Consider the following 144179-nt stretch of genomic DNA (forward strand, 5'->3'; position numbering starts at 1 on the left):
GCTATACTATGCCTTACAAGAAGTTGTCCAGACTCCTTGAATAATTCCGTTGACAGGGACTCACCACCTCTTGAAGCAGCATGTTTTCTTAGGACACCTTCGTATAAAATTCTCCATTTAAGACATGTTTCTGCTGTGTCTGGGAGAGTGTAAACTCTTTAAGGACAAAGCTGGGCATTCTGATCCTTCCTATATTTCATCCCATTATAGCAGAAGCTCAATAAAAGTTTGTCGAATTAATAAATCAGTGGGTGAACAGTTGGATGAGTTTCTAATAAAAGCTTCAAACAGCTCTGTCTAGTATCTTTCAGAAGCTATTGACCTGACACCTAAGGTGTTTTTAGTTGTTAATTTATTTTCCTCTGGTTGGGGTTTTGGAATTCCTAATGCAAATATTTTTGAAATACAAAGCACAAGCCATCGGTCTGGCCTCTCATAAACTAGATGCTTATCATAACTGAATGCAAGAAGATGCGAGATATGAAAGTGTAATAATGTATGGAACAGTCAGCAGCAGGGAGATATAAACTGATAACTGGCTGCAGAAAGATAACAGCTAAGTCAGGGGGAAAACAGGAATGTTGCTTCATATTGGAAAGGAACAAGCAGCAGAATGATTAGTAGCAGTAGCATGGTAGGCAGGCAGAGGTGGAACACCCTAGTGGTTAAGTTTGTGCACACTGGCACAGATGGCATGCATTTGAAACCTGGCTCTATTGCTTATAGCTGCATGACCCTGGGAAAACCACTCAACTTCTCTATCATTGGTTTCCTTGTGTAGGAATATAGATTAAAAGAATTAATGTATGCATGAAAAGCACGCAGAACAGTGCATGGGGCATAAATTATCTTTACAAAGGGATTGGTGTTCAAATAGCCTGAGTTCCAGCCCTGGTCTGCCTCTAACTAGCTGTGTGATTTGACCTCCATGTGTATTTTACCAAGTCATTATTAGTAAGGGAATGAAAATGTACTGTAGAGAGTGGTTATATTAAATGAGATAAATACATATCTTGTTTGTTAGCTAGTTGTCAACATCTCTGAGATTCAGATAATCTGGTTGGAACCCTGCTCACTGTGCCTCCTGTGAATAGACAAACCTTTCCCAAAATATGTGTGAATTTTTGGAACACTTACATCCCTAGCACCACCTGGGATTCAGCTCCTGTACTGCTGAAACCGACTTTTGCATCATGTTGACTGTGATGTAAGGTTCTGCCTCTTCTTCGGTTTTTATAATAAATACAACTAGTCCTTCATTCAGGTACTTGTAAATTAGGTAGACACTGCTGATGACTTGAAGTGAATGGGTGTGAGTGCTCGCATGCATGTGTGTGAGTGTGTGTTGGGGGAACAGGGAAAAACCACAGCCATACCTCCCAGCCTCCTCCCATACATGGCCTTCTGCTATCTCTTTTTCATTTCCTAACACCCAGATTGTCAAGAGAACCCCAAATTATTCTTTCTTTTATAAGGGGCAATTGATCTCCTCAGATGTTTTTGTACCAGCTGATATTCAAGTGTGAAATTCCATCTTCCATTCTAAGCATTTATTAAGAATTTTTTTTCAAGTAAATGCAGCCCCCCTTCATGACATCTCCAGAATCCACTGGTAAGTCCATAAAATTTGACTAGGTCTTCAATACATGTTACTTCACCCATATTCACTTTCAGTTTAATAACTTTTTTCCCTCACTCCCATTTTCTCCCTGTTACCTGGTGAGATAAATTCTGTTCCCCGAAGAATGGAACAGAAACACAGAAAACACAGTATAGTTCAGCCATTTTCCTTTGGAAGCCAGGATACATGTCATCCAATCTTGCACTAAACCCTGACTCAGGCCCAGCTGACATTGATAACAAGGGGACTTGCTCTGAATGGAGGATCTAAAAATGTTCAAGGAACAAAGGAACCAATCAGGCAATAAATACATGAAGAGGAGTCATCCAAGTGCAGAGAAAAAAGGAAGAAAAAACTGGTCTGAACATTTCTCTGCAGACTTTGACACCACCCCTCTTATCATACTCTGATAACTCCCCAAAGGCCAAGCTTCCTTGTGCATGCAAGAGAGAAAACAACTAGCTGACTTTCTTTTTTCTACGAAGGAAACAAGATTTTCCCTAATCTCATTTACAGAAATTTTGAAAACTGATGAGAACATTTAAAAAAAATTATAAAGGGTTTAGAACAACAGAGCCCCATGCCCCATGCATCCATTGCTAAGTGGACACCACCTCCCCTAGAGCAAGAACAATTCTTCAAAGAGGTGAGCTTTCATACATTCACCTAATTGCAAATCAGGGCCAGGCTCCGTGACTCACTCCTTTAATCCTAGCACTTTGGGAGGCCAAGGTGGGTGGATCATTTGAGGTCAGGATTTTGAGACCAGCCTGACCAACATGGTGAAACCCCATCTCTACTAAATATACAAAAAGATTAGCCAGGCCTGGTGGCACATGCCTGTAGTCACAGCTACTTGGAAGGCTGAGGCAGGAGAATTGCTTGAACCCGGGAGGTGGAGGTTGCAGTGAGCCCAGATCACGTCACTGCATTCCAATGTGGGTGATAGAGCCGGATTCCATCTCAAAAAAAAAAAAAAAAATGCAAATCAGCACTGAAAGCCAGACACTGTATTAGGCTCCTTGAATCTTAAAAACAGAAATAATCTCTGCCATCATAGTACTTATACCTTAAGCAAATATTTATGTAAATTATTATATTATGATTATTTTAATGCTTATTATGAAAAATACAGGCTACCATTAACGTGTAAAAGGAGGCCTATTTTGAGGAATCAGTGAGCAATCCATGCTTGAGGAAGGACCATTTAAGTTGACATTTGTGATGGTTTATGTTTCAACTTGGCTTCGCTACCTAGTACTCAGTCATTTAACCAAACACTACTATAGGTGTTGCTATCAGGCTATTTTGTAGACACAATTACATCTACTTGACTTTAAATTAAAAGAGGTTACTTTTGAATAATGTGAGTAGGTCTCATCTAATAAGATGAAGGTTTTAAGACTAAAACTGAGATTTCCCAGAGAGAAGAATAAATTCTGCAATATTAACTCCATGAAGTTTTCAGTCTGCTGGCCTTCCATACAGATTTCAGGATTGCCAGTTCCACAACTCTGTGAACCAATTTCTCATTAAATAGATAGATATAGATAGATAGATAGATAGATAGATAGATAGATAGATAGATAGATGCAGATAGATAGATAGATAGATGCAGATAGATAGATAGATAGATAGATAGATAGATAGATGTAGATAGATAGTTTATAGACACATAAACATACACACACACATGCATACACACTCATAATTTCCTATTGGTGCTGTAGATACCACATGATGATACAACATCTAAAGGCAGGTAGAGAGTGAAGAGAAGAAATTGGGGAATGTGTTCCAGGCAGAAGGAACAGCCTATGAGAAAGTCTTGCTCACCATTTCTCATTGCATGCCTTTGGTACCTCCAATAGCATGTTTTTTGGAATGCTTCAGGATTTCCTCTACTTGTCTACCTGCAGCTGCCTTGATGAAACTCCAGGCTCTGCAGGTTTAGAGTGTCCCATGGACCAGCCAGTCAGTAGGAACTCCAGGGAGTTGCCTATAGGCAGAAAGACACTTGGCCTTGGAGTCCGGTATCTTTTGTTCCCAGATCCTCATTTCTTCCCTGGGAATCCTTGGGCAAGTATATGAGCCTCTCTGGAGAGACTCTTTTGTTGTTCTTCTATGAAATGCAAAACGTAATAATAGTTAATGTTTATTGAGTCCTTAATATATTCTGTGCACCTTCTAAGCATATATGTTAATTCAGAGAATCCCCTCAACAGTCATAGGAGATGGGAAGTACTGTTACTCACACTTCACAATGAGGAACTAAACAGGTGAGGAGATGCTTAAGGCCCCACAGCCAACAGATCCCAGGTACAGGCTTTGAGCTCAGGTGGAGTCCAGCTCTGGACTCTTTGCTCATAATCATGACATTCACTCACACTCATAATCCCTGTGTCTCCCACTTTCCAAGGCTGATGAAAGTATTATACATCAAAGAGCCTTTTTAAACTCATAAAGCTACATGAATGAAGATTCTTGTTCCACTATTTTCCTCTTCATCTCAGCAGAAGGCTCTGAGACCTTTTCCAAAATTGTCTTAAGATTTGTTTTATGTATATTGAGTATTTATTTTCTGAGTAGCAATCTCTGCAATATCTCATTTTTTTTCTTGTATCGATTCTATAGGAAGGACATTTTTGTTTTAGGGCTAGGGGCTCTGAGGCAAACAGGTGAGATGAGAGGGCAGTCATGTGCCTGAGGTCACGCAGCTACAATTTGTACACAGATTTGCCTGAAAGGAGAGCCCAAGCTGATACTTCTTAGGTTTCTACTATCCCTACCAGCCTCTCTGCCATTCACACCTTGACAGGCGAGGTTGTGCCGGAATCAGCTGTGGCCTTCCTCCCTAGACTTTTCAAGGAAAGAAATAGTTTCATCAGCTTTTTAACAAATTTACATTAATCACTTTTGACCATAAGCTCTTCAACTTGTGATTTTGATTCATGAATTTGCACTGCCTTCTCTTTTTTCCTCAGCAATGTCTGTGGCTTACTCAGATGTAGAAACTCAGGGAACCTCATATCTTTCTCCCTCCTTCTATCTTCTTGCCCAACCGAGGGTCCCTTCTTTCATTTGTGTTGAATCTTCTCTGGATCTGTTTTTCTGTTCCTATTCACATCCCTGCTTGCCAATCCTTTATATTGCAGCTGAAGCCCCTGCTTCAATGGGCTCTGAAGCTATTTTGATGTTCTGCTTGTTGTGAAAATAAATTTTCCCTCACACACTCACACGCAGCATGTGTTCTCCTAATGGAGTATGTGGTATGCATTTGTATGCAATTCTGGTGCAAAAAAGAACTGTAGAGTCCAGGAGAGACCCAAGCAGGTGTTCCAATTGCAGAGGTGTTTTCATGGAGAGAGTATCTTACAATTTATTTACATTTTATTCGACCTTAGTATCAGCTAACTGCCTACTATGTGCTTTTATCGCACTGATTTTTTAAATCAGTAAATATTTTGTAGCTCTCTTTATATCAGAATTATTAGGGATAATTGGGACTGGGTAGAGAAATTAGGGAATTAAGAAAATAGAGGTTAGATAAATAGATTTTGCAATGATATTCAGGAAAGAAAGTAAGCAGCAGCAGCACAGAATGTCCAGGCTATATTTGCAAGTTCCAGAGGCTGTGGGGTGGTTCTGGGGAAGCGTAGGGGTATGAAAAGGGGACTGGTGGAGCAGTAAGATCTATTGAGGGCTATAAAATCCCACATACTAGAGAGGAGGGTTGAAAAATGGAAATAGGACACTTTGATGTGACTATTTTGATGTTATGAGTTTGCAGGCATTTTAATGTGACCTAAAACAGAAACCTTTAAACCTTCTGTTTTTATTTCTATTGTAAAGTAATGTGAGCAGAAGACATCCTCAGCCCCTCCCTGATCTTGTCCTTAAGTCTGAACCCATGCATGAGATTGATTCCCCTTTTCATGGTATTCTTGATGCTGTCTTTCTATCCCTGTGCCTTGGCTCATCCCTAAGCTTCTGGCTGCCAAACCTCCAATTGGTTGTATCCAACAGTCCTGCTTACAGAGTAACACCTGGGTGAGCGAGAGAGTTCTTTTATGGTCACACTGTAAGTTAAATAAATATTTCCCAAGGCATTTGTCTACCTGAGCAACCAAGTTATTTTGTATCTCTTGTCATACAGAGAGTCTTGCAAGGGAGACATCAACAACAAAGCTGTGACAGTTTTTGACTAAAAGTCTATTTTGTCTGATACAAGTATAGCCGCTCCTGATCATTTTCGGTTACTGTTTGCATGGAATATCTTTTTCTATCCTTTCATTTTCAGCTATATGTGTCCTTAAATCTAAAGTAAGCCTCCTATAGATGACATATAGTTGGATCTTGTTGTTGTTGGGTTTTTTTTTTTCTTTTTTTCTTTTTTTTTTCACTAAGTCACTATCTTTTGATTGGACAGCTTAAATCGTTTACACTTAAAGTAATTACTGATAGGGAAGGGCTTATGGGTGCCATTTTGTTAATTGCTTTCTGTCTGTCTCGCAGTCCTTTTGCTTCTCTTTTTCTCTTTCTGTCACCTTTTGTATTTCATTGAATCTTTTTTGTATTGATATGCTTTGATTCCTTTCTCTTTTTCTTTTGTATATGTTCTATAGATATATTTTTGAAGTTACCATGGAGCTTATATAAACATCTTATATAATAGTTATAAGTTTATTTTAAACTGATAATAACTTCACAAAAGACAAAGAAGGACATTGCAAAGTGATAAAGGTGTCAATTTACCAGGAAAATATACTAATTGTAAATATACATGCACCAAACTTTGGATCACATAAATATATAAAGCAAACACTGAAAGAATTGAAGGAAGCAATAGACAACAATACAATAATAGTGGGAAATATCAATATTCCACTTTCAATAATAGATGGAACATTCAAACAGAAAATCAATAAGGAAACAGAAGACTTGAACAGCACTATAGACCAGAAGGTTCTTACAAACATGCAGAACATTTCACCCAATAGTAATAGAATATTCATTCTGCTCAAGTGCATGTTAAATATTCTCCAGGATAGGTAATATTTTAGGTCACAGCACAAGTGTTAACAAATTTAAGAAGATTAAAATTATATCAAGTGTCTCTTCTAAACACAATGGAATAAAACTAAAAAATCAATAGCAGAAAGAAAACTGGAAAATTCACAAATACACAAAAATTAAACAATGTATTTCTGAACAACCAATGGGTCAAAGAAGAAATTGCAAAATTAGAAAATATATCGAGATAAACAAAAACACAGCATACTAAAGTCTGTAAACATAGCATACTAAAGTCAGAAGCAGAAGTTCAGAGGAAAGTTTATAGGGATAAATGTCTACATTTACTAAAAAGAAAAATCTCAAATAAACAACCTAACTTTATACCTCAAGGAATTAGAAAAAGAACAAACTAAGTGCAAAATTATCCAAAGAAAGGAAGTAATAAAGATTAGAACAGGCTGGGCACGGTGGCTTATGTCTGTAATCCCAGCACTTTGAGAGGCTGAGGCGGGTGGATCACCTGAGGTCAGGAGTTTGAGACCAGTCTGGTCAACATGGTAAAACCCCTCTCTACCAAAAAAAAGAAAAATTAGCTGGGTGTGGTGGTGCATGCCTGTAATCTCAGCTACTCGGGAGGTTGAGGCAGGAGAATTGCGTGAACCCAGGAGGCAGAGGTTGCAGTGAACCGAGATTATGCCATTGCACTCCAGCCTGGTAAACTGAGCACGATTCTGTCTCAAAAAAAAAAAAAAAAAAAAAAAAGATTGGAACAAATATAAATAAAATAGAGAATAGGGAAGTAATAGAAAAAAAATCAACAAAATTGAGGGTTTTTTTTTTTTTTTTTTTTGGAAAAAAAGAAAAAAACAAATTGACAAACCTTTAGCTGGACTAGAAAAACAAGAGAGATTACTCAAAATCAGAAATGAAAGAGAAGGCATTACAACTGATGCTACAAAAATAGAAAGGATCATAAGAAACTGCTATAAACAAGTATATGCTGACAAATTGAATAGTCTAAAAGAACTGGATAAATTCATAGAAACATGCAACTACCAAGATTGAATTATGAAAAAATAGAAAATATGAACAGACATAACCAGTAAGGAAAGCAAGTCAGTGTTTAAAAATCTTCCAACACCACCAACAAAGCCCATGATTAGATTGGCTTTTATAGGGAATTCTACCAAAAATTTAAAAAAGAAATAGTGCCAATTCTTCTCAAATTCTTCCAAAAATTGTATAAGAAGGAACACTTCCAAACTCATTTTATAAGATTAGCCCGATACCAAAGCCAGACAAAGACACTACAAGAAAAGAAAATTGCAGGCAAATATTCTTGATGAACATGCATGCAAAAATCTTCAGTTAAACACCACCATACCAAATTCAACAGCATGTTAAAAGGATCATATACCATGAACAAGTGGGATCCATGACCAAGTGGGATCTATCCTTGAGATGCAAGGATGGCTCAACATATAAAAATCTATTAATATGATATACCACATTAACAGAATGAGGATAATCATATGATAATCTCAATAGATGCAGAAAAAGAATTTGACAAAATTCAACATCATTTTAGGGAAGAAAACTTAATAAAGTAGAAATAGAAGAATATTACCTCAACATAATAGAGGCCATATGTGAAAAGTCCACAGCCAATATTATAGTCAAAGATGAAAAACTGACACCATTCCACTAAGATCAGGAAAGAGTCAAAGATTCCCACCGTGACCATTTCTGTTCAACATAATACTTGATGTACTAGTTAAAGCAATTGGACAGGAAAAATAGATAATAGGCATCCAAATCAGAAAGGAAGAAGTAAAATTATCTGTTTGCCGATAGCATTGTATTATATGTAGATGGCTCTAAAGAAGAAAAGGTATTAGAATTGATAACCATATTCAGTAAAGTTGCAAGATACAAAACAATATACAAAAATAAGTTGCATTTGTATGGTAACAACAAACTATCCTAAAAGGAAATTAAGAAAACAACACATTAAGAAAACAAAACAATTAAGAAAACAATTAATGTCAATTTTCAATAGCATCAAGAAGAATAAAATACTTAGGAATAAACTAACGAGGTGAAAGACTTGCACATTAAAAACTATAAAACATTGGTGAAAGAAATAAAAGGTACAAATAAGTGGAAAGATATTCTTTGTTCATAGATTAGAAGATTTAACATTGTTAAAATGTCCATACTACTGAGAGCAATCTACAGATTCAATGTGATTCCTATCAAAATCTCAATGACACTTTTTTACAGAAGTAGAAAAAAATTATAAAATTCCTGTGGTACTACAATTGATTCTGAAGAGAAAACATATCTTGAGAAAGGACAAAGTTGGAGATGCATCATCCTTCCTGATTTCAAAAATATATTACAAAGGTATAGTGATTAAACTAGCATGGTACTGGCATGAAGACAGACATGTAGACCAAAGGAAGAGAATAGAAACCCCAAAAATATGCCCATGCATATACATCTGATTTTCAACAAGAGTACCAAGAATAAACAGTGGGGAAAGAACAGTCTCTTTTACAAATGGTATTGAGAAAACTAGATATTTACATGCAAATAAATAAAATAAAATTTGTCACTTAACTTAAACCATATATCAAAATTACTTCAAATTGATTAAAGGATTAAATATAAGACATAAAACTGTAAAACTTCTAGAAAAAATGTGAGAAAACCATCATGACATTGGTCTTAGTAATAATTTCTTGGATATGACATCAAAAGCACAGGCGAAAATACAAAATATTAAGAGGTAAGTGGGACTACATTAAACTAAAAGCTTCTTCATGGCAAAGCAAACCATTAACAGAGTGACAGGCTACTAAAGAATAGAAAAAAATTTGCAAGCCATACATTTGATAAGGAATTAATATCAAAAATATATACAGAACACCTACAACTCAACAATAACAATGACAAAAACAAAAATGACCCAATTAAAAAATGAGCAAAGGACTTGAATAGACATTTCTCTGAAGAAGATAAATAAATGGCCACAGGTATATAAAAAGATGCTCAACATGACCAGTCGTCAGAGGAATGCAAATCAAAATCCCAAAGAGATATTGCCTTAACTTGTTAGGATGACTGTTACAAAGTAAGCAAAAAAGAAACCAAGCAAATCCCCAAATCACAAGTGTTATTGAGGATATAAAGAACAGGAAATCTTGTAAACTGTCGGTTGAAATGTAAAATGGTGCTGCCACTATAGAAAACAGTATAGAGATTCCTCAAAAAATTAAAAATAGACTGCCATATGTTTCAGCAACTTTATTTCTGGTATTCAAAATAATTAAAATCAAGATCTTGAAAAGACATCTGCAAAGATGTTCATTGCAGCATTATTCACAATAGCCAAGATGTGAAAATGACCTAAATGTTCATTGACAAATAAACGAATAAAGAAAATGTAGTATATACATATAATGGAATATTAGCTTGAAAAAGAAGGAAATTCTGCCATATGTGACAATATGGACAAATCTTGAGGACATTATGCTAAATGAAATAAGCCAGTACAGAATAAAATATACTGCCTAACTTTATTTATATGAAGTATCTAAAATAGTCAACCTCATAGAAGCAGAGAGTAGAATGGTGATTGTCAGGGAGTGGGGATAAGAGGAAATGGGCAGCTGTTTAATGTGTATAAAATTTCCATTATACATGATAATTAAGTTTAGGAGATCTACTGTACAATATTGTGGACTGTAGTTTGTAATATTGTATTGCACACTAAAACTTGTTAAGAAGATAGATCTTAGTTAAATATACTTACCACAATAAAAATAATAACATAAACCAAAACACGAAAGCTGTGAACACACACTGAAATTAATTTGTTTCTTTTGGGGGAGAAAGGCAGCATGCTATATTGCAAGGATCTTCAAAACAGATTCAGGATGTGTGGATACAAGTCTCAGTTCTGCTTCTTGCTAATTCTGAATCATTAAATAAGTAATTACATTTTACTGACCTTCAATTTCTTCAACCTGAAAAATGGGAATATGACATTTGAAAAGGCTCCACCATCTAAGTTGGTTCAGAAATTGTCTTCCCAACTTCTTCATGAGAATGCCAAGGCTTAGTGTGTTTCAAAGACATGCATAAGGTCACATAGCTAGTAAATAATAGAGTTGGAGTTAGAATCTAGGTCTTTTGGTCTTTAGTAGAGTGCTTTTCTTGGTATGACATTTCCATATTGCATAATTTAGAAAAAGACATTGTCCTATCAAAAAAGGGTTTTGTTTATTTTTTAGCATCCTACGATTGTTTCTGAAATTTCTGATAGTAGCATTACATCTTGATCAGCTTTCTGGACACATGTACTTACTGGGTTAAGAATTTGAGTGAATCAAAGTTGAGTTCTGGCTGAGCACAGCCCCCTAGAGAACGTAGTTCTCCTTTAAGGGAAGGCTCCTAGAGAAGTGGAAGTTTTCCCCCACCGCAGTTTTCTTCAAGGTAATTACTCACCAAGAAATGAACAAAATGAAAAAATATTTTATATGTAATTGGGCACTTTTGCCTGGGCATGGTCTTCTGGTAAGCTCTTATATCTGATATTTGAATAAAAAGCTAGCCTATACTCAGAGCCTACATGCAATACAAGTAAAATTTACATACTCAATGGGAACAAATAATCTTTCCACTAAAAGATCCTTGAAATTATCACCTTAGCCAGACCCTGTTGGTTTTATCTTTTAGACTTGCTTGTTCTGTGGAGCCCTCAGAAGTAGAATCTACTGGACTGGGATTCAAAATCTTGCTAGTATTGAAAAAACACATCCCTACGTAAAACAGTTAACAGGCCCGGCGTAGTGGGTCACACCTGTAATCCCAGCACTTTGGGAGGTCGAGATGGGCGGATCATGAGTTCAGGAGATCGAGACCATCCTGGCTAACACGGTGAAACCCTGTCTCTACTAAAAGTACAAAAGAATATTAGCCAGGTGTGGTGGCGGGCGCCTGTAGTCCCAGCTAGTCGGGAGGCTGAGGCAGGAGAATGGCGTGAACCCAGGAGGCCAAGCTTGCAGTGAGCCGAGATCTCGCCACTGCACTCCAGCCTGGGTGACAGAGCGAGACTCCATCTCAAAAAAAAAAAAAAAAAAAAAAAAAGGAAAAAAAAATTAACAATCGTATCAGATAAATAGTTCATTTACTCCATCCCTTTATCCTGAAAAATCACGCAAAATTTACAACTCTCCATTGGTAAAGATCTCAATAATATTGTTAGGAATTTTGCCAAGAGCTAATCAGGCTCTGAAGGTCTCTTTTTATTTCTGTGTCTGGACATCTATCTCTTGGGGTGGTCCACAGTGTCTGAAGCCAGGGGATAGGTGGGAATGGATGAAGATATTTGGTAGTTTTCACAGAGAGCTTGGGGGAGCTGGTGGGACATCAAAAAGCTCTTAGAGAAAAGTCAGCAGGTGACTTTAGAATAAATGAATCTCTTAAAACATTTAGGGCGTAAAATATTAATGGAACCAGTGCTTGACCCCAAAAGCATTTGAGATTTTTATTGATGCCAAAACATTTGAAAAATAGTTAAGCAATGTTTAACAACCTGGAAAAGCTGAGCTGTTCACCCAATTCTGTGTTACTTGTGAAGTGCTTGAAGAGCCTCTGAAAGAACGGCACATCTGCAGGGACTCCATTAAGGAAGGCCCCTTGGAGGTTCTTTTAAATGGGGTGGGAAGGAAAAGCTGAGTAAGAGTCTCATCAGGGAAATGAGAAAATTGCGGAAGTGTTTCCATATTGCATTGAATTGCATTAGTCACTCTCCTGGAAAAGAATCCAGAGTTATCAGCAAAACACTGAAAGAAAGTGTCTAAAATATGAAGATTACAGTCTGCATTGCAATGACTACCACGCAAAAAGAATCATCCATCTGATTTGATAAAGGAACAACAAGGTACAGTTTGGAGTTGCAGAAACAGTTATTAAGGTTAGGATATACTGAGCTCCTTTCCCAAATTATCAATAGAATGATTTAAACAGGCTAGGGCAAGGGAAGAGAGGTGAGTTTTAAAAAACCTGTTGATTTCAAGGCACTGGACTGAATGTTTTCAAACATTTCCTCATCTTAGTATTAACTATTGTAAAACATTACTGTATCTGTTTTAAAAATTAGAAATTAAAGATAATGGAGTTGAATAAATTGTATAGGGTCAAACAGTTGATAAATGGCAGTACCTTGACTTGAATCCAACTCTACTTAATTCCAAAGGCCATGCCGAGAAAGAAAATCATATGAAGGATTCTCCTTTTTTGAAATCTACACATCCATCTAACTTTAGGTCTTTCTATATGCAGCCTAGTTAGGTCTAGTTCCAGCAGAGTTGTAGACCAGTGTCTTTAATACTTTGTACAGATATCAGATTACATAACGTAAGACTTGGAAATCTCTAATAGTTTTATAGAGTAGCAGACTTCCTACCTCTTTCCTCAACTTTTTTTTTTTTCCAATATAAAGAATAAAGAACCTCTGGGTTAGCATCCACTGGTTTTTAATTCTAAAACTTGTCCAGCTTTTTCTAGCTTTGTAAGTTTGAGAAGTTCACATAACATTTCCAGAGAGAATTTCGTGAACTATAAAATGTAGTAACACTTGGTTGTCACTTACTTAGATAATTGTCATGAAGATCAAATAAGAGTACAAAGTGATTAACCAAGATGTGGATCTTCTCGGCCCTGAATAGAGTGTGCAATGTGTAGCAATAAGAAATTATGGGGGGCGGAGCAAGATGGCCGAATAGGAACAGCTCCAGTCTCCAACTCCCAGCGCGAGCGACACAGAAGACCGGTGATTTCTGCATTTTCAACTGAGGTACTGGGTTCATCTCATTGGGGAGTGCCGGACGATAGGTGCTGGTCAGCTGCTGCAGCCCGACCAGCGAGAGCTGAAGCAGGGCGAGGCATCGCCTCACCTGGGAAGCACAAGGGGGAAGGGAATCCCTTTTCCTAGCCAGGGGAACTGAGACACACAACACCTGGAAAATCGGGTAACTCCCACCCCAATACTGCGCTTTAAGCAAACAGGCACACCAGGAGATCATATCCCACACCTGGCCGGGAGGGTCCCACGCCCACGGAGCCTCCCTCATTGCTAGCACAGCAGTCTGTGATCTACCGGCAAGGCAGCAGCGAGGCTGGGGGAGGGGCGCCCGCCATTGCTGAGGCTTAAGTAGGTAAACAAAGCTGCTGGGAAGCTCCAACTGGGTGGAGCTCACAGCAGCTCAAGGAAACCTGCCTGTCTCTGTAGACTCCACCTCTGGGGACAGGGCACAGCTACACAACAACAACAACAACAACAACAACAAAAAAGCAGCAGAAACCTCTGCAGACGCAAACGACTCTGTCTGACAGCTTTGAAGAGAGCAGTGGATCTCCCAACATGGAGGTTGAGATCTGAGAAGGGACAGACTGCCTGCTCAAGTGGGTCCCTGACCCCTGAGTAGCCTAACTGGGAGACATCCCCCACTAGGGGCAGTCTGACACCCCACACCTCACAGGGTGGAGTACACCCCTGAGAGGAAGCTTCCAAAGCAAGAATCAGACAGGTACACTCGCTGTTCAGAAATATTCTATCTTCTGCAGCCTCTGCTGCTGATACCCAGGCAAACAGGGTCTGGAGTGGACCTCAAGCAATCTCCAACAGACCTGCAGCTGAGGGTCCTGACTGTTAGAAGGAAAACTATCAAACAGGAAGGACACCTACACCAAAACCCCATCAGTACATCACCATCATCAAAGACCAGAGGCAGATAAAACCACAAAGATGGGGAAAAAGCAGGGCAGAAAAGCTGGAAATTCAAAAAATAAGAGCACATCTCCCCCGGCAAAGGAGCACAGCTCATCGCCAGCAACGGATCAAAGCTGGAAGGAGAATGACTGACGAGATGAGAGAAGAAGGCTTCAGTCCATCAAATTTCTCAGAGCTAAAGGAGGAACTACGTACCCAGCGCAAAGAAACTAAAAATCTTGAAAAAAAAGTGGAAGAATTGATGGCTAGAGTAATTAATGCAGAGAAGGTCATAAACGAAATGAAAGAGATGAAAACCATGACACGAGAAATACGTGACAAATGCACAAGCTTCAGTAACCAACTCGATCAACTGGAAGAAAGAGTATCAGCGATTGAGGATCAAATGAATGAAATGAAGCGAGAAGAGAAACCAAAAGAAAAAAGAAGAAAAAGAAATGAACAAAGCCTGCAAGAAGTATGGGATTATGTAAAAAGACCAAATCTCCGTCTGATTGGGGTGCCTGAAAGTGAGGGGGAAAATGGAACCAAGTTGGAAAACACTCTTCAGGATATCATCCAGGAGAACTTCCCCAACCTAGTAGGGCAGGCCAACATTCAAATCCAGGAAATACAGAGAACGCCACAAAGATACTCCTCGAGAAGAGCAACTCCAAGACACATAATTGCCAGATTCACCAAAGTTGAAATGAAGGAAAAAATCTTAAGGGCAGCCAGAGAGAAAGGTCGGGTTACCCACAAAGGGAAGCCCATCAGACTAACAGCAGATCTCTCGGCAGAAACTCTCCAAGCCAGAAGAGAGTGGGGGCCAATATTCAACATTCTTAAAGAAAAGAATTTTCAACCCAGAATTTCATATCCAGCCAAACTAAGTTTCATAAGTGAAGGAGAAATAAAATCCTTTACAGATAAGCAAATGCTTAGAGATTTTGTCACCACTAGGCCTGCCTTACAAGAGACCCTGAAGGAAGCACTAAACATGGAAAGGGACAACCGGTACCAGCCATTGCAAAAACATTCCAAAATGTAAAGATCATCGAGGCTAGGAAGAAACTGCATCAACTAACGAGCAAAATAACCAGTTAATATCATAATGGCAGGATCAAGTTCACACATAACAATCTTAACCTTAAATGTAAATGGACTAAATGCTCCAATTAAAAGACACAGACTGGCAAACTGGATAAAGAGTCAAGACCCATCAGTCTGCTGTATTCAGGAGACCCACCTCACACGCAGAGACATACATAGGCTCAAAATAAAGGGATGGAGGAAGATTTACCAAGCAAATGGAGAACAAAAAAAAGCAGGAGTTGCAATCCTACTCTCCGATAAAACAGACTTTAAACCATCAAAGATCAAAAGAGACAAAGAAGGCCATTACATAATGGTCAAGGGATCAATTCAACAGGAAGAGCTAACTCTCCTAAATGTATATGCACCCAATACAGGAGCACCCAGATTCATAAAGCAAGTCCTTAGAGACTTACAAAGAGACTTAGACTCCCATACAATAATAATGGGAGACTTCAACACTCCACTGTCAACATTAGACAGATCAACGAGACAGAAAGTTAACAAGGATATCCAGGAATTGAACTCATCTCTGCAGCAAGCAGACCTAATAGACATCTATAGAACTCTCCACCCCAAATCAACAGAATATACATTCTTCTCAGCACCACATCATACTTACTCCAAAATTGACCACATAATTGGAAGTAAAGCACTCCTCAGCAAATGTACAAGAACAGAAATTATAACAAACTGTCTCTCAGACCACAGTGCAATCAAACTAGAACTCAGGAATAAGAAACTCAATCAAAACCGCTCAACTACATGGAAACTGAACAACCTGCTCCTGAATGACTACTGGGTACATAACGAAATGAAGGCAGAAATAAAGATGTTCTTTGAAACCAATGAGAACAAAGATACAACATACCAGAATCTGTGGGACACATTTAAAGCAGTGTGTAGAGGGAAATTTATAGCACTAAATGCCCACAAGAGAAAGCAGGAAAGATCTAAAATTGACACTCTAACATCACAATTAAAAGAACTAGAGAAGCAAGAGCAAACACATTCGAAAGCTAGCAGAAGGCAAGAAATCACTAAGATCAGAGCAGAACTGAAGGAGATAGAGACACAAAAAACCCTCCAACAAATCAATGAATCCAGGAGTTGGTTTTTTGAAAAGATCAACAAAATTGACAGACCACTAGCAAGACTAATAAAGAAGAAAAGAGAGAAGAATCAAATCGATACAATTAAAAATGATAAAGGGGATATCACCACCGACCCCACAGAAATACAAACTACCATCAGAGAATACTATAAACACCTCTATGCAAATAAACTGGAAAATCTAGAAGAAATGGATAATTTCCTGGACACTTACACTCTTCCAAGACTAAACCAGGAAGAAGTTGAATCCCTGAATAGACCAATAGTAGGCTCTGAAATTGAGGCAATAATTAATAGCCTACCAACGAAAAAAAGTCCAGGACCAGATGGATTCACAGCTGAATTCTACCAGAGGTACAAGGAGGAGTTGGTACCATTCCTTCTGAAACTATTCCAATCAATAGAAAAAGAGGGAATCCTCCCTAACTCATTTTATGAGGCCAACATCATCCTGATACCAAAGCCTGGCAGAGACACAACAAAAAAAGAGAATTTTAGACCAATATCCCTGATGAACATCGATGCAAAAATCCTCAATAAAATACTGGCAAACCGGATTCAACAACACATCAAAAAGCTTATCCACCATGATCAAGTGGGCTTCATCCCTGGGATGCAAGGCTGGTTCAACATTCGCAAATCAATAAACATAATCCAGCATATAAACAGAACCAAAGACAAGAACCACATGATTATCTCAATAGATGCAGAAAAGGCTTTTGACAAAATTCAACAGCCCTTCATGCTAAAAACGCTCAATAAATTCAGTATTGATGGAACGTACCTCAAAATAATAAGAGCTATTTATGACAAACCCACAGCCAATATCATACTGAATGGGCAAAAACTGGAAAAATTCCCTTTGAAAACTGGCACAAGACAGGGATGCCCTCTCTCACCACTCCTATTCAACATAGTGTTGGAAGTTCTGGCTAGGGCAATTAGGGAAGAGAAAGAAATCAAGGGTATTCAGTTAGGAAAAGAAGAAGTCAAATTGTCCCTCTTTGCAGATGACATGATTGTATATTTAGAAAACCCCATTGTCTCAGCCCAAAATCTCCTTAAGCTGATAAGCAACTTCAGCAAAGTCTCAGGATACAAAATTAATGTGCAAAAATCACAAGCATTCTTATACACCAGTAACAGACAAACACAGAGCCAAATCATGAATGAACTTCCATTCACAATTGCTTCAAAGAGAATAAAATACTTAGGAATCCAACTTACAAGGGATGTAAAGGACCTCTTCAAGGAGAACTACAAACCACTGCTCAGTGAAATAAAAGAGGACACAAACAAATGGAAGAACATACCATGCTCATGGATAGGAAGAATCAATATCGTGAAAATGGCCATGCTGCCCAAGGTAATTTATAGATTCAATGCCATCCCCATCAAGCTACCAATGAGTTTCTTCACAGAATTGGAAAAAACTGCTTTAAAGTTCATATGGAACCAAAAAAGAGCCCGCATCTCCAAGACAATCCTAAGTCAAAAGAACAAAGCTGGAGGCATCACGCTACCTGACTTCAAACTATACTACAAGGCTACAGTAACCAAAACAGCATGGTACTGGTACCAAAACAGAGATATAGACCAATGGAACAGAACAGAGTCCTCAGAAATAATACCACACATCTACAGCCATCTGATCTTTGACAAACCTGAGAGAAACAAGAAATGGGGAAAGGATTCCCTATTTAATAAATGGTGCTGGGAAAATTGGCTAGCCATAAGTAGAAAGCTGAAACTGGATCCTTTCCTTACTCCTTATACGAAAATTAATTCAAGATGGATTAGAGACTTAAATGTTAGACCTAATACCATAAAAATCCTAGAGGAAAACCTAGGTAGTACCATTCAGGACATAGGCATGGGCAAAGACTTCATGTCTAAAACACCAAAAGCAATGGCAGCAAAAGCCAAAATTGACAAATGGGATCTAATTAAACTAAAGAGCTTCTGCACAGCAAAAGAAACTACCATCAGAGTGAACAGGCAACCTACGGAATGGGAAAAAATTTTTGCAATCTACTCATCTGACAAAGGGCTAATATCCAGAACCTACAAAGAACTCAAACAAATTTACAAGAAAAAAACAAACAACCCCATCAAAAAGTGGGCAAAGGATATGAACAGACATTTCTCAAAAGAAGACATTCATACAGCCAACAGACACATGAAAAAATGCTCAGCATCACTGGCCATCAGAGAAATGCAAATCAAAACCACAATGAGATACCATCTCACACCAGTTAGAATGGCGATCATTAAAAAGTCAGGAAACAACAGGTGCTGGAGAGGATGTGGAGAAATAGGAACACTTTTACACTGTTGGTGGGATTGTAAACTAGTTCAACCATTATGGAAAACAGTATGGCGATTCCTCAAGGATCTAGAACTAGATGTACCATATGACCCAGCCATCCCATTACTGGGTATATACCCAAAGGATTATAAATTATGCTGCTATAAAGACACATGCACACGTATGTTTATTGCAGCACTATTCACAATAGCAAAGATTTGGAATCAGCCCAAATGTCCATCAGTGACAGACTGGATTAAGAAAATGTGGCACATATACACCATGGAATACTATGCAGCCATAAAAAAGGATGAGTTTGTGTCCTTTGTAGGGACATGGATGCAGCTGGAAACCATCATTCTTAGCAAACTATCACAAGAACAGAAAACCAAACACCGCATGTTCTCACTCATAGGTGGGAACTGAACAATGAGATCACTTGGACTCAGGAAGGGGAACATCACACACCGGGGCCTATCATGGGGAGGGGGGAGGGGGGAGGGTTTGCATTGGGAGTTATACCTGATGTAAATGACGAGTTGATGGGTGCAGCACACCAACATGGCACAAGTATACATATGTAACAAACCTGCATGTTATGCACATGTACCCTACAACTTAAAGTATAATAATAATAAATAAATTTAAAAAAAAAAAGAAATTACTAGACCCTGAATAGCCAAAGCAATCTTGAGCAAAATGAGCAAAGCTGGAGGAATTCTACTACCTGACTACAAAATGTACTCCAAAGTTTAGCAATCAAAGCAACATGGTACTGCATAAAAGCAGATACATAGACCAATTGAACAGAGAGCCCAGAAATAATTATGCTCATTTACAATCAAGTGAGTTTTGACAAAGGTGCCAAGAACACACAGTGGGGAAAGGGCAGTCTCTTCAATAAATAGTGTTGGGGCAACTGCAGAAGAATGAAATTAGATCCTTCTCTCACAACATACACAAAAGTAAACTTGAAATGGGATTCAAGACTTAAATGTAAGACCTGTATCTGTAAAAGTACTAGAAGAAAGCATAAGGAAAAAGCTTTATGACATTGGTCTGGACATAACTACTTTTTAGATATCACCCCTAAAGCATAGGCAACAAAGGCAAAAATAGATAAACAGACTACATTAAGCTCAAAAGCTTCTGCACAGCCAGGGAAACAATCAACAAAGTGAACAAAAAACCTACAGAAATGGATAAAATATCTGCAAACTATACATCTGATAAAAGGCTAATATCCAAAACAAATAAAAAACCCAAACAATCCAATAGACAAAAAAATCACAAATAATGTAATTAGAAAATGGGCGAGGATTCTGATAGATATTTCTCAAAAGAAGATATATAAATGATCAACAGATGTATGAAAGAATACTCAACATCACTAATCATCAGGGAAATGCAAATTAAAACCACAATCAGATGTTAGTTCACATCTGTTAGAATGGCTATTGCCAAGAAGATGAAAGATAAGTGCTAGAGAGGATGTGGAGAAAAGGGAATCCTTGGATACTGGTAGTGGGAATGTAAATTAGTACAGCTATTATGCGAAGTACTTTGATAGTTCCTAAAAAAATTAAAAATAGAACACTGTATGACCTAGCAATCCCACTTTTGGGTATATATCCAAAAATTAAATCAGCATATTGAAAAGATATCTGCACTTCCATGTTAATTGCAGCATTATTCATAATAGCCAAGATATGGAATCAATCTATGTGCCCATCAGTGGATGAATGGGTAAAGACAATGTGGCATACATTTACAATAAAATGCTATTTAGCCTTACCAAGAAGGGAATCCTGTCACTGGGCACAAAAACATAGATGAACCTGGAGGACATTACATTATCAGCCAGGCACAGAAATTGGCTAGGCACAGAAAGACAAATACCACAGCATCTCACTCATATGTGGAATCTAAAAAAGTTGAACTCATATAAGTAAAGAGTAGAAAGGTGGTTATCAAAGGTTAAGAGTATAACGGGGTTGGATAAATATTGGTCAAAGGACACAAAATTTCAATTAGATAGGAGGGACAAGTTTAAGAGATCTGTTGTACAACATAGTGACTATAGTTAATAACAAAGCATTGTATTCTTGAAAATTGCTAAAAGAGTAAGTTTTAAGTGTTCTCACAGAAACAATGTTAAGTATGTGAAGTAATGCATATGTTAATTAGCTTGATCAGGCTATTCCACATTGTATGCATACTTCAAAATGTCATGCTGCACATGATAAATATATATTTTTATTTGTCCGTTAAAATAAGTAAATAAACAATGAAGTTGGGCTACTCATTAATTCCATTTAAATTCAGGTAAAATTAAATATTTTAGAGGAAGTAGGTTTAACAAAAATTAAATTAGAAATATACCAATAAACATGGATATATCCAGTTGGGAAATAAAAAAAGCAAAATATGGAATTATTGTTGTGACTCATTTATAAAGGTACTCATTTTTATTAATAGGAAATTTTTTGTTTTCTATCTAAAAACTGTTAAATTGAAAACAGAGTAAGTGTTTTTTAAATTTTCATGGCCTTATGGGAACCTTATATCTCTATAGATTGACAGTAGTGTGGAAATTAATGGGAGAGATTTCAGGGAACCATGAACCCTTTGATATTGCATTCAAAATTTTGTGAATATGTGATTTCTGAAAAGAAGATCCACAACATTTGTTATACTCCCAAAATGGGTCCATGGCTACAACAATATTTAGAAAGTCCTGAGGGTCAGATTCTACAATCACATAGCCTTGGATATTGGGCTTACGGTTTGAAGAGACTGATAATTTCATATACTTCATCTATTAAGATCTAGCCAGGAAAGCAGAAACCACATTACATATTTTAACAAACGAGATTTAGTTGGTTATACCAGTTTTAGAGAGCTATAAGAGGGACAAAAAAGAAGTGTCAAAAATATTTCAGAGATTAAAAAAATGCTTAGAGAAGTGATTACTCCTAGGCATGGGGAACCAAAGAGAGACTCAGCATCTCTAGACCTTGGAGCTTGTAGGAGGGACTCTGTAGAGCTGATGGTCAGATCTCTGAAAACAGAAGCACCACACACTTTCTGAAAAGGCTTGGTAAGACTGCTTCTGGAAGCACTGAATACAGCTTGATGCTGGAGCAGACTACCACTGAGATGACTTTTACCACAACACAAATAGGAAAAATGTCCCTCTTCTCCTTATTCATTCTAATCTCTTTCTAGTGTTTTCTATTGGCAGAACCTGAGATGACAAAGCAGTCTGAGAAAGGTGGTTTGCAGAGTCCCTAGAGCATTTAAAGGTAGATTTTGATAAATAACTTCCCTGCTTTGCATTTTAGTGTTGTCTATGTAGTCTACATAGCAGGGATTCCTTTATATGTTTGGAAGGACCTACTCAACATGCTTGAACTGGTGTCTCAGGGATCCTGTTATTTCAGAGAAAGTGGATTTCATGTACATCAAAGCAGAAACCCACTAAAATCCTATGTGTGTTTCCAGACACCTTCCTGACATTTTCTTAATAATCTATGTCGGGACAAGTGTTACTGCTGAGGTGGTCTAATGGGACTTAGGCATGGAAACGGATGTTCATCATTCTGGCTGGCTTCACCAAGAATGTGAGCACTGAGTTGAACTGCCGTATTTCAGATATTTATGTGGTCAAAATGAAGATGGAAGGGTAGAGTGTTCTGAGTAAGAAAAAGGGAAAAAGTAAAGAATATGGAAATTCAAAGGAGTCCAAAGAATAAGTAATTATTGTACAACTCTCATACCAAAGACCTCAAGGGAAGCAGATACACTGGTGATAAATATGACTAGAGACCCACACACTTAATTTGGAAAACGAAATCACTACACTCAATCAAACCTGACACACCTTCTGAACTTGGCATCTTTTTGGATAGATTTGACCTTCCATGCAAGCCATGGTAGTTCCTTGTTGGATAAATCTTAGCTCCCAATAAGCCCAGGAGAGTTAAACAACTAGGTAGGTGTGGGCTATCTTTTTTTGCTCTTGTCGCCCAGGCTAGAGTGCAGTGGTGCAATCTCGGCTCACTGAAACCCCTGCCTCCTGGGTTCAAGTGATTATCCTGCCTCAGCCTCCTGAGTAGCTGAGATTACAGGCGCCTACCCACCATCACACCCGGCTAATTTTTTTTTTTTTTTTGTATTTTTAGTAGAAACGGGGTTTTACCATGTTGGCCAGGCTAGTCTCAAACTCCTGGCTTCAGGTGATCCGCCCGCCTCTGCCTCCCAAAGTGCTGGGATTACAGGCGTGAGCCACCACGTCTGGCCAGTGTGGGCTTAGGACGCAACTCAGCAGGTAGATTCAGACGAGCAACAGCACCAAATGGAGCTCTCCATGGTTCTGACATTTATAACCACAATGAGGCTATTGGCTGATGGCCCCAAAACTGCCTTGTTGATTTCTTACTTTCCACCTTAAATCTCCCTACTCTGATAAGTTTGCCATTATCCTTCTCTGGGTGATTAGTCTTTATATTGAACTTTATTAATAATAAAAACAAAAATTATATTGTGCTTATACTTCTTAGAAGACCTTTAATATCTATTAACATATTTAATCATCCCATTAAACCAGTGAAGTTGGAACTGATGATTTCACTTTCCTTTACAAGTGAGGCAATTGAGGTTTCAAGGTTAAGTGACACGATCAAGGACATAATTTTTAATGACTCATTAGAGACTTGAACCCAAGCCTTCTAATTCTAAAGCATGGGATGTTTCCAATTTGTATGGTTATTTAAGGGACTAAATTACTAAGATCTTACTCAGACTGTCTCAGTCATTACTATAAGTCTTTGTAATAGATATACATAAAAAATAATCTATAGTTCAAATAGATTTGGGAAACATTAAATGCTATATCCCCATCTATGCAATTAATAAAGCATATTAAAATATTAAAGACTCTTAAAAGGCTTACAGAAAAAATCTCTAGCTTTTGGTTTGACTTAGAATTTTCCCATTTTTTGATCATAGATTGATTATTTATCAGTATGGAGCAGCTGTTTATATCATATGTGATACCCATATTTCATAAAACACTGGGGAAATACTAACTCATCCCATATTCTGACCCTTGACCTTGCAGAATCAAAATGTATCTTCTCTGGAGACTGTCACTCCAACATTGGGAGTTTTCAGGCAAGACTTGTGGCTGGCCGGAAGGATTTTTCCATATTGACTACAGGATGCCACACCAGACCTATCCTGTCACCACGTTCAGTGACTGAGGAAAATGATTTTAATATTCACAAAGTTACTTTGTGAGTGATATCCAAGGTTCGTGAACCAAGGTGATTCCATCTATCATATGGCCTATGTTTTCTTTTTATATCACAAGCTTCTAAATGCTCTCTGGTCATTCATTATTTATCAGACTTCAGTGCACTCAGTGGCTCCCTCTGACAAAATGATCATCTTGGAATAGAGTTTTTTTTTTGTGGTATGGTGGGTTATTAGAAGTTGCTCAGATAGACAAATGTTAATAGAAAATTAATCAGGCAATAGTTGGAGAGAGAACAGAAAAATAGGGTATTGACAAGAAAACATGGGGCACAGTTCAACTCATAGGAGTGGCAAAAACTTTGATCTAGTTTATTTTTAAAATATCATTTCTAAGTCGTTTGAACTTTGACATTGTATCTCCAAAAGAAATGCAGCATTCATTGAATGATTGTTTTGTCCTGAGCATTGTGCAGGGGGAGTGGAGGAGGCAGAGAGGAGTAAGATTAATTCCTTGCCTTAAGTCTCTTGTGCTCTAGTAGTGGGGAGCTAGGCATACACAACAGTGTCCAAATACTCTATAAAGCAAATACAACAGGTATCAACCACAGAAAAGGGGCAATAAAGTCTCATGGGGTGGTGGCCTGGGAATGACTCTCAGAAGAAGTGACATTTCTATGGCTATTTGAAGGTGAGTGGGAAATCTCTCATGCCATTGTTCCCAGTATCATCTTCTGCCACTCTACCCTTTGCCCACCACTTCCTAGCATTCGCTCAGGCTTTCTCTCAGGCTCCCTCCTCAGGGCCTTTGCATATGCTGTTTCCATTGCTAGAAACCCCTGCCTCCTCCTTTTCATCTGGCTAACTCTACTCACCTTTCCAGTCTCTGGTTAAAGGTTACTCCTCAGAGAGGCCTTCTCTGTTACTCCTTCCCCCAGGAAATGTTATGTCTCTTCCATTGTTCTTTCTCATCACATTTTGATGATTTAATTTTTAGCTGGTACCATATGTTTTTTACTTCTATGTTTTTTACATTTTTGTTTATCTCTTTTCCACGTGGTTTTGGAACCTTCATGAGATCAGTAACTGACTTTATTTTGTTCAGTGTCTCTTTCAGTGCCTTCCTCTCAATAGGGGCTCGGTAACCATTTGTTAAGTGAATGAATGAAATCAAGTGGGGCATCTAAAACTGAATGAGAATCTTGAGCAAAGGCTCATTGACATCAACCTGAATAATGTGTGCGTTAGTGGCAGGTTCTAAGTTGTAAGGAGAATCCAGGCCCTGCCTATCCAGGAAAGGAAGAAGCTCAATGTGGGTAAGGATAAAGGCATTGCTAGGTTACATACAAAAAGATGAAACATTCATTGAGGCAAACAGAGGTAATAAATTCCTGGCTTTTTACAGCATATTTGATTTTTTGATTCACGTTTTTGATTCATGCAGCTAATGTGAAATGCCATACCTGGGCTTTCCTCTTGCAGAAAGCTACCTTAATTCTGGAGAGGTGGCTCTACATCTTAAGAACAACCTTCTCTACCAAGTACCTACTAAATGTGATTTTTCTTGGGTGTAGGTTTCTGAGTCTCCCAGTACTATGAGAATGATAAGACGTCAATGAACCTGGGATAAGGGACCAGAGCAGACATGAGCCTGCTCTGAGTTAACATCTTAGGCCAAAGTAGACCAGAAACTTTCATGTTTTACATGAAGTCCAGCATAGCTCAGCAGGACTAGGAGACCACATAGGATCTGGGAGCAAATTCTTATAAAAGAAGGATAATCATAACTCTAATCATATGTCAGGTACTGTGCTAAGCACTATATATGCAAGTTATAATTAAATCCTGGCAATAATATCATGTGACATAGGTCCTATTATTATTTCTGTTTTATTGAGGAGAAAAGTTAGGCTTTGTGAGATGAGATTGGGTAAGTTAGGTGTATCAGTTCATTTTCACACTGCTGATAAAGACATACCAGAGACTGGGAGGAAAAAGAGGTTTAATGGACTTACAATTCCACATGGCTGGGAGGCCCATCAATCATGGCAGAAGGCAAGGAGGAGCAAGTCATGTCTTATATGGATGGGGGCAGGCAAAGAGAGAGAAAGATTGTGCAGGGAAACTCTTGTTTTTTAAAACCATCAGATCTTGTGAGACTCATTCGCTATCATGAGAACAGTGCAGAAAAGACCTACCCGCATAATTCGGTCAAGTCCCACTGGGTTCCTCCCACAACACAAGGGAATTGTGGTAGTTACAATTCAAGATGAGATTTGGGTGGGGACCCAGCCAAACCACATCATTAGGCTTCCACAGACTGAGAGTAGTGAAACCGATGCAGGGCAGATGAGTCCCAAAATTAGGGCTTAGCCTAGGAGGGTTCTTGGCTTCACCTAGGAAAGAATTCAAGAGCTAGCCTGTGGTGTTAGACAGCAACTTTTATTGAAGCGGCAGTGTACAGCAGCTGCAGAGGTACTGCTCCTTGTGGAGCATGGCTACTGCATGGGCAGTGTGCCGAGTAGCAGCTCAGAGGCAGTTCTGCAGTCATATTTATACCCACTTTTAATTATATGCAAGTTAAGGGGCATATTATCCAAACATTTCTAGAAAAAGGGAAACTTCTGGGTCATCAGGTCATTGCTATGGAAAGGGGCAGTAACTTCCAAGTGCTGCCATGACAATGGTAAATTGACATGGCACATTGATGTCTTATGGAAAGTTGATTCCACCCTGTCCTGGTTTTAGCTAGTCTTCAATTTGGTCCAGTATCTGAGCTCTGTCTCTGAAGTCCAGTCCCACCTCCTGAGTTGAGTCTCACTTTCTACTTCCAAGCCATTGAGCTTCATAGCATGAGTGCTTAGCCTACTACATATCTATCTATGGAATTTGCAGTCACCTTAGGCAGTTACTTGAAGTTTCTGGGTTTGAGATCCCAGCCACATTTTCCTCTCTCTCTAGTCCTGAGAAACAAGATCACCAGTTGGTTCACAGAGGGTGGGTGGGTTGAGAGAAGTACATTTTTATGATTGGTTGTAGAGGATTTTGAGTGATAAGCTAAGAAATCTGCATTTTAGTCTTGAGAAAATAGATCCATGGTACTGGTATAAAAACAGACACATAGACCAATGGAATAGGTTAGAGAACCCAGAAATAAAGCCACACACCTACAACCATCTGATCTTCGACAGAGTTGACAATAACAAGCAATGGGTAAAGAGTACTTATTTAATAAAAGTGCTGAGATAACTGGCTACCCATATACAGAAGATTGAAACTGGACCCCTTAATTTTACCATATGCAAAATTAATTCAAGACAGATTAAAGACTAAAATGTGAAAACTAACACTGTGAAAACCCTAGAATAAACCTGGGAAATACCATTGTGAAAATAGGCCCTGGTAAAGATTTAGTGATAAAGACTATAAAAACAATTACAACAACAAAAAAATTGACAAGTGGGGCTTAATTAAATGAAAGAGTTCCTGTACAGCAAAAGAAACTATCAATAGAGTAAAACAGACAACCTACAGAATGTGATAAAATATTTGCAAACTATGCATCTGATAAAAGCCTAATACCTAGACTCTATGAAGAATTTAAGCAAATCAACAAGCAAAACACAAATAATCCCCCAATTAAAAAATGGGCAAAGGACATGAACAGACACTTCTCAAAAGAAGACATACACATGGCCAACAGCATATGAAAAAAATGCTCATTACTAATCATTAGAGAAATGCAAATCAAAACCACAATGAGATACTATCCCATACCAGTCAGAATGGCCATTATTTAAAATAACAGATGCTAGTGAGGTTGCAGAGATAAGGAAATCCTTACAATCTGCTGGTAGGAATGTAAATTAGTTTGTGCACTATGGATAGCAGTTGTAAATTTCTCAGAGAGCTTAGAACTATCATTTGACCCAGCAACTCCATTAATAGGTATATATGCAAAGGAATATAAATCATTCTACCAGAAAGACACATACACACGTGTTCATTGCAGCACTACTCACAGTAGTAAGAACATCAACAGTGACTGGATCACTGTTGAGACACCCATCAACAGTGGACTGGATAAAGAAAATGTGGTACATATATACCATGGAATACTATGCAGCCATAAAAAAGAATAAAATCTTTTCCTTTGCAGCAACATGGATGCAGCTGGAGGCCATTATCCTAAGTGAATTAACAGGAACAGAAAACTGAATACCACATATTCTCACTTACAAGTGAGAACTAAACAGAGTTCACATGGACACAAAGAAGGGAACAATAGATATCAGGGCCTACTTGAGGGTGGAGAGTAGAAGGAGGGTGAGAATCTAAAAACTGTGTATCTGGTACTACACTCACTAACTGGGTGATGAAATAATTTGTACACCAAACCCCAGCCACATACAATTTACCTATGCAGTAAGCCTGCACATGCATCCCCTGAACCTAAAATAAAAATTGGAAGTAAACAAAAATAAAAAGGGAAAATGGCAATTATTTTTAAAAAAGAAAAAGAAAATGGAACTAAAGGGATGGTTTGAATGGCATGCAAGAGAACAAAGGGACAGAGAGTGGCAATTGGGGGTTACCAGATGCAGAAATCTGCAGTATTACACAGTTCGGGAAGCCTGAACCAAGGTTGTGGTGATGGAGATGGACTGAAGAGTCATTTTAAGGCAGAATTGATAGGACTTGGCAACTGACTGGTAGGGAAAGAGCTTCCTGTTGCCGCTTAATGATGAAATACATATCCCTACCTTCCCAGTCACAGACTTCATCTCAGCAAATACACTTTTAATGATTGGTCAGTATTTACTTAACATCTTCACTTTACCAAGAAATATGAATTGGCTTCATCTTTGAAGAAGCATGAATTTCTGGGCCACTCTGACTTATAAGATTGGTGTTGAGATACAGTTATTGATGTGAAAGAATAAAACTGCATACATATGATCCTATATGTGTGCTGCTTCTGTCACACTAGTACTTATGAGGCCAGATTAATTTTATTTTTATGTCTTTACAACATAACATTATGGCTTTGTTTATTTAAGGTTTATGTTCTACCAACTTCTCCAAAATATTGCAGTGACAAATTAAGAAATAGAGAAAAGGTAAATTAAATGTAAAGACAGATTTAAACAAATTTACATGAGCAAATAATAAATATGTTCTCTGAGTTGAGCTAATTTGCTAACCCAGCACATAACAAATTGTTTATGCTATGTATCTACATCTATATCTATAAATCTAAATGTAATTGTTGATTTTGTTTTCATTATTGAACAAATGAATGAACTGACTTACCTGCTAGGATGAGGAACTGAATTTGAGTCTCAGTTTTCTCATAACTAGGGGGAAAAGGAAAATAAAGAATGGAATATTAAAATGTAAATATAAATTTATAGCCACATCACGTGACTAAAGAGAAGATATATTTATCCCAATGGACAAGCTTTTGGCATAGCAAAGAATTCAGTGAGGAATTTGTTTTAATGGACTTTTGAATAATAAATCTTAAAGTAAATAATATTAATTCCTCCTCCTGCTGCTTCCTCCTACAACACGTTTGTTTGATTGGTGTGTGGTTTTGTTTTTGTGTGCTTAAAATTTTGGGTGTAACCAAAGCAGGGGTGCAGAATCATTACATTAGGTTAGAAGGGCTCAGTAGGGCAGGAGAAGCAGTGTAGGCTGGTGGTTAACACAATGGGCTTTAGCAGTGAGGAACTCACTTCTTTACCTGTGAAATGGAGATAGTAATAATAATAATAGTAAATAATATCTACTTCACATGGATACTGTGAGGATTAAGGGAGATAATATAAATGTGCTTGGCATGGCAAGTGTTTGAGAAGTGACAGCCACATAGTCACAACCCCTCTGATTTGGAGCTATCACTTCTTAAACACTGCCATAGAGCAAGCGTTTAAGAAGTGACAGCTAGCTGGGCACGGTCACGAATGCCTGTAATTCCAGCACTGTGGGAGGCTGAGGAGGGTGGATCACGAGGTAAGGAGTTCAAGACCAGCTTAATGAACATGGTGACACTTGGTGTCTACTAAAAATACAAAATTTAGCTGAGCGTGGTAGTGTGCACCTATAATCCCAGCTACTCAGAAGGCTAAGGCAGGAGAATCACTTGAACCTGGGAGGTGGAGGTTGCAGTGAGCCGAGATCACACCACTGCACTCCAGCTTGGGCGACAGAGCAAGATTCTGTTTCAAAATAATAGTAATAATAATAATAACAATAATAATAATAAAAATGACAGCCCCAAATCAGAGGGGGTCTGACTGCCTGCTGGGGATATCTTGCATTGTCTCTCTCCCTTCCCCTGTTTATGCTCTGTTAAAGAATAAGGTGTGAGTAGCACCACTGGTAATTAAGGATTTTTGTTTGTTTTTCTCTGGAGCCTTGTTTCCTCCGAATGCATAAAGGCTGTGTGACTTCAGTAGTTCCACATGACAATATAAAGCTCAGACAAATATGCTTTTATCTATTTCCCATTGCATGGTGTCCTGCCAGATTTAATTTGAGTAAATCTGAAAGTCCTCATTTAGATTGCAAGTTTCTCCAGGGAAAGGAGAGTGACTTCTCTTCTGTTACCTCTACTGCTCAGCTGAATTCCTCCAACACTTATATTTGGAGCAGCCCAGAGTGTTCTAGGCCATGAGACAGAGCAGTGAACAAGCAAAGTTCCTCTTCTCATGAAGCTCAGCTTTCAATGAGAGGAACAGATACAGCAAGTAACCAAATGAATAAACATGACAGGTTCAGATAATAAGTGTTATGCAGAAAATTAAAAAGAGCCAAGTGACAGAAGACAACTGGGAGTTCATTGATTTATGGATCAGGGAAGGATATTCAAGGAGATAGTAAATGGATGAAGCTTTGAGGACGGCGCAAGGAAGCCAGCCATGCTGCCATCCAGAGCAGAGCGTTCCAGACAGAGAAAGAACAGGGATAAAGACCTTGAGGTTGAATAAGTGTTCAGAGACTAGGAAGATGGCCTGGGTGGTGGTTATGTGGTAAGGAGAAGGGGAGTAGGATCAGCTGAGACCAGAACCCAGAGCTGGTCTAGGAAAGAAACTCTATAAACACCAAGAAAGAGATTATACTGCTAAAAGAAGTTCCTCAGGGCAGGGCCAAGTTCTAATCTTTATGATGCTTCTGGATACCTCCTGTATCCGGAGAGATTCATCTACATGATGGCTACTGTTAAATCTTGAAACATCATCTAACTTGGTTCTCAAATTAACCTTGGGAAGCAAGTTATTGGGATTCCTGCTGTATGAGTGACAGATCTACAATTTAGAGAATTTGACAGATGTATTGCAGATTTCAAAGTTGTTATGTTAGAATTTGTCTTGGCCTTCTTACTCCAGGCCCTGGGTTTCTTCCATAGCATCGAAGATGCCTCTCAATTCTTTGGAATCCTCTTCTGTCGTTTAAAACCAATCTTTTACGTCGGTGTACAGAAACATGGGGAGTAGTTATCAATACTTTGATTAAATTCATTCAATATTCACTGACATCACTGCCACCACCATTACCACCAGAATAGTATTAACAATAGTTACAATTTATTTAGCACCTACTTTTTCAAGAAACATGCTAAGCACTTGGAGTACACCATTAAATTTCCTTTGTTCAATAATCCTAAGAAGTAGGCATAATGATCACCTTCACTTTATGGATGACAATAAAATGACTGCTCAGAAAGTTTAAGTAACTTGCCCAAGGTCACACAGCAGGGAGCTGAAATTAATGTAAACTGGAGGCTGGACAGCTCTAATGTTTACCTCAACTACATGAACTAGGTCAGCTACTGGGGGCCATGTGATGGAATAAGATTGAGTTTATGACCTTGAAAAGGTTATGGTGTAGAGGGGGATGTCTCTCTGAAGGGAGCTCAGCCTCTGTTCGCCTGCCAAGCCTGCCCGGGCAAAGTGAGAACAGAGCTTGGTTCTGTTTGACAACTTGGCAAGTTAGCATCTATGGCTGTAAAGGCAGGAGTGGAGGAGGAGCTGGGCTGGAGGAAGCCAACCAGCACCACATATCAGCACCAGCATCTTGGGAGGGAGAGGGTGAGAACCAAGGACCTTGTGAGCAGTTAAGAGGCTCCACCTTGCCACGGGAGATAAGTGGAAATTCTGATTTCCCCAGACCAGACTATTGAACCACAATCCAGGCTGTGGTTATTTATATTCCCCTAACAGCCTTGTTTACACAACCTGCCTGGATGCAAATCAGCGCATGGAGGCAGTGAAGGCGGCGAGGTGTGCAGCCGGAAGGGACTGGGGGATTGGTTTTAGTCATGTAGTGTTAACACAGCCACACATGACTGCCCACACTTCTGCAGCTGAGGGAAAGAATGAGAACATGTAGTCCCCAGGACACTTGCCCAGTCCTGCCTGAGTGGGAGATAATGCAAAGAGTGGAGTGGACTTTGATTATCCCAATCACTTCCTTCACAATCCGCTTCCTTTTCCAGCCCCATCACTCACCCCATCTGCCCCCCTCCCCTCCTGCGTGCACCCTCCATTCCAGTCACTCCTGGCTCTGAATACATCATGCTCCTTCATGGGTTTATGCTCTGGCTCAGACAGTTCCCTGTGCTCAGAATGCCCTTTCTCTCTCTCTTTTACAACGTGTGTTATGTGTAACTGATGGGGTGCCAGACAGTGTTAGGTAGTATACAGACAGAATTCTTATTTTATGCAAATACTTATTATGTTAGGACTGAGTCAATTTAGACAAAGACACTGAATCTATAATAGTACAGGTAGAATATAGATAGGGCAAATAACTTGATGATGGAGTAGAGGTTCTTGCCATTTGGGAAACAATGCTCTTATTTAATCGAACATGGTCTGCCTTTTATAACGTGAGAGATAAGATTGGATTCTGTCTCGATCTGCAGTGCCCTCCCCGACCTTTGAGGTTCACACATCTGGTTACGTGACCTTCCTTTGCTCTCCGTGGAGGCCATCTGTTGCCTCCTAGTGCATGCCCCATTGTCCCATTTGGCCCACAGAATTGTATCTTTTTCTCAAGCCCAAATTCTGCTGTCACCAGTGAAACATACCAACTCTCCAAGAAAAACCTCTCCAAAGAGTCAGCCTCATCCCTCCACTCCTCTCTCTCTCCCTCTTTCCTTCCCTGTCCCTACCTTCCTCCCTACCTCCTGCCCTCATCCCTAACCTCTAGCTACCACTGGTTCTTTTGGGTTTTTTTTTTTTTTTTTTTTTGAGATGGGTTTTCACTCTTGTTGCCTAGACTGGAGTGCAATGGCGAATTCTCAGTTCACTGCAATCTCCACCTCCTCGGTTCAAACGATTCTCCTGTCTCAGCCTCCCGAGTAGCTGGGATTACAGGCATGTGCCACCACGCCTGGCTAATTTTGTAATTTTAGTATGTACGGGGCTTCTCCATGTTGGTCAGGCTGGCCTTGAACTCCCAACCTCAGGAGATCTGCCTGCCTTGGCCTCCCAAAGTACTGGGATTACGGGCATGAGCCACAATGCCCAGCCCACTATTTTTTAGTTTACGATTTTTGTCAATTTGTGTTATATAAATGGAACCATAAAGCGTGTAATTTAGAGGGTTTTTTTTTCTCAGCATAACTCCTTTGATATCCGTTCAAATTGTTTGTTCCTTTTCATTGCTAAGTAGTATTCTATGGTATGGTTGTACTATAACTGTTTTCTTTTTTTTCTTTTTTTGTATTTTTTGTGGAGACAGGGTTTTGCCATGTTGCCTAGGCTGGTCTGGAACTCCTGGGCTCAAGCGATCCACCCACCTTGGCCTTCTAAAGTGCTGGGATTATAGTTGTGAGCCACCATGCCCAGTGCATAATTTGCTTAAAGGACTTATTAAAAGGACATTTGGGTTGTTTCCAGGGCTTGCTCTACTATGAGTAAAGCTACTATGAGCATTCATACACAGGTTTTTGTATAAATATAAGTTTTCCTTCCTTTGAGATACATGTTTTACTTCAGTTGCTGAGTTGCATGGTAAGTGCATGATTAATTTTATAGGAAGGTATCATACTCGTTTCCAAAGTGGCTGTACAATTTTCTTTCTAAGCAGCAAAGTACGAGTGATCCAGTTTCTTCACATCCTTGCCAGCATTTTATGTAATCACTATTTTTTATTATAGTCCTTCTTTTAAATGTGTAGGGTTATCTCATCATGGATTTAATTTACATTTCCTTAATAGTTAATGATACTAAATGTCTTTTCATGTGCTTTTCATAGACATTTCACTAAAGAGACTATATCCCTTGCCAATTTTATAATTGAATGTGTCTTGTTTTGTCTTAACTATTTCATTGTAAGAGTTCTTTGTATGTTCTAGATACAAATCCTTTGTCAGATGCAGGATTTGCAAATATTTCATACCAGTCTTTCACAGAGCAAATTTAAAAAAAAATTAAGATCCAACTTATCAATGTTCCCTTTATCTGTATCAAGTTTATTTATTTATTTATTTATTTTTTTAATCTAGTCTAAGAACTGCTTGCCTTAGGCCACAAATATTTTTTTCTTATTTATTTATGAAAATTTTATAGTTTTTTTTTTTTTTTTTGAGACAAAGTCTTGCTGTGTTGCCCAGGCTGGAGTACAGTGGTGTAATCTCAGCTCACCTCAAGCTCTGCCTCCTGGGTTCAGGTGATTCTCCTGCCTCAACCTCCAGAGTAGCTGAGACTACAGGCATGTGCCACCATGCCCGGCTAATTTTTTGTATTGTTAACAGAGAGGTTTTCACCATGTTGATCAGGCTGGTTTCAACTGATCCATTTTGGGTTAATTTCTGTATAAGGTGTGAGTTTTAGGTTGAGGTTTATCCTCCCCCTCCCCCCGTGGATATCCAATTGCTCTAACACTATTTGTTGAAAAGCCTATTCATACTCCATTAAATTGTTTTTGCACCTTGTAAAAAATCTATTGTATATATTTGGGTAGGTTTATTTATTAGTTCTCTGTTCTGTTTTATTAGTCTATGTGTCTCTTCCTCCACCAATACCACACTCCACACTGTCTCAATTACTGTAGCTAGTAAGTCTTAGCATTGAATGGAGTGATTATCTCACTTTATTCTTTGTTAAGAATGTTTTAGTTATTCTAGGTGCTGTGCCTTTCCATGTAAATTTTAGGATAAGCTTATTTATTTCTACAAAAGGCTTGCTGAGATCTTGATAGGAATTGCCTTGAATCTGCATATCAATTTGAGGAAAATTAACATATTACTATGCTGAGTTTTTCAAAAGAACACAGGACATCTCTATTTATTTAGGTCTTCCTTGATTTCTTTCAGCAGCATTTTGTAATTTTAAGCATATAGATTCTGTACATGTTTTATTATATTTACACTTAATTATTTTATTTTCCTCAGAGAAATTGTAAATAGTATTGTATTCTTAATTTGTATGCAGATGTTCATTGTTTATACATGAAAATATGAATGATTTTGTGTGTTGATCTTATCTCCTGTGATTTTACTGAACTCACTTATTACCTCAAGTTTTTGTGGAATCCTTAGGATTTTCTACGTAGAGTCATGTCATTTACAAATAGCAATAATTTTATTTATTTATTTCTAATTTATATGCCTTTGTTTTTTTTTTTTCTTGCCTTATTGCACTGGTTAGAACTTTCAGTTTCATTTGAATAAGCATTATGGAAGTTGACATTTTCTTATTCCCATCTTAGAGGGAAAGCATTCAATATTTCACCATGATGTATGATTTCTATAGGATTTTGTAGTTCCTTCTTTATGAAGTTGAGAGCATTCCCCCATATGCCTATTTTTCTGGGATTTTTAAAAATCAGGAATGAGTCAGGGATTTTGCCAAATGCTTTTTCTGCATCAATTGATATGCTTATATGCTATTTCTTCTTTAGCCTGTCAGTATGGTGGGTTACACTGATTTTTGAATTTTAGGCCAATCTTGCTTATATGGCAAAAATCCCACTTGGTCGTGCTTTATAATTTCTTTCATACATTTCCAAGTATAATTTGCAAAGAATTTGTGGATTTTGTATATAAGCTTACGAGAGATATTGTTCTTGTAGTTTTCTTTTCTTATATAATATTTGTTTGGTTTGTTACCAGAGTAATATTAGCCTCTTAAAATGCTTTTCCTCTGCTATTTTCTGCAAAATATTAAGTAAAGTTGATGTTAATTCTTTTTAAAATTTTTGGAATAATTCTAAAGTGAAATCATCTAAGGCATAAATATTTCTCTTGGGGTTCTTTTAAAATATAAATTAAATGTCCTTAATGGTTATAGGATGATTTGAATTATCTATTTCATCTTGGCTTAGTTTTGCTGGTTTATGGTTTTTGAGGAACTCATCTGTTTATTCTAAATTGCCAATTTTCATTTTTGTTTATGGAGCAAAAATTGTTACTCTCCTTGACAGATGTCTATATCCTAAAATATGTAAAACAAAAACAAACACAAAAACAACACATAGCTTTTCATGTGGATTTTCTAACTTAACTCTACTGCCCTGATCTCTATCCAATTCCTTATTCATGGTTGATGGTTTGGTTTTCTAGAACAGTGGTTCTCAGCCACTCTCACTTTTGCCCCCACCCCAGGGGACATTTGGCAATGTCTGGAGACATTTTTAGTTGTCACAACTAAAGTAGGGGTGCTATTGGCATTTAATAGGTGGAGGCTACAGATGCTGCTAAACATATTACAATGCACAGGACAACCTCAACAACAAAGAGTAATCTGGGTTAAAAGTCAATAGTGCAGAGGTGGAGAAATCCTGCTCTGCCCTTGTTCCTCCTTGTGTGTTCTGCAGACCAGCAACATCTGCATCATCTGTGAGCTTGTTAGAAATGCAGAATCACAAGTCTCACCCTAGACCTATTATAGCTGATTCTATAGTTTGCAAAATTCCCAGACAATTCATATATACATTAAAATTTGAGAAATATTGCCCTGGGATAATTACTTCTTGTATGAATTTCTTGCTGCTGTTGTAACAAATTATCACAAATTTAGTGGATTCAAGTGACATGAGTTTTTATGATTACCATTCTGTAGGTTAAAATTCTGAAGTGGGTCTCAGTGATCTACAATTAAGGTATTAACAAGGCAATGTTTCTGTGTTCCAGGCTCTACGTGAGAATCCATCTCCTTGCCCTTTACAGCTTCTAGAGGCTAACTGAAATCTTTGGCTCATGGTCCACTTCTTCGGTCTCCAAAGGCAGTGCCATTTGGCCAAGTCTTTCTCATGCTTGTATCTCTTTGGGTCTGGCTTTTCTGACTCCCTCATGTACATTTAAGGATCCTTAAATATGACTTCACTGGGCTCATCTGGATAGCCCAGGCTATTCTCTTTATTTTATGGTCTGTTGATTAGGAAGCCTAATTCCATATGCTACCTTAATGTCCCTTTCCCATGCAAGGTAACATATTCACAGGTTCCAGGGATTAGGATGTGTTATCTATTGGAAGATCATTATTCTGCCTCAAAACTCCCCAAGTAGACTGAGCATTAGTCACTTGGAGAGCTCTTTATTTAGCTCTCAGGCTCTAGCCATATCCAATTGAAATATTTTCTGAGGTAAGGGCTGAGACTGTTTATTAAAAAAAAAAAAAAAGAAAAGAAGAAAAAAAAAAGCATCCTAGGTGGCTCTGATGATCATCTAGGTTTGGGAGTCATTGTCCTAGCACTTCCTTGTGCGGCCCATTACCCAGGAGTGTTGTTATTATTGTTATTATTATTATTATTTGCTTTCACTCTCTACTGAGCAATACTCACAGACTTCCCTGGTGCCTTAGTGTGGGCTCTCCCAGAAGCAGACTTTGAGACAGTGCAAGTGGTTTATTGGGGAGGTGATTCCAGGAAGCACTAGCAAAGCAGTGGGGGATGAGACAAGGAAGGGAAAGCAGCTACTAAAGGGTGATTATCAAGTAAGTTACCACTGTTGGAAACTTGAGCTTAATACTGATGAACAAATTTGGGAGCCTGTGTACGGCATAGGATTCAAAGTTATCCCATTTGGGACAGAAGTAAGCTGGAGTATTTACATCAACTTCTGTTGGCCCTTGGTCAAGTGATGTTCCCGGGCTGGGAGCAGGGGTTGATTTCCGACACATTTGGTCTGCTGTGCGCACTGCTGTAGTGGTCATTTGTAGCCAGAGAAAGCCTTTAGCAAAGACACAATGATGCTAGCATTTGGAAGCTGAGAAGTGTGCACTCAGATGATAAGGTCTAGAATGGTATGGACAGGGCACCAACAGCATCTGTTACGTCTTGAATGTTGAGTGAAATCTTTACTGAAGTCATTAAGAACACAATACTTACAGAACAGAAGTAATAGAGGAATTTCATTCTATCCCTCAGAATAGATACTAATGAGGGAGCAAAAATCCAAGCTCCTCTTAGCCTTCAGAGTCTAGAGCAATTATTATTCCTCACCTTTGGTGCCTCTTCATCTTGGCTTTCAGTCTTTGATAGCTCTCTTTTTTCCTGAGGTGGAGTTTCACTCTTGTTGCTCGGGCTGGAGTGCAATGGTGCGATCTAGGCTCACTGCAACCTCCGTCTCCCTGGTTCAAAGGATTCACCTGCCTCAGCCTCCCCAGTAGCTGGGATTACAGACATGCACCACTATGGCCAGCAAATTTTTGTATTTTTAGTAGAGACAAGATTTCTCCATGTTGGCCAAGCTGGTCTCGAACCCCTGACCTCAGGTGATCCACCTGCCTCGACCTCCCAGTGTGCTGGGATTATAGTCCTTGATAGTTCTGATCTCACTTTTCCCAGTCCAGAGGCAGAGTCTCACTTTAAATCTTACCACCACCTTAACAGAGCTCAGGGCACAGAGCATGCAGAGTGTATTTAGAAAGTCACAGGATTGGAGTCAAGTGCCCTAATAATACATTTCTTAAGGGATGTTATAAAGTTTCATTGAAATAGTGTTGGAAAAGTAGTCACCTATGTGCTTCAGGTGTGCTGTAATCTCTTTAAATGCTAGTTTCTTGTCTTACAAGCCTAAGTAGAAATGGAAAAGAACCTTTAAAAAATATATATAGCCAAGTATGTCTTTCTTGACCTTTATAATAAAGTAAGTTCTCTTAGTAACTGAGGCCAGATAGGGATCCTTCCTATCAGAATGGGATTATAGAACCAAAAGCAAGGTGAAATGGCATTGTGCCATTGTGCTCCCTTCTCCCATCCATCTTTCCATCACCTGTTTCTTCTCACTCATGTTTCATAAATAGAAACACTGAGGATTTATTTCATGTAGTCAGATCTCTGGCCAAGATTGACGTACAGGTGCTGAGTCACATTATTGCCCACAAGTCCTGTGATCCAATGTGAATTTTGGCCACTGATACTGAATTCTCTGACCCAGGTACAGTTTTTTCCTTGCAACCAGTGCAGGGACCTTGCATTGCTTCTGAGTTTCAAAGTGCCTCTCTATCCATTGTTAAGACCTGCCATTGTTCCTGACTTCCTAACCCAATGCACCCCGCTTCTCCTTCTCAACCAGCCTAGGTTTCTCAAAAAAAATTAATGCAAAGTGGTACAAATTTACAAGTGTGGCAGTGAATTGGGAAAATGGTGACATATGCCACGAGGTTTGCTAGAGAGTCTTCATTTTAGCCAGCAATTTTTCTATAGTGTTATTCACAGATATGCAGTTGCTCTTGACATTCCTCACTATTTACCCGAGTCCTCTTTAGCATAAAGCATCCCACAGCTTACCTGAGATTCAATAAATAGGCATGAAAAAAGTCTATCTTATTCAGCAAACCTATTCTCCAAGGTATTTCTCCCCCATAGAAAATAAAACGTGCATTGTTGCATAGGCGTAAATTGGACTAGAAGACTTTTGGAATGTTGCTGTTTTTGTGCGTGTCTTATGAACATTCATGCATTTATCCTTAAGCTAGCTTGATACACATTGTGCTGTGTTAGCTAAATGTTAAAATCGCCACCGAGTCACCCCAACAGAAGCGATGTTTTTGAGGTGACTTGAACTTAGCATAAGCTTTATATATACAATCAATTCTAAGGAGGCAGAGGCAGATGTATGCTTCTTGCCAAAGGGAGGAAAGTAGGTTTATCAGAGCAGCTCCACTTGAGGGAAGCTGCTGCTTTTTATCAAATCTCTGCTCTCCTCCTAGGACTGATTACCAAGCAGGAGTTGAAACAGAGGGCACATGTTTCATGGGATCGTAGCGCGATGAATGAGAAGGAAGTTTAAAAAGTACATGAAACCCCATTCATTTGTAGGTAAAAAAATTTAGGCTCAGAGAATGAAAGATTTCCTGAAGGTCACACAGCTTCCCTTGAATGAGCCCCCAACAGGAAGGAAAGTCTCAGCACATAAGCTCCACCTTTTCCTGGGTTTGTGTGGCATTCTGACTCTATTCCCCTACTCACAAAAAGGCCAGAGAGAATCCAGCTTCCTAAATGGGCTGTGTTGATCACAGATGAACATGAAGCCAATGCTCCATTCAAGCTTGGGAAAACAGCCATTTTCAAAAAGATATTGATAAAGGATGTGGCCCAGGCTGCAGTGCAATTGTGCAATCTGGGCTCACCGCAACCTCCGCCTCCCAGGTTCAAGCGATTCTCCTGCCTCAGCCTCCCAAGTAGCTGGGATTACAGGCATGTGCCACTATGCCTGGCTAATTTTGTATTTTTAGTGGAGATGGGGTTTCTCCATGTTGGTCAGACTGGTCTCGGACTCCTGACCTCAGGTGATCCACCTGCCTCAGCCTCCCGAAGTGCTGGGATTACAGGCATGAGCCACCCAGGCCCAGCCACAAACTGACTTAATGAGTAATAACAATGTTTTTGTGTCAAGCAATAGGCTTTGAGAAAGATGATGAGCTTGAAAAGTACACTGTTAAATCATTCTGTTTTCCACCAGAATAGAAAATGTGCTGGGCTACAGTGATGGTGAGAAGCAAGAGTGGAGGCCCCACGTCATTTTGCCATTGTGGTTCAGGAGAAAAATACTGCTGTTGCATCAATAAGAAGACCACACTAGCACAGACACTTTGTGGGTGGAGGAAACAGGTTGGAAGAGGGCACATACACACACTTGGTGGAGAAACTCTTAATTCCAGGCGTGTTTGTTTTGAAAATGTCGCAGTACTAGGTCATGGAATTCATGAATAAAACCCCGTCCTTATTTTGACTCGAAAAGAATAGAGATTTATTACCATCCTAACCAGGGAAACAGTATTGACCCACTGGCTATTTGAGATTTTTAACATTGTGGGCAAGAATATTTATTGCTTTTAATTACCATAAAGTAGGAAGGATCTTGTTTTTATAGATTTTCTCCCATTCCCCTGCTCTTGCTTTGCAGTTCTAGGTGAAGGGAAGAGGGAAAATGCTATTTTGATGTTAAGTAAAAATTCTCAGAAAAAGATGATAAATTAAAAATGACCAAGGCTTGATTTCAAGCTCTTTCTACTTTCTCTTTAATGCCACAAAATCAAAATAGTATCATGGATGTTAGGTGGCTAGGTGGTGGTTAAACTGGCTCAGGTTTGCTGCATAGTCTTCTGCAACTCAGTTAACCTCTCTGAATCCCAAGATGCTAGACTGAAATAAGGGCAAGAACACACTTGGGTTGAAGAAGGGTTACAATAGTGGTATCCTAACCTGAATTATTAAATAGAGCTGCCTTTGAGCCCGGGGAGAAGAGTGGAAGAACAGACTCTTCCTGGGACTCACTGATTATCTCCTTGGCCTGCAGAGAGTTCCTTCACTTCTCTAAGCCTCAGTTTTTCTCATTTATAGAATGGGGAGAATAATGCTTCCTTTGCAGGGTCATCACCATAACAAAATACAATAATGGCTTTAAAACATCCTTAACAGGGTTCTTAGCCCATGTCATTCAAAATGATAATCATTTTTGTAATTGGAGGTCTAGATACCAGATTCTCTCTCTCAATCTTTCTACAGACACACACACACAAGCACAAAAAGAGAAAAGAGAAAGATTCAGTCTCCAGGCCAATGTTGTTGGGTTGTGCTATTTCCAAGGAAGAGTTCTTCAGTTGTTGACTCAGTCAGCTAAGGTCCATGTATCTGAGTCCTCATGTGGGTCTTGTGTGGACAAAGGAAGGAACTTCTAGCAATTGCAGGCCATGTGTCAACAACAAATACTCAATGTTATCATGGAGTAAGATAAACTCTCTTACTCTGTGCTACCAGTGAAAAAACTGAACAGTGGAAAGAGTAATTGGCTCCACATTGGAGGTAAAACATAGTGTATGAACTCTTAGGTACAGGATCCATAGGGCGGGGCATTAAACTCAATTTAAAGGCCGCTCCAGATGAGCTTAGTCTACCTGTATCTGCTTGCTCAGTGGTGAGCCCTTTCTGTCACCTCTGTCTCCTCACCTGCTGACACCCTCTCCTTCATCTCGCCTGACATGGCCTCCATAGTGTGCACTCTGATGAGAGCTGTCACAACATGACTGAGCATTTGGCTACGTTTTCTTGAGAAGTTGTCACCAACCATGTAACATCTTGAATTTGCTGTTTCTCTTTTCTTGCTGACTTCCTTTTTTCCCCCAACTTAGGCATCTGGCCTTTGATGTAGGCTCTATTTTCTAGGGAACCTGGGCTATTATAGGAGGCAGATGTAACTGCTGAGTGCTATCAGGTAGAAAAGAAAGTAGAAGTGGCTAAAGCCTGTCCATCAAGGTGGTAATGAACAAACCATTTATTTATTTAGTGCTATTATGTTCCAGGCACTTTTATAAACACTACACACAGGTGTCTGAGGCAATAGGGACCATTGGTTAGGAGTGAGGGCATTATGGCAGACTACCTGAGCTGTACCAGTCACTAGTATCATATCCATGGGCAAGTTGATTTATTTTTCTGGGCCTCAGTCTCCTCTCCTATGCTATTGGGATGATAATAAAACATCTACCTTACAGGGTTGCTATGACGACTTAAATACTTGTAAAACATTTAAGACAAAGCTTGGTCCACAGTAGGGTCCCAATAAAAGTGAGCTGGGTATACTATTGTTCTAATTTCAGTTGGTCCTCATACAATCTCAAGTGATCCAATTCATTATTCTCATTTTACAGAGGAGAAAACTGAGGCTTGGCAACTGGCTTGAGGCCACACCACGCACAGGTAGTGAGAAAAGAGCCAGAATCAATTCATTTACATATATATAGAGCATGTATCATCTATATTATGTACCTGGCACTATTGTAGCTCCAGAGATTCAAATTGTAAAGACACAGTTTTTCCCTTTAGGGGGTTTACACTCTAATGAAGGAGATGGGTGTGAACAGACAATTATAATAAAATGCAAAGAGGGTAACAATGGACTTGTGTGCAAGGTGGTAAACAGCCATGGAGGAAGAGCACCTAACCAAGCCTGGGGGAAGGTGGTGGAGGAAGATTCACAAGCACCTCGCATATCTCCAGGGATAAGGAGGATGAGGATTGGTAGGGAATATTTGCAGACAAAACAAAAGCTTTGAGGTGTGAAAGCATGTTGCTGCGGGAGGTTACAGTGGAAAACAGAGAGTTAGATGTAGTGTGAGTGAAGGGGTGAGCAGAGCCTTGGTAGTGTGGGGATGAGCAATGCCAAGGAATTCTGACATTGTCTTATAGTTAAACAGAGGCCACTAAAGGGCTAGAAGGAGGAGAATCCAAGGTATGCTTTTTGTGACAGAGGCTGCTATGGAGGCTGATGTAAGGTCGCAGATGAACCACTTTGTAAGAGGGCTTGGATTAGGGATACGGAAGGTGTGGTGACAAAACGGCGATTCAAGTAGCAAATGTTTAAAAACTAACATAGTTTGGATATGTGGGTCTAGGAAAATAAGTGAGCAGTGTCAATGGAAATATGTGTGTCCTGCCTAGGTGATAGTACAAAGAGCAGTGTCTTCAGGTGTGAGAGAGAAGACAGAGAAAAACCAGGAATGGGGGCAGGGAATGGGGGATAAGGTAAGTCCACTTTGGGACATGCTGAGTTTTAGGCACCTGGCATATAATTCTGGGGTGGAGGAAAAAATGCAGATTGAGGTTTAAAGTTGGGGGCTCATCAGGATGTTATTGGGAGTTGATGCAGTATAAATGGATAAAATCAGCCAGGAGGATGGCAGCTAGGAGAAATGAGCAAGAAATCAAGAGCAAAACTCAGGCAACTGATGTGTAAGGGGTAGGCAGAGGAACTGGATCCCTGACAAATGCAGGAACGGAGGGGTTCAAGAAGCAAGAGGAGAACAAAGGAAGTACTGGGTTACAGAAGCTGAGGTGAAGAGTTTCAAAAGGGAGATTGATCCAGCATAAAATACAGTAGAGCTTTTGTAAGATGAAAAATTGAATATGATCATCGGACTTGGGAGAGATGAGGTCATTGGTGACCAGGAAGGGCCAAAAGAGTGTGGGACTCAATGCTGGACATGCACTTTTGCTCTGCCAAATTGCACAGGTACCGTCCTTTAAGTTATCAGAATAGGAGAGTGAGGAATGGTATCTGGTCAAGTGGTTGAGAGACCTGAATCTCAGTCTTGATTTCATCACTAACTCCTGGGGGAATATCCTCTACATTTTTGAACCCCTCAGTCTCTATATTTGTATAGTAGCACAAGTAGCTACTGAAAAGTTTGCAAAATGTTTTGATGTCCCCAGGAACATTCAAATTTAAAAAGCCCCATAGATACTCTGCATGACTTTGCATAACCATTCTGTAGAGGAAGAACAGAGAATTGACTTGCTCAGGATCTCATGGCTGGTATGTGGTTGAATCTGGGTTGGAAGCCAGATTCTATGGGCCCAAAGCTCATGCCCTGCCTGCTGCTCTCCGGATCCTGAGAACACATGATTTCAGCCTTACACATCAGGCAGGGTTATTTGAATCATTGCTCTCTACCCAGAGCCTCTTTCTGATTCAGTCATTCAGCCCAATTTGAGACTGCAGTTTTCTTTCCATTTTAATTCAAAGCTAAAAGTCAATTATAAAGACCATATAGATGAGTGATTATCTTTTTGTTCTACCATATCCTAATTGCCTGACATTTAACAGATTCCTAAACTCATCAAGTCTTAGTTTTCTTTTCTGTAAGATGGGAACAATATATATACCTATTCATAGGATAATTGTGAGAACTACATAAGATAATGTATGTGAGGCTTACTTGTCAGTGCCTAAACCAGAGTCTACCAATGAATGGAAGTTGTCATAAAAGATCTTTGGATCATTGCTTTCCTTTTCTGTGGGCAAATTTCATAAAGAAGATTTACCCCAACTGATTTTCCACAAAGGAAATAGCAAATTCATGCACACATTTACGTGCCATTACCCACCATTAAAGTAGTAATTGCAGATCAGATTAATTTTTTCTGGTTTTGGAACTCTCGGACTTTCCCCTGCCTGATAAGATTCAACATGTAGTGTCTGCATTCACAAAGTGTAATATACACACACTGAGCCTGAGAGAGGCACCTTGTAAGTAAAGGAGAGTGAAGAGGTTTTGGCTTTGTGAAACTATAAGGAATGGAAATATCTTAGAAAATATAAATGATATTGATTAAAGAAAATTCTTTCCACCAAATTCCCATATTAACTCACGGATTGCCATCAGTGATAAGTGTCTTAGGTTAAGCACCACTTTAAGAAATGCGATGACATAATAGATAGCAGAAATTATATTTAAGGGATGGATAGAGCGAGAAAACAAGGACGGTGAGTACAGAATGAAGAAACTAAGGTTTGGGGAATAGAAAAGGGAAAGACTGAAAATGGAAAGTTCAGGGAGACTGAAAGAAGAGAAGGAGGGAGGGAAGAAAGGAGGGAGAGAAAGAAAGAAAGGGAGAAGGGAGAAAACAAGAGAGAGGGAAGCAGGAAGAGAAAGGAAGGGACTGTGAGAAGGGAAATAGCAAGAAGGCAAAGCAGGGACTTAAAGGAGACACTAGAAAATAAGAAGAATGGGTAAAGAAAGAAAAGAGGAGGAAAGGGGACCAGGATTTTTTTTTTCTTTTCAGACTGATGCCTGCAATAATCAGGTCTGCGATTTGCCTGGTCCACTTTAACTGATGACTTCAGCAATGATTTTTCAAAGCAAGGGGGGCCAGCTGTGCTCAGCTAACCTGCCTGCTTCCTGCTGTACCTGCTGGGAAGACAGCAATGCTCTCTGCAGGTTGGAAGAGGACAGAGATGCTTCTTTCTTCCTTGCCTAACAACTCACTCCTGAAAATGCTGCTTCTTGTTCTTGCCTTTCAATTGTTTGTAAAGAAAGAAAATAATAAGAGAGAAGATGAATAGAGATTCTTTTATATTTTTACTGAAAATGACCATGGACAGGAAACTTTTCCATGTGAATGGCTCTCTTGTGGGGCTTTACAATTCCTCTGCACCAGCAATCAGCACAACCAGACGTTGTCTTCTTTATTTTGGGGACCCCTTCAGAGCTTTGTAAGGTGCCTTTTTTTGCAGTGGTGACAAACAGATATTTGTTATATGAATGGGACCACTTGCCTCCTACCTTTTCAGACTAAGTAGAGATAAGCAGAATGTGCTGGTCATTTTGTAGAACTTTAACTCGGGTAGACCTGAGCAAGCATTTAACCCAATAAAAGATGAAAACATAAGGTTCAGAGAGGCAAAGGGATTTGCTCTAAGTCACACAGCTGGTTAGGAGCAGAGCCAAGTGACCCCCCACCATAAGCCTTTTTCCCTGGCACATTCCTCTCCCTTGAATTTTGTTGATTAGTCTGTATACTAAGAAAAGTAAAAATTCCTTCCCTTAAAGCAGCTATATCTCACTTTATAAATTGAATATTTTCCTATTGGTTAAATGTTTTCTAAATTTATTTATGAAATACCCAGTTTTGATCATCAGAGGACGCCCTCTCATTAGCAATAGTGATTCACTGGGACATGGGCATGTGACCAGCCTAAGTAATCAGTGTCTACCGTTAGTTCTTTCCTTTGTCAACAACTCTTGACAAAGTTCCTGTGCACCAGAATCCCTGAATCGATGCATTGTGAGTCTTCTGCCTTAGCTGGCAAACATGTCCGCAGTTCCAAGGGAGTGAAGGAGCAAGATAAAGTCCTAGTGACATTACCAAGGCCCTGGATGCAGTTGTTCCTGAAGCCACTCATAACTATCACTGGACTTCTCGGTTATGTGAATCAGTGTATGTTCTGTCCCTTGCTGGTTAGTGGTGTCGTTATCATAGCGTAAGTTCTCAATAAATGTTATTTCTATTTTCATCGCTATTCAAAACCTGTTTTTATTACGTGACTATAGACTTTCCAAGAAATAGCCTTCGGATAAGCACTGAATATTGTGCACTTTTGCCTATAAGACTAATGAAAAAGAAAAGTAGTATCCAGAAAAATATCATTTATTAAATACCTAAATGCTTCTCTTCTTACAGAAGCCATTTCTCACATTACTTAATGATTATTATAAGAACCTTTTCAAAGGATTTTCTAATTTATCCTCAAAATGTACATACATACATATACACACACACACATTTTTCATATGCCAGTCTTTTTTCTTAATGAGCTATGCCCACAAATACTGCAGTTATGAAAACAATAGTTATTAAAAGTCATATCTGCACCACACTCCATCTACCTATGAATGTTTTTACATCCATGGTCTCATTTTATCTTTACAATATCCATTTAAGATATGAAGAAACTAAGACACAGAGTTTGTGAGGCATAGCCAAGAATGGAATGATTTGTTCAAATAAGACTTAGAGATAGAAGACCAGAGAATGCGTGACTATTGATTTGGAAGCCATTCAAATTACTGGGTTTTGGAAATTGATCTGGTTTCAGATCCTTTTCTGGCATCTATTAACTTAGTGACTTTGATCAAGCTTCTAAGCCTTAGTTTCCTCATCTGTGAAATGGAAATAAGAAGAATGTAAGTTTCATAGACTTGTTGCAACAATTAAAGGTCTTGTACACAGAGTTCTTAGCACATAGTAGATGTTCAATACCTTAGCTGTTATTATTTGGTAGACTTTACCTCTCCACTCAATTACTGACAGATTCTCTGTATTTCTCCACTTGATCTTAGATATGCAGATAAGACTACATTTCTGCACACAGAGGAAATGTGTTTTTACATTTGATAACAGTTAACCTGCCGTTTCGTTCTGCAGAGCATAAACACGTCCACTTCTCAGTTTAAAAACGATCACTGCTGATTCATGCCTTTGCCTCATCACTTGTTTAATCCCATTTCCCCTTCAGGGGAATGCATTTTCTGCCAGATAGTCCCTTTTATAAAAGCTGTCATATTTGTGGTTTTTTAATTTTTATGTTTCAGCAAGTTGGGCTCTCTCTTTGAAAGAAACATAAAACATCAGCATCTCGGTCCTCAGGACAGTTTGAGCACCAAAAATAGTCAAGTAATAAGCTGAAGGTCTGACTTTTCCAGGGGTGAAGGCAGGAGAGGGACTCCTTCTGCTTCCTGGGACCTCTGAACATCAGAAAAGTTGTCTAGTCAGGAGGATGCTGACCACACAGGATGCCAACGGCCTGGATGTTTAGGCTAATTCAGCATTTGACCTTGGAGGAAAGGGAGGGTCTTCCTGTTGGACCTCAGTTTGCTCACCTACAAGATAAGGTTGTTGAATCAAATAACCTCTAAGATACTTTCCACGCTTGCATTTTATTGCTTCTATTGCTGAAATCCTGTCAAGACCCAAAGGAATTAATTTTAACAATTGAATTTCAGGCACTGTGTGACTGTGGGAGGGATAATTGTGGGCATGGTCAGTGCCTTTCAAATCAATTTACTTGGTGACCGCTAACTCTGCCTAATTGTCAAGAAGGGCCCTTCAACCAATCTTTGAATAGACTGAATCATAAGTTAGACATGTCCATATCCAGAGGTACATATTAAATAGAGATGTTTTATAGACCATAATTGTACATGGACAATACAGTAAAAGCTAGTTCACCTGCCATTCTATAACCAAAACCCTTTATTATCTGGCAAGTTTGAATATGCCCTGTCTACATTTTGCTTTTATGCAAAAGTGAAAAGAAAAAACTTATGAGTCAACAAGCTGATATCCTGGATTTATCTTGAGAAAATACATTCCTTGACATGTCTTGGGGTCAGTATGTATTTAATTCAATTCTATACACCTTCAGTAGTCACTTCCATAGGATAGTAATGCTATAGAAATAGACTAAAGGAACTGAAAAATTCTAGAGTGCTGTTGATTCACCAAGAAAAAAGTAAAAAGGCTCAGGTCTAGTGGATATCTACAAAATAATAGCATAAAAATTAGGATCAAGGCTTCACCATTTCTTTAAAAATTATTTAAAAATTTATATGTAGTCACTTTGGGGACCTTTATAACAACTCACTGAAGTGGGAAAAGCATTACTATCTTTAGCATGCAAATGAGGAAATAAAACTTTAGAGAAAAACAATTGCTAGAGGTAAGTTGTTTGACACTTTACATGTGTGATTTCACTTAATTACTGTAATCATCATGTGAAGTTGGTATTTTTATCTCCATTTCACAGATGAGGCTGTAAAGTCTTGAGGAGGTTAAGAAGAAGGCTCAAGTTCACAGTTTACTAATATAAGAGCAGGGTTTCACGTGAGGCATCCTTTGACTCTGTTAATTCATGTTCTTAAGTACTTTCTTACCCTGTCTGGTGACTTGTCCAAGGCTTCACATCCAGTACCACGGTAAAAGTTAAATTCCAGCCCAGTCACTCTGTCTCTAATTACTGTTTTCCATCTCATTTAATACATTGTGCTCTCTCTTACATATTGTGTGCTAAGTCTTTGAAAAGCAGTAAGAGTTATATGGCATGCTTTGCATTTCTCTTGTAACCAGAACATTTTTTTATTCCTTGGTCATTCCTGATAGCAGAGAGCTTACTTTTAATTTTGTACCAACCAGTAAAGGCAAAAGAAAATTGAAAGTGCATTAGTATTCAGTGTGTTAAGTGTCTGCCTCCTGGTATGTTGTGGTTCCAGGCACGCAGAATAACTTAGCTAGGAGAAATTCATCAATATACCTAGTTTAGCCAAATTAGAAGGAAAGCTTACTTGTATTTTTGGGAGAATGGAGCAGGTATGGAGGTAGGGGGTTTTCTTTGCCTTCTCTAGCATCAGGCCCTTCATCACTTGTAACATCTCTCCCATCCTTCTACTTATTTCCTTCCCATTGCCATTTTCTCTGGCCATGTCACCATTGTCTCTTTCTTGAACTGCGCAACAGCCTTCTAACCAGCTTTTCTGTAACAGCTATTGCCCCCTTTGATGCATTATTTGCACTGTAACCAATGAGCTCTTTTCAAAATACAAATATGATCATGTCTATCTCCTGCTTAAATCCCTCCAAAGTCTCCCCAATGCTGGCCCAAATCCCTATTTTGACTGACTTATAGGGCTTTGCATTTTTAAACCCTGCCTCCCTTTTAGACCACTTCTCATCCCACTCTCTCCCTTCACTTTCTTCCATCTTCTGAATTTTCCATATTCAAAGTTCCTTTCTGCCCCAGTGCCTTTGCATGGATCTCTCTTTCCCTGGGGCTTTCAGATTATCTTTCCGTTTTAGCCACAACCCTTTCCAACCCTTTTAACCCTCAACCTCCACACATATACCCGTTCATTCAGTCATACTTAAGAACCTCACAAGCTCAAATTTCACATCCCTTTATCAAGGAATTACTCCTGATCTCCTTGATTGGACCTTATACAGTTCTTATACAGTTCATTTCTTCTCTGCAGCATTCATCCTAATTTTTATTATTTTATTGTGTATTTAGTTACTTGTTTAGTTTCTGTGATCCTCTCTATACCATAAGTTCTAGGGGAACAAGGGACCACATCTTTCTTCCCTAGTGAAATATCCTTTGTGTGCCTGGCACAAGGCTTAGCATACACTAGCCATTTGATGATGCTGCATTTATTTGTTGGTGGAATAAACAAGTACTCAGGATTATGCAGCTTTACCTTCAACTTGATTAATTCCAACCCAGTACCCACAGATCATCTGACTGCCTCTATTGCCCCATCTTTGCTCACCATAGCTTCTTCTTTTCCAGTATATACACACTCATTTCTAAGACTCTATTGATTTGAACTTAGCTTTAGTTCTTCTAAAGGTTGCTATGCAAAAATAAAATCACTTTTATTTTTTCATCCACTTACTTTCTTTCTCCCTTTTCAATCCACAATATTCTCCTTTACCAAACCACCATTAGCATAATGTATCTGACCTATGGAGAAAAAATAATGTATGACTAAAAAAAAAGCAATCCTGTCAGTAAGTATCTGGACTCTCAGGTTAATTTATGCCTAGGTAGGAAATAAATCAAATAGGTCATGCCTCCAGAAAAGTGCTGCATTTTGAGAAGGTGCAAACATTTACAAAAGCCTCAGTGAAAGACAGAATATTCCCTAATTGAATAGTTGAGGTTTTTCTCTATTTTTTTCCTTTGCAAAGGAAAATATTTTCAAAACATTTTTACCTTCCTAACAGTCAAAAGGTTGTTAAGCGGCTTCACACATTTTTCCCTCTGGGGTGTTCATATCCACCAAAGTTAATGGATGGAAAATTAATGTTTCTCTCCAAATGTTTCCACAATCACAAAGCAAATAGTTGATTCTGCCAAGATGAGAGTGTAAATCTGACCTCAGGAAATGGCTTCTGCCACCATTACCCACATCATTCAGTCTCAATCCAGAGACTAGCCTAATTATCATGATAATTTAGGAAATGTGGATTAAGATTCCTCAAAGGCCATACTAAGGATACAACTGACCACACCCTTTGATCAATTGTCCATCCCTCTGTTGTTTTAATTCCAGGTAGACTTAGTTTCACTTGCATACAACAAAATTTTTTTCAGTAGTGCTTTCCAAATATTGCGACTCAAGTCAACACTAGCTGAAATATTTTCCAGGCAAGTAGAATGGTTTAATTATAAATCACTTTCCAAGAGCTAGATTGCAACTAAAGCCCATATGTCCACAGAATGAATGGACTGTTACCAATTTATGCATTAGTGTCCTGTTTATGCTTCTGTTTCCAAAGATCATTTAATTGGTGTTGATTACAAGGGAGAGCACATCAACATGTCCCTTGAGTAAAATGCAAGATATGAGGAGTCTAAAATTAGCAAATAGGCCGCTTGCGGTGGCTCAGGCCTGTAATCCCAGCACTTTGGGAGGCTGAGGCGGGTGGATTGAGAGGTCAGAAGTTCCAGACTACCCTGGCCAACATGGTGAAACCCTGTCTCTACCAAAAAAATACAAAAATTAGCCAGGTGTGGTGGTGCGAGCCTGTAGTCCCAGCTACTCAGAAGGCTACGGCAGCAGCATTGCTTGAACCCGAGAGGTGGAGGTTGCAGTGAGCTGAGATTGTGCCTCTGCACTCCAGCCTGTGTGACTGAGTGAAACTCCATCTCAAAAAAATAAAATAAAATAAAATAAATTAGCAAATATATTCTGATTTACTGATTGAATAAACCTATAGAAAATCCATACTCACACAAATGGTCATAAGGATAATTCAAGTGTAATAAAGATTTTTGCTGGAGGATTATGTTGTTCCTTGGTCTTTTTTCAATTCTTAAAATTACTACTATTTTTAATTGACAGATCATAGTTGTATATATTTACAGAGTACAATGTGGTATTTTGATACATGTATATAATATGGAATGATTAAATCAAGCTAATTAACATATCCATCGTATCATTTACATATCATTTTTATGGTGAGACATCTGAAATTTACTCTTAATTATATGAAAATATATAATCCATTATTATTGACTATGGTCACCGTCCTGTGCAATCAATCTCAAAACTTGTTTCTTCTGTCTGAAATGTTTTACCTTTTGCTCAACAACTCCTCTCTCCCTTCCTCCCCACCTCTCCGGCCGCCCTGCCTCTGGTAAACATCATTCTCCTCTCTACTTCTGTGACTTCAACTTTTTTAGACTCCACATGTAAGTGAGATCACGTGGAATTCATCTTTCTGTGCCTGAGTTATTTTACTTAGTGTAATGTCCTCCAGGTTCATCCACTTTGTCCCAAAGGAAAAAAATTCCTTCTTTTTAAAGGCTGAATAGTATTCCATTGGATATGTTTACCACATTTTCTTCATTCATCTGTTGGTAGACATGGGTTTATTCTACATCTTAGTTATCGAGAATAATGCTGCAATAAATATGGGAGTGCAGATATCTCTTTGACATACAGACTTCCATTCCTTTGAATATATACCCAGAATTGGGGTTACTGAATCATGTGATAGTTGTTTTCTGAGAAGCTTCTGTATCATTTTTCATAATGGCTGTACTGGTTTACATTCCTGCCCCAAAGTTATAACTTTGTTTTTTGAATTTTAGAGACAAGGTTTCACCCTGTCACCCAGGCTAAAGTGCCATGGCATGATGGTGGCTCACTGCAGCCTCGACCTCTTTAACTCAAGTAATTCTTCTGCCTCAGCCTTCTGAGTAGCTAAGACTACAGGCACATACCACCATGTCAAGCTCTTTTTAAATTTTTTTTGTAGAGATAGAATCTTGCTATGGTACTCAGGCTGGTCTTGAACTCCTAGCCTCAAGCAATCCTCCTGGCTTGGCTTCCCAAAGTGTTGGGATTACAGGCGTAAGCCACACTGCCCAGCCTCATCTTTTTTATAAAAGTCATTTTAACAGATGTAGGATATCTCACTGTGGTTTTCATTTGCATTTCTCTAATGATTGGTGATGCTGAGCATTTTTTCATGTACCTGTTGTACTCTTGCATACCTGTTTTTGAAAAATATCTGTTCAAGTTCTTTGCTAGGGTAATTTGTTTTCTTGCCATTGAGTTGTCTGGGTTTTTTCTATTTTGAGCATTAACTCCTTATCAGTTGTATGTTTTGCAAATATTTTCTCCCATTCCGTGGGTTGTCTCTTCACTTTGTTAATTGTTTCCTTTGCTGTGCAGAACCCTTTTAGTTTGATGCCATCCCATTTGTCTATTTCTGCCTTTGTTGCTTGTGCTCATATAAAAAAAAATGTTGCCCAAATCAATGTTGTGAATCTTTTCCCTATTTATTTTTTTCTAGTAATTTCACAGTTTCAGATCTTATATTGAATTCTTTAATCCATTTGAGGTGATTATTTTGTTTGCCTTGAGAGAGGATTGAATTTCATTATTATGCATGTGGATATCCAGTTTTCCCAGGGCCATTTATTGAAGAGACTATCTTTTCCATATTGTGTGTTCTTGGAACCATTGTTGAAAATCAACTGATCACAGATATGTGGGTTTATTTCTGGGCAATCTATTCTATCCTATTTGTCAATGTGTCTGCTTTTATGCCAGTATCATGCTGTTTTGATTATAATAGCTTTATAATATGTTTGGAAATCAAGTGACCTTATCCTTTTGAACTCCAACCAACTACTATCAAGGAACAGTGAGCATGGAAATAACTAACAAAGCAAACATTTAATGGAACTTCCTGAGAATTACACACTGTTCCCAGTAATTTGTGTAAATTAACTTATTTAATCCTCACAATAACTCACAGAATTAGGTGGCTAGTATTATTTCCATGTTACAGCTGCAGAAACTGAAGCTCAGAGAGGTTAAATGACTTGACCAAGGCCACACAGCTATTTAGTGGAAGACTCGGGATTCAAAAAACATGGCAGGATTCCTTTTGAACCTATCTATTAACCATTAGTCTATAGTGACAGATAAGTTCTAGAAAAATGAAATGTTAATAGTTCTTGTTGGAGGATCTGCCTTGAATTCTGGTTTCATTTCCTGCCCTAGGGATAGGCCTGGGCCACCTAGAAAAAGCCCAATAACATGGTCCTCTCTATCTTTGGCCCACTTAAGTCCGGAGTGCAGATCTTCTCTAACCAGGCCTGCATTGTCTCTACCCATCCCTGAGATAAATGCATATCCTAAACAGAAGGTGATTCCTGGACCAAAATAAGGCAGCACAAAGAAAAGGAAAAGACTTGTTTGATAATCCAGTGACCTTTAGGAGCCATGGGATATTGAGCTGGCTCCCGCTTACACGTGAAAGCTAAATGGTAAGAACTTATAAACACAAAGAAGGAAACAGCAGACACTGGGGTCTACCTCAAAAAAATGTTTCAACGAAAGTATTTTCAAACTTCTCACACACTTCTGAATTTCTCATGCTGTCAGTCACTGTCCCATAGGCCTTGCCTCTTAGTCACTGCTATCTGTACGTCAACAGAAAAGAAAACAAGATTGGCCAAGCCTTATTGCAGGGGTGAGGTAATTTTCTCCTCCTTCTCTTTCTCCAGCTCTAAACACCACCCTGCGCTGACTTAATGTATACTTGTACCTTTCTTAATGCCTTCTGCTACAGCAAGCAAACCCTCATGTCCATGCCTGTGGACCTTTGGATGCTTGGGGTTACATGAAAATATGGACCAATCAGAATTCTAGGGTATTTTATTGCTCATATAATATAACCTTTCTATAGAGCCAGACTAAGTTTCAGTCCAACTTTCTCTCAAGAGAGATTGTCTTACCAAAATTTCATAAATAAAACTTACCAATCCCCTTTCTCAATTCAATCTTATTCCCACAAAAATACTAGCACCACCCTTATGACAAAGGGATACATGTGGAGAAGGAATATTACTAGGAGAGTTGGAATTATGAATTTAATAATTTGATATTCCATCTATAAAGCTTTTTTATTCCATTGTGTCTAATGACATTTCAAAAATAAAAGCAATAATAAGACTGCCCATGCTAAGCAAAGCAATTCATTATTTACTTGTATTTCATTCCCCACAGGAGAAAGTAAACATACTTCCCCTTTATGACATTTTTATCATGCACTAGGGTTTATATCTGGCTCCTAGGTTAGGAAACACATCTATTTAACAGAATAAGTCTAATTCAATTACCCAGGAAAGGAAGGAGCAGAAGGAAGGTCATACACACACACACACACGCACACACACGCACACACACACACATGCATGCATATATATGTATACATACATACATATATACATACATACATACATAAAACCAATCAGAGTCAGGACCATAATGACTTCAGAAGGGCAGCAGTCAAAAATTCATTGCTTAAATTACTGAACTTCTTTATAGGGAATGAGTCTTTGTAGGTATAATAGACATTATACCTCAAATGTTTCATCATTTGGACTATTTCTTGATTGCAAAGGTTTCTTGCTAACGAGGTAGCTATGCACATGTAATGATAACTGACAGGATATTCATGTTATAACAAATATTTATTGAATACTTACAATGCAGAAAACATTATATTAGGTACTGTTGGTAATATGAATATGGTTTTCATGTGCTTCCTATGTCTAAAAAGCATGTAGTTCAGCAAGGAATATAAAACAAATACCATAAATATGTAGTTAACAAACTGAAGTGTAATCAGTGCTATATGAAAAATATATTTAAGTCGCTATGGAAATTTGGAATAAAATGAAATCTTATTTAGCTGAGGGATCTTCAATATAATAATAAAAGAGACAGTTTTTAGCTAGAATTTAAAACATGTATTTGGAGATGTGAAAGGTATCCCTCCTTTAAAAAAAAAAAAAACAAACCAAAAAGAAAAAAAAAAAAACGAAACAGCTTGAACAAGTCTGATGTCAGGAAATGCAAGGTCCAGGGTAGTATTCCCTGTAGTTTCGATAAAGTAGAATGGGAAATTATGTTGGAAGTGTAGATTGGGGGCAGTTAAATGATAGTTTTGAATGCTGAGTTAAGGAATGTGAGCTTTCTGCAATCAGTGGGACAGTAATAGAACTATTAGAAGAGCAGTATGAAAAAATCAATTAAGCAATATTATTTAATATGGATTAGAATGGAAGGACTGGTAACAGAGATCCATGTTAGGATGAGAAAGGGAAGGTAACTAATATTTGTTGAAGTCCTACTCTGTGCTAGGAGCATGGCTAATCACTTTGCACATGTAAACTCATTTTATTTTCACAACAAATCTGTGACAGTTTCATACTCACCCTCATTTTTATATCTAGGACAACTTAGATGACATCAGAATTCACACAGTGGTAGTTAGTGTAAGAGGCGATGTTGAAACTCACACTAGTGGGGCTTCTTGGCTTGCGTTCCTTCTATTATACTGATTTACTTCAAAAGAACAGGCAGGAGGCAAGAGAAAATGAACCCTGACATAGGGTAGCAGCACTGAAATGGGCGTATGGAACTTCTTTTGTGAAGTAGAGATGCTCTCCAGCCTTGGAGCCAGACACAACAGTGCGATTATGGCGACTAAAATCTGGGTAAGTAATGAATTGTTTTGGTTAACACAGAGTCTTATTACAGGGTCACATGAAAAGAACTTGACACTTGTTTAGTTGTGGGAGAAAGAAGTAAAGAATAACTTCTAGGTGCTAAAATTAGTTTATCTAAAGGAGGAAAGCACTACAAAAAAATGTAATTAAGAGACAAAGAGTTGCAGAATTTTAAAGGGAATATGAATAAGTTTCATTTCAGACATATTTGAGGTACCAGCCACACCTGATTTAAAGGATCTAGCAGGTGGTTGGAAATATGAAAACTTATAGCTAGGAGGATCATCAGAAATAGAAAAAGAGATTTCAGTGTCACCTCTACAGAGGTAATGGTCCTAGAAGAGATTTTCTCTGTAAAAAAAAAATTTTGTGTGGGTACATAGTAGGTGTATATATTTATAGGTTTCATGAAATATTTTGATACAAGCAGGTAGTGCATAATAATTGTATCAGGGAAAATAAGGTATCTATCACCTCAAGAATTTATCCTTTGTGTTTCAAATAATCCAGTCATACTCTTTTAGTTATTTTAAATTGAATAATTAATTAAATTCTTTTTTACTATAGTCACTCTATTGTGCCAACACATGCTATATCTTATTTATTCTTTACCTATTTTTGTACCCATTAACCATCCCCTCTTTCCCATACCCCCCATGCCAATTACGCTTCCCAGCCTCAGATAACCACTCTGCTACTCTCTATCTCCATTAATTCAATTGTTATAATTTTCAGCTCTCATGGATACGTGAGAACATGTGATGTTTGTCTTTCTGTGCCTGGCTTATTTCACTTAACAAAATGAAGGGATTTTCAAAGAAAAGAATATTAGTGTAATTTTAAGAAATTAATGCAAACAATGTGCTTTGTGGAAGACAAATGCATTTAAAAGGTAAAAATAAGCAAAACAGGACTGAGCAAGGTGGCTCACGCCTGTAATCCCAGCACTCTGGGAGGCTGAGGCAGGTGGATCACTTGAGGTCAGGAGTTCAGACCAGCCTGGGCAACAAGGTGAAACCCCATCTACTAAAAATACAAAAATCAGCCAGGCATGGTGGTGCAAGTCTGTAAACTCAGGTACTCAGAAGGCTGAGCCAGGAGAATCACTTGAGCCTGAGAGGCAGAGGTTGCAGTGAGCTGAGATCATGTGACTGCACTTTAGCCTGGGAGTGACAGAGAGAGATCCTGTCTAAAAAAATAAATTAATTAAAGGCAAGAGAATAAAAGGAGAAAAGGAAGGACTTGGGAAAAGGCAATAGATTAACAATAATATGTTATGATGGTGGGGGAAAAAAGAGAAAGAGAAAAAATTCTGCCCTATAGGACATAATCACTAGTCACAAATTTTCAGAGAAGTCACAGAACTTAAAGACTGAGAAAATGATTGCTGGTGTTGCAATTGGATGACTCTTGAAAGATCTTTTTCAGTGTTCAATGATGTCATGTAGCAATGTAGAAATCCAGATTTCTGGAGAGTGAACATAATAAAATACTTTTTAAAACTTCTTATTAAAAATCTCTAATTGCTTAGCATGAATATGAGGAGTGTGCCATTCAATAGACTTCAAATACTAGCCAAATTTCTATTGGAAAGAGATAGCATTGCATTCATTTTTAGACATTCCTGATGGAAGGCCAGCTGTTGTCCATGGTGCTAAAAGAGTCATCTGGCATTATAATATTACAGCAATGTGACCAGTATAGTTGGAGTGAATTAGGTGTTTCATTACATGCCTCTATTTGGGGGATTTATTTTTCATTGAGATGAGATTTTTCATATATATATCCCATCTGGAAGGTTTTTTCAAACTCCCCAATGGTTAACGTCTAGAAAGCAATTGCTTTTTTTTTTTTTTTCTTTTTAAAAGAAATCCCTTGAAACATGAATATAAGAAATCAAGAAGAGGGAAAAATAGAAAATAGAAGACATGTTGAAAAGGTTATACAATTTCTTCTTTCAAAATATCTGAAACCATAAACTGTCTACTCAATTCTACTCCTCCCAGAAACATTCTAATTAAAGCTATTTGGAATTTAGGCATTCTATTGAAGATCACAATTAAAAAGTGAAATGGAAGAAATAGAGTATGGTTGCTATGAATAATCACAAAGTATTAAAGTGCTTGATAAGGGAGCCACAGTCGTACTTCTTTCATGTTCCTCCCTAAAATGCATTTTTGAATCATCAGAAAAACAGGCAATACAACAATACTATTTCCATAACATTCCCAATGGAGTCAGCATAGCTACTATTCAAGGCCACATAGGTAGGAAGCACTTTGGAGAGTTGCTGATGAATTTGTGAGCTTGAATTGAGTAAATTACCAAAATATGTTTTTCTGCTCAAATATTTAGTAACTTGACTGATTGGAAGACCAAGTTAATTAGGAAATAAAAGGTCTGACTCTCATCATGAAATTAGTATTCAACCAAATGTAATCAGTAAGTCCATGATGTGTCACAACAGAGAAAGAAGGGTAAATAGAATTCACTATGAAGAGCTGAATGATGCATTCTTGGTTTGTTCAGGAAATAAGACTTTTAGAGAATGGTATAACCATCTACAGTTGTTCAGTCAGTACCGGGAACTGGGTGTTTTTGATGCTGTGAGTAGCTGCAGTAAGAAAAACTAGGCATGACCGTTTAGAAAGATAAGTACTTAATATTATACTTACATAAATCATTACAATGTTAAGGTGGTATGCTACGGGGTGCTATGGGAGCATATGAAGAGATAATTACCTAATTCCATGGATTACTGGGAGACTTCTCTGGGAAGTGATGTCTACATTAAGACCTGAAGAATTCACAAACTGACAAAAATAATATTTGGGGCAGAAAGAAAATCATGTGTATAAATATAGAAGCTGTTGAGTGGATACACTTAAGGACAGAGAAAATAAAAGGTCATTGTGGCTGAAGAGAGGAGAAGAGTGTGAGAAGGAGAGAAGTCTGTAATGAGTCAAAAAGGGCCAGTAGGTCCTATCATGCAGCCACTTCTCTAGACGATATTCATGCACATAAGGCATTGATCTTTATGCATTAAGGGAAACCATTGAGGGGTACATTACTCATGGTTTGGTCAGAGAAGCAGAGTATTTATTATAGGGACTTGACCTTATGCAATTGTGGGAGCTGGTTATATAGTCATGTACAGTGAGGTCTTGCTTCTGTGACTGCCGATGAAGCCTGAAGTCAGCAGAGTGGGCAGTTGGGAAGGGAAGATGGAGATGAGATAGAGAAGGCAAGAATAAACTGAAACCTGTGAGGATGAACTGCCATCCACGGGTACTGGCTGAGAATCACGTCCGTCTCTCACTGCCGCCAGTCTTCAACTATGACAAGGGAGTGTCTGGCAAGAGAAGCTGCCATCCTTTGTCCTGGCCAAGCACACCTGTTCCAGGCATGGGAGAAGCTAAAGGAGGAGATTTATGAAAGCTGGAGGAGCTTGTAGGCCTGGCTGTGACCCCACAACAACGACGTGAGTCAACAGACAAGCACAACATGCATGAGATGTGTTTTAGTCCAAGTTCTTTAAGGAAACAGAACCAACAAGATGAATATGTATATATAGAAAGAGATTTATTATAAGAAATTGGCTCATGTGATTATGGAGGCTGACAGGGGCCAAGATCTGCAGTGAGAAAACTGGAGACCGAGGGAACTGATGGTGTAGTTTCAATCTGAAGGTTGGCAGGCTGGAGATCCAGGAATAGCTGAAGCATCAGTTAGTCTGATAGCAGGAAAAAAAAAATGCCCCATCTTGAAGGCATTTGGGTAGGAGGAGTTCCCTCTTACTAGAGGGAGAGTCGGCCTGTTGTTCTATTCAGTTCTTCAACTGATTGAGTGGGGCCCACCCGTGGGGCCCACCCACATTAGAGAGGGCAATCCACTTTACTCAGTCTACCGATTCAAAAATGTTAATCTCACCCAGAGTCACCCTCACAGAATCATCTAGAATAACGTTTGACCAAATGTCTGGACAACCTATGCTCCAAGTCAAGTCAACACAATAAATTAACCACCAAGAGTACCTTGGGCCCTGTAATAATCTTCCAAATGTAAAATGAATATGAATGCTTCTTCAGTTCTGCCTTCCAAACTGTACAAAATATGTCTTCTGGCTCTGCTCGTTCTAAAGTATTTAGTAAAAAATATTCTGGAAAATGTAGTGCCAACTCGCCAATTAAGTTGGTATAGGCATCTACCACTAAAGGGCTTAAAACAGAGGTGTTCAATCTTTGGCTTCCCTGGGCCGCATTGGAAGAAGAAGAATTGTCTTGGGCCACACACAAAATACGCTAACACTAAGGATAGCTGATGAGCTAAGAAAGAAAAAAATTGCAAAAAATCTCACGATGTTTTAAGGACTTTTACAAATTTGCATTGGGCTAGATTCAAAGCCATCCTGGGCCACATGCAGTCTGCGGGCCATAGGTTGGACAAGCTTGGTTTAAAAAGAAGTATGTTGTACCAGAGCTGAATTTAAGAAAGATTACACTACGGACAGTATGAAGAAAGGGTTAGAGTGAGTCAAAAGTGGATATCTTCATCTTCCAGTGAGAGAAGGAATTAGGATGGCATTATGTGATAGCAGTCTTCAATTGCGTCATATGACAGAAATAGTCTTAAGTGGAGTGTTTCAGTCAGAGATATCAGAGATAGGACGTGTCCCATCACTGAGAAATATTCAAGTATAAAAAAAGATAATGTCTTCTCACAGATGCTTCAAGGTCATTTTTTAGTTGCATGGATATTTGGGCTACGTTATTGCTAGGTTGTTTTCTAACTTTGAGCCTGTGATTCCTGTTCTTAAGGCATTTTCGCATATCACAAACAAGTAAGGCTATCACACTGAAAAAAAAAATATAGAATACTTTAAAGTATTGGGTTGTGAAGCAAAAAAAAAAGGGGGGGGGGTATTGGTAGATACCATGGACAGTGAGAGAGCTGAGATATGTGTATGAGGAACAGCTTCAGGGATTTACTAAGGAGGTGGAATTCAAGTTGAGCATTTGTATATCGATAGGACCTTGTTAGGTAGAAAATTTGAAATGCAAATTCTGACCACATCATCCTCCAGCTTAATTGCTCTAAGTGCTCTCAGGATAAAGTCCACAATCATTAACATGGTCTATAAGGCCTTGATGGATATGGTGTCTACCCCACTACCAACCTCAGCTCACACCACTCTATACCCAACACCCGCTGTTATTGCTATGCTGATTTTCTCTTATTTCTTGAAGTTGTCAAACTCCTTTTCACCTAAGAGTTTGTCTGGAAGTTTCTGTTGTGGCCCAAAATGCTCTTGCCCTGCTCTTTATCTGCATGAATCTATTTATGGTTCAATCTCAGGTTCACTATCCTTTCCCAGGGAGGGTGTTCCTGTTTCTTTCTCCCCACCTCTCAACTAGGTTAACCCCCTAGTTATATAATATTGTTGCTTCCTTTGCCTCTATTTCATCCCACTGATCATAATTGTAATTCCATAGTTATTTTGAAATCATTAGTTTCCTTACACTAAACTGTAAAGAAAATGAGGTCAAGTGCTGCCCCTCCATCACCTCACATGACATTTTAGGGTCGTTAGGAATTTTTTGAAGGAGTAAGAGAAGGAAGAAGATAGACTTTTTGAATAGTGAAATACTGGGATCAATATCTATGTATATTAGTCATTTAATTTAAGGGGAAAGGTGATATCAGCTTTTGATGCTGAAAACATCATCTTGTACTCCTTTCAGCTCTCTCTCTATTGAAGCCAAAGCAGTTTTTATTTTGGATCTACTAAACACAGTCTAAGCGTCTGCAGCATCAGAATAAACTGAGCACGTCGCTCGGCATTTCATATCTTCCTTGGATTGCCCAGGAATAGTTCATCATTTTCCTGCTCTCATACTTGAACATTGCTTTGCAAACATCTGCTCTGAGTCCAAATTCCTAGGGAAACAGGATTTAAGACAACATTGTGTCTCTATTTCTATGTTTATCTCATTTCCTCTCTGAAGACTTTTTCCCTTGAGTTCCCACAAGCTAAGAACATTCTGCAAATCCTCATCTGGGAGTTGGTTGTAGAAGGAGTTCAGAGTAAAAAAAAATATCTTGTCTGGGGTGTTGAGAGTTTGGCCTCATCCCAAATACTTATGCCTTCTCTGTAAGAAATAGGAGAAGCACTCTGCATCTCTTTGGTTTAATCTGAAGAAAGAAAGTTAGGGAGTAAATCAAGCAATTAGTTGGTGAATAGAAATGTCTGTTTGAGTTTTTCAGTCTATAATTCCTCTTGCAACTAAATATAAATATAACATGGACAAAGAACAAGGCAGGCAGTTTTTGATTCTGCATGATAGAGCCAGGGAAGGCTTTTGCAGAGAAGGTGTCATCTGAGATAGCGCTTGAAAGGTAAGGAAGATTTTGCCATACAGTGGAGAGGTAGAGGCATTCCTTTCAGAGAAAAAAAATCATGCTAAGAAAGAGGACACTGGATGCGTGCAGGATAGATAGGTTGAGATTAGGGGGATAGTAAAAGCAATGAGTTAAAAAAATGTGCATTTTTTGTTATGACTTCTGCATTGGGGATAGTGAGGACAGTTTCCTCACCAGGAATGGGGCTTGCCTACGTTACTTGTCTGTAAACAGCCTCAGGAGTGAGGTGCCATGTAAGCCCACTTGAACCTCCCTTTTCTATCTCTATGGAGTAAGGTAGAGCACCTAGCTTTCAGACATTATCCTTTCTCTCTTTCCACCTCCTAGTTTGACTCATTCTCTAACCTTGTAGAGAGTCTTCCTTCATCTTTCCGACATGGACAGGTCAATTTCTCTTTCTCCTTTTTGTTATGTCATCACATCGATTATTGCAAGAGTGAAGAGGCACTATTTATCCCTCTAGGTTGATGTATCAAGAAACTTTGCAGAGCTCTTTTGTTATCAGTTCCAGTGGCTAGGCTATTAAATCTTTTGAATTTTTCATGTAAATTATGATAGCTTTATGAAAAATTATGTTGTCTGAGTAACAGCAAATGATTATGTAGAAGTTATGTTTTCTAAGCATTTTACAAATATTAACTCATTTAGTCTTTACAACAATAGCTCATTGCTATTTACCATAATCATTGAAATCTTAATTTTATAGGTAGAGAAATGGAAGCATAGATAAAGAAACTTGCCCAGGATTTCTCAGATAGTAAACATGAAAGCCAAAGTTTAAACCTGTGTGTGGCTTCATCATCTGTTCTCTTTGCCGTTAAGTCACCTGCCTCTCTGTTACTATTTTGTCTCCTTTCCAGGATATGACTCTTAGGCTTTTTCTTATACTTTTGCATTGGTTAATATCCTTTATGATAATGTTGAACATTAGGGGTACACCTAAACTTAAGGGTGATTCTTACAGTTTCATCATTAAGTGGAACGTTCACTCTCCCAGTAGGAATTGCATGCATGCTGAGACTTCCCTTGAAAAATGAAAACAAAACAAGCCATGATAGTGATTTCAACTAGTCACTGCAAAATCAGACTCATGCAGGAACTGCCATAGTTAAATCCACTTCTTATATGCCTCGTGCCTTTTTCGTTCCTCTATGCCTTTAATACTTTCTTTCATAGTAAGTGAATATTTTTTAGTGTAACATTTTAGTTGCTTTAATTTTTCCCAATGTATATTTTTGTTATTTTCTGAGTGTTTGCTCTAGGGCTTACCATATATCTCTGATAGATGGCCTATTTTTTAAAGCCCCTTCTTGATTTAACATTCTCTTATTTTAAGACTAGAAGCAGCAGGCCTGCTGGGCACACAATCACAAGTGCTGAAGGATGACGGAGGTTCATTTTGTGTGCAAAATCACCCTGATTTTGATGGAGAATATAGTCATCTGCATTTATGAGGTATAAAATTCCTTATTTTAGGTTGGACCTTTAGGTCTTACCTACAATCCTCAAGTAGGGCAGGGGATCCAATATCAGTGTTATAACAAGCTTGCTGTCGATATAGTAAAATTTCCTTAGTTTTTGTGTTGGTAATTCTGAATTTATAATTTTCTTACACTCTCTATGAGTGAAAGGATTTGCTAAGCAAATGTATAAGGAAGTAGCAAGGGAGACAGTTTACTTACTTACCTAAACCAACAGCTTTTAAGAAATTGAGTACATGGTTGGAAAGTAAGTGGATGCTCTTTATGAAAAATGAACTATATTTATTCATTAAAACAGAGTTGAGGCTAGGGATGCTGTCTTCCTAGGCGATCCTTCAAGGGTCTTCTCCAATGCCATCTCCTCTGGAAAATCTACCTCAATTCCTAAGAGTAAAGAACAGAACATAGACTCTGGAGTCAGAGAGAACTGAATTAAATCGTGTCTCTGCTCCTTGATAATTGAGTGAGTTTGGGTAAGTTATTTAAGCCCTTTTTACCCAAAGTACGGCCCTCAGACCATCTGCATCATCTGGAAGATTGTTAGAGACTTCGAGTCTCAGGTCCCATAGACCTGTTGCATTTTAAAAAGATCCTCAGGTGATCCATTTGCACACTGAGGTTTGAGAAGCATTGGCTTAAGCTCTCTAATCCTTAGATTTTCATAGGGTGGTTGGGGAAGGTGAAATGGTACAGTTATGTATGGCGCCTATGAACAGGCTGGTACAGAGAGGGTTCTCCAGAAGTGCTGGTTTTTTATAACTACTGTCGTCATTAATGTTTCTGTTGCAGTCATTGCTCAGTTCTTTTCCTCCCCAGCCCCCATCACCTGAGGGCATGCACTGCCTTTACTCTGTAGAGTGGAACCTTGCCAAATCCATGGCAAAGGAATTTACAACTTCCTCTGAGCCTGCTTCCTAGTCTGTAAAATGGGATGAGCATTCCCACTGAGAGGGTTGCTGTGAGGATTAAGTGAGGTGGTGCACAACATGGTTTCCAGATGCCAGGTGTCATGCTCAGCACTTTACATCCATTCTTAATTACATTTCATTAAATCTTCACACTGCTCTTACGCAGTGGAAAAACATTCAGAGAGGTGACAGCATGTGTTCAAGGAAACACAGCTAGTAAGTGGCAGCACTTTGTACTCAAATCTGGAGCAAGTCTGAGGCCAAAACCTTTACCTACTTGGTTCTGGGCATTTCCTGTGGCATGAAAATTGTGATGCTCATCATCCAGATGTCCTCCAAATTATCAGGTGTCCCCTGCCATGAGGAATTATCAACAACCACTGAGTGGCGGGCTTTGACTTTCCACCCTGTTGTGCCTACCCCAGTTGGAGGCAGCTATTTTGCTCCCCTGCCCACTTGGCTGACACCCTCTGACCAACCCAATTCCCTCCATCACTACCCTATTTTTTTCTCCAATGGCTCAGATGGCCAGATTCAGAGTCAGTTGCCGCAGGGAGTCAGGTGTGACCGCTCTTGTTAAGGAGCCAGCGCCTGAGCTAATTATAGTAATTAAAGCTTCCTATTTACATAACACCTCTCAGGCAGAAGGAACACAGAGCTCTTTCCCAGGGCTCTGTAGAAGAAGCTGTCCAGCTCCTCACACTGTTGTGTTTCTTCTTCCCTGGAGACCTGGAGCAGAGACTTGGAAGTAGCATATGTCTCTGCCACATTGAAACACCTCAAATACAGAATAGGAGGAAGCACTGCAGATCCAGATAAGCAACAAACAGGCCTCTAAAGTATCTAGAAAGTGGATTCCTTGTGGGGCCCAACAAATCCATAGCCTGAACCTACTCACTGCCATGTTATTCAGTGGCCCTTGTATAATGAGTGTCTTGCATTACAAGGACAACCTTCTATCAAGTTTTCTGTCATTGCTATGTATCTTATGTCGATAACATTTAACTTTTATGAGAGCCAGATGAGGTAGGAACTACTATTTCCATTTTACAGATAAGAAAAATAAGGTTTAGAAAACATAGGTAATTTAATCAGTGTCATACAACTAGTGAGTGGGGTAGTTTATTTTTCCACCCAAAATATGTGGAATTGCAAAGCCCATGAGTGATCCACACACCATAATGCTTTCTGAAGTTCACCAATCACCAAGTGCTTTCATCAGTACTTACTGTATATAATCTTATGATGTGGATGGATATCACCTCCATTTTATAGACTAAACACGCACATGTGCACCTGCACTCATACACACACTGGATTCAGAGAGACTTCACCTCTCTTCCCTGTTCATAACTCTAGAGAGTGGTGGACAATGCTTCCAAGCCTAGGTTGTTTTTTTCCACCACAGCTTGCCGTTTCCCTTGGTCTAGAAGTTTTATTCAACTAGTATGGTCTTTTAAAAAATCAATAAATGGTTAGTGATGCCTTTAATAGATATTGAATGAGTACAAATCTCATGTTATTTATCACAGAAGTGATACTTTAAATATTTATTCCCATCCCAGTAACACTGGCTATATCCAACATGCATGATTGTTATAAGTGGAACCCTACTACCTGATTTCTGGTGTAGAGATCAGTCCATGGTAATCACTCATCAGATAAGTTATTTCTCCTCTGCCATGAGTGAATCATTACCTGTTAACATAAACCTATTTGTTCAGAACCACACAAATAGCAAATGGCAAAGCTAGATGTCTGAATCAATGATCTTTCCATTTACCTATATCTGAAATAAATGTAAGACTCCATGTTGGCCTTCACTTAGTCAATAAGTAGTTATAGAGAGTCTATTGTATGTCAGGCACTGTGCCAGAGTTTGGTATACAGCCCTAAAGGAGTTTGGCAGAGTTTGGACCCTCCTTGGAAAGATAAACAATAAGCAAGTAACCAAACACATATACAAATCCAAGCTGAAATTGAGACTGAGCAGCAACAAAGGAGGGTGCAAGGGAATAATGGGGGAGGTTATTACGTACAGTTGGAGAAAATGTTTCTAAGGAAACGAACATTTAAGCTGAGACATAACACGTAAGAGGAGTCAGCCTAGCAAAGATTAGAGGTTAAAACATGCCAGACTTATGGAACTGTTTATATGAATTTCCCAAGAAGAGGAAGAATTTGGAAAGTTCAAGGAGCTGAAATGAGGCCATGGTGGCTGGGGCTCAGTAAGAGAAGGACTGAGTGGGAGAAGATGAGGGAGGGTGGAAAGATGTGCAAGGGAAAATGATGTAGGGTCCCGGAGAACATGGCAAGGACTGAGATTCTACTTCAAAGTAAACGTAAATTACATTTTGAAAAAAGATTACTCTGGCTCCTTTTCTCAGGATGAATATGAATTTCTTTATATTTTAAATTTCACAGTGGAGAAAATACTGGACTTTGGAGTCAGAATGATCCAGGTTTAATCCTGCCTTAGCCAATTATTTGCTGTAAATCCTTGGTGAGTTACTCATTCCCTGCTGAGCCTCAGTTTCCTCATTAGTGAGGTCAGGCTAAGCACGACGGCAGTGGCAACAGCAACCAAATTCCCAGCATCTCAGTGGTTTAATACAACAGAAACTGATTTTTGCTTAAAGTCTACTGCAGATGTCGAACAGCTAGCCAGGGCAGGCTCATCTGTGTGTTGGCCCAGCATTCCAGATGCTTCCATCTGTGGCATCTCCAGTTTGGTACGTGCTCCCACCACTAGCTGTGCAGAGTTTGTCACCATGATAAAAAATTTCCTCCCAGTAATGAAACCCATCACATATGCTCACTTTCTATGGGTCACTCCTGACTGAGGGACTGGGTAGAGGTTATTTATTCACTGGAAGACAAGTGGTTCCAGATTTCATGACATAGTGACCATAATACAGTTTTTTACCCATAGAGTGGCAAATGTTAGAAATGATATGTGCAAAGTGCCTATTCCATGTCTGACATAATGTATGCTCAATGAATGGTTATGATTGAATTCCTGGTGCTGTTCCTCCTTGGGATCTCTTCCAGAGAGCTTCATATTGGGTGCTGTGATGGTCTAAACATGATACAACAGCCTAGTATGGTAGGAGGGAAATATGGAGTCATCACACACTTTAAATCAAGGATCAACAAACCATGGCCTGTGGGCCAGACCTGGCTGGTACCTGTTTTTGTAAAGTTTTATTGGAACACATTCATGACCATTCACTTATGTATTATCTGTACCTACTTTTCACACACAATGGCAGAGCTGAGTAGATGCAGCAGAGGCCATTTGGTCTGCAACATCCAAGATATTTGCTATCTGGACCTTTACAGAGAAATTTTGCTGACTGCTGCCTTAGATGATCTTTCTAATTGCCTGCCCCATCCCATCCCTACACCTACCCATCATTCAAACTTCCCTTCTCTGAAATATTCTCAATTTGCTCCTTAATTAAACACACTATAACATTTTAACCTGCAGCACACACTCTTGTCTTAATCCTAACTGCATTTTCATGTTGTTTTCCCCACATAATTAAAAGAGAAAGAAATCAATGAGGAACTTGAATTCACCCTGTACTTCTCAGTTTTCTTCTCTTTTCAGTGGCGCTGGCTATGATGTGAGCATTGAAAGCTAAACAGTAAACTTCCTCCAGAACCAAATTTCTGATCCCCCATGGGGGTGGCTGCTGATAGCTGCCACTCCCTCTTTCTTCTTTATCCATGACACCAGTTTCACACTACAATTAGGATGCCACTTTTCACCTGTTTATCTCTTGACGTGAGCACCGTCTAATGGGGAATGGATTCTGAAAAGATCAGGGGAGCTTGTCAGCAACTGTTGAATTTTTTATTTTTTTAAACCATGTTAGGTGGGGAAAACCTGCCATAAATCCTGTCCAAAAATACTTTATAGAGTCCATCTGTCCACAATGGATAAATCAATTGCTCTAAATTAAATTCTCTAAACCTGAAAGGTCTGGGTCTGGTACTGGATTTATTCAGACTCTAGGAAAACAGTAATTTTCTAAGTCAACATCCTGACCCCACTTGAGTCAGCTACTGATCATGATAAAACCTTTCCTCACCACTTACAACTCCTTTGAAGGAGTGAGACACACGTCCCAGGGAGAAACGTACCCAAGTCCAAGGGACAGAAACTAATCAAGATGTGTCAGCCGAGGCAGGAGGCACACTGTGTCACAGACATCTACTGCCAGGTTCAGAGGCTGCTGGCCCCTGCCTGGTGTGAGCATGTCACAGCCAGGAAGCTGCAGCTGGCCTGTTAGCTTCTCTGCTCATCAGTGCTGATGGGTCATTAATGAAGCTTCCTTTCTTCACCTTCCACTGGTTTCAAGGGCATAATCGTTCGTCCTGTGGATCCCCTTGTGTCCTGCTGTTCATTCTCTCCCATAAACTTCACACAATCCAGGATCCGAGACAGGTGTGGCAGCATTATCTGGTGCCGACTCTGAGCTGTGACTCCAGAGGGAAACTTTGACAGTCATAGCCACCCATGTGAAATCACTTTAGCCTTCTAAATGCCCCTACCTCCCATACAAATCCACTTTTCCAGCTAAGAATCAGAGCTTAGTTGGTAGATTTGATGTGTGATCATCTGTTTCTACAGCTGGAAGAAAAGAACATTCCATATTGATATGGTTTGGCTCTGTGTCTCCCACAAATCTCATCTTGAATTGTAATCTCCACATGTTGAGGGAGGGACCTGGGGGGAGGTGATTGGATCATGGAGGCGGTTTCCCCCATGCTGTTCTCCTGATAGTGAGTGAGTTCTCACAATAGCTGATGGTTTTAAAGTGTGGCACTTCCTTGCACGCTGTCTTCCTCTCCTGCTGCCATGAAGACGTGCGTTGTTCTTCACCTTCTGCCATGATTGTAAGTTTCCTGAGGCCTCTCCAGCTATGCAGAACTGTGAGTCAATTAAGCCACTTTTGTTTATAAATTACCCAGTCTCAGGTACTATCTTTATAGCAGTGTAAGAATGGACTAATACAAATACCATGTGGCTTGAGTTTTTTTTTTTTTTTTTTTTTTTTTGAGACGGAGTCTTGCTCTCTTACCCAGGCTGGAGTGCAGTGGCGTGATCTCAGCTCACTGCAACCCCCGCCTCCCCGGTTCAAGCAATTCTCCTGCCTCAGCCTCCTGCCTTGAGTTCTTTATAGGAGAGAGGCTGAAACTCTGAGCACTAAGGTCACACAGCCAGTCAGTGGTGGAACCGTTTGACGCCTCTTTTTTTTTTTTTTTTTTAAATTTATTTATTATTATTATACTTTAAGTTGTAGGGTACATGACGCCTCTTTTATGCTTCTTCATCCCAGTAAGCTAAAGTGTAACTGCTCCCCCAGGAATAAGACGGTTTTTGTTAGCTTGAGGATTTTGAAAAGTGAAAGGCTTTCACAGTGATAGGGAATCAAAACACTGCAAGGAATGTTTAAGACCATCTGGGGTTAAGCTCCTCCAGCTGGGAGGTGTGCTCCCAGTAGGAGTCCTTGTGATGCCCCAGGGTACAAGTAGGATGTGCACCTTATGCTTGGGCTTCTAGGAGCTTCAGTGAGACCTGGGAAGATTTCATAGTTTTATTTTTTAACTTTTAAAGTTTGTATAAACTTATGGGATACAAGTGCAATTTTATTGCATGCATAGATTGTGTAGTGGTGAAGTCAAGGCTTTTAGGCTATCCGTCACCCAAATAAAATACATCGTACCCATTAAGTAATTTATCTTCCACCTTTCTCCCACCTCTTCATTCTTCTGAGTCTCCACTGCCTATCATTCTATACTCTATTCCCTGTGTACAAATTATTTAGGTCAATAGATGATTGGACAAAGAAAATGTGGTATATATACACCATGAAATACTATTTAGCCATAAAAAGAATGAAATGATGCCTTTTGCAGCAACATGGTGAGATTGGAGGCCACTACCTTAACTGAAACAAGACAGACACAGAAAACCAAGTGTTGCATCTTCTCACTTATAAGATTTTGTATTTTTAAAGCCCTCTCTCAGGGCCATTCTAGTCTCCCATGCTGTGATCAAAGTAGTTCCAAGGATTGATGAATTTCCTTTAGGAGACACTCTTGGGATGAGGACTCACCTTACTCCCTTGCAAAAATTTGCCATTACACTGTAATCACAATTTGAGGCTCCCTGGAACTTGAAGTCTAACATGAAATGATTTTGCTCTTCTTTCTCCCCACTTTATAGATCCTGGACACCACTTCCTGAAGCATTAGTTTTATTGAGCACTTTAGGAAGAAAAATTAAGTAATTTAGCTAATGTGGAATTTAAGACTCCTATATTCAAGCAAGGATATAGTATAAAGAAGACTGCAAGAATTTTAGACATAAAACATATGACTTCAAATAAGTATCTGTGGCAGGCCACTTTATTCACTAAGCCCTTCCCCAGATCTCCACCTCACTTATTCTCTGCAGTTTAGCTGCATTGTAGAAAAAAAAAAGTAAAAACCTTAGACTGATATAATGATTCTGTTTACAGATGAGAAATCAAAGACTTGGAGTTTAGTTGATTTGTCTCAGAGGCTACATCAGACACTGGGGAAAGCTTGGACTTTGGGATCCAGAAGAATGGATCTTGCTTTTGACTCGTGCCTTTTTCTACTGAGTGACTTTGGGGAACGTTTTGAACCTCTTCCGGATGGTTTCTGCAACTGTAAAATGACTTAAGACAAGATTGTGTAGATTTTTTAATAATACAATAATGTAATTAAATAGTGTTTTTAATTACATGCAAAATATCTAACACTTAGAAGTTTCCCAATAAATGCTAGGTACGTTTCCCATGTGGCAGAGGAAAGACTACAACTGAGCTCTTTAACTTTTTTATCCTTTCAATAAGTCAACTCACTGGGTACATTTTTCTATATTTTTACGTATTACTGTTTATTCTTACATTTAGTTTGTCTTGATTTTTAGAGGTGGTAGAGCTTCTATTTTTATTTTCCACATAAATTAATTCCCTCATCCTAAGAATTCTACCACTGGTAGAGTAGATTTCTACTCATTCATCTTTTAAATTGCAGCTCACATTCTAACTTCCTTACAAAATGTGCCCCTGCTTTGTCCCCTGCCCCAAATCTCTATCATCACCCACCTTCTCAGAGCATTTTGTAAGTTTAACACTTACATGTTGTGTTGCAGTGATCTCTTGTAGGTCTATCCACCTGACTATGAACTCGCACAAAGCAGGGACTGAGCCCACTTCCCTTCTGAATCTTTGCCCCTAGCATTGAGTTTGGGGTGTGTAGGTGCTCAATAAACAGATGAATGTATGAACAGATAATAGAGTTTATCACTTTGCTCTGCTCCCTTGAAGGGAGAAATTAAAGTCTAAACTTCCCCTCAGTGTCTATGAGAAGGTAGACCCTTAATTGTAGGGGAAAACCTGAGACTAAAAAGTGAATGTGCCTGTGACTAGCCTCCCTGTCATCTTAGTAAAGAGCAGTTCCACCCCCACTACTGCCATGACCGATCCAGCCCTAAGTTCATTTCTATCCCACCACACACTGACCTTTAAGGTTGTGATTCCCTGTCTGCTTCCCTTCTGTGTAACCCGCCTGCCCGCCAGTTCACCTCCCCTGCAATTAGCACCGCCAACCCTGTCTTAAAAGCCAGGCCAGGACCTGGAGTAATTGCTGCTCAAGATTCCTCCTGACACAAATGTTGACATTCTGTTGGCATAACTTGCAATAATGTATGCAGATTGCATCCTTCCAGGGCCATAATTATTACTTCTCGGCAAGAAATAGTCAGGTTATTCCCTGGCTTGATTTCTAGGAGCCAATTTCACTTTCAGAGCCAGCTTGTTTAGAGAAATGAGAAAGAAAAGGAGAAGGAGTCACTGGGATGCACCCTCAGAGAGCAGAGATGCAGGGTGGCCAGGTCTGGGCTGCAGGAGATAGCTGGATGGTGGAGAACTAGGGCAAGGGGTCCTGGACGACTCTGCTACCAACTTGCTGTATCTTTTGTAACATCTAAAGCTGGGTCCCAGGAATATGTGTTTTGTAAAATCCTCAGATTATTCTAAAACACAGTAAAGTATCCCAAAAATTAAAGGCTCCCTCAACCCCTCTTCACTACCATGAGTAAGGAATTCTGATAAGGGATGGAGGCATAGTGAAATCCATAGGGACAATGGGTTGGCTCACAGTACTAATGTAGAGATTTTTATGGACCAGGTAAAAAAATTAGAAGCTATTGGTTTTCTTCACTTACTTTGTATTCTATCATTGAGAAAATGTATTATCATGTGTTGGAAAATATTGTCAGCTCTTAATCTTTCCTTGTTCCAGTTAAATCACCAGCTCTTTGCATCTTTAGGGTGGAGAATTCTTGACTCTTGTACTCTACTCTGTAACTAGAAACTGGCCCAGTTTCTGTATTAAAATAAAAAGACTGAAACAGATCCCAATACTCTAACAAAGTCTATCAGCATGTAAAGTTCTTTTTAGTCTATTTTATAACATTTACAATTAATATATTCTAGAATTGGAATTTATTATATTTGAGCTCAACTTCAGATTCACTGAGATCTCAGGATCTTTTTTAATTTCTTTGTATTCGGTTATCTTTTTCTTTATGGATGAGAAGGTATGTGATGACGTCTAGCTTGATGCCTGGCATATAATAGGTGCTCAAATATAAAACCGTTAGTTGAAATGGAGAAAATTTCAGCAGGATTGGATGATCATACCCCTCAAGAATGAGATTGCTTTGCATTCTTTAATTTTTGTCCCATCTTCAAGCCTCAGAGGAAACAATCTGTGTAGGAAACAGTGGCCAAATCCTGAATTACTGCCAGAAAAAGAGATCATCTGTCACCTATTTGTGCTTTCCCTCTTGGGTCTTTGGAGAAAGAAGTGGAATCAGAGAAGTGAGAATGACAAACAGCACCTGGCTTGGATACCCATTCTGGAGAAAATTGTTCCCAGCTGAATATTCAGGACACTCTTGTCTAATAAAGACTCATGGGTTCACCCATAATGTGTATGGTTTTTCCCAAATGAGGACTGAAGGGTGGAAGTACGTCAAGTGTTCTCTTCTCCCTCCCTTTTCTTCTCATTTTACAGAAACCTCACCACATCATAAACTCTGCAGGATGTCTCCCTTGGGGCCTCTTCTCTTCCCACCTCCATCTTCACTGCAGCCTCCTGGTTTCTGGCTGCCACTGCTGCATATCTGTTGTTTAAATGTGTGAGGTGGCAGAGCCAAAAGCCCTCACTAAATCTGCTCATTATTTTGCCTCATGGCTAACTCCAGATGGAGCCAGACCCATCATGAGATGACATTTCATTTGGTACATCAGCCATTTCACAGTGAAGGGAGAATCTTTGGGGTCTCATGGCTACCTAGGCCAAGAACAGGGAAGAGACAGCACCTCCCTCCACTCCCTAGGGTTTAGCTCTCTCAGTGAAATGGAGATTGAACCAAAGGGGCCAAACACCACCTTTCTCAGAATTATGTACATCAGACTTCCAGAAATGGATATTTCCACCATCCTTTTCTCATGTCAGTCCCATACTTGGAAACATCTGGTGGATCTTCAGCAATTCTGCTGCTGAGTAAGTGGTTATATCAAAAATACACCTTCATGCACATTTTTATCATGTTCATGAAGCACAATTCACAATTGGAAAGAGTGCCCACCAACCAATGAGTGGATAAAGAAAATGTGGTATATGTATGTATGTGTATATATATATATACACACATACACACACACACACACACAATCATGAAATACTACTCAGCCATAAGAAAGAATGAAATACTGTCCTCTGCAACAACTTGGATAAAACTGGAGGCCATTATCCTAGGTGAAATAACTCAGGAATGGAAAACCAAATAGAGCATGTTCTCAGTTATATGTGGCAGCTAAGCTATGGGTACGCAAAGGCATACACAATAGTATAATGGAAACTGGGGACTCAGAAGAGGAGATGGTGAGTAAGGGGTGAAGGATAAAAAAAAATCACCTTTTATGTACAATGTACACTAGTCAGGTGACAGGTACAGTAAAAGCCTAGACTTTACCACTTTACAATTCATTTATGTAACCAAAAACCACTTGTACCCCTAAAGCTATTGAAATAAAAAAAAGGGGGAAAAAGAAACATCTGGTGTCTCCTCATACCAGCCACAGAATAAAATCTGCACTACTGAGCATAAGCTGCAAGAACCTTCATGTCTGACTGCAAACTTTTCTTCCAACCTCATTTGCCTTTAGCTTCTGTTCTTACTCCCTACATTACAGTCAAATCAGACCCCCTTCTTACACTAACATGTGCCCTTTGCGTTCTCAACCACATGCCTTTGCAAACCTAATTTCCTCAACCCAGAATGCCCTCCCTAGACCTTACCATTTAAGTCTATCAAAATCCTACATAAAAGACCCAGGAAAATGTCATGTCCTCACTATAAAACATTCTTATTTTCTCTAATAGAAAGTAATTCCCTGTTATTATTTTTTCTCTTATCCTATTCAACCTGGACTTGGAGTTGTATAATTGTGTTTCTAAAAAGCCTATCAATACAGGACTGTAAACTCAAATGGAACCACTTCTTATTTATCTCTCTCCTCCATGGTGCCTAATATGGAATCGTTGAGGTGTTCATGAAATACTTAAATTAAATACCATTCTCTGCTCTTGTAGGGACCTAATCTATATGATAGGCCATGCCAGGACTACTCCAATGACTAACTCTAAAAAAAAAAAAAAAAAATGTGTTTTTCTTAGGGTCACCATCTTGGAGGTTTGAAATAGGTTCAAGGTCTTTCCAATTTTTACAGAATAACTTAATATGAATCATCAAATTGTCTTGGATTTTTCTGGCAGATACCAACTGAACTATCCTGCAGGGGGGTTTACACCTCATTTTCCACCATCTTTGTGTCCCATATACCTAGAATACTGCTTCTTAATGATTGATTTATAAGGTAGCACATGAGGCCTTTTAGTTTATCCTCTGGCCTCTAGCCTGAGCAGCAATGAAGCCATCCCTGAAAAATGACCCAGTCATATTTACCTTCTAGAGCTTAAGCTGCACCATCCATCCTCCCCTTTCCTTCCTGTCCCAGTAAGTAGATAATAACATCAAACATACTTTATTAGAAGAAAAAAAAATTCCTGGAACCTCACTTTTTAGAGATTCATTTACTCATTCTTACATTCAACAAATATTAATTGAATATATACCGTGTGGTTATTAAATATTCTACCCCGCAGTTTTCTGAAGAAAGCCATTTGGTGACTTTGGATTGTCTCCAGGATAAAATTAAAATTTCTTGTCTTGCCACCTCTCTCATAGTAAATACATTGCCTCCTCTACAATCCACCATAGACAACTCTCTACGCTCATATTTTCTTGCCTGTAAGCCAATGTGTCTGACATTTCCCCTTCCCCCAATTTTCCTCACCGCATCTCGCTCCAGTTTCACCATTCTTATGGCTGAATCCTACACTTTTCTTTTAACATATAGGACAGAGCCTTTACTGAGTCCAGGAACTGGGGTAGTGGCTCCTTCTTTGTGTTTCTTTAGCCCCAGTTATTTTTCTTTATTTTGTAACACTTAATCACAAAATATTATAATTTCTGTTTGCTTGCTTTTCTCACCCATTAGATTGCAAATCCATGAGGAGAGTAATCAAGTTTTGTTTTTCCTGGTATGCTTAGATTGAATACCCTACCTGTAAATAGTAGGTGTTTAGAACATTTACTTAACAGATGAATAGTGGTTTCAGTGCTATTCTAACAAAGCAAATATAAATCATATCCCCTGCTTCAGGAAGTTCACATCTAGTGGGAGAAGCAGAATTTAAGCAGAATAATTATAATACATTGTGATAAGTGCTACAACGGAGGCTAAATAAATGGAAGGCTAGTATGTACCTGGCAACTTCTCAGGAAGGAGAAGGAGAATGGTGAGTGGGTTGTGTTTCAGCTCAGGATGAAAATTCAGCACCACGAACAGCGACATTGCATTAGTTAATAGGTGTGTGCAGAATAGCCCAGGTTCCTATAGCAGTCTATGCATTGATCCCCATATACAGCGTTTGTTCCTGTAACCCAAGTGTCCTTATGAGGTTGTGTATGTTTTCATGAGAATCCTTCTACATTGAAGGATGCAATGCTTATCCCTAAATGGTTGAGCCTCCCGCTTCCTAGTTGCTTAGTTTTATTCTGAGCATCCTCACTCCTGCAATGTTCAGATACACAGAGTTAATCCTTCCACCTCATCCTGGTACCAAATATTATTTTGGCATTTGGGCATTGTGTGCTACCCACCTGGTTGTATGCCTATGGTGTATTTCAGTTCTCTAGGTTGTTGAATGGGCATAGGAGAAGGTCTGGGAAAAGGGATTAATCTCTGAAGTAACAGCCAGGGTTTTAAAAACACAGTTTTATTTCATGCCTCTGAAGGCCTGATGGACAGAGCAGCTCCTGGGTCATGAAAGGGGATCCCAAAGGCACCCCAGATCTCAGTGACTTTGAAAAAGATGATTCTTATAGTAATTGAGAGTTAGCTTTTTTTTAGTGTTACCTGTCATGTATTTAGCATCTCCGGGCCATTTTCTGTGCCAGGGACTACATATAGGAAGTTCAAAAGCCAAAGAGACCTAATTTCTGCCACATAAAATTATCATTAAAGTATAACATATTTATGAGAATTCTGAGTTCTGCACAAGACATCATGAAGCATGTGTCAATTTTATGTGTAGGAGTATATGTTTGCAGAAAAGCCTTGCTGGGAAATGAAGGCAGAGCTCTGTCTTAAGGGATAAAAAGTCATACAGGTGAAGAGGAGGTAAAAGTTGCTCCATGAAGCAGGAAGTACAAAAATAAAGTGACAGAGGAAGGGAGCAGTGAGGTGTATGTTGTGTGTGTGAGTGTGTGTGTGTGTGTAAAATACAAGGAGCTCTATCATATTGGACAGTACTATATGGTCAAGAAATGGAAAGAAATGAGTCTGAAGAGGATCCTGGGAGCCATTTAATGAAGGATCTATAAAATCAAGCTAATTAGTTTGTAATTTACAACAAGAGTAATGGGGACACACTGAAGCGTTGTAAACATAGGGATACCTGGCCAGATTTGTTTTATAAAGGTAACTAGAGAGTGAGCCTGGTGCTAAGTCCATGTCTCTTTCTTTCTTCTGTGCCTCTTAAAAGTCACATCTCTCCAGAATTGATATAATTTCTCCTACACCTAGTCCCTAAACCCCCATGGTAGTTCTCCCCCTCTCTGGGTAGAAAGGGAGAACAGCTGGTCACCATCCCACTTGAAAACTATTCTTGAGATGTTTCCCAAAATGTGCTATATGTCTCATTCAAATTGGATTTATTCTGGTTTCCACAAGCAGCGCCCTAGTTAGCTGTTCCATCAGAGGTTCCTTGATAGATGCATTACAGTCTCAGGAATTCGAGATGCGTTATATGATGACATGTATAGGATTATTTTTTCTTTAAGCACTGAATGCAACCATCCCTCCAGCTAATCAATTAAAACTATCACCATCATTCCATCTTTAAATTCTTATATAAACATTGGAATTTGTTCATTTTACAAGAAACTTTCTTATGATCCATATAAAAGAGCTTCTCAGGGAAGGCAATTTAGGAATATTATACCCATTTAACAAATGAAGAAAGCAGACATATGAGGTCACTGGAGACAATGGAAAGAAGACTGGATTGGGAAGCAGGGTTCCTAAGTCCCTGTCCTGACTTAGGTATCAGCTAGCTGTGAAATCTTGTTCAAATGAGAGCATATGTTTATTCTAAGACTGCAAAATAAAGGACTTTTGTTTTATTCATATATTTAACATTAATTTCTTGACTACCCTCTTTGTGTCTATAACAAATTGTTATAGACAGAAGTAAAAGAAAAAGAACTATCCCCATGAAACATACATTTTAGCAAAGGGAATTAGACAAGAAACAAATAAAAAAAGTGAATACATAACACAATATCAGACATAAGCACAACAGAAATCACAAAGCATGGTGATAAGACATTAAACTAGAGAGTGGTATCTTCGATACAGTGATAAGAAATTGTCTCTCTGAAGAGGTAATTTCTAACAGAGAATTAAGACATTAAAATTCTTAAAATTTAAGAATTTTAAACTGAATTAAGAAAAAGGATGATCCATGCATAGACCCAGAGAAAATAACTTCAGACTGAGCAAACCACAAGTTCAAAGTTCCCGAGGTAGGCATGTGCTTGACATGCTCTTAGAACAGCAAGGAGGTCAGCATGGCAGAGGCCAGATCATGTAAGGTCTAGCAGGTCAGGGTGGGGACTTGGATTATGCACTAGGGTGATAGGAAGCCATCAGAGGGATTTGAGAAGGGAGTGACCTGATCAGATTCCGCTTTTAAAAACATCACTCCGGCTGCTGTTGGATAGTGGGATATTCATTGGAAAGGGGTAAGAGTGATAGCTTTGCAAAGAAACACTCTTCAGAGGCTGTGCCTTTATACATGATTGAGCCTATGGGAATAATGAGGGTTGTGGTCCCGGCAAATCCTAAATTTCTCTATGTTTTCACAAGCTATACATGATCAAGTAAATAGTGGAATTCAGCTATTTTGAATTGTAGTCTCGTGTGCTCTCCTTTCCAATAAAGTAGATATGGTTCAGATGAGCCAGTTTCACCCTCTGACCTATCCTAAGCCATCCAAGGGGATTCTTGTTACCATGCTGTAACTGAGTATTTCAGAAAAAAAAAAAATTGTGAATATATTTTGGAGTCCTCATATGTCTTTTCTGAAAGTGGGATATGAACGAAGGGGCACATCACCATTATTACACCTTTGCTCATGCTGTTTACCCTGCCCAGAATGTTTATTCTAATCCTGCTTATCCTTCAAAGCTCCGATAAAATAAATTATGCAACTTTAAGGGTGGATTTTGCAATTGCCAGGGCCCACAGTCACCTCATTATATATCAAGTGCCTACTCTGTGCCATGTTTTAGGTGCTGGAGATTTAGCAGTGAAGGAAACAGACATAGTCCCTGCCCTCAAATAATTTCTTATAATAAAACTGATCATTAATATGCAAACAAATAAGCCAGATAATATCAGACAGTGATATATCAGGAAGGAGGAGTGTGCCATGAAAGAGAGTTCCTGTAAGAATACTTTAGATAGATTGATCAGGTAAGGTTTGTGTCTGTCCAGGTTTCTTATCTGTTTAATGAAAGTAATAGTCACAAGATTGCATTGAATGAAGGAAGCCACATGAAAGTTCTTAACCTATTTTTATGAATCATATGTGATTAACAAATGTTACTAGAATCTGAATGAGTGGGGATCAATAGCAGGTAGTGGTAGAGGGAAGAAAAGAAGGAACGAGAGAGAAAGAAAACAAGTGCTATATTGGTGCCAGAGGTATCTGTGAGAGCACATATTGTCACGCGAGTGTGTCCTATTTCTGCTTCTACAAAATGTGTTTCTGCAGCAGAGTGACGGTGGGATGCAGAATAGCCTCTGTCAATGGAGCTATGGAGCAGGTTTTCAGTGTGTCCCCACAGAAGCAGTCTTCCTGCATACCACGGAGGACCCAGATTGCTCATTGGTGATGGGAAGCAGGGGAGGTGAAGAGGTTAAGTGTTGTCTCCTCTGTCACCTTAAATTATCTGGGGTTTTATATTCTATGGACAAAGTTCTGAGGGGGAGACTCTAATTTCCTCCAACAACGATTTCAGTTTCCAATTAATATACTAGGAAGAGAAAATAGAGATGCTCCTCTGGGGAAACTGTCGTTACTTGGTGGCATTTGTTAAAATTAGCAGATGGGCAGCCTTCTTTTTCCCTATAGAGACCATGAGAATCTCACATCTGCCTTCTTCCCTCTACCCACCCCCCACCCCATCATGTTCCATGGCTGAATAAAATGTGACTTTTCTCCTAACTGATGGATGCTCTGTCTCAATCTCCAAAGCAGTATAGGCTTAGCAAACGAGATGGTGTTTCATCTTCCCTGCTGTTGGTTCTAATGAAATATCCCCAGATAGGCTGATAATTTTTAAAAGGAGGGTGGTTAAGATGGGGCCCAGTGTACCTTATGCTTACTAGGCCTGAACCTCTATCTCTGGTAGCTCCTAGTTAGAGAGGGAAAATGAAGGAAAGAAGGATGGATGGGGAGAGAAGCCAGGCCGTGGCCATATTCATTCACTCACTCACTTTCTCACCCACCCGTCACTCACCTATCCACCTGCCTAGTTATCTTTTTTTGTTCTGTTTTATGAACTGACCTATTCATTTATGTACTCATTTAGTCACCTGTTTTATCTATCAAGGTTTTTTGGTTGTAAGTGACCCAACTTTGAATAATTTAAGAAGACAAAAGAGGGGCTATTGAAGTAATGCTGAAACAGCTTATACTCTGTAAAAGCTGAAATGATGGATATGGGTTGGATTTTGTCCCCCTTGCTCCTAAGTTATGCAATCTTATTTGGAAATAGTATCATTGCAGATGTGATTAGGGAAGATAAGATGCAGTTATACTGAAGTCTGCTGGGCCTCTACTCAATTATGACTGGTGTCCTTTTAGCAAGGGAAAATTAGGACATGCTTAGAGAGAAGTTGATGTGAAGAGACACAGGAAGAAGATGGCCATCTACAAGCAAAGGGGAGAGGTCCAGATCATATCCCTTCCTCACATTCCTCAAAAGGAAAAACTCTGCTGACAACTAGATCTTGGACTTCCAGCTTCCAAAATGGTGAGACAATAAACTTCTGTTGTTTGAGCCACCTAGTTTGTGGTACTTTGTTATGGAAGCCTTAGCAAAGCAACCCAATGCTACATATATAAGAATTAGCAAAAGCAAACAAACAAACCCAAACCCATGAAACAAATAGGACAGCTCCAGGAACCTCAGCAATTAGGCCTCTGTGATCTTCCTTGCAGAGCTCACCATGAAAGGACTCAGCTCCCACTGTCTTCTGTCTCATGTATCTTCAACGTAATCCCCACAGCAAGCAAGAATCTGAGTGGCTTAACTTTAGTCCAGGGGGGTTCTCTGCTTTTGTATCAGTTAGCCTTGGCTAGTGCAGAATGGAGTGGCATGCACGTAGCCACTGAGGAATCTCCAAGAAGTTGGCAGAAACCCAAGTAAGATCTATTAATCTCACATGAGGCACCTGCTCTGGGCCTAGGTCTAAGCGGAGTTCTAGGAAAACTGTTCTCAGGGAAATTTTCTTTTGTCTGTGTCTGATGGAAGAGATAAAATATGTATACTTTAACTAGATAGAAATGGAACCGCGATCTATAAGTGATGCAGGCATAGGAATAGAAGTTCACAGATGACTTTTACAGGAGTTCAAGTCAAAGTTTTATTAAGAAGTGGTACCAAATTAAGACCTTGGGGCCAGGCGCTGTGGCTCACGCCTGTAATCCCAGCACTTCGGGAGGCCAAGGTTGGTGGATCACTTGAGATCATGAATTTGAGACCAGTCTGGCCAATATAGCGAAACCCAATCTCTCTTAAAAATACCAAAATTAGCCAGGTGTGATGGTGCATACCTGTAATCCCAGCCACTCCGGAAGCTGAGGCATGAGAATTTCTTGAACCCAGGGAGGCGATGGCTTCAGTGAGTCAAGATTGCGCCACTGCACTCCAGCCAGGGTGACAGAATGAGACTCTGTAGTAAAAATAACAAACAAACAACCAAACAAAAAACCTTGAGGTGTGGGTGGGTACAATTTGGATGTGAAGGTATTAGGAGAAGGATTTTCATATGGAAAGAAGACCACAAATTAGACATGGAAACAACCAAAGGACCAAATTAGACATGGAAACAACCAAAGACATGGAAACAAACCAACCCCTCATGATGGAGGGAGGGAAAGTCTACCTAGCAGGGACTAAGTGACAGAGAGCAGTGATAAGTTTATTCATTCAGAAACACTGTAGCCAGATCACAAAGGCTTAGGTTGCTTGGCTTTGGGACTTTAACTTTATTCAGCTGATAGTGAAGAGTCAGCGTATGCTTCTGACAAGGGCAATGCCATGATTATAGCTGTGCTTTAGGAAGATGAGGCCAGCAGTAGTGGGTAGAATAGATCGGCTTGGGGGAAACCAAAGCCAGTGACACTAATTAGGAGTCAGCCTAGCTTAGGTAAATAGGCTAGAAGAGAGGATGAGGCGCTCAGAAAGAGGTCTGTGCACTTCACTAACACCTTCCTGCCTCTGTGACATCGGCCTTGCTGAAACTACCATGCAGAATGTCCTATTCTCATCTTCTCCCCTCTCCCCACTCCATGGGTCAACCTTATCCATGAAGAATTCTCTGAGTTTCTCAGCTAACATACATTTCTTCCTCCTCTGGACTCCTGGTGTTTTAACTGCACTGCACAGCTCTTCATGGGGTATAGAAAACTTTCATTCACAAATTTATTCATGAAATAATTAGCAAATGCTTACTGTATGCCACACACAGCACTGGGCACTGGGGCTCCAGAGTTGACTGGCCAGCTTCTGTTAATGTCCAGAAGCTATTTTTGTCCAACTTCAACCTCTCCATCTAGACTGTAAGATCTTTGAAGAGAGAAACCATACCTACTTCTAACCTCGGTGACTCACGGTGGCTTACACAGTGCCCCAAACACAGTGTCAACTCCTCATGTATGGACTAAATAAATGACTAATAGCAAGGCCTTTTTATTTCAATTGAGAGTTTTATTTCATCTTAAACATATAAATGCACAACTATATACTCTGTGACCTTGAATGTAGCCACTTGCCACTTGCTTGGGCTTAGTTTATAAAATAGAAAGGGTAGGTTGATTGATTCTTTATCTTAATTACAAATCTTTTTATGCTTTTCTATGCCTATAATATCATATTATGTACCTGAAATGTCTGCATACAAGTACCTCTCAATGGTGATTGAACATTCAGCACTGAGCTCGGAGGAGCGACAAATAGCCTCATTATTCCTTTCGGCATCTTGGAGAGGCAGTTTAGAGACTGGCATCATTTTCTATGCTTCCTAAGTGAAGAAATAGAGGCCCGGCTAGATCTGGTGGTGGACTGAGGTCACAGAGCTGCTTTCACTTTAGAATCCAGAATTATTTCATGGTAGATCTAGAAAGATCCTGAAAGACCATGCATAGCTCCCTCTTTACAGATGGGGAAGTTAAGGGTCAGGATGATAAAATAACTCTATATCCAGAGTGAGTTAGTGAAAGTTTTAGGACCAAAACTGTTTCTCCTCTTCTGGTCATCAAGAAAATCTCACTCCACACCCTTCCTACTCAACAACCAGAAGTTAATAACTTCCTTTGCCTATGGTTTTAGTTATCTACACCCCTACTTTATGTACATATTTTTATCCTTCTCCCCACCTCCAGGTCCCTAGGGGTCTCTGATCAGCCCTAGCTTCTAGTGCCAGGGAAAGAAATAGAATCAACTAATTTTTACTAAAGTGTTAATGACCTCAAATTTATAGACCTTTAAACACTTCAAACTCTTTCACTCAGCCTTGCACTTAGTGAAGGGATTTCTCCACTGTATCTTTAACAGGCGATCATCCAGGTTCTGCTGGCTTACCTCTAAGACAGTGAACTCACTACCTTTTGAGTCAGCTTATTTCATTCATGGACGACTTTTACCTTTTGATGGACACATAGAGGGGAACAACACACACTGAGGCCTTTCAGAGGGTGGAGGGTAGGAGGAGGGAGAGGATTGGGCAAAATGACTATGGGTACTAGGCTTAATACCTGGGTGATGAAATAATCAGTACAATAAACCCCCATGAGGCTGGGCATGGCGGCTCACATCTGTAATCCCAGCACTTTAACAGGCTGAGGTGGGTAGATCACCTGAGCTCAGGAGTTCAAGACCAGCCTGGTCAACATGGCGAAACCCTGTCTCTACTAAACAATAGAAAATTAGCCAGCGTGGTAGCGCATGCTTGTAGTCCCAGCTACTGGGGAGGCTGAGGCAGGAGATTCACTTGAACCCAGGAGGTGGAGGTTGCAGTAAGCAGAGTTGCACCACTGCACTCCAGCCTGGGTGACAGAGCGAGTCTCCATTTCAAAACAACAACAAGAGCAACAACAACAACAACAAAACCCATGATACAAGTTTACCTATGTAAGAAATCTGCACTTGTACCTCTGAACTAAAAAGTTAAAAACACAAAAGTTTTAAAGCTAAAACTTGCCAAGAGGCCTCTATCCATCGGACACACAGAATAAATTTGCTTCCTATCCACATGGAAACTTTTACAGTATTTGAAGACAACTCTCAAGCTACTTAGTCTTTGCTTTTCCAGGCTAAACATTCTCACTTCTTTCAAAAGACTTTCCAGTGACATGGGTTCTATCCTTTCATGATCCAATGCACTTCTCAAGAGCTCAGTCTAGCCTTTCAATACTCTTTTCAAAATATGATCACCCAGAACTGAATCTGCAATTCCAGTTGAGAAATAGAGGCCCAGCTAGATCTGGTGGTGGACTGAGGTCACAGAGCTACCAGTTGAGGTGTGCCTATGGCTTCACTTCCTTTGTTCTGGTCCTTATGACATATTATTACTGCCCACTGTGCACTTACTTTGTTGGTCTATGAACTCATGTTGATCTGGAGGCTAAAACTGCCAGCTCTTTTTCATAAAGGCTATTACAAAGTTGACTTTTTCCATTTAGCTGTAAGAACTTCTTCCAGGGTTGTTTGCTTTCGGAGGGACATCTGCATAGTTTGGATAACATTCTACTCTAAGGAATGGCTTTCTAATGGCGCCATTTAGACACTGTGACCCTGAGGAGAGGTACTTTTGACAGCAGTTATCCTATACCATTTTTCCTTCTGTTTCTCCTCTTTTCTATCCCCCAGTCTCCTTTCATTCACCTCCTTTGTGCACCAGAGGAATGATGGGAGAGTCCACAGAGGCTTTGAAGCCTTTTATTCAACTCATCTTCTCAAACATGGCAATACTGGTTCCAAAAAAATATATAATTAGCCATAAATCCATGTAACTGTCTCCCAAGTGGCCTCAAGTCCTGCATTGCTCACAGTCATGGATTTTTACGGATATTTCATTAACACTGGAAGATGGCACTTCCTTGCTAATGATTGCCTAACATTTAATAAACACAGCCCAAGAGTTTTACAACCTGTTAACTTGCAAGTGGCAGTAATTAACCAAAAATGATAAATAATTAAGGCCTAATTACATGGTATCAGTCATTTCATTTTCCAGCCGGTGCAGTAAGTGGGTTTGAACTGCCTACCAGGTCTCTTTCTCCATCTCTCTGACATCGTCTGAGTAGGGCAGGGGAACACTGGGGCTGCACATGCCTTTATGAGGAGATGAGAGGAAAATTGGCTCATTAAATCAGTAATTGGACTGTTTTCCTCTCCAAAGCCCCTTCCCATGGAATTGGTTGTGTGCCCTGGGTTTGGAAGAAGAACAAACGGCCACACATGAGATCCCTGGCTTCTATGAGTGGGGCTGAGGAAGAAAGGGGCTGTTTGGAGAATGCAGTCTATGAGGCATAGAAGAAAATCATGGCCATGAGAGGCAGGCTATTGAAGCTCTCATTTAATAGTGTGTGGGGCTACAGCAAGATACCTCCCCTCTCTGGGCCTCTTATGTGTGTGTGTGTGAAAGCACAAAAAGTTAGGGGATGACTAATTGAAACATCCAGAAGTTAAACATTTTCTCATGTGGCTAGTACAGTTGCCTCCAAAATATCATCAGAATCTCTCTTTATCTCTCAATTAGGCTTATTTTGTGTTGACTTCCTTGACAGATTGAATGTCCCCTTGTATTCACAAGTTGCTTCCATCACATTTTGGGGCCGCTTTATTGCAGGTTCATGTCCAGGGGAAAGGTGGGGAACTAGATCTGTTTTCTCAAAATGAATAACAATTGAAATAAATATGACAGTGGTGATGAAGACAAGGGAGAAGAAGAGATTAAAGCAAACATTTGTGAACACTTCCTACAGCCCAGGCAATTAGAAAAAAATGTGTTATACATGTTATCTGATCTAAGCCTCACAGTAAGGCTGGGAGATAGGTGCCATTACGATTCTCATTTTATAAATAAATAAACTGGTCTAGAGAGATTCATTCACTTAGTTACAGAGTAGTGCAACTGGGGTTTAAACACCACTGTGCTGGTGCACAGATATGCATGGTAGTTAGAGTGCTTTGGTATTTGGGAGTTCTTCAGGCACTCAACAAGAATCCTGTAGAATGGGCATGAGCATATCCATCCTCATTTCACAGATGGATCTGTAGGCCCAGAGATGAAAAGACATTTGCAAGAGGTTATATGCAGACACATGGCACAACTGCTTCTATAAAATGAGGCATTAGATCAGATCAGCAATTTTCCAACTGTCATCCTTGGCTCCTAAAGTACCTCAAAGAATTGTCCCCAGGGAAAGGCGCCTGGATAGAGGTGGCCCTTAAAGCTCATTCTTCAAGTAAGTCAGGGCAGCTTAACTTTTGTCAACTTTACATGTCAGTGTTTTACTTCTGACTTCTCTTGCAAAATAGCTTGGTATTGTTAAAAGAAGAAAAGGCATGATGAATATTCCAACTGATTAAGGTCCCTTCAGGCTCTTGACTGCTGAGAGTCCATAAACATTTCTTGGGCCTGTTCATCAGGGCCAACTCCCTAAGTCCTTGTCCCACCTTCAGAAGTGGCAGGGGAGAAACACCTAGCATCTGTGGTTTCATTGTTAAATAAATGGTAGGTAAGCAGGAGAGCGGATTTTGAACTTTTCCATGGCAAGCACTGCAGAGGGAGGAGGACCGGACTCAGGGAATTCCTGTAACTGGCATAGAAGTCTTCTTCTAGGTATTAGCCTAAGTTATCAAATATGTAGTCACAGACAACAACCCTGAATCCTGGCTCTGTTACAGATTTACTCGAGGACACCAAAGGCATCACGCTGTCTCTTTAGGTTTCAGTTACATCACATTTAATTAGTTATTATAATAGTTTCATTTAATCCATCTCTTCCTCTCCTAGACTTTAAGTCCCACGATGAGGAGGGAGGCCTGGCAGTCCTGGTGTTCTGTGCAGGGCCCACACTTATCTGCTCAATAGATATTTGTTGAGGATTCATCTAAAAGGAAGGGGTTGTACCATGATTTGTGGGGCACTTCTCAGCTTCAAATCCTCCAGGACAGTGTGGACTCTAGTGAGTATGGATAAGTCTTGGGAGTTTTGTTGATACTGTTAAGTTGGGGTGAAGCCAAACAACATTGAAGGAAAGACTGGGCGCTGCACTCCATCCTCAATGGATGAAGGAAGCGAGTAGAACCCAGACGTAGCCTGTAGTGCTGTTGCTGACAGTCCTCAGGGGTGGGGTGGGGGGTGCGAGAAGATCAGGGTTCCAGTCCAGAAAGGAGCAAGTTCTGGGTGCCTCTGAGACTGATCCCTACCACCTCTCACCAAGTTCTAGCTCAAGCTCAAGACTAGGTGAAAAAAATTAGATGATAATGGGCCTCCAGAGGATGAGGCAGGACATCCGTCTGTCCGCCTGCCTCCCTGGGGTCCTGAGGCCACAGCGATGAAAGGCTCAGTTGCATATTATGCAGGAGGGGTTGGAAGGAATTGTGCTGCTTGAAGTAAACAGCATCTGTTGCTGAGTTCATGTGAGGACTGCAGCTTGTCCTTGGGAAGGAGGTTAGGAAATATTTTGCTTACCGTGAAGTGGGGGGAAACCTACCACAAAGATTGACCCTAGTTTGCTTCTCCAAAACAGACACCACCCCATCCCTTCAGGAGAGGAAGGTTGGACAGTGGTATGGTTAGAATCTGTGCAGAGAATTCCAGATGGTCCTGGAATCTGGCTCTGCCTTTGTTGTGAAGGTGCTAGGTGACCTTGGGTGGGCTGTTATCACTCTCTGGTGCAATATTTGTCAAGCGAGAAGACTAAAGCACAGTGTTCCTCTACCTTCCAGGAAGCTAATTAATAACTCAGCCTGGTAGAAAAAATAAAATTCTCCCACCCACACCCCTGTTTCCTCACTCTGCTACTGTCAGCCTTAGCTTCTCTCTAGGGGAGTGGGACTGACAGATGGTGGAAAGAAACAGGGAGCAAAGGGGGCTTAAGTCTATTTTTGGTTCCTCTTTTTAAGTTCTTTAAGGAACTTCAGGAACAGCACTCTCTGCTCTGCTTTCTACTTGCTTTATATTTCACACAACTGGAAAGATGTACATTCTCAAATGCTAGAAATACATGCGCACCTACATTCACACATAGCGTTTCCCAATGCACGTGTATGTTGGCTCTAATTATCATTTATTAATCCTTTACCTTGACATCCAAGACCCTTTGAATTATCACCTTGTGGTTTCCTTCCTGATGCCTCTGGGTCTCTCTATTCATAAGACTTTCCATTGAATGAGAAGAGCCAGACAAATAAATAAGTGATGACGATGTCAGCAAACCACCCTTCATGACATGACCCAGAAACTGTTCCCTCCAGGAAGTCATCTCTGGTTTATCTTCATGTTTCCATAACTCTTTCCTGGTCCTGTGATACTGATAATTACACTGTATGGTGATTTCTGCTATAATCTCTACTGCCAATGGTAAGCTCTGTAATTGCAGGGACACATCTATCCTTATTCACCAGCACTAACATAATCTTGGCCACATCCTGGGCTCAAGATAAATGAAATCTGTTCTTAGGCTATCCTGCCAAGTGCAGTGGCTCATGCCTGTAATCGTAGCACTCTGGGAGGCCAAGGTGAGCAATTGCTTGAACCCAGGAGTTTGAGATGAGTCTGGGCAACTTGTCAAAATTCTGCCTCTAAAAAAATGCCAAAAAATTAGCTGGGTGTGGTGGCACACACATGTAGTCCCAGCTGCTCAGGAGGCTAAGGTGGGAGGATCATTTGAGACCAGGGAGGTCAAGACTGCAGGGAGCCATGATTGTGCCACCGAATTCTAGCGTAGGCAACAGAGTGAGACACTGTTTAAAACAAAAAACAAAAAACTCCCAAGAGCTGTACCATCTACTTCTCTTTTTGAATAGGTACCCCTCTCCCAAGTCAGAACACCCACAAAAATAACTGTGACCTCTGAAAGGAATGCTCGTCTGATCCTACTTAGGTTTTTTATTTTGTTTGTATTAATTCATTCAATGGTTATCATCTTCCAAGTAAACAATCTAATGCTATCTTTCAAATAAATAATAAAGGTAGTGATAATAAAAATACTACCTCCAGTCATTTCTACAGCAGTTCACATTTCGAAAAGAAGCTCATCTATTCTGTTATTGAAACAACCAACCTGGTTTCAAAGGAGATCCAGTTCCCCTTAGGGAGACTGATACTTGTTGGACTTACCTCCTACTCAAGTTCCAACTCGATTGTCTTATTGTCTAAAGCCTCTTTCTCTCAGCACAGAACTCACCCTGTATACCTTGATATTGCCCCATTAAATATTTATGCCAAGGTTCATTATTTTTCCATTAAATATTTATCTGCTTGTGAGCCTATATCAGACGATATATATTTCCTTCTCCAGCAATAGTCTGATAATAAAATCCAAAGTCCAAGAGTTTCAAGGCAGCCTATATTGTTTACTTTCTGTCCTATCCCCAGAAATCTAGCCCATTATTCACAAAGCCATTTGACTACCTGCCCCTGCTGTTCCTCTTTGTCAGGTGATTCCTGCCACCTGTGGATTCTTCAACCAAGGCAGATTGGTTTCTTCTCCAAGGTGGAGTGTTGGAATAGGCAGATAGCCTACGCTGCAATCCCAGATGTTCTCTGAGAAAGGCTGGCAGTGAGCTCCCTTTTTAAGTGAGATTTATGGTCTGAGCATGCACTGAATTCTGTGACATTTAAGGACAGAATCCAAAGACAGAGGGGACTTTTTTTTGGGGGGGAGTTGGGGAGCGGTCCATGAAAGTAAAATATCGACATGCCCATGGATGGACATTACAGGGAAACAGGATTTCTCTCAACAGAAGCCTTTTGGGTCCCTATAATGACCAGGATGGACCAGAAGCCATTATTCCAGTTAGAGGGTTATGGGACTCAATCTTCACATCACCTTTTCCCCCAAGCCTCCCTTCCTCCATAAAGCCTCTCTAGGTTACTTGGAGAGAGGTGACCTGGGCAAAATCCTCTTCTGAGTGTACCGCAGTAGCACTGTGGGCTGTGCATTGGGAATGGAGGTAGGATCGTGAGGACATTTGCAGTGTGGATTCGGGGTCAGAGATGTTGGGTTTGGTACCCATTTTTCCCCTTTACTGACTCCATGACCTCTGTCAAGCTATTGGCTTTTTCTGACCTGCAGATTGGGGGCTTACTATGTGCTGGGCACTCCGATAATCACTTCACTTATATTATCTTATGGAATCTTCACAACGAGATGTCTCTTATCTCTTTTTCACAGATGACAAAACAGATGCTTAGACTTTATATGACTCTCCCCAATGTCAAGCAGCTTGTCAGAGGCAGAGTTGAGGTTTGAACCTAAGCACTCTGATTCCAGATCTCCCATGTCAACCAGACTCTGAGCCTGAGTTTGCTGATCTGAAAGTCAAGGTACTCATACCACCTCGTGGTTGTGGGGGTTGAATGAGATAGTTTACTTGCCACAGGTAACCCCACAGCTGAGGCAGAGTTGCCAAGAAACGCTTGCTGGTACTAGTAGCATAAATCATCACTGGTATAACAATGTTTTAACTGAGTGATTTGTCCCTAGATGAAATGGATTCCTGAGCTATGAACTTGTTCAGGAATGCTACAATCAAGTTAGTCACAGTAATTGATGGAAGTTCAGTAAAAGATATATAAGTATTAATCAGGGGAACTTTAAGATCCCTCAGGCTCTGTAGTCCCAGCACTTTGGGAGGCCGAGGAGGGTGGATCGCAAGGTCAGGAGATTGAGACCATCCTGGCTAACATGGTGAGACCCCATGTCGTCTAAAAACACAAAAAAGTTGGCCGGGTGTGGTGGCGGGCACCTGTGGTCCCAGCTACTCTGGAGGCTGAGGCAGGAGAATGGCGTGAACCTGGGAGGCGGAGCTTGCAGTGAGCCAAGGTCGTGCCACTGCACCCCAGCCTGGGCGACAGAGCGAGACTCCGTCTCAAAACAAACAAACAACAACAAGAAAACATCCCTCAGGCTCATTGCTCTATGATTCTAAGAATGAAGCCCTAGGAAAGTAAAACAGCACTTAAGTCATTTTACCTTGGGTCTCCTCCAGCAAAGGCAGTACTCTGGGAGGAAATTTGGCTCCAGAGACCTCTTCTCCTCTTCTGCTGCAGCTGACCTGAGCATTCAAGCAGCCCTTTTCTGACCCAGGACTGTCTTTTTCTGTCCTAACTAGCTCTGCCCTTTCTAGCATTCTGTATGCAGGACTCTACCTTCACACCCCCAATTCTAATAAAGCAAAGCCCTTCTGGTTGGAAGTAGAGCCTGTACCCTGAAGCCCATCTGATTTTAGAGTAATTGATATAAGGATGTTGAGGAAGTAGCACGATTCCTCACAGGTGCTATGTTGGGTTTTAAAGAGGGCTGCGTAAACATAAAGAGAATCTTTTGTATAGAGGACCTTTAGGCTACTTTAATCACATGTAAACATTTGCCCTATTTTGAGTGTGTGAAGGATCAATTTATTAAGTAAAAGTTATTGAGCATGTACAGTGTAGCAAATGAATGAGGCTACAAAATCATACGTGATTTCCATTGAATCACATGTAAAGTTTATAGTCTGAAGAAAAAAAATTTTTGGCCTAGTGCAGTGGCTCACACCTGTAATCCCAGCACTTTGGGAGGTCAAGGCGGGCAGATCACAAGGTCAGGAGGTTGAGACCATCCTAGCTAACATGGTAAAATCCCACCTCTACTAAAAATACAAAAAATTAGCCGGGCGTGGTGGCAGCGCTTGTAGTCCCAGCTACTCAGGAGGCTGAGGCAGGAGAATGGCGTGAACCCGGGAGGTGGAGCTTGCAATGAGCTGAGATGATGCCACTGCACTCCAGCCTGGGTGACAGAGCGAGACTCCATCTCAAAAAAATAAATAAACAAATAAAAAATTAAAAAAAAAATTTAATCATAGAACCTTAGATTGTAATAATCATGACATCCACTTTGAGTAGGTATCTGTAGAGGAACTTCAAATGTATTAAATCTAATTCTTTCAAAAGCAAAGTTGTTTTATGTGGTGACTCTTATCTCACAAGAAAAGCTAGCCTCCTTTAATTACTTAGAGTTAAATCTCAAGAAACATTTAAAGTGTACCTGTGTTAAAAACAAGAGGAAATTATATATTCTCACGTAAATGGATAGCCAGCTTATGATATTTAGCTCTTTAGAGAAGAAAACATCTCTTTTTTGTTCCTTGGTGAATGAGTTGATTTTTACTTTGACACGTGCTAACTGGCCAGGTGTGCAGTGGGATAAATGAGACAATGTATATAAAACTCCTGGCACTATGAGTAAGTTCTCAAAAATACCAGTTCTATTTAATCTAGCCAACTCCTCCATCCTCCCACCCTGGAATCCGTGTCCTAAATATTTTTACTTTCTAGTTGCCCTGCAGTTGGAGCAACTTGAGTGCTGAGAACTTCCACATCCGGGAAGAATACATGTCCTTGGATCAGCATTAGAAGCACCCGGGACCTTATTAAAAATGTACATTTTAGGGCTCCACTCCAGACTTACTGAATCAGAAAATCTGGGGGTGAACCCCAGGAAACTGTTGTAATAAGCCTGCCAGGAAATTTTGGTGCATATTCAGGGTAGACAACTACTGATCTACATTATGAGAGAACCCATTCTTTCCTTTGTATATTTTTTAAAGTTATAGGGTACATTAGTCAGACACTGCATGTTCTCACTTACAAGTGGGAGCTGAACAATGAGAACACATGGACACAGGGAGGGGAACAACACACACTGGGGCCTGTCAGGGGTGGGGTTGGGGAGGGAGAGCATTAGGAAAAGCAGCTAATGCATGCTGGGCTTAACACATAGGTGACGGGTTGATGGGTGCAGCAAACCACCATGGCACATGTTTACCTATGTAACAAACCTGCACATCCTGCACATGTACTCCAGAACTTAAAATAAAAATAATTTTTTAAAAAAATTATAGGGTGCAAGTGTAGTTTTGTTACATGGATATATTGGGTAGTGGTGATGTCTGGGCTTTTAGTGTAGCCATCACTCAAATAGTGTACCCTGTACCCCTTTAAAAATAGGTCTTTTTAGTGCACCCTTTTTCCCCCATCCCATATCAACTACTAAAACACCTTAAATAAACCAAACTGGCAGTAACATTACTGTGCTTTGCAGAGGCTTCTAGAAGGCACCGAAGTCACGAAGGCTTCTCCATGATTACACGAAAGAGAGCAGTTCATAGCATTCGGAACTACCTGGCAACCCACTGTTCTTTTCTCTCTTACAGTCTGACAAGAAGGCAGTTATCACTCAGACCTATTGTGTTTTCATTAGCTCCTCTGGCCCCACAAAAATTTGAAATGCAATTTTAACACCATTTACTTTTCTTGGGACTTGGAGTCAGGAGAGGAGGAGAGGAGAAGGCAGAGAAAGGGCCTCTTTCTATGTCGCCAAATTTGTGTAATTCCTCAGGCACACTCTTCAGCCATGTTTCAGCATAAACAACCCTCTCATCTAAACACACAGACAACTAAGCACTGTTCTGATTGCCATTTATACCCCACGCCTCTAGCATGGTGTCAGGTACATAGTAGGTGCTCAACAAATACTTTTGAATAAATGCATTATGCTATACTTTTAATTATTATCTTCAAGAAAAGACCAGAAGAGCATATCATGAAGCTGGTAAAATCGTTCTTTTTTTTTTCCCCCCTCAGGCAAGGTCTTACTCTGTTACCCAGGCTGGAGTGCAATGGCATGATCTTGGCTCACTGCAGCATTGACCTCGAACTTTTGGGCTCAAGTGATTCCCTCACCTCAGCCTCTCAAAGTTCTGGGATTGCAGGTGCAAGCCACTGCCTATGATCTTTTGAGAACAAAGAGCTCCATCACCAGTAGCTGACCTCTTCAAACAAGTCAATTGCTTTTAATAAATTGAGCAGATGTCCATCCTCCAAATAAAATGCCAATTCCTAAATAGAAATGTCAGCATAGAATTCCATTTGCCAAATGTTGACTTATATAACTTATTGTACCTTCATTCTGATAGAGGGAATTTTTTTTTAAAAGATGATTATTTTTCATTATTATTTTTAGGGGTACATAGTAAGTGTATATGTAGTACATGTAATATTCTGGTACAATCATACAATGAGTAGCCATCACATGAGGGTAAATTGGGTATAGGTCACCTCATTTATCATTTCCATGTGTTAGGAACATTCCAATTCCACTCTTTTAGTAACTTTAAAATATACAATAAATTATTGTTTGCTATAGTAAACAATAGTTGTGCTATCAAATACTGTCTAACTATATTTTTGTTCCCATTAAGCATCTTCACTTTCCACACTCCTCCATGCAACCCTTCCCAGCCTTTGGTAACTACTCTTCTATGCTCTATTTCCATGGTTCATTTAAAAAAATTTAGCTCCCATGAATGAATGAGAACATGTGATATTTGTCTTTTTGTGCTTGACTTATTTCACTTAACATAATGTTATCCAGTTTCATCCATGTTGTTGCAAATGACAGATGTACCACATTTGTTTATTTATCAGTCTGTTGATGAGCACTTAGATTGATTCCAAATCCTGGCTATTGTAAATCATGCTACAATAAACAGGAGAGTGCAGATCTATCTTTGATATACTGATTTCCCATCTTTTGGGTATGTACCCAGTAGTAGGAATGCTGGATCATATGGTAGGTCTGGTTTTAGTTTTTTGAAGACTTCCAAACTGTTCTCCATAGTAGTTGTACTAATTTGAATTCCCACTAACAGTGTATATGAGGGTTCCCCTTTCTCCACATCCTCATCAGCATTTGTTATTGCTTGTTTTTTGGATAAAAGCCATTCTAACTGGGATGAGATAATATCTCACTGTGGTTTTGATTGCATTTCGCTAATGGTTAGTGATATTGAACATTTTTTTTCATATATTAGTTGGCCATTCTTGTTTGAGAAATATCTATTCAGATCTTTTATCCATTTTTAAATTGGATTATTAGATTTTTTCCTTTCAAGATGTTTGAGCTCCTTATATATTCTAGGTTTTAATCCCTTGTCTGATGGATAGTTTACAAATATTTTCTCCCATTCTGTGGGTTGTCTGTTAACTCTGTTGATTGTTTTCTTTGCTGTGTAGAAGCTTTCTAACTTAATGTGATCCTATTTGTCTGTTTTTGGTTTGGTTGCCTGTGCTTCTGAGGTTTTACTCAAGAAATCTTTGCCTAGACCAATGTTCTGGAGAGTTTCCCCAATATTTTTAGTACTTTCATAGTGATAGGTGTAATTTTATCAAAATGAAGAATTTAACAAAGAACTATAGATTCTGTTATCATAAGAATATGTTTTTTAGGTTCACGAAGAGCATAATTGTTTAGAAAATATAATCTCTCATATTTTAAAAAGAGGAAATGAGTGGAAATAAATGGAAATTTTTCTAGCTTAAGGAGTAAAATAAAGCATCCAACACACACACACACACACACACACACACTTTTTTTTTAAAGAGATAGCTGCTAGAATTAACTTTGTTGAACAATTTAGAAATCATGTACATTCATAGTGGAGTCTCCAGTTGTGATGCCACCAAGCCCTTCTAGTTAGTGAGATGCCAAGGTTTTGAGACCCACTGCAGGAAGGCCCTGTGAGATGGGAAGAATTTGCTTAAGAAGTCAGATAGGCACCAGTGTAAGTATAAGTAAATAAAATGAGAGGAAACATTCCTAGGAACATTCTTGAGATGATGGGCTCACCCTTTACCCAGGACAGAGCAGATCAGCATTATCCTTAAGTATATTCCTGGGAGAAGCTCATTCTTCTTGAAATAATCTGCAGCAAAAGAATTTCTGTTTGATTGGATTTGGAAGACTTTCCCCATGTTGGATAGCCACAACTTGTGCACATGCTTAATGAAAGCTTATAGAAGCCCTGCAGGAAAGACTTTTTCCTACCCAGTGATTTTCAAATGTAATCGATCAGTGAAACCTTTTGCATATGTACCACCTACTAATAGTCTGCAGAACTGGTTAAATCCACTCAACACACTTTGGCAAACAAACTATATCCTGATGTCATTGATCTAAGTTAATATCCTTGGGAAAAACCACTTGTACCCGGAAAAGTGATAGGATTGCAGTTTCACCTTTTAGGATTCTTCACATAGAGTCAGGGCTGCACTCTATCCTCTTTGTGTTGGGAATTTCAGAATCTATCTCACAGCGCCTGACAAACTATAGTTACACAACAGAACTATAGATGAGTTTGGTAAGCACTGGTCACGAGACAGAGACCATGAAGTCCTCCTCAGCACAGGGGGCAGGTGTGTTTCCTGAGCTCTGGCTGCTGCTCCTCAAAATGAATTTATTTTAGAGAACAGTGATTAAAATGGCCAAAGGGAAGGAAGGGATTAATTACATCCTCTGGAGGGAGAGTAACACTTTGTTTCAGAATGGTGAAGATTTATAGGAAATAATGATTAATGAATTTGGACAGCACTGAGCACATACTTTGTGTGAAGTACTGGGAGCAATATCTAGATGAATGTTTGAGTTCCTCCTGTCATACGCGTCCATGTGAAGAGACCACCAAACAGGCTTTGTGTGAGCAACATGACTGTTTATTTCATCTGGGTGCAGGCGGGTTGAGCACAAAAAGAGAGTCAGTGAAGGGAGATAAGGGTGGGGCCGTTTTATAGGATTTGGGTAGGTAAAGGAAAATTACAGTCAAAGGGGGGTTGTTGTCTGGCGGGCAGGAGTGGGGGTCACAAGGTGCTCAGTGGGGGAGCTTTTTGAGCCAGGATGAGCCAGGAAAAGGGATTTCACAAGATAATATCATTGCTTAAGGCAAGAACCAGCCATTTTCACTTCTTTTGTGGTGGAATGTCATCAGTTAAGTCAAGGCAGGGCATTTGCTCTTCTTTTGTGATTCTTCAGTTACTTCAGGCCATCTGGGCATATACATGCAAGTCACAGGGGATGTGATGGCTTGGCTTGGGCTCAGAGGCCTGACACCTCCATTCTCTATCTCATGTGCTGCCCGGTGTCTATAAGATTGTCAAGATAACCAAACACCACGTGTTCTCACTCATAAATGGCAGTTGAACAATGAGAACACGTGGACACAGGGAGGGGAACATCACACACCGGGGCCTGTCGGGGAGTGGGGGGCTAGGGGAGGGATAGCATTAGGAGAAATACCTAACGTAGATGATGGGTTGATGGGTGCAGCAAACCACCATGGCAAGTGTGTACCTATGTAACAAACCTGCATGTTCTGCACATGTATCCTGGAACTTAAAGTATATATATATATTTTAAGAAAAAGGTTGTCAAGATGAACAGAGAATCATGCTTCACGTCTTATATTATAGAACCTGCATAAATTTGCCTGAAACAAAAGCTTTGATTTAATAAAAGAATAACTGCCACCATGTGTAATACATACATTGACTTTATTTCTCCAACAAATAGACCGAGAAAAAAAGGAGGTTCACTAGCAGTTCATAGCAGATAGGAGTTGGTAAAAGAGTTCCGATATCAGACAGCACTAACCTATTATCCCCTCTTTGTGGACTCATCAAAAACTAATCCTACAATTAGAAAAAAACATGGAACAAGACTCATGTTCTTCCCACTATTTGTTTAACAATGGAAGCAGTTGTAATGGTATACCCTCATTAAAACTTCCTGTTACCATGAGTAAAACACATATAAGGCTCTTCACTTAATTCTCAGAACCATTTCCTGTCTCTTCCCCTTTTTGCTGCTCTCTTTGCATCCAAGATTCATTGAGTTAACTCTATTTTCATTACAAGAGACACTCTTCTTTGTCTTAAAGCATGGTATATGCTTTGCTTGTAAAGCCCATGTGATAGTTAATACTGAGTGTCAACTTGATAGGATTGAAGGATGTGAAGTATTGTTCCTGGTGTGTCTGTGAGGGTGTTGTCAAAGGAGATTACCATTTGAGTCAGTGGGCTAGGAGAGGTAGACCCACCCTCAATCTGGGTGGGCACCATCTAATCAGCCGCCAGCACAGCTAGGATGAAAGCAGGCAGAGGAAAGTGTAAGGACTAGACTGGATAAGGCTGGCCTCCATCTTTCTCTTGTGCTGGAGGCTTTGGACTCCAAGTTCTTCAGCTTTTGGACCCTTGGACTTACACCAGTAGTTTCCCAGGGGCTCTAGGGCCTTTGCCTTCAGATTCGGCCTCAGACTGAAGGCTGCACTGTCAGCTTCCCTACTTTTGAGGTTTTGGAACTTGGACTGGCTTCCTTGCTCCTCAGCCTGCAGACGGCCTATTGTGTGACTTTACTTTGTGGTTGTGTGAGTCAATACTCCTTAATAAACTCCTTTTCATATATACATCTATCCTATTATTCCTGTCCCTCTAGAGAACCCTGACTAATACAGCTCAACTGGTGAACTCCTCGTCAGTCTTCAAGACTTTGCTCCAGTGCCCCCTCTTCTTCAAGTTATATGTATTTTGTAAGACTCACACTCTTCTAGCTAGAGGGGATTTTCTCTTCTCTATCATACTATAGTACTTTGTATATATCTCCACTCAGGGGTCATCCCAAGCACTGACTCATTAGAATGGATACCAGTTGATCTAGAATAGGGCCCTGGTAACCTCTGCTGGACCCTGAAGTCTGAGGTGGGGAGAGGGTAGGGTTGGCAGGGACAGTGGGTGAGACTGGAGGCTACTGATGGGCTCCAGAAAGCATGTATTTATAAAAGCATTTCAGTATTTTATCAACTTGTATGGTCATACCAGTGCTCACTATCTCAATATCAGCTCTGCTTCTACTGTTTCTCATCACACAGATTTAGAATTATTTACTTGTCTGCCTTCCCCATTAGACCAGGACAGAGACTTTGGGTCTTATTTATCTTTGTGTCTCCAGAGTCTAGCATGGCGCCTGGCATGGAGCAGGCCTATTGATCTCTGAGAAGAACTTAAGGGCTTTCCCTAATCAATCAAGAGAAAAAACATTTCCCTCCACCCCTGCCTGAACTCAATTGGTCTTATATAAACTCACTGATTGTGCTGGGATTGTTGTTGTTGTTGTTGTTTGTTTTGCTTTGTTTTGAGTGGACTTTTTTTTTTTTTTTTTTTGTTTAAGACAGGGTCTTGCTCTGTCGCCCAGACTGGAGTGCAGTGGCAAGATCTTGGCTCATTGCAACCTCCACCTCCTGGGTTCAAGCGATTCTCCTGCCTCAGCCTGCAGAGTAGCTGGAACTACAGGCACGAGCCACCACATCTGGCTAATTTTTGTATTTTTAGTAGAGACAGGAGTTTTGCCATGTTGGCCAGGCTGGTCTTGAACTCCTGACCTCAGGTGATCCGCCTGCCTCAGCCTCCCAAAGTGCTGGGATTACAGGCATGAACCACCACACCCAGCCCATGTGAATTTTAAAAAATGAGTTATTATGGTGATAGTCACTGTTTAATTCATCTTCCTACTTATTGGAGGGGTGGGTTGGACGAACTTTTTTCTTACCTCTTAGTGGTAAGATCCAAGGATTAGCTTCAGCTGTTAAAGGTAATAAAATAGAGTGGACCCCATAATCTGCTTTTATCTAAAACTCTTTAAGACTAACAAGATTAGGATAAAAGAAATTATTAGGTTTAGCTTCCTAGAGTTTTCAACATTGAAGTTTTGGGGTAGAGCCAGAGTTAACAGTAGTGTCACTTTGCCTTATATTTTATCAGACATTTTGTGATCATGGATTTGGTGCAGCATTTGGAGGTTCTCAAGTTTCCTGGTCATAATACTGGTTTCACACTACCTTAATAGCACCCAAATATTACCCTAATATCTAATGCAAAATAATATATATTAAAAGAACAAAGGAAGAAAGGAAGGAAGGAAAGTAGGAAGGAAGAAAAGAAAAAAAGGACAAGTTGAAGAAGCAAGTCATCTGTCAGGCATCAATGAGCTAATGAACAGACTGAAATGGGGGTGCCATCTGAGAATGTTCTAACAGCCACTAAGCCAGGTCTGATTTTGGAAAACAATAAAATTTGTAGTGGGGAAAAAATAAATCTTGTTTTCTCTGAGAGACAGAATATTGGTATTCCTTTCAGAATCTAGGAGCTTTAGTTCTGTTACAGGGTAGTGTTTTTCTCCCAAATAATATTTTCAACATCATAGCCCTTGGCTAACATTGACTGGCCCAGATATCTCATTTTCAGGTTGGCAATGCACCCCCTCCCATGCAGAGCTAAATGCAAGACTATTGAAGGCACATTGCACCACAAACCTGGTCCTGTGGAGTCTAGTTAATCAGTTTGCTTTGTAAGGTTGGCTGTGGGACATGGGAACACCACAGTTTTGTGGAGCTGCAAATGAGCAGAATTCACTTGTTGAGTCATTAATAATGGACCAAAGAGGGAGAGAATCCAGGGATCTGACAGATGGTAAAGTTAGAGGCTGGATTTGTGCTTAAGTAGTTTAAAGTTTAGCAGAAAAAGTAGCCAGACACATACGTAATTCAAGGCAGGAAGAGATAAGAGTCACAGAAAAAAATTCAAATAATCTACTAGGGGGATTCCAAGAAGGGGAAGAGGGGCCTCAAATCTTCAGAAGGTAGAGAGTGAGATTGAAAAGGGAGTTCAGAAAGGTGGACACATTTGAATAGACTTAGGGGAGTAAAAGAGATTGAAATAAGTGATTATTGGTTAAAAAAAAAAAAGGCACCCAGATGAAGGGAAAAGCATGAGCTAATGCATGAACTACGAAAAGTGTAAAATATGTTTAAAATGTTGTAATATGACTGAAGAGCCAGAGCTATTCTGAATGACTTTTTCTCAGAAGAGTGACAAGATAAGAACTGTACGTTGGAAAGTGTTCTTTAATTCCAGTCAATGTATGCATCTGGAAACCAAGATGAATCTAAGGGAATTACTTTAGATAATGAGGAGATGATGGATCAGTAGATTCATAGATACATAGATAGATAGTCAATTACAACATAGAGAGGTAGAATATTGAGAAAAATGGTGGTTCGCCATAGTGTAGCAGAAAAAACTGTGACTCGAGGAAATTTATAGTTAAAATTACAGTTCACATTAACTTCTTGAGGTTTGGTTTTCTCATTAATAAAACAAAGATATTTAAAAAAAATATTCTTAGGGTTATTTTGAGAATTTTGGTGTGTGTTAAAGGATGAAACACGTAACGTAGGTAATTAATATATTTTTGCTTAATCCCAGTCTAAATATCAGATGCTTAAAGTTTAGACATCAAGAATGTCAGCATTAGTAAGAGTTACACAAGAATTGTTCAGCATCCAATTCATTCCATTCATTCTCTGCAAACTAATTGAAGACAAAGTGTTGAGTTTAGTTATTCAAAGACTAAAAATATTTCATTAAAAAGACCACCTGAAGGAAGATAGAGTTATTGAAGGTAAATAAACTCAAGGGAAGAAGAGACCTGGCAAATCCCTTGGTTATGTCTGTACAGTCAAGATTAGGTAGGCAGGCATTCTTCGTTTTGAAATAACCAAAGTTAGGCAGACACCCAAGGGCCCATGACTCCACAATTAACATGATATGTGGCCCTTTTAATATTACTCCAAATTTCTTTGATGGGATGAGTCCGGTTGATTCCATTTTCAGGTCCAGACTTGAAACTTCTGAGCTCTCAACCAACAAAGACCCAAATGCATCTTTCCTTAGTATAATGAGGCTTTTGGCTTCTGCTTTATGACAAGTAAGTGAATTTGCCCTTTTGGTGACAAGTCCTTCAAGGAGTGATCTGAAGACTTGTGCAACAATGTCTTCAAGGTAGTAGGTCATTAAAAACAGTTGTCCAACTATTAAATTAGTTATCGATTAATATTCCAACAAGAAGATCATTACATTATGAAGGAAAGGGAAGTAACATTTATGTTCTTGGCCACATCTTACTAAGGGCTTTCAAGGTAGAACATATAGAATTATTGCTACTTGACAAGAAGAATGATAGTTAGAATGTTCACATGCATTTAGGAGAACTAAATGGCCATCTCCAAGAATGATCATCTGTAATCTTAGAGAGATATGTGAGTGTGTATGTGTGTGTGAGCCTGTGTGTAAAGTAACTAGTCCTATTCTGCCCTAGTCTGGAGTTAGATATTGACATTTATTTTAGTACCAAATTATTTTAGAACCTGAGTTTTGCCATCATTCTCTGCATCACCACAAAAATAGTATATCTGCCTGGGGTACATTGTGAAATGTTTTCTGGAACAAAGTTCTAACTTTTAGTAATAAAATGCATTGTGACCAAGAAGACTGTAGGAATTTCCATGACAGCACTGAAGAGGGAGTGAGAAGTAACCTGGTGGAATTAGAAAGACTTTTCCCAAGGTAGTAAAATTGGAGCTGGGCTTTGACAACAAGTAGAAATTTGCCCAGGAAAGGGGACTAAAAGACATTTAAGTAAAGGAAATAGCATTATCTAACAGATAGTTGCAAAAAGATGATGGTGTTACAATAGGAAAAGAACCTGATTACAAACAGCTAAGAAACTTAATCTCATCTTGATGAGAGGGGAGACCTGCCTTTGTAGAAGTAAGTCAGGCAAAGAGTAGTGAGAGAGTTAGATTGCAGACAGAGGAACCAGCAGATGGGGAAGGGTAAAGGAGAAGTCATCTTGTCTGAGAAAGGGAAATTCTGTCAGCTAGCCTGAAGCATGCTGTGCAGAAAAGTGAATGATGCAGGATGAGCTGAGAACAGTAGTTAAATGATCACGAAAGGTCTTGAAAACCCTGTTGAATAATTTGGATTTTGTGTTAAAGGCAATTAAAAATCATTAAAGAATTTTAAGCAAGACAGATATGATCGAAGATACATAATTAAGAAAAGTACTCTGGTCATAAGGACAATGGATCAGAGTGAACCGAGACTAGGGGCGGGTTGACCAGTCAAGAAACCCTCTGAGTAATCCTATGAGGTGAGTGATGAGGAATTGGAATAGATGATGACAGTGAGATGGAGCAATGTGAAATATGGAGGTGGAAGCAACAGAATTTGTATGCATATAGCACAGAAGAGCCTGCTGCGTATGGAGAATGTCAAATGGCTCATTATGGATTGAACACAGGGTCCATGAGGGTGTGTGAGGGGAGATGAGCTTGCAAAGGCAAGTTGGAATCAGACTATAAAAGGCTTTGAATGTTCTGAGGAGTTTGGCCTTATCATCAGGATTTATGAGCTATGCTCTCTAACTTCCTGTGTCTTGGTAACCTAAACTGTTCTAAACATCTATTATAGGATTCCAATTTCATTAGCATTTTAACACATTACCACATTTTCACCCTTGAGCGGCCAAGCATAGTTATATCTTCATATTGGAGAGTAAGTCATCATCAGACAATCCAATACTTTCCACTCCATAAGGTTATTTTCTCGACATTTCCCATTGTGTAATCACCAGCTATCTGCACAGTTCATGTCGAGGTTTCACTTACCCGCACTGGCAATTTCCATATTGTATCACTGCACAACAGAGCACTCGACGTGGGATTACAGAGTGTCGGAGCTGCAGGTGATCACAGAGAACAGTCTAGTCCAATCTCTTTATTTTATAGTTGGGGTTCAGAGACTTGAAATGATTGGTGCAGGCAAATGCAACTATGCAGGTTCAGGTAAGATTCACTTGAACCTTTCTCCCAGCCACAATTCCTGGGAAATACAATGTCTGCTAGGCCCTGCTTGGGTCAGCTGTCCCACCTTTGTCTATCTGGGACCATGGAATAATAATTCTGGCTGAATAATCTTTGGGAAGTTTCCTACCAATCTACTTTGTTGCCTACCTTTCTGTTCAAAGTGCATAGCTTTCAAACTATTCTCCACTCTCTAGTGTTGGGGAAGTTTTCAGTGAACCATTGAACCCTTTGGGGAGAGTATGAGCAGAGTCCTTGAGAAGTAACCATGATCATCAATATTTAGTAGGGCTCTAAATGTGCCAGCCACTGAACTAAGTGCTTTTAGCTGCGATTAACACATATAGTTCTTATAACCACCCTACGAAGTAGGTACTATTATTTATCCACTTTATAATGTGGATACTAAGGCATTACCAATCTGCACAATGTGAAATTGTGACTACATGGTGGTGCCAGAATTTGCACCTAGGCAGTTGGATAATCCAGCCTTATACACTCTTCACACCACAAGATAGTGCTGATAACCACTATGCAACAAAACATTTAAAGCTGAAATGGTGATGCCATCTCATCACACATTTGTATTAACATTTGCATTGCCAGCTAACTTCTTGATTTTAGAAGCTTATTAGAACAATATTTATTATCTCCAATATTTCTGCCTTTGGAATAGTTGACTTCTACGAGCTTATGATAATAAATGGACAGTCTTGTGGAGTTGGAGCTGGGTGGCTGTGCCTGGGTCATTTAGAAGCCAAGGAGATGAAAGTAGCCTGCGATAAAAGAGGAGAGTGAAGCTAATCTGAAGCCGTGACCTCAGGGAGAGAAGTGGCCCTAATTTCTGATGGCTTTTCAGTCTATGAGTACACTCCTTTGTGAAGGCCAGTTGAGATTTATCTTCATAGCTTCTGTGGGCTACCTTGGTATCTTGCCTCTTTGTTCTAAAAACTTTAACCAACTCATCTGCAACATTCTCATTTCAGAACAGTGGAGTCACATGGGACCAAAATTGGCATCAGGAGCCTTTCTTAGTGATGTAGGAAAGGGACTAGTTCTCAGAAAAGGGATTTTGAATTGGAGCATTCCTCAGATGTATCTATCACACAGCATACATAGTGACTGTCCCACCTCACATAAGAGTAGAAGCGGAAAAGCACTGACATTTAGCTTACTGCCAACTGCTGCTGGAAATACAGATAGGGATAATTTATCTATGGATAACGTTAAAAAGGCAGGCTTTCTCTTGAGGCAATACTCTGGAAATGAGGGAGATGTATAACAATATTAATCAATTATCCTTTATATCAGTGTAGTATTTTTTGATGATTTTTTTCAGGCATTGCTGTCTTCACAATGATCTTATAATATAGTATTTTTATTTTGTGCACAAAGCCTCATAGAGATGAAATAACCATTCAAAAGACATGCAAATATTGGGAATAATGAATACTATCCTAATAAGCTTTAAATATCAGCAAATTGATAGGCAATGCCAATGTGAATGCAAATGTGTAATGCCAACGGTATTTCAGTTTTGGATACTTTGTTCTTGGGAATTAGCAGCATGGTAAATTTTCTCCATGCTTTATTTGTGAAGATCAAATAGTCCCTTATATTGTGATATTAACTTCTAATTTGTTTTTATCTAGGGAAATAGAATTAGTAGATTGGAAGTAGATGCTTTAGGGAGTCACATCATTCATGGTCTAGCCATGACTACAAGCATTCCAGTCCTATCTAGTAATCCATTACCTCCAGATCTTATGCCCATTAGATAGGAACAACAATAACTGAACATGTACAGCGTATTTATTTTGTGCCAGTCACTCTCCTTGAGTTCTTTATGTGTCTCAAGCTGATCTAATCCCCTTGCCCCTGAAATTTCCCTTTCAAATTCCTTCCCAGGGCCATCTAATACTCCTTATCTATGCCTCACAATCTCCTCTATATGTATTATCCGTTTTACTGACACACTGTAATTATGCATATTTATGGGGTGTAACTTGATGTTTCAAAGCATATACATATACAATCAGGGTATTTAGTGTATCTATCATCGCATGCATTTACCATTTACTTGTGGTAATATATCTATTATTTCATTTTGAAGCATACTGCTTTCACCCCCTTGCCTTACCTGAAATGTGTCTGTCCTGAAGGTGTTGTGTCTCTTACAACCCTTTGAGGAGGGCAGTTTTTCTCTCCTATGTTACATACTCCCAGACCAGTAGTTGGAGCAGCTGGATTTCTTCCATGTATTGCTCCTTCTCTGCCTTTTGCAACAGTTTGTGCTCTTTAAGATACACAAACTGCTTTCTGTTTTCTTATTGTTGTCCACCAACATTCTCATCATTCTTCAATTTACTTCTTGGGTCACAGTCTATCTGTCTATGCCCTTATCTATACTCATTCTTGGAAATGTCAAAAAGCCGCATGGCCAGCTCATCCAGCATTCACAATGATCTGTTTCTTGACCTCCTTACTTCACATGAACTTTTCTTCCATTCCACCTCAGTCACTTACTCCCATGGCCATACTTTAGATCCACATCACTTAAAACCACACTATCTTCACAGCCTCCCTTGCAAACATCCAGTTTCCATGGTTCTCAGTTCATTGACACCACCACTTTAACTTTCCATCAATACCTCCCCCTTTGTTCTTTTCTCATCCCACTTGGATTCTGCAGGTCATCGTAATACCTAAAATATAAAAATCCTCAATGCTGGTGTTCCTCACTCCTTTGTATTATCTCACATCTAGATGGAACTCATAATAAATACCTCTTCAGTTCCTGTGCACAGGCATTTGACAAATTCTAGAAGAAACTGCAGTCCTCAAACCTCAAAGGTGCTACAAATTCTGGACCAGATCCCTTCTACATTTCTCTGGTCATCTTGCTTCTGAAGACATGGAGATCACTACATTCAGCCTTCTAATCTTTGAGATATGGTCACCATCCACTCCTTCTCAACTTCATCAATACTTCATTAATAAAGTACACAACCTCCACAAAATATTTAAACCTGCATTTGTACTTTCTCCTTGCCTCCCGCTACAACCAAGGAAGGCTTTTCTTTTTTCACATCAGAGGTACATCCCTCCACAAAGGTCTCTGATTCAACCTCCTCTCACTTCCTCACTTCTTTCTGTCCCTTACCCACCTCGCTCCTATATTATCAGCCTCTCTTTGCTAGAGATCTCTTCTCTCCCCATACAAACATACTCTGCCATTTCCTCTCTCAGTTCACTTTCTTCCTGAGTTCTGCATCTCTCACTAGTTACCACCTTACTTCATATCTTACCATTACAGCCAACTTCATGAAAATGTTTCTACTCAAGTCAACTCTCCTTGAACTCCCAAGTATTCCTCAATCCACTCCAATCTGGCTTTTCCCCAACAGTCCACCAAACCTGCTCTTGTCAGGGTCAATACTAATAACCTCATTTGTGTCAAATCTAATGGTCATTTTTTCCTGTTCATATCTTATTCAATGTCTTAGCAGCTTTAATCAAAGTTGTTCACTTTGTTCTCAAAATAATACATTTTCTCTCTTTCTGGATGTTCTTTCTTGATTTTCTTTGTATGGTTTATTCCTTCTATCTGATGTGTAAATGCTGGAACTTCCCAGGGTCCATCTGCCTTCCTTCTCCATACACCTCCCTTTGCAAATATCCAAGGGCCGGGCGCAGTGGCTCATGCCTGTAATCCCAGCACTTTGGGAGGCTGAGGCAGGTGGATCACGAGATCAGGAGTTCGAGACCAGCCTGGTCAATATAGTGAAACCTCATCTGTACTAAAAATACAAAAATTAGTGGAGCATGGTGGTAGGCGCCTGTAGTCCCAGCTACTCAGGAGGCTGAGGCAGGAGAATCACTTGAACCTGGGAGGTGGAGGTTGCGGTGAGCAGAGATCGCACCATTGCATTCCAGCCTGGGCAACAAGAGTGAAACTCCATCTCAAATAAAGAAAAAGAAAAAGCTATCCATTTTAATTTCTTTAAACACCATCTGTATGCTAATAACTCCTAAATGCAAAACTCCAGCACAAATTGCTCCTTGAATTTGCTCCAGATTTATATATCTGTCTACCTGATGTGTCTTTTTCACGTCCTAAAACTGAATAATCTTGCTCTTTCTCTGTCTTTACATCTCATTAAATGTCACTACTATTATCCAGTTGCTGAAATCCAGAACCTTAAAGTTATGCTTGACTCTGCTTTCTCCTCAACACTCAAATACTTATCAAGTTTTCTGTCATTTCTACTTATAAAATGATTTCAGGTCTTTCCTTCACGCTATCCCAGGCCTCCATCATCTCTCTCTTGGAACACTGCAATGGACACTCCTACTCTGATCTTTACCTAATCCCTTCCTCATAGAATGGTCAGAGGAATACTTTAGATACATAAGCATACCAAGTCAGTCTTCTACTTTAAATGCTCCAGTGGCCTCTCTTCATACTTAAAATACAGCTCTCTACCTTCCACCCTACATAATCTGGCTTCCACTGACTTATCTCACATTATCTTGTGCATTTCCTCTCACTTCAAGACCACAGAGAAAGGACTGGGCCCCAGAATAAATTGTAGGGTATCTATCTGGCAAAGGTGAACTCTTTTGTTAGTCCTCTTCACTAATCTTTGTTCATTTTCATCATAGTACTTACAAGTTATGATCATAAATTAAACATTTGTTTATCTCCTTCATGTTTTCCCTCTCATTAAATTGTAAGCTCCATGACTGCAGGGTTTATGTTTGTTTTTGTCACTAAGATGTCCCAATAGACGGACAGTTGATATTTTATAAATAATCATTGAGTGAGTAAATGTTGATGGAGAATAATGATAAGAGATAGAAGTAGATAAATGGCATATTTGATGCCCAGAAAAATCAATGTTTAGACTGTACTTTGCCTCAGAACACATTTTGAGTTAATTCTAAGTTTCATGCCACACACACTACTTTAAACCACCTAATATATTAAAAGGACAAACACGATTACTGGCGGTTTAGTATAATCATCATCGCTGTCATTGTTGCGGTTCCCATCACAATCATCAGCAGTTTATGGAGCATATTTATTGAATTCTAAGAACTGTGCTAGGTATAAAGTTGAAAAAAAGGAGGTGACACATTCCTTGTCTCGAGTATATTTGTGAAAGAGAAAATAGAGAGACGCTAAAAGCCACACAAGTACATACAGAAATGTGTTTCTGTGAGTTGGACTTTAAATCAGGTTCCCTTTGATGAAATAGAAATGAGGACAAGTGGATCCAGGTACTTTGGCATGCAAATATTATCTTCATGTAATAAAAGCAGCACTTTAAAACCAGAAAACAAAAAATTAAGTCACGGTCTCTTGTCTCAAGGAATTCATATCCTGGAGAAATTAACTCCAGCATTCTTATTATATTAATCTACACTCCAAATAGAGGATGTATTTCTGTTTTTATCCGTAACATTGCTGCCAGATTAATAAGAATTTTCAAGATGTTAATGGATTGATTTCAGCATAATTGTAACTATATTAATTCAGTGCAATTACCTCTCAGTAAAATTTAAATGAAGCTAAATTGAAGAAATTAGAAATATTTGAAATCTCTAGTTGGAAGCCTGAAGGCATTGTAACCTTGCCTATTTTCATCTCAGAGCATCCATAGGCAAGCTCTAGGACGATAGCAAGTACTTTTCTTGCAAGTTTCAAACCCTACCAGCACTTTAGAACTTAGATTGAGCAAACCAATCAAGAGGGAGTAAAAAGTCCCTGAACTGCCCAAGGGTTGAACAAATGTGCCCAATCACTCAACACATGTTTGAGTGCTATACTGCAAGCAGATGCCACAAGAAAATACCTCGACATAGAGAAGTTAATATATGAGCATAGTTCAGGCTGAGGCTATAGAAAAATTGAAAAGAGAATCTCAAATGGTAACATCTTAACAAATAACTCTTTTTTAGAAGGATCAAGATAATGTGGTAAAAAAATATCCTGAGCCCAGACTTAGAGGATCAGCTCTGCCGTTTATTGGTTGTTCAACTGCAGACAGGTCACTGTGTCTCTTGTTTCTGTTTTCTAATGATTCCTGCTCTTCTTACTTTGAGGTGCAATGGTGAAGATCAAATAAATGTTGAAGCACTTTGTCAACTATTGAAACTTTTACAAATGTATCTAAAGGGGATGATTGGAAAAGCACTTCAAATTGTAATTAAATAAGTGGAAAGAATCTGGTAGCAAAGGCTTCTTAAAGACAATGTCAAATTTATGAGGACAGGCTCAAATATATTCCAGAATCTTCTGGCATTGTAAATACATGTACTTAATAAAGAATGTTGACTCAACTCTTTTATTGCAAATCTACCATGTGCAAGTCTTTATGCTAGTGTCCATGACAGCTGGTAAAATACAGAACGTTGATGTTTCATGTTCTGTGCAAGTTCAGAATCAAATTGGAAAAGCAAGGAAGGAAAAGTATTATTTAAATGCTTGCATTATGGTAGATGTTCTGCATACTAAATTTCACATAAATGTGATAAATTAGAGAGGATTTTTTCTATTTTACAGATGCAAATAAAGTCAACAGATATTAAGTGAATGTCTAAGTGTGAAGTTTAATAAAAAATCAGAGTAATTTTTAAAGCCATATGCTTCCTGCTATACTCAGTGCCCTCCATAAGTTAAAAAAAGTTATAAGCAAAAATATTTAAAAGTAGATATTAACTATCAAATAAGTGTTAAAAGCAATAAGCTCTTCCCCTATCTTGCACTGTATGCCTGGCTTGCACCTTGCATGGCTGTTTTCCAGGTTTCTGTTCAAATATCACATTCTCAGGCAGAACTTCCAGCCCATCATATGTAATGTCAGGTCCACCTCCACCCACTTATTCACATGTCCTATTATATCACTGTGTTATTAATACCAGAATGTCCATCACTCTCCTCAATTTTCTTTTTATGTTTCCCTTTATTAGAGGGTAATATAATCATTAGGAGTACAAAGTATAGACCAGTGCTATCTAATAGAAATGTAATACAAGTTACATGCAACTTAAAATTTTCCAGTACCTGTATTTTTTAAAGGTAAAATTCATTTTAATAATATACATTTTTTGAAACTCTGTAAGTACAAAATATTATTATTTCAACATGTAATCAATATACACAGAAAATCAATAAGATATTTACATCTTTTTTTTATACTAAGCCTTCAGAATTTTGTGTGATTTTACACTTATGGCACATATCCATTTGGACTAGCCATTAGCCAAGTACTCAATAGTCAGATGTAGCCAGTAGCTATCACATTGACAGTCCAGCTATAGAGTAAGGCTGCCTGGCTTTCATCCCATCTCTGACACTCACTAAGTATTTAACCTAGAAATTAAGCTCCACTAGAAAAGCGACCTCATCTGCTTTATACATCTCTCTAACCCAAACACCTCTGTAACAGAAACAGTCAATGCAGTAGAAGATATCAATTGCAGCCAATGCTCATGGTAAGCATCCTGGAACAGGTAAGCTTTCAGCCTAGTCTTGAAGTGTGAGTTAGATTCAGACATGCATAGAGGAGGCAGGGAGCAGATTTAGAAGCTTCAGGGGCATGGGCAAGATTAATGACAAATGACCTTGTTCATATTTAACAAACAATACACAGAATCGTCTTTTGTATGGCGAGATGGATAGGCAGGATGCTTTACATCTATTTATAATTAGCTGCTTTTAATTGATTGACACTGCAAATTTTGCAGAGTGATTGTGATTCTGAGCAGGGAATTTGGAATCAGGACTAAGTTTGAATCCCAATTCCATCTATGTGGTCTTGGTGGGCAACATATTTGATCTGTCTGTGCCTGAGTTTCCTTATGTATAAAATAAAGACTGTTAATCTTTAAACATCTAAGGATGAAATAAGATATCACAGGCAAAGCATCCAACATATAGCATGCATTTAGCGATGCTAATCAGTATTGCTGATCCAACTGTCATTGTTATTTAACTAATATTATTATGCGAATGAAAAGAGAATTTGAAGCCTTCATTGTGAAGCTACAGAATCTGGTCTTCATGTGCTAAAGCTTCCACAGTCATGTTTTGATGAATGCCAATCTGCCCTCAACCCTTCCTCAACTCCTCATCACTTGTTGATTAAAACCTAAACTACTTCCCAATGAACTTAAGATTCTCCACATCTTGGACTTCACCAGCACCATTTTTCCTTTAACTCTTTACGTACTACAGTCTAACCATACTGAACTGCTTAGAATATCCTGAATAGCCTATACTATTTCACACAACTTCGCTTTTGCATGTCATTCCTCTCCTTTTGTCATTCAGCTGTCTGTATGGAAATCTCTTGCATGCACTCCCAAATCCACATCAAATTTTCCATCTCTGAAGGAATACAGGAATATTGGGCCACATGTTCCATAGAAAACATTTTGTAATGCAATTTCTTATTCATATGTCAATCTTCCATCCCTGCCACTGGATTGCTATACATTTGAGGGGAAAAACCAAGTTCTACTTACCTATGCATTGTCAGCATGCAGCACAAAATATATGTTAAATAAATACAGTGTTAAATAGATGAATGTCTGTGCTTCAGGCAATTAGGAACTCTTGAAGACTGCTGGACTACTAAGGTATTTTTCTAAAAATATAGTGGGACTACCATAATTTAATTTTTTAATTTTTTGAATGGCTCTTGAATTGATTATCTAGGAATCCCATTCTTTCTGAAACAACTACTGCCAGTGTCTCACATATCAGAAAAAATTAAAACCAAATCCAGCTTTCCTGTTATTTATCTTCCTCAGCAAAGCATTAACTGCTTCTGGCTTATAAGGTGGGATTTCCTAATTGTGTTTAAATCTCCTATCTACTGCTGGTCATAGATGTGCTAACAAATGAAAGTTTCTGTATATGGGAAAAAAGAAAGAAAGTTTTGCCTCTTATAGCAGGGAAATAGTTTGAGGCTATGTTTTAATTAAAATGAATATCTGCGCTATCTTAATGTTATTGCCAGTTAAGTGTAGCAGGGTGATTTAGAGTTCTATAACACAATTATACTCTGGTAATGAAGCTCTGCAGAATTATCCTCGGAATTTAGAATGCAGAAGGGAGCAGTAGCTCTCATTTGTAACCATGTTACAGCCTTTATTGTTACAGTATTTTCTGTTTTCTTCAAAGATTAACTCAATCGTATTTAAGTCTCTGGCTACATTACAGAGAGGGAGAAAACGGGCAGTGGGAACTGTTTTACTGTCTCTGCAGCCCTTCTTAATGCTCTACTGTTAGGACAAAGTAGCAGGGAAATTTCAATGTAGCATCACCATTCATATTGTTCTACCCCTGGCACTCCTGATTAAGCTCCCTTCAGGCTGGTCCATGCAGTTTTTGGCTGATTCACTAGGGATTGTGGGATATGGACACAGAGATTAGAAAGCAAGCCAGGGAAGGCTACGTTCCAACTAGAAGAAATGCAAGTGTGTGATCTGTGCTGTCTGTCCTTGGTTCTGAATCCTCCCAAGACATTTGAGGTGGGATGATGGCTGATCTGACTCCAAATAAGTATCAATAATGATTAAAAATGTGAAATCTGGAACAAATCCAAAATCTATCATATATCATTCATGGGACTCCAGGCAAGTTATGCAACCTATTCAGGTCTCAGTTTATTAGTGTATAACATGAGGTAGTACTAGAAATGACCTCACCGAATTGTTTTACGAGCTAACCAAGAGATGGCAGACATGTAACTTAGAAGAGCAACCAGTGCTTCATAAGTTCTCAATAAGTAATAGCCAACTTAATTACTAGAAAAAATACTCACTCTTGAGCAACTAGTTTAGAGCTTTGTTTTTCTCAGGTGGTATCATCTGAAGTCTGGGCAGAGACTAAATCATACATGTGTAACTTCTCTACAACTCACATTTCTTCGAAACACTCAAAAATAAATTTTAATTCAATTTAATTCAAATTTAACATCTATTATGTGCAAAACCTCATACTGTGCATTTCAAGTAAAACAAAGATGAGGTATATGTTGCTTTTGTCCTTAAAGATCTTATAGCATTATAGGGAAAGATAAGCATGCACAAAGACATTCTAAATAAAGGAATATGATGGATGATAATACAAGATAAGGATTCATTTGTCTTGGTTAGAGTGGATTTTAATGAAACAGCGACATGCAAATTTAGCCCTAGGGGAAAAATAAGATTTTTATAGGCAAAAGTATTGGGAAAGTGTTCCAGGTTGGGAAATAATCTGGACAAAATTTAGATCCACCAAAGTACAGGGGGAGATTAGAGAACAGGAGAAATCTATTGTGTTTGTAGCATGGAGTTTATTGATTTGGAAAGAGAAGAGTAGGCATGTGACATGGATGATTTTGCAGTGATCAAAGTCAAATCATTTTGGCAGGTGAAAAATGCAGGTGAAAGAGTTTTAACATAACTCTTAGGAAGTTGAATAATTTTTAGGAAAACCAGCCCATGTCCTGACCTCTTCTATACTTGCTTCTGGGCTGACTTAGGCTCAAGGACACAAGATGCCATATAATCCTAATACTCTCTCTACATCAGAAGTCTCAGCTTTGAAAGATCTGGCAACCTTACTTTCCTCTTGCTTCCCAGAAGAAAAGATGTTAACTTAAAGTTATTTTAAAAAGTTCCTTTATTTTCTCTCCCCAAAACTTCTCTTTCTTCTTTCTCCTCCATCATAATAATTAACATTTATTGAGCATTAACTCTATTTGAAACACTGTACTTAGCTGTTTACATATGAATAATAGATGACTCTGTGAGTTGGGGGAAAATAAAGTTTTCATAGGCAAAAATATTGGAAAAGGATTCCAAGTTGAGAGATAATCTGGACCAAGTTTAGATTCAGCAAAGTACAGGGAATGACTAGAGAATGAGGAAAAAACTGTGTGAGTTTTCTATATTATTGTACCTATTTTTCAGATAAGAAAATAGATGTTCATAAAAACCAAATGGCCTACTATTAACTCAACCAGTGAGTAGTAACACCCAAGTCAAGGTCTGATTTCAAGCCCCTTAGGCACTACTCTGTGCTACCATAAATGGGATCAGGTAGTTGGCAGGTCTTGAGGGTCACAAAGAGAGCACTTTGTTGGCTTCGACTTGAGAGCCAGGAGATGTGAGTTATGTAGCCAGACAATACCAACTGGCTCTGTGACATTTTTCATGTCATTTGACTTCCCTAGGTCTTCACTTGTCCCAACAGTACAGTTAGATAATGAATCTAAAACTTTTATGTTTTTATATAACTTGGCTGTTTGTTCTTTCATACCTGTTGACCTATTGGCTTTGATTCCCACCATAATCCATAATAATCCAATAATCCACAAGAAGCATTGCCTTCATTTTATATGTAATAGAACTCAGACTTAGAGAAGTGACTTTCTCAAGTCCCTCAGTCTGGGAAGTGTCAGAGCCAAGACTTGAGCACAGGCTTTCTGCTAACCAGCTCAGTGCTTTCCCCACCACTCCAAACAGAAGGCCTCCCCCAACAAGATTTTTGCCATATTTAATCTACTATCCCATGCAATCATTTTTGGAAAAGTGTGAATATTAAATTATCTTCTATATTATTATTATTATTACTATTACTATTACCTTGAGACGGAGTCTCACTCTGTCCCCCAGGCTGGAGAGCAGTGGCAATCTCAGCTCACTGTAAGCTCCGCCTCCTGGGTTCACGCCATTCTCCTGCCTCAGCTTCCTGACTAGCTGGGACTACAGGCGCCCACCACCACGCCTGGCTAATTTTTTTTTTTTGGTACTTTTTTTTCAGTAGAGACGGGGTTTTACCGTGTTAGCTAGGATGGTCTCCATCTCCTGACCTCGTGAACCTCCCTCCTCGGCTTCCCAAAGTGCTGGGATTACAGGCGTGAGCCACCGAGCCCAGCCTCCTAAATTATTTTTAAACTGCCACTGACCCTTTTAAAATCAGCATACAGCACCAATCTTCAAGTTACCTTTGTATAAGCTAAATAAAGGCACTCTAATGAGTTCATACAGAATGCTTTTCTCCAGTGCATATTCTCTGGGAGGAGAGTTATGCACATTTCTTTCCATGCCATTGAATGGATGGAGTTAATCGTGATGCCCCTAGATATTTACATCACAAATCTCTTTGGTGTCCACCCTCCAGTCAAATGATATTAAACCAAGATTTCTCAGTGGTTTACAGTGATGTCAGAGGGTGTAGTCTAGACACAATCAAATCCTGAATTATAAAAAATTACCCCAAACCATAGCATTAGGAGATCTACCTAATGTAAATGACGAGTTAATGGGTGCAGCACACCAACATGGCACATGTATACATAGGTAACAAACCTGCATGTTGTGCACATGTACCCTAAAACTTAAAGTGTAATAAAAAAAATAAATTTAACAAAATTACCCCAAACACTCCAAGGCAGTGGCTGGGTAGAGCATCTCAGCTACACAGTTGTTGGCAACAGCACATGTAAATTATGTTTCCTGGATGGAAGAACATAATCATTTGTCGAGAGAAATCCCCCTGAGCTCTAAAGTGGACATGCTGTAAATAATTGGAGCTTTAACAAATTACAATGAGAATTTGCTTATCTTGTGGGGACTGCCCCCCGCCTTGTTCTCCACCTGAAAACCATTTCCTTTATGGTGATTTGAAGAATCTCAAATGTTCTAAGTTGGCATAGGAAAATATATGGTAGTTTATCTTACTTGGATACCCGAAACGTTCTCTCCCACAGAAGCGGTCTTCTCTGCATAGCTAGTACAATATGACCTGGCAGCCTATGGTCAAAGCTGATTGGACCTGATAGGTACACAATGATGAAGCCAACCCAAAGGGTGGGCTATGCTATTCCAATTCTCTCTCCTAGAAATTTGGAACTGGGATACAAATGAGTCAATGAGATAAAGATCAGCAGGCTCTTGTCCACTGAGCAACTCAGACTGCCATCTGTGCTAAGTCCATGGTGAATGTGGCACAAGTGAAAGAGTTGGCCAAGGAATATGGGCTCATGAAGAGAATAATGAAGCAAACAAGCAGAAAAAGAGAGACATGAAAAACCAAGTGACCTTGGAGAGAAAATGAGAAAATACATGTCCTACTTTCTGCCTCTGAGACTTGGATGCACTTCCTGTTCTTGAGCAAAGGAAAGAACCCTACAAAGCTTTTCAGTACTTTTCATTGTCTTCTTGTTTTACTTATGCTAGTTACTGTGCAGCTGGTAACATGTTCTCTTTTTAATAAACATTCACATATGCTCTTATACTCTTAATAAACTTTCATTTTAATAAATAACAAATTATTTACATTATCTATAAATAACATACATGTTATTTATATATTTCAAGGACATATCTAGCATATATCCCTGAAAAACTAGCTTAAGAAAACATGGTCTAATTTCATAACTCCATTAGAATCATGTGAAGTTGAAACCATAATAACCATTTCACAGAAAAGGAATTTGAGACTCAAAGAGGTCAAGTGACTTCTCCAAGGTTATACAGCCATAGAAAGCTGAAAGGAAGGCTTAAATCCAGTTCAGACCCTTTACCATCTTGACAGCTGACTGAGAGAAAAACTGTGGAAGACTCATGAGATCTAGCCCTGTGATGTGCTTCCAGAGGAGTGAGCGAATGAGGCACGGGGAGAGAGCGTGTAAGAATGACAGTGGCCCACTTTATTTTCTACCTGGAGAGGTTCAGAGATATCGTAATCAAGGGAAAATTTATCATCACATCACTTGGGACTGTCAGAAAAATTGTGAAAGACTTTAAAAAGGGCAAAAGGGTTATTGGAGGTTCTGCCTAGTCTACTCTTTTGGGTTATAGATATTGTCTTTATGTTGGGTTATATTTCATTGTCTTTGAGCTATCTTACCACTTCATAAGTCAAGGAAAACTAATATTAATGCAAATGATGATTATTCTCTGGGAATGCAAATGTGTCCAGTGGAAGATATGATTGATTACTGCTCTCTGGATATTGATCGATTTTGCACCTATTTGTAAATCTATGTCAATCTCCTGGTTGCCTATGTGTGTTCCTTAAATTTTCTTTGTAGTGGTTTGCAACATCGTATTGGCTCCCTCATTAATTCATGAGTTAAATAAAATATTTGACATGTGTTCATTTCATATTTATGTGAAAGTCATGGTATTATCTTTTGTTAAAATTGTTCTTAAATAGGACAGATCTGCCTACTGCATTATACAATAAACCCAACTAGGTATAAGCAACTGTTACAAAGGAATAATCAAAAGCTATCCTTGGTTTCACAGATGCAATCAGACCAGAAAGAACCCCATGCACTAGATGGAAGAGAACGGAAAAATTAGAGCTATGAGAGACAAGAAAGAAAGGCTTCCCTTTCTGTTTCCAGGAGCTGGTTATGGAGCAGCAAATGCTACAGCTGCTTTAGTGACAGCTGAGCAGCCTGAGGAGGCAGCATGAGGGAGTGGACAGACAATGTGACCAGGAGTCTGGAGAGCTGAGATCTTGGTCCAACTCTGCCATTAACCAGCTGTGTGACCTTGGGCAACTCACTTAACCCTTCTGGCTCCCCATCTGCAAAATGAGAGGCCAGAACCAAATTATCTTCAAGGTCCATTCCAACAATAACTGGCTATAGTCTTGTGATTCTAAAGACACTAGGTGGTCATGGCTCAATGCCTCCTGAGCAATTCTTAGCTCTGAAATTAGCAGGCTTGTGGTAGAAGCCAAGGACTTGATGATCTGTGGAATCTGGAATGAACTTCTCCCTTGTAAGCTTTTCTTCCATTAAGAATAATGGTCTCTGGCTAGGAGAAGAATATTGGGTGGGAAACACTGAACCATCCATGTGGAAGAACTCAAACTAAAAAAATAGACTTTTTTACAGGATATATTTTTAAATCACTTCAGCCTACTGTAATAGAGAATATATTTTAATTGCTTCACAAAATAAAATTGAAAGTCATAAGTTGAGGAAAAAACCAATGCTTTTGAGAGGTTCTGCTATTCACTGTTTACTTTTACCTAAGTTTACCTAGAATCATCCCACAATTCCTAGAGTTTAGCTAGAGTTTGGATAACATTTTTTTTTTTTTTTTGAAACGGAGTCTCGCTCTGTCACCCAGGCTGGAGTGGCCCAAGATCGCAGTGGCACGATCTTGGCTCACTGGAGCGAGCTCCGCCTCCCGAGTTCATGCCATTCTCCTGCCTCAGCCTACTGAGTAGCTGGGACCACAGGCGCCTGTCACCACGCCTGGCTAATTTTGTGTATTTTTAATAGAGCTGGGGTTTCACTTTGTTAGCCAGGATGGTCTCAATTTCCTGACTTTGTGATCTTCCTGCCTTGGCCTCGCAAAGTGCTGGGATTACAGGCATGAGTCACTGCGCCTGGCCGACTTTGGATAACTTTTTGGCTGAAAATACAACAAAGGATTAAGCACCAGTTGAAGAGCTAGGTAAGATGTCCCCTAATGCCCCCTATACCACACCTAACCCAAGTATTATGATTGGAAATAGTTCCTCCTTGTTTCCTCTTTTATCTCACTTTCAATTCCAGCGGCTGTGCATTGAGCTTGGAATATAGAGATTTTTGTTCAGAAAGTCACTTCATCTTTCTAGGATTTATTCCTGTACCTGTAGAATAAGGGTGTTGGCTTTGATACGATTAAGGCCCTCTAAGTTCTGAACTTTGTTAGCACCTACAGTGTGCCAGTGGTCTGACAGGAGGGCAGAAAACAGAACTGAAGAACAAGATTCTTGACTTCATGGAGTTTAATTTCCCAGGAACACTTCTGCCCATTGGATTTGTGCCTGTGAATTCAAAAGGATTTTATTTGACCTTGGAATCTATTTCCATAGTTCTAGATTGCCTGGAAATTCTCCTTCCCCAATCCTCTGCAATTGTTTTTAAGATATGCAATTGATACATTTCTACGAATGTTTCCTGCACATTACATCTAGTTCTCCATGGTTCAAAATGGTATTCTGTTCCATTCTGTGAATATCAGTGGGGTGAAACCTTAGACTTTTCAGGATATGAGCAATGATAAAAGAGTTTATAAAGTAACAACAAATATCTGGTGTTGTCTCAATCCGAAGTAGTAGCATGATATTCATCAGATAACCTTATCATCCAATGTCACAAAGTAGCTAAACCCAGGAGGTCTGGAGTCAGCCAGAACAAGACCACAATCTATATTCCTCTCATTACTAGCTATGTGACCTTGGGCCATTCCTTTACCTCTCTGAGCTCATTTTCTCATCCTAGAGTTTTCTATGAATTAAATGAGAAAGTGCATGTAAAGCATTTAGCACAATATCTGGCTCACAATGAACACTCAATAAATGATTGCTGTTATGAGATTAATAGCCAATAGCATGAAGATTCACAAGTCACCAGAATGACTCTTTTTCCAACTAGCCATAGTTTCAAAATATGTTGATCCTAGACAAATCATTTTACTCTTCTAGACTTCAGTCTCTCTATCTGTAAAAATGGGGAGATAAATGAAGTGTTCTCCAAAAATACACCTTTTAGGAAAAGTATTCTATAATCATGAAAGCAAAGAGGTTTCATTACATTAATCACTTCTGTAAACTCCAACGGTTGATAAGTCAGTTTTCCGGGATGTCTTCTTAGAACAGCATAGTGATTAAAAGCACAGATTCTGCATCCAGATTGCCTAAGTCTTCATTCCAGTTTTCTAGTTTATTTACCAGGTATGGCCTTAAGCAACTTACTCAATCTTGTTGTGCTTAAGTTTTCCTATCTGCAAAATAGGAATAATATGAATACTTACCTCATAAGATTGCTGTGATTATTAACTGAATTAATCTATTAAAAGCCCCAGGTGTCTCACAAGGAGTGAGTGCTATATAAGCGTTTGTTTGTTGTTATTACATTGTTGCTGCTGCTGCTTCTATTTTGAAGGATTCGGAGGTCAATTCTGAGTTTAAGAGAAACAAACACTGTCATTGGCTAGCTATGTCTAACAAAGACCTGGAAGAGGAAATGGCAACATATGTGACTGAAACAAAAAGTGCTAGCAGTAGGTCATTGGGTAGGTCATTAGCTCTGGAGGAGAAATGGTGTGACCTGCTATACAAAAAGTTGGCTTCATTGGAGATTGGAATCATTTGAGAGATTAGAATCAGGCTCATGAGGGAGAGGCAGAGAAGGAGGAGAGAGCTTTTGGACAGAAAATATGGTAGAAATGGTTGCATCCTCAAGTCTTTCTGGAAATTTCCAAAATATATTAGAGCCCAGTACAAGGCCTTATTTTTGACAGAGCCTTTTTCTATTCCAGAGATTGAAAAGATTTAGCCTCTCAAGTCACTAATTACCAAACTGGGTACAGTGTAGAGCTTAAAACTCCAATCCTAGTTCTGCGCAGGAACAGTGGTATGTTTTATTTGGTCCCATTTTATTTCAAGGAAATGTGAATTCTAATTCTTATTTGTCAGTTGCTGATGGTGTTAGGATTAACTTAAATATAGTTATTCCTAAGTACTTGGTGAAACTTTGAATTTACAGTAAAGCTTCACTAATTTGGTCTTGTGTGTGTAGTATGGGGAGTATAGTTTTTGGAGGAGGGCATTCAGAAGGTGCAATGCTTTTAAACATGCAACTTCAATAAAATTTTTTCAAATAGAATCCCTTTAGTGAGAATACCCATTAATGGAATACTTAATACAGTTCTCTGTGGTGTTAATATTATTCCCATTTTTCAGATGAGGAATGAAGGAATCAAGACTCAGGAAAATCTCTAACTTACTTAGGGTCTGCATTAGTTACATATTGCTGCATGTAAAATCACCTCCAGACCTCAATAGCTTAATCAATACTCATTTATTATCTCTCATAAGTCTTCCCATTTAGGTGGCTCTGCTGATCTGAGCAAGGCTCTACTAGTCTTGGCTGCGCTCACTCATGCCTCTTCAGTTAAGATGGCAGACCAACTGGGAACTGGCAGGTCTAGGATGACCCCACTCACATGTCTGTCGTTGTCTGGCTGTCAGCTGGGTGATGAAGGTGACTGTCTCACAGCTTTCATCATCTAGCAGGTGAGCCTAGGCTTGTCCTTATGGCAGTAGCAGGATTCAGTGCACATGTGTGCAGAGAGAGAGGAAAAAGAGAAGGAAAAGGAGGAGGAGGAGGGGAAGGAGTGTCAGGAGAGCAGCCACTATCCACCTCAAGTTCTCCTGAGCCCTAGGCTTGGAGCTGGTACATTGTTACTTCTACCACATTCTATTGGTAAGTCCAGATTCAAGGGAGTGGAGAAACAGACTCTTCCTGTTGATGAGAGGAGCTACAAAGTCACATTACAAGGGCATAAATATAGTGGGAAATGAAGACTTGCAGCCTTTTTGTTTGTTTGTTTGTTTTGGTAATCTATCAAACACAAGTTTCTATCAAGAAGATAAGAGTTAATCCTTGACTAAGGGTTACTCCAGAGTTTAGGCTTTTTAACCAACTAGCTGTGTAGATTCGACACAATTGTAATTAGTATTGGAATTGCTGGCAGCCCTGTCTTCTGTGAAGGCTTCATCTCAAAGTTTTTTATTTCAACCATGGAGTAGAAGGTTAACTGTCAGCTGCAGCCACTCTAGTATAAACAACTTGCTCACACTGATAGATTCTCCTCTATGTCTTTATTTTTCCAAAGTAAGAAAACAAAAACAAAAACAATCGACAAGAATCCCTGTAGTCTGGCAGAGCTCCATGTAGGAGGACATGTGACATGTTAAAACAGGGTTCAGTCGCCAGCGTGGGGAGGAAAGGCACATGTGTCCTTTCAGTTGATCTCTGCATTGGGATACCAAATACCAATCCATCTTTAACTTCACCTGATGAACCAGCCTGTCTTACACCAAAGTATTTATGAGAAACAGAAGACACTATTGCCAGAAAATGGCCTCATTCTTTTCTTACAGTGGAACTACCATTAGGAAGTACAGTGTGAGGGGCACAGGTGCCTCTACCATGGGAAACACAGAGTTTTGGTGTCTTGTATGCAGGTGTTTTGTTCTTATAAAACCAATTTCAGTTTAATTATCTTATTTAATTTTTACAAGCATTCTTAAGGGTACACAGCATAGAAATTAAGATTCCCTTGACAGTTGAGGAAACTGAGGTATGGGAAAAGGAAGGAGATTCCCAACACTGTAGGTTAGAGATGAGCTGAACAGAAGAAACTTCTGAACTTAAAAACTAGTTGGGTTTATTTTTTTCCTGATTCCATTACCTGGGGATAGAGACGAACGACCAATTCACACTTGTTCTTGTGAATATGGAGGCAGTTGGGTGAATAACAGGCAGGTTAAAACACCTGCATAGAAAAGCCTTCAAACGAGAGGTTGCAAAATAGCAATCTATGAGCCATACCTTCCCTGCTCATATTGTATCTGAATCATGCAGTGTTGAAAAACAAATACTTTAAAAACATTTTGAAATTATGAGGTCTTCTATAAAAACCTGGATTTTGTATTCTCTTGAAAGATAAAATCTAGAAATACTGGGCTCACTCACATCCTATATGTATGATAACAACATACCAGAGTGCAGAAAAGGCAGACTTTGGGATGGCCATTCCTTCTTTAACTTTCATAGTCTCCTTCTGGCCAGGTTCATCTTGTTCCCCATAGGCATTTATATTTACAGCCACTTTTAACAAGTGACACTTACAAAACAAACAAACAACAACAACAAAAAATAAAAACAAAAAACATAATCACACCTTGAGATTCCATTGTATTTTTGTAGAAATGTATTTCCTCATTCTGTAGTTGAGAACAACTTTTCCTTCCACCTTAATATGATAATTATCAGAGCAAATTAACTCACCTCTGAATAACAGGCTGTATGCTTCTTCATTTTGATCCCAGGCTGAGGTATTTGGAAGGGCTTCCTCTAAGAGACATGTATTAGTCTGTTCTCATGTTGCTATAAAGAACTACCTGAGGCTGGGGGTGGTGGCTCATGCCTGTAATCGCAGCATTTTGGGAGACCAAGGTGGGTGGATCACTTGAGGTCAAGAGTTTGAGATTAGCCTGGCCAACATGGTGAAATCCCGTCTTTACTAATAATACAAAAATTAGCCAGATGTGGTGGTACATGCTTGTAGTCCCAGCTACTTGGGAGGCTGAGGCATGAGAATCACTTGAACCCGGAAGGTGGAGGTTGTAGTCAGCCAAGATCATGCCACTGTACTCCAGCCTGGGCAACAGAGTGAGACTCCATCTCAAAAACAAAACAAAACAAACAACAACAACAAACAAAACAAAACAAAAACTACCGGAGACTGGGTAATTTATGAAGAAAAGAGGTTTAATTGACTTGCAGTTGTGCAGCCTATTACAGAAAGCATGGCTGGGAGGCCTCAGGAAGCTTACAATCATGGTGGAAGGCAAAGGGAAAGCAAGCACGTCTTAACGTGATGAATCAGGAAAGAGAGTGAATCTGAAACCATCAGATCTTGTAAGAACTCACTCTCAGGAGAACAGCAAATGGGAAATCCACCCCCATGATCCAATCACCTCCCACCAGCTCCCTCCCCCAACATTGGGAACTACACTTCAACATGAGGTTTGAGTGGGGACACAGAGCCAAATCATATCAAGGCATCTCCTGAACTAGGTCTTGAGAAGTAGGTAAGAGTTAGCTGTGTGAAATAAAAAAGGCAAAGACATCCCAGGTCGACAATATATGCTAAGCAAAAGCAGAGAGACTTGCAACAGACTGTGTATAAGAGGAAATCCAAGTCAGCTTCTTTTACTGGAGGAAAAGAGTAGCAAGAATTGAGACCTGACAGATAAATGGTGTCTAAGTCACACAGGCCCTGTATGTCATGTGAGGAAAGGTGACAATTATTTTTTTAGACAATGGAAAAACAGTTAAGGGTATTAAGCAGAAAATGAATTTACCCAAAGAGCTAAGGGTGTTAAGCAGAGGATGAATTTATTCACAGGATGACATGGTGATATTTGTATTTTTAATAGATTATCTGGCAGCTATGTAAAGGATGAATTTAATGGCAGGCAAAACTGGAAGCAAGGACACCATATCAAAAGTTACTGCAAGAATCCAAGTAACAGGTCGTGAGGGACTCATTTGAGAAATCCTATAGGAAGTAAGACCAGCAAATCAAGAGATATATTATTTGGACATTTATTGAACACTAATTGTGTGTAGAATACTACGGGAGAAATTAACTGTCTAGTCCTACTTTCTATGTAATGCCTCAGTTCCCAGTAAGTGGTTCCCCAATCTCTGATTGGATATTACCAATGGCAGGGAGCTAACACCTCATGTCATAGTCAATTCCTACTTTAGTTATTATAAACTACTTTCTTATATTGAAAATTTAACCCTCCTCTTCCCCAAATTTCTGGTTTTGTCCTCAAGCTGCAGTGACGAAACTTAATCCCTATTCTGCATAACAGCATTGCAAGTATTTGATGACAGGAATCATGTTTCTCAAAATTTCTGCCCTTTTCAACTAAAAAGTTATTTAGTTTTTTTGTAGAATTCAATACATACTCCACCTGCTCCCAGAACACAACATGTTCGAATTCTACCCATTGTCTAAAGGTTGGCTTCAATGTCACCACATTGCCTCTGTGTCATGTATCAATGGATAGATTCCAATTTCCAATGGGCTTCTTAAAATGTAGCACTCAGAACTGAACCTCATTTTCCTGAGTGGTCTAACACATTTATTTGAACAGGCTCTCTTCTCTTCTACCTTGTGGGATACAATGCCATTACTAATGCACTTAATGATACAAAAGGCCAGAAGGTTCCATTGAGATAGGATTGTACAGCAGGAGTGCTCAGCATCTGGTGCTGGAACCAGCAGCATCAGCATCATCTCAGAGCTTATTAAAAATGCAAATTCTCAGGCTCTCCCCTGATCTGATTCAGAATCTGTGGGGGATGGGCCCACGAATCTGTGTTTTCAAAAGCTTTCAGAGTAATTTTTGCACATGCTAAGGTTTGAGATGCTGTAAAGGGTCTTTGAGCATGTGTTTAAGGAGATTTTAAAAGACCAGGTGCTTATCTTTAAATAAACGCTTTGTCTTCTCTCAAATACAGGCTTACGCAACCTTTCTTAGGACCATGGACAGTGCCAGCAACCTATGAACATTATTAAACGCTGGGGAAGGGAAATACCACGTGGCTAATTAAATTTTACAATCCAGTGGTTGTGAGAAATACAAAAAAAATAAAAAAATAAAAAAAAAATAAATAAATAAAAAGAAAACAAAACAATATGCCTTTGGTCAATCCATCACAAAGAGGACTGAGCTGCTGACCTTTTCATTCTGCCTGTGTTGTGCGCACAGCAACTCTGTAACCTTTTCCAGCTGGAATAGAAAGTTCAATTAAGTTTGTTGGCTCAGAAATCTGCCCGTGTCCCGGAGAGCAGATTAGGCACTTAGGGGCTGCAATTATCCATCTGCTGCTTCTGCAAAACTGAAAAGAATGCACACGTGCCGTACCTATCTCTGGGCATATGCAGAGGCGGATATGTGTATATCTGTATGCATGTGCACACGCGGGGGCTACAGACAGGCAATGGCTGCAGCTGAGAAATTCAATCGTTTCCAAATTTGGGTTCTTTATGTATTGTTGGTGATGATTTTTTAAGTTAGACAAGAGCCTGATAGTTGGGACCTGCCCAATTCCTGGCCACCACATTCACCCTCCCTTTATAACTGGATCTTCTGACCAACACCGTGGACCTTTCCCCAGGTTTGAGGGCAGAGCATGGCCTTAGTCATAACTAGGGACATTTACTGAAGCTGCTTTCAATGTTCAGGTGACTAAATATCAAAGTCTACCTTGCTTGGGAAAGTATTATGTGTAGTGATTAAGAGTACTAGCTGCAGAAGTTGTGTCTGCATCTCAGCACAACCATTTACAAACTGAAAACTTGAAGATGTCTTTTTAACTCTCTGAGCTTCAGTTTCCTCATCTGTAAAATGGAGATAATAGTATTAACCTCATAAAGTGGTCATGAAGATTAAACAAGGCAGCATATTTCATTTTCTGGTACATAGTCTATTGAATAGATAATAGTTATGTTTCTAATGATATAATTGAGAGTCACTTTGAATTTAGGCTGTGGTTTGCTGGGTGGATTTTTTTTTTTTTTTTTTTTAAGACCCAAGTTGGAGTGCAGTGGCATGGTCAAAGGTCACTGCAGCCTTCATTTCCTGGGCTCAAGGGATCTTCCTGTGTCAGCTGCCCCAGTAGCTAGGGCTATAGACATGTGCCACCATGCTCAGTTGTTTTTAATTTTTTAGTTGAGATGGGGGTCTCACTACATTTTCCAGGCTGGTCTCCAACTTCTGTCCTCAAACAGTCCTCCCACCTTAGCCTCCCAAAGTGCTGGGATTACAGGTGTGAGCCACAGTGTCCGGCCACTGGGTCTTTAAATTTCTCCTGTAACACCTATGTCCTATGTCTAGAAACTGGGGAACCATCTTCCCTTGCCTTGATAGTATCTGTAGTACCTCACTACCTGTAGGATTATGTCCTGTCTATTCTCTTGTCATAATCTATGGTCTTCTCCAAATTTGACAACCACTGTAGCATGTTCTAGTGGTTATTCTTGGAAGACCAGGAAAGTAAGCTTTCAAAAGTGTAAGTTAGATCTAATCACTTTCCTTAATCTCATTCTATTCCCAAGCATAAAGCTCTCCAATGGCCTTCCATAGTCTTTAAATAAAATCCAGACTCTTCGCAGTGGACCATAATGCCCACTACAATCTGGTCCTCGCCTAATCTCATTTTGTATTTATTGACTTCTGGCTCACAATTCTCAGGACACAATAGCTTTCTTTTCAGACCCTTAAATATACCCAGATTCTTCAGCCTCAGGACTTTTGCACTGCTGCTTTGTCTGCCTGGGGTGCTCTTTCCCTGGGTCTTCCCCTAGACCTTAGCATCCATGGTTCTTTCTCATCATTTAGTACCATCTCCTTGGAAGGTCTTCCTGGATTACCCTTTCTAAATTAATCCACAGCTGCCACCCCACCCTCCAGTCACTCTTTATCCAGACTCAAGATTTATTTTCTTCATAGTTAACTTGTTATTGATGTGTTACATATTTATTATCTATCTCCTCACCAGTAAATTACAGACTTCATGAGAGGAGGGACTTGGTTTGTTCCATTTTACACTCTGTCTCCAGCACTAGAAAAGTTCCCTACTTGAATAAAATATAGACAATTTAGCATTTGTCAAATGAATACATTAACAGGCTCAAGCCTAGGGCCTGGTGCCCTTCTTTGATGACATTTGCTTGGGTCATATATTGTTCTTCACTTCTGGACCCCATGTTGCTTGCTTGGCTCAGACACATCCCACTTCTTTTTGGATCTCCCCAGACCCAGTCACCTCACTAATTCATTTCCAGGTATTCGGCATCATAGTTCCTGAATAAATGTTTTGTGTGCTCTCTTTAACTTCTTCATCATTTTTGCACATAGGTGTCTGTAAGCCAAACACAAAGTCAACTCCAATTGGTACATCTGGAGCAATATTCTTAATGAAGTCTAAAATTCTTAAGGAAGAGATATTTGCTTCTTTTCTACCCCTGCAGCCTCACCCTGCCCCTTGCTGCCTGAGATACTGAATATATAATTGGAAAACGGCCAGACCGCATTTGGCAGTTGTATTAGTCCATTTTCATGCTGCTGATAAAGACATACCCGAGACTGAGTAATTCACAAAGAAAAAGAGGTTTCATGGACTCACAGTTCCATGTGACTGGGGAGGCCCCACAATCATGGCAGAAGGCAAAAGTCATGTCTTTCATGGTGGCAGGCAAGAGAGAGAATGAGAGCCAAACTAAAGAAGAAGCATCCTATAAAACCATCAGATCTCATGAGACTTATTTACTACCAGGAGAAGTCTATGGAGTGAAACCACCCCATGATTCAATAATCTCCCATCGGGTCCCTCCCCCAACACATGGGAATTATGGGAGCTACAATTCAAGATGAGATTTGGGTGGGGACAAAGCCAAACCATATCAGCAGAAAAACTCTGACCCACAACCTCTGCAGCAATTGGCCCCAAATGGTCAGGATTTGGTTAATCCTTGCCACTTCCTTAATTTTTGCCACTACTTCTAAGTCAAGACCAACCATAGGAAGTCAAGCACTCTTCATAAACCAGTGATATATGATGCCTGTTTCTACTTTCTTGAGCCAACAACCTCCACTCTGAGCACCTGAACCCTTAGTTTTTTCCATTATAAGCTTCTCCCACTCCCCTGCCTGCTTTTGAGTCTATCAAACACTAGTGATGTTGACTGACTGCCTTGCTACAGAAAGTTCTGAATAAAGAACCTCGTCCTCTTCTCATTTGAGTTGTCATTCTTTATATCCACATGTATGGTCTAGGTATCTACTGCTGCAAAACCAATCATCCCAAAATGTAGTGGCTTAAAATACTCATTTTGCTCATAATTTTATGTCAAGAATTTAAGAAGAGGTCAGATAGGTGGCTTCTCTCTGAGCCATCTGGTATCAACTGTGCCAGCTGGGCCTGGAGGATTAACTTCCACCGTAGTTTCTTCTTGGTCATGGGTGGAGGCATGTCTGGTAATTCGGTGCACTTTGTCTTTTGTTTCACTCCATGAGGTCTTATTCTTCAGGGCCCTAACATGTGATATTCTCAGGGCAGTCACACTTCCTGCATGGGAGCTGGCTTCCAAGTGACAAGAAGCATATGCTGCCAGGCTAGTTAAGAGCTACACCTAAAATGGCCCACGGCCGTATCCATCATATTTAATTGGTCAGATCAATCATGGGACCCACTGGGATTTTAGGGATATGTGGCAATAGTCGCTATCTCTTAATGAGGGAAGGCAACAATGTATTATGGAAGAGCATGTGGGATGGGAGATATTGCTGTGACTGTCTTTGAAAATACAATCTGTCATGTTTCCCCTTCCTTTCTGTTTTCCAGCCTCACTAGTATGACTTTGTTATCGCAAATACATGACGTTCAGGATCTTTGCAAACACTGTTACTTCTGCCTAGAATGGCTTCTTTCCAAATCCTTGTCTAGTTATATTTAACTTCCACTGCAAATTTTAGCCACAATATCACTCCTTTCATATCCTTGGGGGAAATATTTCTTGATACCCCCCTTTAAACCCACACACAGAAACTAAATCAGATCTCCCCAATTCTCTTTCTTAACAGCATTTGTCAAAGTTTCAAATTATGATCTTGTACTATTCCTGAGTTAATCTCTATTTTTTTCTCTTCCCTACATGTGGATGTAAGCTTCAGGGGAGCAGGGTCTGAGCTTCTGCTCCTCAACATTTTACCCCAGTGCCAAGTACAGTCCTTGACGCATAGTAGGTGATTAATACACTTTTGTTAAATAAATCAGTGCCTGAACTTGCTGTTAGGGATTTGAGCCCATTGAAGAAGTCAGTTCATGGGGAAATTACACCTGCTTAACGATGTCAAAATGTAAAGATTTTTCAGCAATTATTGTTGTTCTCATTTAGTGCCTCCTGAATATTGACCAATCGTGCTAAAGGCTCCAGGTCAGTCAAATAGAGTGAAAATGGCCTTGACTTTGTCTTCAGGAAGACTTGAATTTCTATGCTTACTAACTGTGAATTTAGGGGATTTATTTAACATTTTTGACCTTCCTAATTTCTCCATCTGTAAAGCAGGAATAATAATATATGGCTTATAGAATCTTCTTAAAGATTATGTTAGATAATAATCACATAATGGTTAGCATAATGCTTGATCCAATAATCACCCCCAAAGTTTAAACTTTATACAAACAATTGAAAATGCAAGCTTTAGCATAATGCCTTACCCTTTTTCCTTGATATATCCTATTGGCAGTGGATGATGCAATTTTTGCTTATACATGGTATTTCATCTTTAGTCTGATTTTAGTGTGCTTGTTAAGGTAACCTGTAAATATTTCACTATTAAACATTTTAAAAATTCAAATTGACTTCTAATAAAATCAGCATAATTGATTTATTGACCCCCAAAAAATTAAAAATGGTCTTCTATGGCTATTTCAGCTATTAATTTATTCATTCACTCTCTTTTTTATCATTGGGTAGAACAACAAAGAAAACATTTTGAAGGGGATTTCCTTATCTGAAGGAACTATAATACATTTTGGAAATAAGTGATGTTTAGAAAAACTAAGTTGTTTGGGAATAGTAGAGACTGAACTCTAAAAAAGCTTGCAGCACCAGTGATTTAGGTTGCATCAGACTCCACAGACAGGAGTTCATTACACAGATTCCAGGGACTTTACATATATGACCTGCAAGCATGTTCCCAATTTACAGATGAGGAAATGAGAGTCAGAGAGAAAACAGTGCACTAGCAGTAAATGGTGCAGCAAGAATTTGTATCCAATTTTGTGTTAGTATTAGCAGGTGCTCTTTCTCCTCTGAATCCTTTCACAGTTTTTTTCCAGCCATGAAGAGATAGGCAAAGCAATAGAGAGCTATCACAGCAGGGAAATTAATTTCAAGTTGCCTTAGTCATTGCTGTCAAATTCAAAAGCCCTGACATGGATTAGTGGCCTGTCCACTTCCTCCTCTGAGAGGAACTACCAGTCATGCTCGTGTGTGACCAGGGTGGCACCCCCAGAGCCTCTGCCAGCCCCGCCATCAGACAGGACGTGTCTGGGAAGAAGAATTTGCAGCCGACTGCTCTGCCATTCAGGTCCCCATCTGTGTCAATTGAGTAATTTATGGATGCACTTTTTCCTGCACTGCAAAGGAGATGCACAGGACCTTTGGAAATAATTCAATCTCTTTTAAGGAAACACATTTGGGGAAATTATTGTTAACGCATCTGAGTAAGAGGTGCTCAACCCCAGCAAATATTTCATGCAATTATAGCAAATATGAGACAGTGACAACCAGTGACCATCAATCATTCCCCAGATCAATAATAACCATGGAACATGAAATCAAACCTAATCAACACCCTGTGACAAAAGAACAGGGCCTCTTTTCTTTGCTCATAGGGTCATAGTCCCTTGAAAGGATTGGCCTGGAGTCCTTGAGATTGTACAAAATGCAGAAACAAACATAAAAATATGGGCTTTAATATTAAGCAAGCCTGGATAAGACACTATAAATACTTGCTCTCAATATTGAACAAAATTATATAGTATAATAATTAATACTCGCTGTATACTTTTTCTTGATACCATGCATTATGCTAAGAACATAATCTATTCTCTCTCATTTAAGTCAAATAATGTATGTGTAGGTTATGCACCAGTATGTCTTCTTTACAATGAGGAAACCAAATCTCAGAGATGGGCTTGCTTACTTATGGCGACATTCACAGCAATTGACAGAACCAGTACTCAAATCCAGTCATGTCTTACCAAAGCTTTAGTAATTTTTATGTTGGTTGCACATTAGAATCACCTGGGGAGATATTTTAAAGAATCACTGTCTGGTCTCCACCCACCTTACAACATCTGAATCATCACCTTTTGAGGGTGGGGATTCAGCATGTATTATTTTAAGCAAACATCTTGATAAGTTGTAGCAGACATACAGAAAAGTATACAATGATATGTGGCACAGCATATTGTCACAAAGTAAACACACACCCATGTATGTAGCACACAGTTCAAGAAACAGAACATTATCAGCACCAGAAGCATGCTGGGGGCCCCTTATGCCCTTTTCCAATCACTACCACCTCATTCTCTCACAAGGATAATCATTATCCTGACTTTAAGCAGAGAATTTTTTTTTTTTTTTTTTTTGAGATGAAGTCTCACTTTGTTGTCCAGGCTAGGGTGTAGTGGACCAATCTTGGCTCACTGCAACCTCTGCTTCCTGGGTTCAAGTGATTCTCCTGCCTCAGTCTCCCAATAGCTGGGATTAAAGCATGTGCCATGTTGCCCTGCTAATTTTTGTTGCTGTATTTTTAGTAGAGATGGGGTTTTGCCATGTTGGCCATGCTAGTCTCAAACTCCTGACCTCAAATGATCTGCCCACCTCGGTCTCCCAAAGTTCTGGGATTACAGGCGTGAGCAACAAGGGACTCAGAGCCCAAGAATGAGCAGGAGCTGTTCTTCCTGGGCCAGAGGTGCTGCTCTGTCCTCACCATTTCTAGGAAATGATTCCCGCAAGTAACTGAATGACAGGCCAAAGGATTCTGGAATTGTCGAATCTTACTCCTTAGAGTTATCCCTTTATCCTGGTCTCCCACTTGAGACTACCAATGGATGGGCCCAAAGGGGTGGCCAAAATAGCTACAACAATGATTAAAGAGTTGATACTAGAAAAAAAAAAAGACAGCAGAGATTTATTATTTTTCCTGTTTCTGAACTTTATGTAAATGCAGTCATACAATCAACATGCTTCAGTGTCTAACTTCATGTATTTATGGATTCATCAGCATCTTGGGGTATATTAGGGATTTGTTCATTATTGTTGCTGTAGAGCATTTCATTGTCTGAATCTATTACAGTTCATTTAGCCAATCTGCTGTTGATGGACATCTTTCCCATTCTTGGCTATTATAAATTATGCTTCTACTAACATTCTTGTATCAATCTTTTGCTTATCAAAAGTGTTTTCCTTTCTGTTGAGTGTCTATCTAAGATTGGAATCACTGGATCACAGGCTATAAAAGTATATTCAGCCCTAGTGAATCCAGGCATGTGTTCTTTTAAAAGTTCCCAGGTAATTCTAATGCACAGCGAGGGTTGAAAAATCCTGCATAAGCCTGTACCGCTTCCTTTATATAGAATTTAACTGATATTGCTTTATGGAACAACATAATAAAGTCATACTAAAGTTCTAGGTAGAACATTTTATCATCTTACTAAAGAGAGCCCCTTCTGGTCCCTCTAATCCTAAATACCATTTCCCTGAACCACAGCTTCCTAACTTTTTAATGTCTAAGCCTCAAAGCTGGCTAGTCCTGGAAGAGAAAAGAGACTGGAAGCTTGTGTCTTTTATTCTTAGAAACAGGAAGATTTTTGTCATTGCAAAGGAGAGTATAAATCTAATAGTATCATTTTGGCACGAAATCTTTTAGTCATTGAAGACCCATGAAAGGAACCAATGGTGTTAGGAGAGATAATAAACATACAAAGTGCTTAGTACAGAGGCTGGCCCTCAGTGAATGGTGTTGTAATTATGATTACGATTATTGCTATTATCAGTAGCAGCCACAGAAGTGAAAATATGCCAGAGTTGTGGTTTCTTCATGAAGCAGACTTGCTCAGTCATTTCTGAATACTCATACGTGTACTATGGGCCAGAATCTGTATATGGCACAATAAATTCAGGGAGGAACAAACCAAGCTGTCTTGAAGACACTCACTGTCTACCATTGTTTAGAGGGTGAGGGTCAGCTCCAACTTGATTTCACTCTACTTCTTGTCTTGAACTGCATCTCAGCTCATTCTGCCCATGAGTGCCCTATGTGGTAGAGAAGGCATGTTTAAAATGGTAGATGACTCAGAGAAAGTGCATCCCCATTGTTCCTGGAAAATGGAAAAACAAATACCTGCTAAGCATGGGCCATGAGCTTTATTTGATGCCTGAAGGGATCTGAACACATAGAGCTCCTCCCCCAGACACCGCCTGCTTTTGTCAGGGTGCTTCTAATCTCAAATGAGAGAATAACTCAATTTGACTCAGGAAGAAAAGGGTGGGAGAGATTTGGGTTGAAAGTTTCCATGCGCACAGGAGCCCAGCAGTAAACTGCACTATGAAGCCTCCAACAGGGGGAAGTAAGTAGCTCCAGGAATGAATGGGTCTATCTGTTTTGGTCCTTTGATCTCTGTGTTTGCATTTGACTCTGACCATCTATCTTTTTGTCTCTCTCCACCTCTCTCACATTCTCTGTATGTCATGGGTCCGCTTCATCTGTCTATGCCTATGCTACTTTCTCCCCTCTCTTTTCCAGATTTCTCTCTTTACTCACAGTCTCTGCCTCACAACTTTGGCGTGCACAGGCCTTTGGCTTGCCATGTCCTTAAATCTGTCTCAATTTAGTGTTAGGGTTTTTGGAATTCTAGTGTCCCTGTATATTTGCAGTTTTCTTCTGAGACTCTTCATTCAAACTTCCACAGCATCTTATTGGCTCAATTGTTTAGTGCTATCCACTTGAATCACAGGTTGACTCACTGGCTTTTGGAAGGGTGTCCTCTGTGTTAGGGACCTAACTCCAACATAATCTGCTGTAGTTAGAAGAGGGTTTCTTCATCTGAACTACAAACTGTTCAGTTAAAAGATGGACAATGTGTTTAAAGATGCGTGCAATAGGCCATGAAACACAATTTTAAAACCTGTTAATCTTCAGAGTCTTAACATTTGAAACTTGCTTGGCCAGGGGCTCCTGAAAGCCAGAAATTTTGTTTTAGACCTCTTTGAATATTCAGCAATTTGTTCATTAGGCTCAATAAATATTTCTGAAATAAATTAGTTTACTTCTCTATACTCTGCCTCTTTTATAAGTGTTGCTTCTCTTCATGTCCCAAGACTAGGGTTTTGTACTTTCACTTACTCGTTCAACAGATCAGATATTTACCGAGCATCTGCTTTGTACAGCACACTATTTTAGACACTTGAGATTTAACAATAGATAAAATAGGCTAAAACTCTGCCTTGTGGAACGTAATAGTAACTGCTAAGAAAAATGATAAAGTAAGGTAATGGGATAGTAATGAGGAGAATTGTCTATTTTCAGCTTTGTTGAGGTATAATTGACAAAAATTATGTCATGTAAGGCATGCAATGTATCTTTTCCAAGGTATTTTATACAAATACAAAATTGTATATATTCAAAGTGTACAATATGATAGTTTGACATACATATGTCAATATGTACATAGTACATATGTACTATGTACTATACAATATGTACTAATTACCACAATTAAAGCGATTAACACATCTTCCCTACATGTAATTATCATTGTGTTTGTGTGTGTGGTGGGGGAGGAGGGTTAAGGAGACTTAAGATCTGCTCTCTTAGCATACTTTAAATAAATAATACATTATTAGCTATAGTCACCATGGTTACATTACATACCCAGAACTTATTCATCTTATAAGTGAAAAAGTATGTAACCTGTAACCAACATCTCCCCATTTTCCTCACCCCCATTCCCTGACAACCGCCATTCTATTTTCTGCTTCTATGAGTTTAACTTTTTTAGAATCCACATATACATGAAATTATACAGTATTTGTCTTTCTGTGTCTGCCTTTATTTCACTTAGCATAATCTCCTCCAGGTTCATCCATGTTGTCACAAATGGCAGGATTTTCTTCTTTTTTAAGGTTGAATAATATTTTATTGTATGTATACACCACACTTTACCTATTTGTTTGTCAATGGACACTAAGGTTGATTCCTTATCTTGGCTATTGTGAATAGTGCTGCAATGAACATGGGCTTGCTGGCTCCAGCTCCTCTCAGTTGCATTCTAAGGGCAGTCCTGCCTGTTCAGAGATCCTTGGAGGATACACTCTTCCATGCCTCCAGTGGTAGGCCCACCAAACCGACCTCTATTCCACTGTGGGTTTTTACAGGACCTTGCAATCCCTCTTCATACTTTCCCATATATATTTATATACATACAGGTACACACACATATACACATTGTGAAATGCTTACTGTAGTCAAGCTAATTCGCATATTCATTACCATGCATAGTTACAACATTTGTGTGTATGTGTGTATGTGTATGTGTGTATTTAAGATCTACTCTCTTAGTAAATTTCAAGTATGTAATACAGTCTTATCAACTATAGTCACCATGATGTGTACTGGATCTCCAGAACTTGTTCTCACTGTATAGCTGAAATTTTCTACCCTATGACCAACCAAGGGAGACTATTTTAGATAAGGTGGTGTGAAAAGCCTGGTTTGAAGAAATAATGTGAAGTAATTAATTGAATAAAAGTGGGGAACAGACTTGCACAAATTGAAGGAGGGAGCTTTTCATTCAGAAGGAACAAGCAGTAAGTAGGATGAGCTACCACATACAGGTCTGTAAGACAGCAAGATGGTATGATAGCTGGGTTCTGTTAGGGCCCCCAGTGACCCTTACTTCAGAGTATGTCTTCCCTTGTATAGTGTCCTTCCATCCACCTTGATTCAGTTAGTCTGTGTGATCAATAGAGTATAGCAGAGGTGACAGTGTAACTTCCTCTAATAGGTGAGAAGAGGCACTGGCGATTCTGCCTAGGTCTCTTAGATCACTCACTCTGGGAGTAGTCAGTGCTATACATTGGAACACACAGGAGTCCTATAGAGAGGTCCTTGTGGAGAAGAACTGAGGCTTTTTGCTAACAGCTTGCATCAGCTTGCTGGTCATGTGAGTGAGACACCCTACAAGTGGATATGCCAGCCCCTATCAAGCCTTCAGATGAAAGCAGCCTCTGTGGACAACTTGAGTGCAACCTTGTGAGAGACCTTGAATTAGAACAGTTCAGCTAAGCTGCTCCCAAACTCCTGACCCACAGAAACTGTGAGAGATTCTAAATATTTACTGTTTTGAGCCACTAAGTTTTGCAATAATTTGTTATGCAGCAATAGATGGTAACTACAGGCAGGCAGTGAATCTAGAACAGAGTGAGCTTTGGAAGAATGTTGAGAATTAGCTTAGAGAGGGAGCACATGTTAATATCATATATGACTTTGTAGCTTATGATAAGGAATTTGAATTTATTCTGAATTTGATGGAAAATCACTGAAGGACTTTGCTCATAGAAGCAGCATTCGGTTTTAAAAATATCATCCAGACTACTGAACAGACAATTAAACATAGGCACAAGAGTGCAGGCAGGGAGAGCTGTTAGATATTTATGTGATTTGTCCAAGTGAAATGTGATGGTGGCATGGACTTTTCAGGCTCTGTTTGAACGGTTGAATTGATGGAATTTTCTGATGGATTGGATGTGAGATTTGAGAAAGTAAAAAGTCATGGTGAATTCAAGTTTTTTTTTTTTTTTTTAACTATCAGAAACTGGGAGGAAAAGATGCCATTTGTGGAGGGAAGGGTCACAGTGGTGGTGGTGGTGGTGGTAATGGGGGTAGATTTGAAGGTTAGAGAATGCAATATTTAGAGATCAATAAGAAGAAGAGGAGCCATCCATGAAGACTGAGAAGGAATATCCTGGGAGGTAGGAAGAAAATCAGGGGAGTGCACAGTCCTAGGGGCCATGGGAAGGAAGTGCTTAAAGAAGCAGGAGTGAATGACTAGATGAGAGTGTTTTGGTAAGATGAGCTGTGAAAACTAAGCCCCAAATTTGGCATAGTGAAGATTGTTGATAAACTTAGGGATAACAAACTGTCTTGCAGATACAGTTATAAATTAATTAATCCCAAAGTATATTTTGTTAGGTTTTCTTTTCTGTGCTATGAGAAAATAAATGCAACCACCACTGTTTGTCCCTCATCTGTCATGTTTATGCAGTGATCTTCATTTTATGAATCTCCTCCATATCAACTGACCTATCAATGGCATCTGAATCTTTATGCTTGGAGAACTGTAGTTACTAAGAACCTGTCTTGCATTGGAAGTTAAGAATCCTGTGTCAATTTTTGCTTTTGTTGCAATTGTTTTTGGCGTCTTCGTCATGAAATGTTTGCTTGTTCCTATGTCCAGAATGGTATTGCCTAGGTTGTCTTCCAGGGTTTTTATAGTTTTGGAGTTTATTCTTAAGTCTTTAATCCATCTTGAGTTGATTTTTTGTACATGGTGTAAGAAAGGTGCACAGTTTCATTCTTCGGCATATGGCTAGCCAGTTATTCCAGCACCATTTATTGAATAGGGAGTCTTTTCCCCATTGCTTGTTTTTGTCAGCTTTGTTGAAGATCAGATGGTTGTAGGTGTGTGGCCTTATTTATGGGCTCTCTGTTCTGTTCTGTTGGTCTGTATGTCTGTTTTTGTATAAGTGTTATGCCGTTTTGGTTACCGTAGCCCTGTAGTATAGTTTGAAGTCGGGTAACATGATGCTTCCAGCTTTGTTTTTTTGCTTAGATTGCCCTGGTTGTTGGACTCTTTTTGGTTCCACGTGAATTTAAAATAGTTTTTTTCTAGTTCTAGTTTCTAGAATATCAATGGTAGTTTAATAGGAATAGCACTGAATATATAAATTGCTTTGAGCAGTATGGTCATTTTAATGACATTGATTCTTCCTATCTAAGAGCATGGAATGTTTTTCCCATTTGTTTGTATCATCTCTGATTTCTTTGAGCACTGTTTTGTAATTCTCCTTGTAGAGATATGTAATTTCCCAGGATAGCTGTATTCCTAGGTTTTTTATTCTTTTTGGGCAGTTGTGAATGACATTGCCTTCTGATTTGGCTCTTGGCTTGACTGTTGTTGTATAGAAATGCTAGTAATTTTTATTCGTTGATTTTGTATCCTGAGACTTCACTGAAGTTGTTTATCATTAACAAATGGAATCTAATTAGACTAAGAGCTTCTGAACAGCAAAAGAAACTATCAATAGAATAAACAGACAGCCTACAAAATGGAAGAAAATGTTTGCAAATTATGCATCTGACAAAGTTCTAATATCCAGCATCTATAAGAACTTCAACAAATTTACAAGAGAAAACCCCAAACAACCCCATTAAAAAATGGTCAAAGGAGATGAACTATGAACTGACACTTCTCAAAAGAAGATATTCATGCAGCTAATAAGCATATGAACAAAAGCTAAACATTATTGATCATTAGATAAATGTAAATCAAAACCACAATGAGATACCATCTCACACCAGTCAGAATGGCTATTAAAAAAAAAAAAAAAAAAACCAAAAAAAAGATGCTGGCAACTTTTTGGAGAAAAAGGAAACATTTATACACTGCTGGTGGGAGTGTAAATCAGTTCAACCATTATGGAAAGCAGTGTAGCAATTCCTCAAAGAGCTAAAAACAGAACTGTTATTCGACCCAGCAAGAACTACTATTCAACCCAGCAATCCCATTGCTGGGTATATACCCAAAGTAATGTAAATCATTCTATCATAAAGACAAATGTATGTATATGTTCACTGCAGCATGATTCACAGTAGCAAAGACATGGAATCAACCTAAATGTCCACAAATGATAGACTGGATAAAGAAAATGTGGTACATAAACATAATGGAATAATATGCAGCCATGAAAAAGAATAAGATCATGTCCTTTCCAGAAACATGGATAGAGGTAGAAACCATTATCCTTAGCAAACTAATACAAGAACAGAAAGCAAAATACTACATGTTCTCACAAGTGGGATCTGAATGATGAGAACATATGGACATATAGAGGGGAACAACACACACTGGGACCTACAAGAGAGTGGAGGGTGGGAGGAGGGAGAAGATCAGGAAAAATAACTAATGGAGACTAGGCTTAATACCTGGGTGTCCAAATAATCTGACAATAAACCCCCATGACATGAGTTTACCTATATAACAAACCTGCACATGTACCCTCGAACTTAAAATAATAATTAAAAAAAAATAGGAATCTTAATGCCTAGTCAAAAGAAGAGCTAAAGATGAGGAGGCCAGGTGGAGCAGGGGTCAGGTAGTAAACCCTTGGTTTAATCCTCTGGGCCTCATGGAATTATGGAAAGTTGTCCTATAGGTATTTGATATTTTCACTTTGTACTTTATCAAGCCACTGGTCAATAGAGAGTTGTAAAGGTAGGAAGGAGATGCTAACTGCATTTAGGAAACTATTGTGACAAAGCAGGATTTGGGTCATAGAGTTGTTAACTAGGAATAAAGAAATGTTTTTGATAGATTTTAGGGACCTATAAAAAGTGTAGGAAGTGGAATGGGGGTGGTGGCGTCAGAGGACTTGTATGATTAAGAATCACAGATCCAAGAAATTCCGTTTCTTCTGTACTAGAAAATTGGAAAGATAGGCCTGTTTTAAATTCCTTGCCTCAGTTTCTCTACCCAAAGATGCTTGTTGCCTTAATCTGTAATGTTTCCATCACAGGCTTCTCTCAAAGAGGTCAAGAGAGCCCCTGCCTCCTCACATCTGCAAATAGCCATCCACTCCCAGAGGAAGTGGCTGTTTATGCAGGTGAGCAAAGCAAACCTGAGGAGGAAGTGAAGTATATCTCCTCCTCTCTGCAACTCTACAGCTTTTGCTTCTTATTTGGAACTTTGAAATAAGATTACATACATAAGGTGCTGGCAATTAGCGGGTGCCCAGCTAACACCACTTATCAGAATTGACGTTGTTTGCCTTATATTCTGTGTATTGGTTCCCTTCCTTCTGGACTTATCTCCCTACCAGGTGAGAGCACCTTGAGGGAAGGAGTGCTTTTTATTCACCATGTATTCCCAAAGCCTAGTGCAGTCTTACGTAGTCAGTACATGAGGCTTAATGCTGAATTTAAATTTAAACTCAGTGTTAGTCTCTGTGACTTTTCAGTTTTTGTACCTCCCCACAGAGACCACTGACTTTAATTAATTTTGACTTCACAGGGGATGGTAAGCCAAGGTGGTCATTCATTCATTCCTTTAATTGCTATTAGCTGGTCATGCTAGATATTGCACCCAAGTGAGAAAGACAGACATGGCTTCTGCTCTCTCAAAGCTTACAATCTAATGCCGAAGCTCCTCCATCAGATTTACCTTGGGAACTTTTAAAAAATGGAACTCCCAGGACCATATTTCTATCCTATCGATTAACAAGTATTCATATTGGGGACGGGGGAATAGCAAGTACTCCTGTGTGATTCTGGGACTGCACCTTTGGATGAAACACCGAGTTATGTCAGAAGGAATGGCACATGTATTATTCGTGATTCTACAACTTACATTGAGACCTTGGGGAAGTCTCTTAACCCACCTGACCCTCAGTTTGTTCACCTGCAAAGTGAGAAATATGTCTCTCCTTCCTACCTCCAAGGGCCGACGTGGGGAGAATATGAGATAATCAATAGTTGTGTGCTTTGTGTACTTTAC

Source organism: Theropithecus gelada, chromosome 15 (assembly GCF_003255815.1).
Source record: "Theropithecus gelada isolate Dixy chromosome 15, Tgel_1.0, whole genome shotgun sequence".
Classification (NCBI taxonomy): Eukaryota; Metazoa; Chordata; class Mammalia; order Primates; family Cercopithecidae; genus Theropithecus; species Theropithecus gelada.